Source organism: Pygocentrus nattereri, chromosome 15, assembly GCF_015220715.1.
Source record: "Pygocentrus nattereri isolate fPygNat1 chromosome 15, fPygNat1.pri, whole genome shotgun sequence".
Lineage (NCBI taxonomy): Eukaryota > Metazoa > Chordata > Actinopteri > Characiformes > Serrasalmidae > Pygocentrus > Pygocentrus nattereri.
In genome coordinates, this window is record NC_051225.1 from 21,780,669 (window position 1) to 21,924,847 (window position 144,179).

The 144,179-nt window shown below is 40.1% G+C and overlaps 1 long non-coding RNA gene across 1 annotated transcript; it reads left to right on the plus strand.

Annotated features, from left to right (window-relative positions):
* Window positions 1-1,634: 1,634 nt before the first annotated feature.
* LOC108439826 lies at window positions 1,635-59,728 on the plus strand. The gene is made up of 3 exons (XR_001858786.2): window positions 1,635-1,797; window positions 59,048-59,107; window positions 59,355-59,728. It is a non-coding gene; the product is annotated as an uncharacterized LOC108439826 (long non-coding RNA).
* The last annotated feature ends 84,451 nt before the right edge of the window (window positions 59,729-144,179 follow it).

Genomic DNA, 144,179 nt, shown 5'->3' on the forward strand with positions numbered 1-144,179 from the left:
TCTTTTTACCTTCAAGGCTTTATATGGTCTGGCTCCAACATACCTTTCTGATCTCATTTAATCATACTGTCCCTCTCGTGCTCTCTGATCTTCTAATGCTGGACTCCTCACAGTTCCCTAAACTAGACTTTCTACTATGGGTGGCAGATCTTTCAGTGCTGCTGCCCCCAAACTCTGGAATTCTAGTTTGCTAGTCATGCACTGGCTAGTGGTTTTGAGTTATGCTCAACATGAGCTAAAATGACTTTTCTTATTGATAAAATGGAATGTTCAGAACAAAATAAACATAATTAAAGTATAGCATCACTCAGATACCAGTAAGAGTTAAAAGTCTCAAATGTGTTTTGAAATTTGACTTTGAACCAGTTCAGTAGATCTGCATACCTTACAATTCCAATCAGAGCGTGTAAGTCAGTGTATATGGACTTTGGTACTGCAAATGTTGTATGCACACAAAGGCTACAGACACAAACACACAGTGCACACACCAAAAAAAGAGACAGATCATTTGCACAGAATCTTAAACACTTAAGTTAACTGCACTAAGCCCTCAGTACATACATCAGTCTGCTAGTTTCTCATAGCCAGATAGAAAATACACTTTAAATCTCTCTCTCTCTCTCTCTCTCTCTCTCTCTCTCTCTCTCTCTCTCTCTCTCTCTCTCTGCACATGCACACAATAATGGAATTGCTATTTCGATATGGTCTCTCTCTCTCTCTCTCTCTCTCTCTCTCTCTCTTTCATGAGTGACAGATTTCCTGCTGCTGCTCTAAACACCGGAGTGTAGCTCCAACTCGTCTATTTCACACGCTCTTATTCCTTCTTCCGCTGTCTCTCTTTCATTTTCTCCTCATCATCGCTGAGAGGAGCCGACCACTCTCCACTCACAAAGAACAGCTCTGAAGTGTGGAACAAATTGGGAAGTAAAAAAAAAAAAATCCACTGCCTGGATTTATTGGGAATACTTTGGATACCCCCTCAACGTCTGTGTTAATACACACACTAACAGTGACCATGTGGCACTATATATATATATATATATATATATATATATATATATAGAGAGAGAGAGAGAGAGAGAGAGACACACACACACACACACACACACACACACACACACACACACACACACATATATATATATTATCAATAACAATATATATATATATATATATATATATATATATATATAATTTTTTTCTCTCACAATTTTCTGGTAGAAAACCTCATATCTTCATTTTTTAGTCTTTGACATAATTTTAAAATGTTGCTCTTTACATTACGTGTATGTTTCATGATGAACTTACCAAGAGAAATGGCTAAAAATACTTGAAAAAAGTCTGCTTCCATTGACTTCCATTAAAAATAAAATAGATAATTATTGCGAATGACATTATTACAATGACATAAACAGTAATGTATTTCAACATGTTTGTACATTTTTTTACTTAATTTGTTGTGCAAATAAATTTATTTTTAGGTCTTCAGTTTTACTGAATCAAATGGGAGGCCTAAAAGTAATTTATGCAATTGAAACACTTTTATCTTGACAGGCGGACTGTGGCAGGAATATGTAGAAGGGTAATTAAGGTGAGGCAGGTGAAAAGCATAAAGAGCATTTGAGAGACAGTAACATGCTTGAGGGTGAAATAACAAAGAAACTTACATAATTAGCTGTAGTTTGCGTTTGAACTGCGGCAAATGAACACGAACTTGGACTTTAACAAGCTCTGTGTTCTCCTGAGAAACCAAGTCAAGGCCTCATCAGAGGTGGACTGAAGAGAAAGCTGTTAAAGGTCAGGCTGTGGTCACCTTTTCTTGGGGATCGCTGTGTCCCAGTGTTTAAGACTCTACTCTAAATGTTTGTGTATGTTTCCTCTTTCTCTCTCTCTCGGATATTAGAACTGTCGTAGCTGTAAAAGACTGCAAGCAAACATTGTGTTTGTGGTGTGGAAGTTATGTCAATATTTGGACTAGGGTGTGTCTTGAATTATAATGGGCAGTAAAGTGCTTTGATGGCTGATGCTGGTTTCATGCTTATGTGTGATGTAGCTTTGTTGGCTGGTTAAATGAAGTTTTCTTTGTTTATGATAATCATTCCACATGTAAAGTGCTTTGTGGCATTAACTTCATAGTAAATTGTGTAAATAGTAAATGTGGAGTAATTCATTCTTTCTACCAAACTCTTGGTTAATTGGGCAAGATTTACAAACATGCTGTGTTATATTATAATGTTTTTCTCAGTATCTCAGGCGTAGTTGCTAGGTTATGAAAGACCAACTGAATGAACCAACATGCTACAGCGCCACCTTGAGGCAGACACACGCGCAGCTGTGCTTGAAGCAGCTAAATGTTGATCTTTCCCTGAGTTTGTGTTTAAGTGTCTCTTTTCCCCAAACTGACAGCATAACATCCAGGGATCCCCCAGAACTTTGAGACATTCGGGGGGTCCAAGTGGTTGATTAGGGACCACCTAGAACCACCTTTTATTTCGCACTTTCCTCCAAGATACACTGTATATTGCATGTTACACCTATTGTACATGTTGCAGTAGAGAACACAAGTAATTAAACAAGTACTTTAACTGCTTTTTGCAGTAGTGTGCTGGAAGTTCAACTACATTGATATTTATGCAGTGGTTCCAATAGTATTATGGTATTTTTTTGTCTTTTCTGTGCATTTAACTACTCCAATTACAAACAGTGAAGTCCCTGGATACGTCCCCTCTCTGTTCTCATTTGCCAAAAATGCCTTCATAAAGTTCAACATCAGTGTCCCAGCCAGGGCTGCATGTGAGCGGCTTTTCAATGATGTTGAGGACAACAATTTTAGTGGCATAAACTGGATCAAAGTCATTTTATTTATTTTTGTCCCCTGGGAAATCACCTTTCTGATATTTTGTTATTTCATATCAATTGTACATTGTTATTTACATTTTTTTAAAAACTAGTTTTGGGGAAGCTACTTTTGAAAGCATAGCTTTGCAAACTACCAATTACTTCATGCTAGAAGTTGTTGAACCACAGCAAAGCGACCCTAAGGAGACATCTACTTTGGTTGACTTTTTAAAAAAAGAAAAATAAATAAAAAAAGAAATTCACAGTGCACATGTGATCTCAAAATGTAGTCAAATTAAAGCAAAAAAATACCACTCAATTGGAGTTTGTTGCCCTAACGGTGTCTCCACAGTGGGCCTACATTTTAGAGGGGAATCCTTTAATTATTTTTTTATTTTATTTTATTCAACACATGAACAGTCTCTCACAGTTCGTGTCAGTCGTGTGGTTCTGTGTGGCCAACACTGAAACACTGCTCACATGCAACAGCAGCATTGAACTTTATGAAGACTTTGTGCATTCTTGGCAGAGATGAGAATACAGTTGATGCAGTATGGTGGTATTAGGGTGAAAGAAAAAGCGCACAGGGCTGCTCAAAGGCGGTTCAGTTACTGTAGAGAAGCAAATTGGAAAATGAAAGTAAATTAAAAAAAAAACTTGATTGTTTTGTAGTTTCAGTATTAAACTACACAATGCCAAAAGTCATTTAACTACTAGAATCCCTATGCAAATATGAATATACTGTAGTTGAACTACAGCATGCTACTGCGAAATGTAATTTAAACTAATTTAATTACACACAGATCACTACTCCTCGGTAGTGCTTGTGGCTTTGCTGTAGTTCAACTTCTTCCAGTGTGAAGTAGTGTTAGCTTGCAAAGCTATGTTTTCAAAGTAGCTTCCCCAGCCCTGCTGTACAGTATCTAGTAAACACAAGACATGTGCCATACTACAAGGAAAGGGAGTGACTAGACCAGGAGTCGGCAACATGTGGCTCTTTTACTGCCCTGTTGCTTAAAGCAGAGCAAAGCAAGTCTGCATTTGCATTTATAATAGTTTTTTAGCCTTTTTAGTACATTAACACATACTGACTCATTTACAGTCAAGATAGTAAAATGGACATAAAATATTGTGGCTCCCAAGATTTGCAACTTCTGGACTAGACTGTCAACATTGAGCACCAAGTCATACCTCTTTTAAGACCTTCCCCATTATCCCCAGCCCTCTAACGACTGCTTAGTAACCTCTGCTAGCTGCTTTTCAGTGTGTATGTTTATATTTTGGCCAAGAGATGTGCCTGTGTGACTTTTAAAAGACAGCACTTAGTGACGGGCAGAATGGCTTCTACCTGCCACAAATAAACTTCAAGAAACATCAGCTGTGGATTGGTCTGTGTGGTTAACAAACACACTTGTTTGTTGTTGACTTCCATTTGAATCATTTCATTTTTTTGTAATGGGTAATACGAGCTAGTTTGACTAAACAATAGGCAGTGTGACTCCAGAAAGAGACCTGAAAAGCTTATTTTGCTGGTATTAATGCATACCCGGGGCTGAATTTGTACATCTCTGGGATAGCTACGCTCGTGTACTATATTTTTAGCATACTGGAGAAAGATTATGTTGGTCACCTACTGCATACTACTTGCTACTTTTGGGCACTCACTGTACAAACAGTGTGCAGTGGGATATTTTGACATGGCCTTCGAGACACTATGCTGTGCACTTTTGTGTCTTGCGTCTTTTGGCACACCTGATTCAGCTCATTATCTAATTGGGGCTTAGTAAGACATGAAGAGGAGGGAAAACACATGCAGGCCATGGGGTCTGGGACTAGGATTGGGAACCCCTGTGGGCATATTTTTGAAAAACACTTTGCTAATGATACAAGTGAGTAGTATAGATTTAATATGATGGTGTATGTCAGTGCATGATTATAATGCAGTAAGTATTAAATGCTTAATTTCTGGTTTCTGTTGCATTTAATGCATACAACGTTTTAACTATGGGTCACAATGCACCCCAGTAAAAGGGGTGGCTTTGGCTGTGGTAGGTACTCGGTCTTTTGCTAACATTACCTAGAAGTTCCTTTTTTTTAAAAGCCAAATATTGTGTCTATGGTAAGTAAATGGCATGTTTTCTTTTAAAGGGTGATAAATAAACTGGTGAAGTTTAAAGTGTTGCTAAAAAGGCAAAGTTCAGACGAGTAACTTAACCATTTAGCTAAACGGCCAATTCCGAATACTGCTCCATCCTGAACTACAAGCCTGTGAAAATTAAACGTTATGGTTGTTCTCACACCTAGTATTGTGTTAAGTGTGTGAGGCGTAAATGTATGTTGTGACAGTATTCATTAAATAACTAAACAAAAAAATAAACATTCTTGTATTAATTCTATTTCTTCTTCTAATATTTAAAAAAAACTGAAGTAATGCTGTTTCTCAGGCTTTCAGTGTACAAAATATGTGCATGATGTAAGTAGCTGTTCATATTTGCATGTTGCACAATAGTGAAAGGTGCTTAGGCAATCTTATTTTACTGTTTGCTTAAAGGCAAAGTTAGATTTGTTTACACATCCAAAAGAAAATACAGACTTTGCACATCATCCAGTTGGCAGCATGTAACTTTAAAAATCATTTATCACTTGGTCATTGTGAGCTTTATCAAACATCACTTCTCTTATATAAATGCAGTGCAGCTGTACTTTGCACTGAGCTTCTTTGTTCTGAATGAAGAAGAGTGTGTGTATATACACACACACACGCACACTCCATACATTACCCTCATTCAAGACCATCTGTGCTCACAACCGCCTAAACTCTTCATAGAAGACTTGGACAGCAGTGTACTGTCAATGTATGTTTGTAAAGCACTTTAAAAAGCCCTGTGCGAACACCAGGCTTTTGCTAGGTTTTGATGGCTGATCTACTGAGAGGGTTCTCACCCACTTCATCAGTGCATGGTTTGGAGATCTTCAAGCCCATGAATGTGGGCTTCTGACCAGATCTGTACACATTCATTATTGCTGCTTTTCCTTCAATTTTTTGCTTCAGTGTCATGAAGGATCCAAACCAAGTAGACTTTCAGTTCTTTGAACCTGTACTCTGAAAATGCTGCCCTGCATGTGAAATACTCACCATCCACTTAATTAGAAACCCTTGTCCTGTACATCTGCTCACTTGTCAGTGAGGTTCACCTGACTGTTATAATTCAACCTTTATAGTCATACAGTTGGACAGTAGCTCATCTGTCGTGCAGTTTCTCAGCTGCCCTTTGCCCCATTCATTATTGTTCAGTTTCTGATGACAGGATGGCTGCTGACCAGACCTTTTGGTGGCAGACCTTTCGAAGTACAGAAGTGACACTGCCTTGATGAGGTGTGTGTGTGGTTTTGGTCTGAAAGTAACTGCACCAACAGATTTGCACATATGTAGCTACATTTCCATCCAAAGAGGTGTTATACATTTTTTTTTTTTTGGCATAAAATGTTAGGGCTTTGAAATATTTGCAAAGGATAATAAATTACATTTTGTGTAACAGGAAAAATGTTTGTTGATCCCTGAAATGTAGCAAACTACAGCCTTTCTAAAAGGAAAGTGCTGAAACAGCTCCACATCTCCTGTGTAACAGTGCCAAAAGGAAAAGAGAACTGTTAGACCCCTAATTATTACTATTACTGAGACCAAAACTGCGCTACAAAGTCAGCCTGTTGCCACCACTGCTGGTTCAGCCTGTTGAGCTCTCATTACATTAATGTAACACATACATACACACACACACATGCATACATACACACACACACACACACACACACATATACACACACACACATATATATATATATATATATATATATATATATATATATATATATATATATATATATATATATATATATATATATATATATATATATATATATATATATATATATATATATATATATATATATATATATATATATATACACAAACACACATACACACACATTTTCTAAGCCGCTTGTCCCTCAGGGTCGCAGGGGGGTGCTGGAGCCTATCCCAGCGGTCATCAAACTTTTTAAATGTATTTTTTGATGAAACCAAAACTTATGACCTTTTGTTAATTAAACAAACTTTTATTATGTAAAACATTTTTATTGCTAAAAGCTGGAGAAAAACTGAACTGTGCAAACACTGAAAACTTTTTTTTTTTTTTTTTGCATTTATTTCATATTTTTATTTGCACAGAATGTAAACAAACTTGGCTAGTGTCATTCTGCAAACTTATTGTGTAGTTTCTATTTTTTAGTTTCACAAATTGGGGAAAAAATGGAACTTAAAATATAGTTGTCACTTTTGAACAGGCCATATTCAGCAAATAAAGTCACTGTGCACTAAAATGTGCGTGTTCCACAGAAGGGCTAGACGATGACTAACGCGATTGTGCTTATTATGCAGAGACTGTTGTATTTTGTAGTATTTTAGTTCTGGCTTGTTTCTCATACAAAATATGAGAAGAGAAAAGAAAGTCACATGAATAAAGTCTGACTGATTTGGAGACAATAACTCTGAAACCCACCTAATTTTATGTAGTCCTATTGGGCCTGACGTGAACTCTAGCCTCTGAACTCTTCTAGCCCATACTCTTTCAATGTCTGGAGCACAGGCGTTAACGCAAGCAAAGCAAGCTAGCCTCTGAAATGCTATCAGTAGATGGTGGAACCGTTTGATGACGTGTGATGTAAGCGGGGTCTACACCGCTGTGTTGAGGAACAAATGCAGTGAGGATGGCACTGCTAACACAGACTATTTAGAGGTCGGACACAAAACCGTTGATCGCTTTGAACATTGTGCCTTGCCAGAGACCCACCAGGAATACGCTGTGGTTTTAGCTCGTTTGAGATGATCAAACCCCAACATGGAGACATAACATCAATGCATCAACGCCATTGTTTTTACTGTTTGAAATTGTTCATGGACAGATCATTTCACGTAGCATGAATAGAGCATTTTCGTACAGTGCGAGTATATAAATCATAAGCTTTCTCTATGCTCAGTGGACTATTCAGACATGCTGTGTGAGTCACCAACAAACACGGTTTCTGAAATCACATGATGGGTCTGACTTTTTCGAGGACAATTAACTACAGATAAACCTGCCAAACAAAAAACTTCATACGTAAAACTCTACAAATGAGCTCCTCAGATGCATTAGACTTGCATGTGATTCCTGCTGTCACTGAGCTATAGAGACTATTGAGACAGATTGGGGCTCAAAACTACACTTTAGTTATAGTTGTATAGCACTTTTCTGACAAGGAACAAAATCTGCTTTTCTCCACTGCAGCGCTACTTTAGACCCATACTTGGGCTGCAAAGCCAGTTCCAGAAACTTAGGTGGATATTATACCAAACGTACCTCTCACTCTGCCAAATCAGTTTTTCTTTTGCATTGATGTCAAATATGTAAGCAAGATGGAACTGCAAGGTAGGGCTGTTAAATAAAGTAGCCAGTAAGTTCAATTGGTATTTTGTTGGGAGTGAGTGTTAATTCTTTGTCAGTAAATCAAGTAGTCTTTGTTTTAACCTTTTTTTTTTTTTTTTGGATATCTGATTCTTCAGTATTGGCTGATACAGAGTGCAGGCACTAATACCAGGTCTACCTAACTTAACTAGTTTGAGTGCTAATATGCATACAATTCACATTTTAAAATATTTTTTCATTTGGTAAAAGCTGTGCTCTGTCGCAAATGAAACATACTAACCTTGAATGGCAGTTTCTCATTGGATTGTGGTTGGGTTGGTGTGTGGATGTTTTAAGATGCTTAAGAGAACCTTAAACTTTATATTTACTGGAAGCATTTACTGTTACATAATTAGTAATCAGAGTAATAAGAGTAATAAATACTAATGAAACTAATAGCTTTTATGAAGTATTCCAGCCAGGCCAGTATAACTCTTATGATGTTTGAAGATTTCATCTTGAATACTTTTACTGCTGCCTGTTAACTCACTGCACCGTGTTCAATCTACTAGTGCGTCCCAAATAGCTTGTGGTATTGCTCATAGATATTGGTATTTCTCTTAATAGATACCAATATTGCGTTTAAGTGCTGCTATGGGAGCCGCTATGGTAGAGATGCAACCCTGGTCATTGTTCTTCCTCAATGGAACTTGCATACGCTGGATCGAAATGTAATTTTTCAGGCCCCATGGTGCTCGTTACACAAGATTACATATGGAGATGTACAACAGTGTCCAGACTATTGCATAGAGCAATAAAAATCCATGTCAAATACACATGATGCTAACAGCAAAACTGTATACAGGATCTATAATTCGCATTTAAAGATTAAGATTGAATAGATTTAAATTGCAGGCATGCAGTGATAGTTAAGGGGTGTGTGAACAGTCTACATCAGCGCGCTCAGTAGTCCGACTGCCTCGAGGAAGAAGCTGTTGCAGGGTCTTGTGGTGGTGGAGCAGCTGCTCTGGTACCTTCTGCCAGATGGCTTACCACTTTCTCAAGTGAAAATCATAAGTACATGTTTTCAGTACACTCTTAAAAATAAAGGTGCCCAAAAAGGTTTATTTGGAGCAATGCTGTAGGAGAATCTCTTTTGGTTCCTTAAGGTGCTCCGGTGGATGGAGAATGAATGGGAGTATGAAGGAAAAAAAAGAATTCTATAACCATATATACAAGTGGACATTTAGGTTCATAAATGGTTCTTGACATCATTGAGAGGCTATCTTGGATAAAGCACAAAAACTCCGTACAGCTTACTCAGTTAAGACATTTTCAGCTGCTTATGGTTTTAGACGAGCACACACTGTCTGCGGCACAGGAGCGTGATCCAGGAATTTGAATAGAGCATCCATGTGTGCGTGTGCTGTGCCTGGATCTGAAAACACTTCAAGTTTTAAATACAGTCACCTGAGTTCTGTTTTACAAAGCAGGATTTCTTGCACAATGACACCTTTTGCTGCATGCCTGACCTGCTCCAGGACAGTTTAAATTCAGGATTTTGGATAACAAACAGCTCTTGGACCTGTTAGAAGCTCGGCCAAGGACTGATGAGTGTGGACCCCTTAGGTCACGTTTTTCTTTGTGGTGTTTGTGGCATCAGTCATGTGAAGTCTATTGCTTTATAACAAAGAAAGCAAATCGTGCTACTAATATTAAGAATAAATCAATTACTCCAGAAAGCTGCACTGACAGCATTGCTTTTACTGTTATAAATGCTTTTAGTTTCTAAATATTTATGAAGTGTTTTTTTTTGTTTTTTTTTTGGAAGAAAGCTGCCTGACTCCTTGTTTCACATGAATGGCTGTTCATCATAAACACGCGTTAAACTATATGCACTTCATGGTTAGATGATAAAAAGCTTCCTTGTTTCTGTTCCCAGCAAAGTAGTTTGGAGTCCTTGAAAGGCTGTGCAGTTTCTTACTGTTAAAGTCTGGTGTGTGTGTTTTTTTTTTTTTTTTTTTTTTTTTTTTTGTTTTGTCCTTTTTGAACATGGCTTATTATTTCTTAGGTGTGAACCCATAGAGACAGTAAACATTAGATTTACTGCCTTTGAACTGTAAAACTTTAATTATTTCTCTGATAATCCATACTAATTCCTTCACGCAGAATCAGAAATGTGTATTTACTTTGTCTGCCTGTTTAACTGTGAAAGTCTCTCTCACAGTTAGACAGCGTCTCTAATGTACACTGCTCAAAAATATAAAGGGAACACTCAAATAACACATCCTAGATCTGAATGAATGAAATTCTCATTGAATGTGTGCTGACTACAAAATCACACAAAAATCATCAATGGAAATCAAATTTATTAACCAATGGAGGCCTGGATTTGGAGTCACACACAACTAAAGTGGAAAAACTACAGACTGATCCAACTTTGATGTAATGTCCTTAAAACAAGTCAAAATGAGGCTCAGTATTGTGTGTGGCCTCCACGTGCCTGTATGACCTTCCTACAATGCCTGGGCATGCTCCTGATGAGGTGGCGGTTGGTCTCCTGAGGGATCTCCTCCTAGACCTGGACTAAAGCATCCGCCAACTCTTGGATAGTCTGTGGTGCAACGTGGTGTTGGTGGATGGAGCGAGACATGATGTCCCAGATGTGCTCAATCGGATTCAGGTCTGGGGAACGGGCGGGCCAGTCCATAGCTTCAATGCCTTCATCTTGCAGGAACTGCTGACACACTCCAGCCACATGAGGTCTAGCATTGTCCTGCATTAGGAGGAACCCAGGCCCAACCGCACCAGCATATGGTCTCACAAGGGGTCTGAGGATCTCATCTTGATACCTAATGGCAGTCAGGCTACCTCTGGTGAGCACATGGAGGGCTGTGTGGCCCTCCAAAGAAATGCCACCACACACCATTACTGACCCACTGCCAAACCGGTCGTGCTGAAGGATGTTGCAGGCAGCAGATCGCTCTCCACGGCGTCTCCAGACTCTGTCACATCTGTCACGTGCTCAGTGTGAACATGCTTTCATCTGTGAAGAGCACAGGGCGCAGGTGGTGAATTTGCCAATCCTGGTGTTCTCTGGCAAATGCCAAGCGTCCTGCACGGTGTTGGGCTGTGAGCACAACCTCCATCTGTGGACGTTGGGCCCTCATACCATCCTCATTGAGTCGGTTTCTAACCGTTTGTGCAGACACATGCACATTTGTGGCCTGCTGGAGGTCATTTTGCAGGGCTCTGGCAGTGCTCCTCCTGTTCCTCCTTGCACAAAGGCGGAGGTAGCGGTCCTGCTGCTGGGTTGTTGCCCTCCTACGGCCTCCTCCACGTCTCCTGGTAGCACCTCCAGCCTCTGGACACTGCGCTCACAGACACAGCAAACCTTCTTGCCACAGCTCGCATTGATGTGCCATCCTGGGTGAGCTGCACTACCTGAGCCACTTGTGTGGGTTGTAGAGTCCGTCTCATGCTACCACGAGTTTGAAAGCACCACCAACATTCAAAAGTGACCAAAACATCAGCCAGAAAGCAGAAAGGTACTGAGAAGTGGTCTGTGGTCCCCACCTGCAGAACCACTCCTTTATTGAGTGTGTCTTGCTAATTGCCAATAATTCCCACCTGTTGTCTATTCCATTTGCACAACAGCTGTGAAATTGATTGTCAATCAGTGTTGCTTCCTAAATGGACAGTTTGATTTCACAGAAGTTTGATTTACTTGGAGTTATATTGTGTTGTTTAAGTGTTCCCTTTATTTTTTTGAGCAGTGTAATATCACCTGCAAGGTGAAATGAAGGAGTAAATTTATGATGACCTGAATATTACAGTGCAAAAATGTTTAATGTTAATTTTAGGTCAATAAATCTTTGTAAAAACTAATCTGAGCATGACTAACGTTGGCCAGAATTTCAGTGGCTTAAATTAGGTTAGGTTTTCTGTATCACAGCTTTATATGGTCGTTTACCTCGAACTGTGACAACACTATTTTTAATGTTTAATGTCTAATGTTTTAACTTTTAAACTGTGTAGGTTGACACTTAACTAAACTGGTTCACTGACGCATTTGCAAAAAAATGTAGACGAGCTTTTAAGTTTTATATTTTTTTTTTTATTCTAAAACAAAGTGAAAAGATAGTAGAAAGGACACTACCTGTTTAGCTATGTTATGTTATCTAGTCTAACTGCTTTTACGCTGTCTCAGGGTGGAGGAGGAGATTTCGGCAGGTTTGGGGAGGCATATACACCTATCAGGCATAACTTTGTGACCACCTCCTTGTTTCTGTGCTCATTGTCCATTTTATCAGCTCTGCTTACTATATATGTGCACTTTTTAGTTCTACAATTACTGTAGTCCATCTGTTTCTCTGCATACTTTGTTAGCCCCCTTTTACGCTGTTCATCAGTGGTCATGAACCCTCACAGATTACTATTTGTGTAGTGGGTCATTCTCAGCACTGCAGTAATACTGATGGTGGTGGTTCGTGTTGCATTGGTCTGAGTGGATCAGACACAGCAGTGCTGCTGGAGGTTTTAAACACCTCAGAGTCACTTCTGGACTGAGAATAGTCCACCAACCAAAAATATCCAGCCAACAGCGTCCTGTGGGCAGCGTCCTGTGACCATTGATGAAGGACTGGAGGATGACCAACACAAACTTTAGCAGCAGATGAGCTATCGTCTCGGACTTTACATCTACAATGTGCGCTGACAAGGTAGGAGTGTCTAGAGTGGACAGTGTTTAAAAAGCACTGCTATGTCTGGTGCACTCAGACCAGCACTACACACATCAACACCACCACCACCACCACGTCGGTGTTACTGCAGTGCTGAGAATGATCCACCACCCAGGTAGTACCTGCTCTGTGAGGGTCCATGGGGGTCTTGACTACTGAACAACAGGGTAAAAGAAGGCTAAGAAAGTATGCAGAGAAACATGTACTCAAGAACTTTCCACCAGCATATAAGGGTCTGTGGCTGTTGAATTATCAGTGAACAAAATGTTAATAAACATGTGACATTACGCACAGTTTAACAAAGTTACAATGCAAAAGAAGCTCAGTAAATGTGTAACCACAAATAATGGCTGTTATGCTGAAGCCACAGGCCACACAAATAACTCACTAGTTCAAACTGAATCCCATCTACAAAGCTTAAACTACCTCATTTACACTAACAAGGATCATACATTCCTTAACAACTGTTAGTAAAAGATGCTCATTCATGCACAAAAGCAGCAGCTGATTAAGCAACCAGTAAATAGCGCTGTGCACCACTTCTCCTGAACACACCGAGTGCAGAAGGGACCAGAGTGAAACTGGGCTGGAGCTTTTCCTGTAGCTCAAATTTGTGTACAGATAAATACAGAATCAGTCCCTTGCTGTCAAAATATCTTTACCATGTTCTGGATGTTGTAAAATTGTTCCTTCAGATGATGAGATTTTCTGTTTTTTTATTTTCATTTGAAATGTGACCAACATCCAGCCACTTGATTAAAAGGGATAACATCAGAATGGTTTGCACTGCTTGTTATCTGCTCTTACTTGTGGCATACGTGTATAGTGGTTATGCCACAAATCATGCCCATAGGAAAAATTTCAACCAGATGAAATGTTCAGCCAACTAGTATGTTGCTGTATAGATATTTGAGCCTTATAGGTCAGGCCTGGTCAGGTCAGCTCTCAAAGGATTGACACATTGGATGTAAAGCCAGGTGTAAACACCCATAGGAAACATTGGTCAAGTTCTTATTACAAGCCTCATTGCTCAATTCCAAACCCCCCTTTTCGGAATCTTTCTAACATGACGTACATTTGTGTAGATATGGGGCTCAAGTCTATCACTAATGTTTAGCAAACCTGCATCCAGAAACAACCCTCATGTGAACATCATAATGATGTATGCTACGTGAATGAATCATGTGCATCAAGTAACAGGTCTTCGCTGCAAAAATAATTAGCTTAGAGTAGCTCTTAGCTGTTCACCATTAGAGCAAGCTGAGGGTAAAAAAGGGTCAGATGCTTTTGCTTTTGCAGCGTTTACTGCCACTGATGCCAGGCCTCATTTAATGCTGACTGGTGCATGTGCAGTGAGAACCATGAATTCCGATCTGAGCGTTCTCGTTAAAGTCTCATGGCCATGAAATGTGTGATCTAATGACACATTTTATAGTGGCTCAGGTCAGATTTGAAATGATCAGGTTCATGTGTTCACACAGCTCTAAAAACATCAGATTTGTGTCACATTAAGGCAAAAAAAATGGAATTGTCCAGCTTCAGCCTGGGAATGTGAATGTGTCCATTGCGACTGGTTTACGATAAGATCACTCAAATCACATTGTTTATACTATGAAAACCAAAAAACCGTACCTGCACAGAACCTTTATTTCCAACAGACAATGTAAATGTTCCCTCAAAGGTACAAGTGGTTTTGAGGTCCAATTGTGTCTTAAGAAGGATTTTACCAGGTTAAATGTACATATTTTTACCTTTTCATAACTTCATTTTTTTAATACCAAACATTGAGTAGAACAATAAGTAGAACTGAATCTCATCTAGTCACACTGGGAACACATTTTAGTAACTGCACATAAAATCTGATCTGACAAAAGTATATCCAGAGACCATCCAGGTAGTAGAATACATGTTGATGGATGGTATAAATGGGCTCCAAGTTGCTGGTACAGGTTAGATTTCAGGCTGCTATTTGGTACCCATTCAGACTTCTAGTGTGAACAAGTATCAAGTTTTCCAAACCAGGCCAGTCTAATGGAGGTGTGTGAGCGTGCCCGTCTGTGTGTTCAGGCGTCAGCCCAAATAGAGGTGTGATGGTTGCTGAACATTTGGTCTGGAATGCTTCCCTGTACCCCCGGCTTGGACATAATCACGGTTTAATTGGATGGTGTCGGCCCTGTGGGCCACTTCAGCTCCCTAGTCAGTCCTCTATTGCTCTCCTCCTCCTCTGACCTCCATCCCTCCTCTATCCTCCACTCATCCCTTTCTTCTCCCTTCTCTCCTCTCTCATCCCTCCTTCTGTCCTGAGCCGTGGCGGGTGCAGATGGGTGGATTACGGAAGAGGGATGTGTAATGCACTCTGTCATCCAGTCAATATCAAGCAAATCGTGCACGTACACACAGCCCACAAGTGTCCACTAGGAGAAATCAATGGGGAAATGTTGTACTGTCACATGAATAATCTCTAGATCGAGCTCTAAATAAGAAACCCATTCTCTCTGGAGTTTGAATCTATTGGTATATAGTATAGTAACATCATTTATTCCACAGCAATATGGAATGCAGGTCGCAACGGTGTACTCATTAAATTCCCCTTGACTTTTTATTTTCATGTCAAACTATTAAGCAAAGGCTGCTGCAAAACGTACTTCAGAAATTGTTCCATGGCGCATCTGTGAGTTGATGGCTGTTGGAGTCATGGCGTAACATGATGTAACTGCCATGGCTTGTTGAGCTGTTCTATTTAAAGGGTTTTTCATATTATTATGATTCTGATTTTTGCTCAGATTTGATCTTTCTGGCTTGACTGTTGAAATTCATGTTAATTGGCACTCCATGTTGACGGTAATGTGCAACAACTTAACCAGGAAATCCAATATTTGCCTAATGTGGCCAAATATCCTATATTTAGAACCACATACAGTATGTTTGGCTGTGTTCACATGACCAAGTTGAAGTAAAACTTTGTTTGTTCTCTAAATGTTACAAGTGTTACTCTTTAAAACCCAATGATATATGTAGCACATAGAAAGTCAAGGGGAGCCAAATAGTCCATTTTAGTACGTCACTTTTTAAAGAAATAGCCAGTCACAGTTAAGTTTCACTATTCCTGTACTTGACCAAGACAGCCAGTTGTATTTATTTATTTATTTATTTATTTATTTATTTATTTAAATGATGAACAGCTAATGGAAAAACATTTTACTGTTTGTAAACCTGTATAGGGACCAATGGAAACTGTCAAACAGAGCACTGTAGGTGTGGTTGAGAATCTTTAGCAAAGGGATCCACCTGTTGCATAGTAGCATGACTAAATTCTTTGACATTGTTCAGAGTTTGCGTCGCTTCTTGTGTTCATGCTCTCATTCACAACTGAAGTCAGTCAGCTAGTGGAGGGAACACTTGTAGCACACGTGCACAAGGAAAGGCATGGATAATCTATATGGAGGACATTTGTTTTAATCATTGTGAAGTCAGTGCGGTTGCAAGCCTCACTGCTCAGCTGTATGTATTTATTTATTTATTTATTTATTTATGCTCAGATCATCTTTCCAACTTGATGGTTCTCATTCATGTAGGTAAGTGACACTCAAATCGATCATTACCTTGAACAAATCTGTGGCCTGAAATGACCAGCATGCATACGTTCTGATCAGTAATGCCAAATATATGAATGTTCATAATGAACATCAAACTAAGCAGCTGAACAAGACTTTGTCGTAAAGATGGTTTGTACTTTAGATGAATGTTCTTTAGATAAACGTGAGAAGGGGTCAGGTACTTTGATCTTCCTGGTTAGATGCGGCTGCCATGTTAATACCAAGTAATGGTGCATGTGCAGTAGAAAGAAAAATGTTCACATTTAAAATCCGAAACCACATATGAAAGTGGTTTAGATCTGAATTAAACGATTAGATTTGTGTCCACACAGCTTTGAAAACATCAGATCTGTCACATTAACCCTTTTAGACATTCACAGAATTCTCCAGCACTCTTTTGTGAATTACTAGACACATTTAAAAAAAAAAGTGATCATTTAAAAACCGGAAAAAAAGTGACATCATTTAATAACTAGTGATTATGATAAATCACCACAGCTATTTTCACAAAGCCTCCCTGTTACATTGATTGTAAGATATATAAAAAACTTTATTGTCCATGAAATTTGCATGAAATGGAAATTTGTCTTGGCAATCTGGACATGCATAGACACTTTTTTTTTTTTTTTTTTTTTTTTTTAAACTTGAGCTAAAGGCAAGAGTGAATGGCAGAACCAATGTTTACACACAGAGAAATGAACAAAATGAACTGTTTATCTCTAACATTACTTGTGACTGCTGAACAACCAGTTTAAGGTAGGTGACATCCTCAGTCTCTTTGGTCAGTGTAGCTGAGGGACTGAGTGAAAGTGGAAAACATGGTGATATTAGGCTAGCTAACCAGTTTGGTTGATTTACAAAGGCTATGAAACGCATGGTGCATTCTTCGCCTACCAAAGTTTTCTCACTCATGGTGGTGCATGCAACTTGGCTACATACTAAACCTGGAAAAATAACTGTTGGTGTTGAAGACTTGCATCTTGAACTTACTTCCATATGATTCCTGCTGCTGAGCTTACATGCTGTTGGACTGACAAACAGAAACGGAGCCCTTTTAATGCTGTAAACCTCTGCCTCGGTGGGGTGGGGGGGGTGGTCATTGTAGAAGGGATTTAGAAAATTTGGATTAAAAACTTATTATTTAATGATCTAACATGTAATTTGTTAATTTGTGTTTTATGTCAGAATTCAGTTAAACTGTATTTTACTGTAAGAGCCATGGACGGTCAAGATTTAAGAGTAGTTGACAGATGCCGCTGTGAGGTTGTCTAGAGGTTTAAGATTTAAACTCGGGTTTAAGCCACTTTAACACGGTAATGAGAATTTAAAATGTAATGCTGTAACACATTTCGGTGTTGTCCTGAGCACTGTCGCTTACAAACGCAACCATTAAGGCATAAAACCTGAGCAAAAACCTAAGTTCACATAGCTCTGGTAAACGTCTGAAATGTGTCATTTGGGTGAAAAAATTAGATCTGTGGCAGCTCTAATGTAAACATGGCTGATTCCTAACTGCACGATGAGTCAACAGAATGGTAATTATGCAAGTGCTGCCATGTTCAAAGTCACCTCCTTCATTATTAAAGGAGGAGGAGGTGAAGGAGCATTCTTCTTTTTCACAGCTGCCGTGCTCTGGCCGCTCCCTCTGTTTCTGGCGCTGCGTGACGAATCACTGAAGGCATTAGGCACGGCACACCTGCAACACGCGCCAAACGGCGCCTTACCCTCCGAGACATCCACCATTATTTGTTAGCAGCAACTCGTTCACATTGTTTTGATTAAGAGGCCCCATCAGTCATCATAACGAATGAGTGTGGATACAGCGCGATAATGACTAACGATAATAACGTGTCCCCTTCGGGAGATGGTGCTGACCAGTCCTTCTCAGTCAAGGTCGCGTTAACAACAGAATGCTGATTCACGCTCCGTTTGACTGACAGGCATCACCCCTGTGGCTCAGGTTCTGGCTGTTCTCCTCCACTGGAGCCACTCATTATGCGCAAGCGTCCGTATTTGCATGTCCATCTGAATGGGCCCTGCTATTTGCATGCACATATTGAAATTGGGGTTGTTTTCCATTGGCTTCAGGGGAAATGGGACATGACCCAAAACCCTTGACCGAGGACACACATCTCTTAAGGAGGACCATGTGTCATAGTGCGTATGACTAAACCACGTAAGAGGACAGATATGGTAAATAAAGCTGCCTTATTATAGATAAATTGATGTGCTGGACTTAAACGGGTCAAAAGAGTTGGGTAAAATGAAGTGAATGACCCACAGTAACCACCTGCCTTGAATGAAAATATATAATACTTTTAAAAGGAGAGTTTGGCCAACAAATCTAATATACACAATTGTCTATTCTCCAGATGTAATCAAGCTGTTCAGACATGAAATGCCAGGTGAAGTCCCAAAACTTCTCGTGGTTAAGCGTGGGTAGGAACAAATGGAGTGTGAAATTTTTAAAACACTTTTGAAGGTGAAGCTGGAAGTAAGAGTCAACGGCACACTATTTAACATTTGTCCACAGACAAGCCCATCAGTAGCCTATAACTTATGGATGTTTGGTGCAGTCCAGAAGCAAAAGTTTACCTAGTTAAAAGGTCATGCCTGGCCCTGCAAGACGTTTTGTATTGGAACGGTGAGGCTATTGTCACTAAAGTAAAGCTTTATGCAGACCTCTGTCCTTATATCGCAAGATTTTGTCACACACAACCTCACAACCTCTCTGATTAGGTTTAAGATGGATGCTCTTCATTTTGTCATATTTGTCTGTAGTAGAATTTCATAAAGTGTCAAAGCGCATAGGCCAGTGAATTTAAAATTGGTTAAATTTGCTTGAGGCAGAAGTGTTGTGATTCCAGGCTGGTAATCAGAATAATCATGCGCCAGTGTTCAATAATAAAGTGTATTGCATTAGTAAACACAATATTACTTTAAACACTTTGAAATACAGCACCTGCATGAAATTTAATGAAACAAGTTGCAGTTTCAAAGATTATTTTATGTTTTTAGATATGCAGAGAAGCTGTGGCTTCACAATTTATGCACAAGAAGCTCGGTCTTCTTTGCTACATTGTGATTCCATGCTTTGTGATGTATGTGCAGCTGTTTTAGTGTGCCTTGGAGGTCTGAGTACTCTCATAGCTTACTGAAAAAAGGCCATCATCGGTGATGGACAAGTAACCCAATGGTGATGTGTAAAAGGCTTAAATCTCTGTTTTGGTAGAGGACTAATTTACTGTTGGACAACTTGAAAAACTTGTTGATGTCTCGTTTTAGCATGCAGGTGTATACGGTCAGTTTGTCAGAGGGACAGGGGTGCCGACAAATGAATAACGATGGGCTTTAAAACTTGCCTCAAAGTACAGAGCTGAAATGACCGGACGTTAGCATAGAGTGGCTCTAACCTGGAGAGAAAGTTCCACTGATCCTTCCTACAGCCGGTGTTTGCAGAAAAAGATAATAAATAAAATATACCACATAATGTTTTTTACTTTTACTCTCCAAACACTGAGTGACAATGGGATCTTGGAGGCTATGGTGGAGTAAACTCTCCACTGTCTGCTTCGTGTGATTTACTAAGTAAAATCTACAGTATTCTCTGTACAGCTTTAGCGCCCCAGTGGTTTGTTCAGTTCTAAAAGATGCGGCTGTAACGATGGGAAAGTGTTTGGTCTTGTTTTGAATGTGGAAAGCACATAAGCATAGTTTTGGAAACCACATGCAGTCTGAAGTTTTTCCAGCAATTATCAAAAGATATTGGGGTCCTCAGCTTTTATTATTTAATGTTTTTTACCCCCTCTCACTCACGCTGAAGGTACAAGGAGTGATTCAGTCTGTACTGCTTTTTGAATGAGGAGCAATGGAGAGAAGTCAGTCGGTAGAGAGAATATTTACATAAAGGGATGGCAACAAACGGGTTGTGTAAATGCAAGGGATGAAGAGATGTTGTTGGGAAATTGGCAGTTAAAGTGGAATTATGACTGTTTTGGGAACATAAACCTACACAAGTGGATGCTTTTGGGGGAGGGGAACTATATAAAAAATTGTTTTAGAATATTTTAGAGCGCTGATTTAAACCCAGCAAAGATCTGCCTGAAATAGTTGAAACAAATCCCAATTTCCTCTGAACTGTTATACACAGTGGGTTGTTTATTCTGAATCATACTTGGGGGAGTTGTGATGCTCAGTTTTATTCAGTTTCTTGCCTAAGGGGGGGTATTTTTATTTTTAAAGTCAAACCCAGTGATTTTGCACCTGGGTGGAAACAGCAGTGAAGCTCTTCATGGACTTGAGAAGAGGACGTTACCATCTCCCTGCACTTCAGAAAATTAACAAAGTGGATGTTAATGTTCTCTCTCTCTCTCTCGCTCTCGCTCTCTCTGTCCCTGTCCTCTGGCTCGCGCTCTCTCTCTCTCTCTCTCGCTCTCTCGCTCTCTCGCTCTCTCGCTCTCGCTCTCTCTGTCCCTGTCCTCTGGCTCGCGCGCTCTCGCTCGCTCTCGCTCTCGCTCTCCGTCTCATTTCGGTAAGGCGAGGAAACCGAGGGCCTCCTCGTTTGATGCAGGAGGTCTCAGCATGGGTGTTCTTTTCCTGCCGTCATCTTTAAAGCCGGTGGGTGGTGGGGGAGACCGCCGCATGCTCTCGGCACGCTTCTCCGAGGTGCCGCTCCAGCTTCCTCCTTCCTTCTCGGTCGCGCCTTTCTCCTCTCTCGCGCGCTGACTAACCGAAAAGATTCACGCGCACGTCCCGGCAGTGGCCCGGGGTTGCCATGGTTACGGGTCTGCCTCGAGGCTGCTCTCGCGCAGGTGCCTTCCGCAAGCAGCTGCTTTTTGTACAGGAGGTAAATTAGGTGCTTTGTTGATGCTTTCTTTCTTTTCTTTTCTCTTTTCATGTTTTTCTTCCTCTTTGTGGTCTTGTCCCCCCACCGCCCCCCACACTGATTTCAATAGAATAAACAAAATAAACGAGAGATTGAAGTCGATCAGTTTGTGGAGCACTTTCTCCGAGCGCCTATTCAGGTACGCGGGTGTCCGCGCTCATACAAATGGAGCTGAAACTGGTGATTAAGGGCTCATCGCCATTGAAGGAGAAGAAGCGCAGGAATTTCAACGGGCTTAACCAAATGCAGCTACTAACAATGAAAATACCCCTTTAAAAAAAGACCAAGACAAAAAATCCGTGTTCATTAAAAGTAATTTAGGCCTTGCGAAGTCTTGAAGGGACTTCGTCTCGCTCTCGCTCTCTCTTTCGCTCTCGCTCCTCTTCTCTCTCTCTCTCTCTCTCGCTCGCTCGCTCGCTCGCTCGCTCGCTCGCTCGCTCGCTCGCTCGCTCGCTCGCTCGCTGTCTGTCTGTCTGTCTGTCTGAGTTTGTGTTGGTGATTAAATCAGCCTCATTTCCAGTTTCTAAAACTGTGGCTTTTCTGCTAGTTCAGTTGGCTGGGATGGAGTTAAGAGAGGAAAGGCCAGTTACTTACTTGAGTAAGTAGGTAATTTTGGGTAAGTTGGAATATTTTATGGCTGATGATGAATTTGGGTCAAAAATGGAAAAATATTCAATTTGAAAATGACAAAAAAAGAACATGCGCAACACTGATGCACACCATAACATTTGATAAGGTGAACTTACTCAAAGGAATCTAGGAAACCGGTTGCCTTAAAGTTAAGTAAATATAACTGTTATATTTACTTTGTCTTGCATTGAAGTGTACATACTTAAAGATGGTTCTTCAGAAAAGAAATTGAACCATGAACACTTAAAGAACACTTTGCATCATGAAAGTGCTTTTTAGATTGTTACAACATGTTATATGGTTCTATATAGTACCAAAAAGGGCTCTACTATTGTAACTATGTCAAGCTTGTTACAATAGAGCCATTTTAAAAATTAAGTTTGAAATATAACCAAATACAACACATTCTCTATTAATCTGTAGAACCCTTTCTTGACACGAAGAACCCTTTTAATCATGCAAAGAGTGTTCATGGCTCTAAATAGAATGATTTTCTTTACTAAAGAACCTTTTGGAGAACCTTTTTTTTTAAAGATTGTAAAGCATAGTTGTTTACTCAGTTTAGTTCTATTTTAAATGGCATGTACATGTAAGTTGTCATTTCTAAGTGTTGGTAATTTATGTAATCAAAGTTAATGTGATGGGAGTCAAACTCACTTGCTTACTTAGTAGAATTTGTGAAACGGTTTGCCTTTATGAAAATAAAGCACAAAGAATTATTATTCGGTAATGTCATTTTATTATAACAAAATACCTTTGAGCACCTTAGCCTAATGAGTTTTACAAAACATGCACATTTAAGCCCATTAAAATGATCTTTTAGAAAAAAGATCATAATAATAGTCTTAAATTATGTAATATGGCACAAAGATGTGTAATAAACACATGTTCAATCAAGTGCTTTTTTTTGAAGAAATCTGAAAAAGCATGAAATTAAACTGCATTTCATGGAACTGCATTTGCAATAAGGAATAGACATGCGCTTTGTTTTTATTTCGATCTGTGACCTGTCGCATACCAGCACTGTCCCTTGTATTGCACTTGGTGTTGAGTATTCAGAACGGGACTACAGGGTCGAGTGGCATGTTTAATGATCTTGTAAAGTGAAAAATCAACAACAAAAGTGGTTTTTAAAAGGAAATTGGTTCACATGATTTGACTCTATAGATCTTATTTATACCCACAGTTAAGAATCTAATACTAATCCAAATGCACTTGCATGTCTTATCAAACCAGAGATCTCCAGTGCTACTCCTGCAAAGCCACCGTTCAATAAACCTAACTCAGTTTTATTAACGTTCTGAAAGATGTGGCTTTAGGAAACTTTAAAATGCAGTTGAATTAATGTTAAAATGTTGTCATGGTACCAAAACATCTGTGAGCCAGATTGCAGATACACTGAAAATTCCAAAATCAATGGAGAGGGAGAGGAAGAGAGCAGGAGGAAGGTGTGTTTTTTTTTTTTTTTTTTTTTTTTTTTTTATAAAACCTAACACACTCTGACTATCCAAAAAAAGAATATTCAACAAGCCTGTTGGAGCATGCAAACTCTTGTAGTCCATATCTAGAACACTTCAAACCATCATCCAAAAGAAGAGGCGCAAAAAAAAACCAACACACAGCAACGGGAGGCCCCATTCTTCATCCTGCTAATGTTTAAGTACTTGCCTTAAGTGTTGAATCGTTTTCAGTTTAACAAACTTGGCTGTTATTACTACTTTTCCGAGGGACGTGGTAAAACAAATGTTAACTTTTAATAAATGGTAGCTTTAGCTTGGAAAGTAATGCAGAAGGCAAATTGTAAGACTCCTTTTGAGCAATGTATATGTATTTATTTCTTGCATTATTGTATTTCATAAATGCAAGTTGAGTTGCAATTAATAGATTATAGTGTTTAATAACTAAAGGAGCACCGACAGTGGACTCGCAAAGCAGTGTTGCCAAAGCATGGTCAGAATAGAGCAATCTACTGTAGATCAAATTCTGATTGAACACAAAACGAGTACATCTAAACCCCACACTTGGTAATTATGTGTAAGTGCTTTGCTATGATTGACATCTTGTACATCTTCTACCCATATCCTGTACACTCTGGAAGATTTCTATATCAGTATTCTATCCCTGTGTACCTGCCTCTCATTTATCTATCTCAAACTAACTGCACACATGAAATGTGTACAACAGCACATTTCATAGTTTTATTTCATAACTTATTACTGTACATTGGAGTAGTGCAATACTAGTCTATACTGTGTATACGCATAGTCTGTGTGTGTATATATGTATATTTTTCTTAAGGGGGCTATGCACCTAAGATTTTCACTCCCTTTGCACCTGTGTAAATGTGATGTGACACGTGATTTGTCTACAGTGGCAGAAGCCGCAGGAATTCATGCAAGTGCAGAACAGCAGTTTATTTATTTTTTTTCTCATTTTTTTGTTTGGCATATCCCTCCCTGCTGCTGGTGGTGATTAATCTGCTGGTAGATCAGAGAGCTGGACAGCTTGAATCAGTCATTAGTTGGTGGTTTAGAGAAGCGTGAAGAGACAATGAGCTGTTGCAGGCCTGAAAGCAGACTTTATTCATGAGTGGGGTTTTGTAAAACTGTGGGGCAACATGTCTACAAAAAAGGGGGTGGGGAAAGTGATCGATCCACGTGGGGGTGTACGAACAAAGCCATTCATACAAACAAAGACTAAAACACTGGCTTGCTATTGTTTGAGGGTGGAATTTCATGTACTTTCTGAAATCACCGGTATCTGAAGAACTGCCCCAACTAAATCCTGTAAAATTGGCCATTAATGCCCTTTCACACACGTTCATCATATATTTTTTTTGTTTACAATGTATTTACTCACTAAAATGAATTTAAATGACCTATTAGTCTTTTAATGAAATTATAATGGTATTCAGTCAGAGGGTTTGGACAATGAAGTTAGTTAGTGGGGCATTTTCCTACTAAATGATCCCCTGATGTTTGGCCTGAGCCACGCAAGTCAAGTTAAAAGAAGTGCTTTGTCTTCTGTAACGAGTGTTGGTATCTAGATACCACTAGGCTCTTCCTCGGTCAGCCGGTTCACCATTTATTGTCCATTTTTGCATTCATGCCTGGTGCGTCTCAGTGCTTGAATGAATTCTCAATAGAATGGCTGCAGTGTGGAGTGGATCAGTGCAGCTGTAGTACAGTAACAAGCATTGGTATTGTTTGTAATAAACTGGGAAGCAGTAAGCAGGCCAGTGTACGGATTGCAACCTGTCCGAGAATTTACCATCCTTGTTTGGCTTTGGAAATCATTCCTAATTAAGAGGTTCTATAGTTTTGTAGTATTTTTAATATGATTCATTTCACAGTAACCAAATCTCATTATGAGAGAAGCTAATCAACTTTAGTTTCCAGAAGTTATTGATTTGTAGTGTGCTTTTTGTTGTGAATACTCTTGTTTAGATATCCTAGGCCATTCTGGTCGTAAGACAAATGGAGTGCATGATTTGTCAGGTTGCATAGTCAGATCTAAGCAGAAGGTTTGTAAGTACACCTACATATGGAAGATGCAGACTAGCCAGTCGAACCACACCTACCTATCATTAAGTGAGACACTCAGCTGAGTGATTCTTCTATGGTATCGCTCCAAAGATCACACTTTGGCCTTTTCTTCTAAAGGTGTTTACACACTGAATGCGATTAGTTTGGATGACAGTACATTAATTTAACCGTGGGTAAAACTGATGGTATCTCGCACAACAAGCATGATTTTTTCAGATGGTAAAAACGCGTCATTGTATTCGTTCTCTGTTCACTTTTTTGTGTGTGAACTTTCAATGGTGACATGAACTTATTGAATGAGTCATCTCTGCTGTTAACATGACTAGGATGACTCAGCAGCTGTTCCAGTAAAACTATTTCACAAATGCATGAACGATCAGTATCTCAGACAGCAGCTTGAGCTACAATGTTAAATGTGGTAGAACTCCGCATTTCAGCTTCTAAAAGAAATGAAGTTCTTCACACTACTTTTCCAAAATTGACAGCAGCCTAGTGTCACTGTTTGTCAGCTCTACTGGGAGCAAAGAATTGGATCTTATTTGCATTTAGACACCCAACCCGTTTGTTTTCATGCTTTGTTTAGTGTGGAGCTGCATCTTGGTTCCTCTCAAGGTTTCTTGCACTTAGGGAGTTTTTTTCTTGCCACTGCCACCATTGCTTTGCTCATGGGGTCTCAGACCTGGATTTTTCTGTAAAGCTGCTTAGTGACAACACCTGTTGTAAAAAGCACTATAATGGAAACTTTGACATGACATGGGGAGGTGGGGTAACGCCAGTTTACCTCAGGACCTCTGTAATGTTCAAGTTGCACAGGATAAGAAATTTCAGTGTAAATCACAGAGATGGGAGTGGCTACTTGATTTAAATTCTGCCTTCTCTCCAGAAAATAGTAGAAAAGGTGTTAAAACATTTGTGCTGTTATTTCTTTTAGCCTGATTATCTATCTTTATGCCTTGCATCATTATCATTGTCATTAACTAGGAATTCACAGTAAATTCAAAATTACTGTATAAAATCTAAGCTATCTTCTGTCATTTTTACACAAGTTGAGTCGTACACATGAGACAGGACAGTTACGTTATTTATCAGCTTGATTTTAGTCACAAAGAACAACAAGGCTGAAGCCAGTTTCCTATTTGCCAGCTTCTTGTTTGAATTGTACCCATTGTACCTTAAATGGTGAAGTGACATTCTGGTGCCTCAGTCATTATAATAATTCAATTTATTTAAGGTAGAACATTATAAATTAATAGTCTGTCTGGTTTGTCTTGACCAAAGATGCCAGTAATTCTGGAAGACTTTGCAACTCTAAACTCAAAAGTAGTCTTGAGCCATTTCGGTGAAATGTGGTTTAGTGGAAGTAACAAAAAAAAAAATCACCCAAATGGAAACTTCAGTAAAGTACAGATACACAAAAAAACTACTTAAGTACAGTAACAACGGTAATTACATTTACTTCACTGCTGTTCACCTAACACTTTAGAAATGTTAAGTACTGTTAACTCACCAGAGGATTTTGATACTGGCTGAACAAAACCTAATCTCCAAAATGGTTTGTTCAGCCAGCAGCAAAATCCTCTGGTCAGCAGAGCTGTTATGCTAACCATCTTCCTTCTCTTAGTTAGCAGTACTTAACATTTCTAAAGTGTTAGGTGAACAGCAATGAAGTAAATGTAATTACCGTCGTTACTGTACTTAAGTCGTTTTTTTGTGTATCTGTACTTTACTGAAGTTTCCATTTGGGTGATTTTTATTTATTTTTTTACTTCCACTACATTTCCAAGTCATATATCTTTCGCTTTTCTCCACTAAATTTTGCGAAATCTGTTGTTCTTTTTGTTTTTTGTGTATTTAAAAACCCAACATGTCAAAACAAAAGAAAAGTGAAGGAAGAACACCAATCAGGCCACAGCGGTCACTTTGTTTTGAGCTCGTTTTGACCTGTTGGTCAAACCGACCCAGTGCAAGCGTACAGTTTAACGCCAGTGCAGCAGTGTAAAATTTTGGGAGAGTCTATTTAACATAAATGATGAACTAACCTAACTTTGTGTAAATAGAGCACAATATAGAAATATGTCCACATATGCAGTCGTGACTGGCACGTTTCTTTTTTTCTGAATTCATACAAACACTTTCATTTTATAGTAAATTAGTTTCGGTTAGTTTATGAACCCTACAGATAAATACAGTAAAGGAAACTCATTTGTGATCCTGAGCTTAAAGCAAGTTTTTATTAAACTTAAACTTAGTTAGTAACCAAGTTGCAAATAAATCTTAAACTGAAATCTTGAATATGGGTGGAAATTTTAATCTAACAAAACCAGGCTGACAACAGGCAGACGTCTAGCTAGTGAGCTTAGCGTAGGGCTATATCTGGACTTTGCCATGTGTAGACCACCAGGAGGAGGACTGGGCACCCCTGCACTAAAGCTATTAGTAAAAAAGAAAAAGCATATTTAATAACTACCCTTATTTCCCTTTTATAAATGAGACCAGCATATAACAGTTGCATCAACTTTGCAATTAATAGGGTAGGTCTAGCATGGTACAGCAATCCTTGGAGAAACTGTAATAGCATAATTTCCAAACAGTTAAATGCCACATCTAACCCAGGTTTGATTGGCTGAAGACCCCTGTCCCACCACACCGAGGACAGATGCTGCTGCACTAAAAGAGGGCTAATGTTTAATCCAGAACGTTTTTATTTATATTTATTTATTTATATTTTCCCGTTGCTCAGGTCAAGATTGTCTATGGCTCACAAAACTTAAGATCTAATCTGGACTCTGCACAAAACTCCTGGAAGACCTTGATTGATGATGCTGTTTCAGATTGTTCTAGCCCTGCCTTCGTATCCGTGCAACTTCCGAGCAAGCAGTCCGGCGAGGCCTGAGCAGAATCTGTAAACAGTCTAGTGGAGAGACGACCCTGCAGGCATTCTTATTCCCACAGCGTGCAGAGGACCGCCAGGTCAAAAAAGCCTGCTGAGGTGAGTACCTGGCTTGATCTAGGCTCTAGGACTATTTGTGCTTTCAGTGGAACTGCAGTTTGGCCACTTCATTTTGGAGGGTAGTAATGAAAATGAGCAGAGAACAAATCAACAAAGTCATTAAAATCACCTTGATTTTCACAAGGAAATTGCCTAAACTAAATGTTCAAACACTACCCTATGTGGCCCACCGAAATTGCTCAAGATTACTTTTGAGTTTAGAGTTGCAAAGCCTTCTAGGATTACTGCCATCTTTGGTCAAGACAAACCAGACAGACTACAGCCCTACCCGGACAGGATTAGTTTTATATAAGGAACTGCAGTATTGTAACTATAACTGGCTTTTCTCAGTGATTTTAGTCTCATACAAATGCAGTTATGTCAATCACACTGCAGTTGTCAGTTACGGCACCTTTACCTTCTACAAAACAGGCCATGAAAATAACTTCAGGTTACACCAATTCTGTACAAATAATCAAGTCAGTAAAAACGTTATCATATCCTGTGGAGTTTCTCACGTACGGAGCCACTCAAAGAAGTCACCTTAATTGATATGCTCTAATTTGTGCTCTCAGATGTTCTCTAAATGAGTCATTTTAGCTTTAGTTAGCTAGAACCAAACCTGTGCTGTTGGCTTTACATATCCAAACACAAACAGGTTTAATCTGGCATGTGTGTGTCTTCATGGCCAGTCACTCAATGTCACAACTTCATTTGAATCATTTTCATCATCTGAACTCGTCTGTGCTTTAGTCAGATTGTAAAATTGCTGCTGTTGGAACAAAAGCTTGTATCTGTTTTTGTTTCAGTTTCTGGCACATGTTTATCATGGGCTAATTTCATGATGAATGGACCAAATTAAATTGCTGCCTTACATTACATTAAAAAGGAATAATTTTTTTTCCCTCTCCTCTAAAGTTACCATTTTGGAGATTAGGTTAACTTTAGAGGAGAGGGAAAAATTACTTTCCTTTTAATGTAATGTAATGAAGTTGAGTGACGACGAGCGACTGGCCATGAAGACACACAAAGGCCCAATTAAACCTGTTCTTTGATGTTTGGATATGTAAGGCCAACAGCACAGGTTTGGTTCCAGCTAACTAAAGCAAAGTGACACTCATTTAGAGAACATCTGAGAGTGCAAAGTTGAGTGACTGGTCTTGGCCATCACTGAGAAATTTTACATCATAGTTATGACAGTCATCATTTTTATCTACTGGCATCACTTTTAAGAGACCAAGGTACAACTTATTACCCTTTTATACCTCCCAACTCTGGCCTCAGCAGGTTACATTAGCTGTGCTGATCAAGCCTGGAGCCTGAGGCTTTGGATTGGAGAAAGTGTCAATTTATTTTAAAGCAATGTGTTGATTTTGCCTAGCAACAGCCACTCGGCTGCTCAAGGGTGTTTTCTCCAGTGTCCTGAACCAGTGTTTATGCGCTTCTGATTAGTTAAGAGCAGTACTGGTGAATACAATGGAGAGTTGAATCCACCGGGGCACTGTGGCTGTCAGAAAAGGACCATGGCCACAGCCGCTAGCAAATATGCAAATTTAATTTATAAACTGGCCTTTATTTTGAACCTCTCAAGCTAGTTTCACAGATATTTCAGACAAAAGACCCACATCAGAAAAGGCTAGGATGGTAGGTTAAAATCAAACTATCAATAGACTTGGAAATTATTTTAAAATAAATTATGTTTAAAATGCAAAGGAACATTTATTTGATGTCAAATACTTTGTGACATATTTCAAAAAAGCTGGGGCAGTAAAGCATTTATCACTTTGTTGCCATGTTGCCATTCCTTTTCTGAAAACAAGTTTTATATTGTGCATCAGTACACGGTCTCCATTGTTGCATTTTGTGTTTTAAAATGCGCCACATATTCTACTGCGGGCGGTTCAGCACTGCAATCTGCCCAGTCCAGCACATGTACCCATGCCTTTCTAATGTGTGCAGTATGTGATTTTTGCAGTGTCTTGTTGAAATATTCAAGGGTGTCCCTGGAAAAGATGTCCTCTTGAATGCAGCAGTTACTCTGTAATTTCAATGTATTTTTAGCATTAATGGTGCCATCATAGAAGCATATGTTACCTTTTCCAAGGGCACTCAAACAACCCCACACTATGATGGATCCTGGCTTTTGTGTTTGGTTCTGGCAACAATAGAGAAGTTGGTGATGCTGCATCTGGACATGGTTAACATGAAGCTTCCTTTTGGCACAGCACATTTTTTTTCACAGTGCATGACTGCGAAAGGTTTGCCAAAGTAATCCCATGTGGTTACATATGGTAGATGAAAGACGTCAATGATGTCATTTGAGCGATCGGAGAACAGTTATTCCATTTAGGCCAACTCTTTTTCAGCCTTCAACAGTTTAAATTCCTCCAGACATAAAACTTTTAACTTCTTCTATAGAGTAGAATTTTCTCACACGTTGTCATCAAACTCATTATTCACCCATCTTTGCTCTTACAGGGCTGGGACTTGCCTGGATGTCTGGTGCCTTTCTACCAAATGAATACAATCTGCTGGCATCACCCGTTTCAAATAACATCATTATTTAATCATTTTACCTCATTACCAGCCCTAAACTGTCCCCATTCCAACTTCGCTGTCTGCAATGAAATACAAGTCAAATAATTTGTTTGATTGATTTATTTATTTATTTTAATTAATTTTTTTTTTTGGTCTAAACATGGTAATCCCTTCTTATTTGCTCAAGATAACCAGAAGGCCAGCACCCTAGCTCCCATAATGGACAAAATGCCCCAGATGGCTTTACATAGCTTGTTTTTGCTGCAACCTGTCGACCTTTGCTGCATGAAATGATGCTCCTCCCAGAAAGTAACCAAGTTTGCTTCTGTTGTTTTGACTTGACAAGAACATGATGAATCCAAAGTTAACTAATTAATCAAAATCATGATTCTTTCACCTTAACTACATCACTAATTATATAATATTTTGGAAAATATTGGTGGTATTTATTGAATCCTCTGCTGTTTTTCAGCAGGCTAGTTATGAAGGGGTTGAGTTGGTTTTGTGCTGGTTGTATCTCGGCTAATGTGCTTGATGCTGTTTGTATGCATTTTCCAGCTGTTTTGTCATGTGTGTTCCTCATGAGCACCATTTTGTCTACTGCTTTAGGTTTGATAGATGTTATCTACTTTCAAACATTTTCAAAAATGTTTGCTTAATGTTAGTTTTATAAGCGCGGTGCCTCATGGACCTGGCGTGTGACTCACTCACTCAGATTTAGCAGGCTGAATTTTCTCCCTAAGGGGAGCCATTACTTACACAGCTTTTGTGTACGCCATTCAGTACTTGTTTCTGTAAACTGTTGCAATTATGGTGGAAGATGATCACATGCATTCATTTAATCAGCTAGGTTGTGGATGACAACCAGCAGGGCTGCTATGGATGGATGGAACTTGGCATTAGTGACACTGTAAAGAGGGCAAGGCAACAGAGATCTGAGACTGAGCTACTGTGATAAATGAATGATGAGTAACTATCCCCAGTTGGCAAAGCCATGCCACTGTTTTTCACTATGGAAAGCAATTAGAGGATTCATGTTCAGATCAGGCAGTAAATACACAAATGTAGTATCTTGCTAGCATAACAGAGAAAGAGGAATTATCCGGATATTATGTGAAGGGCGTTATGATGGAGTGGCATGGCTGCGGCCTGCCATAACATAATGCGATGAATGAGAATGAGATCTCTTGGCAAACCGTTTGTATACATTCATTGCTTAAGGAGCTCTGACCTCTAATGCTCACCCCCACAACATCAGAAGACCAGAGGAATAATAAAGGTTAACTTGTCGATTAAGGAGTGGCAAAGTAGAAAACACAGCTACTGCTTGTAGTCTTGACAATAGAACACGTTGAAAAGTAGGTAAATACTTTGTTTACAGTACCTCATGCATTAGGCTGCTAATAGAGTGCACTGTCCATGTTGAAATATGTGCTAATGTTCTCAGCAAAACTCAAACACTTGGAAGTACCTGCTAATACATGCAGTGACCTAAATCATCAAAGGGTGCACATAATTTTATATTATGCGTTTTTAATCTCACACGTTTAATATAGTTTGGATTCTGTCTGTGAATTTGGAGGAAAAGGGGGGGTGTGTGGGGGGGGGGTGAGTACAGAACATCTTACTTTGATTCCTTTAGGCATTTGTACATATTCAGTGGGTATTCATTTATGTAATATTTATGTATGCAGTGGACAGTTCCAAGTATTTGAGCTCCTTCAGGCCTTTGGCTGGCAAAGGCCCCTGGCATCTGGCCCTAGTGGCCCAGCCAGTAATCAATCCCCCTGTCTGTAGGATTTTTTTTCTTCTAAAGATATTTCCCAGTATAGGCTCACATGATCTTGATGGAAAGTTGTCCAGACTGAAAAACTTCTTTATAACTTCAAATGGAATGGGTGGAGCTAAATTTCTGAAGGCTGAAAGGGAAGATGTGTGTAATGCTTTTTGCAGCTTTAGTTTGGTTGATAGGTGTCAAACATTATTTTGCAATCACAACCAGCTCTTAGCACTAACTCCTTAGTCAAGCGGAAGGAAAGCTGCTTAGAACAAACGTGGATTGAGAACAAGCATCAGTAAATGTAATATGACGGATGTGGAAAGGTTCCCAATGCTAAAGTTTTGAATTAAGCTCTGTGGATATCCATGCTCGTGACTCTGTGTCAAAACTATTGACAGACAGACGTACACAAAGATAAGCTATAATTTATTTAGGTCACGGTATTTGCTGGCATTCTTCTGTAACGTCGTTAATCAAAAAATCCCAGGCTTAGTACATACGAAGGTTTATTATTCACAGGGACTTCAGTTCAAACAGGCTGATTTTTATTTGAAGGTTAAAGAAGTGTGTGAAACCTTTAGCCTGCTAGATGGCCCTGGCCATTTAAGGGGTTGACCGGGTCAACTTTTCTTAGCTGCTGACATTTAGCTTGATAAATTGGTCAGATATGCCACAGTGCTTTAAAAACATTGGTGCTTGAATGAGTCATTTCTATTGTTTCATTTGTTGTCAAGAAGACCTCCTATAAGTCTTGCTGAGTATCTGATGTTGCTCTGACTTGCCGGATGAGATGGCTTTTTTTTTTTTTTTTTTTTTTTTAAATCATTGGTAAACATTTTCTGGATTTGTTTTTTCAATAAAACATGGCCTAATTATTAATTCTCTAACATGTATGCCTCTAAAGCCAATCATATGTGCTGTTTGCTTTCAAGTTTTTGTAATGTTAAGCTTTTTAGTCTGTTAGCACTTTTATGAATTATGAATGCTACCATGTAGCTGATTTGACTGATGTAGCAAAAGTAACTTGGTTTGGATTTACATGATGACATTTTCATGCAACTTCATGCCACTCAAGTGTAATTGATGTAAAGCATCCTGTAACTCGTATGAAGCATTTTTTTTTTTTTTTCAGGCAATATTTTAAAAACCTAATTATGGTAATTGCCCAGTTTTGGCATAAGACGTAGCTTTGATGGTACTGCTTCCTATTGGTGTGTGTGTGTGTGTGTGTGTGTGTGTGTGTGTGTGTGTGTGTGTGTGTGTGTATAACTTGGGTGAGAAGGTACATAATTATGATTTGCAAATTTAGATATAGATTTTTTTTTTATTAGTAGTGTAGACAGTGTAGGATATTAAATTGGATTAAACTATGGCTTCTTTTAATGGAACATGTTGCTGTTGGTACAAAACCTTGTATCTCAGTTTTTGTCAATTTTCAGTTTTTGATATTTGAAAGTACCTGTTGTCCTTTACATTGTGCATGAATTTCATGATGAATGGAATAAATCACCCAAGTCTGAGGGAAGTCTGGTTCCATTGACTTGTATTAAAAGTAAAGCAGGTTTTTTCCTTGTTTCTACACTCATCGTCCATTTTATCAGCTCCACTCACCATCGAGGTGCACTTTAGTTCTACAGTTACAGACTGTAGTCCGTCTGTTTCTCTGAGCAATTTATTAGCCCCATTTCACCCTGTTTTTCAGTGGTCAGGTATTACTTAGGTGGTGAATCATTCTCCGCACTCATTTCTTAGTTTTTGAAACTCTACTTTGGGGGAAACAGGTTTCATGGAACAGGTATTCAGCACCAGGACCACAACATATTGAAAAGTGATTTCAAACCATTGATGTTGTAGGGTCTCTGGACAAGAAAATGAACAAGCTGAAAAGGACACCCTCCCCTGACTGACACAAGATCATTGGTTTTTCATTTTGTCAGGTTCCTGAGCTGTACCAAAAAAAAAAACTTTCTCAAAGCTAATATTTCTGTAACAAACTGTGGTAACAGTTGTACCCAGCTGTTTAAACGACTGCTTGTGCCAACATTTATTCTTCTAGCCTGCTGTTATTATGATCTGCATAGCTTGATTCATTTCCTCTCCTCTTGATGTCCCTTAATTTAATACAGAGCTCAGGTTCATTTGCGATCCAAATAATGCAAATTATAGAAGAGGGGAGAAATCTGCTTCTCAATGATCTTGTGCTTTTAGGATAGGATGAGCGATAAATCAAGTAGGCTATAACTGTGTGTGTATTACTGTTGTTGGAACAAAATCTTGTATCTCAAAAATGATAATTTTACAGGAGAACAAAAAAAACTGTTTTAATGTAGGTTAATGGAACTAGTGTTTTTATTTTTATTTATTTATTTTTTTTTTTTGGTAAGTAAAATTTTGGCTTTTTTTTTAAAGTCTGTTCATCATGGAAATTTACACACAATGTAAAGAACAGGCAATTTCCAATTATGTCAAAAACTGGAGTGAGAGTGAGAGACTTTACAGGAGAAGCAAAACCATTCTTTACTTTCAATGCAAGTTAATGAAAAGCAACTTTGTTTTAAGCAGTTTTGGAGCATTTCTCTTCGTCCAATCATCTCGAAATCTTCACACAACGTAAAGGCCGAGCCTATATATAAAATGATCATTGAAGAACAGGGTAAAAGGGGGTAACAAAGTATCAGAGAAACAGATGGACTACAGTCTGTAACTGTAGAACTACAAAGTGCAGCTATATGGTAAGTGGAAAATTAAAGTGTTTAAAAATTAAAAATGGACTGAGATGAGGTTCAAGGTGTACTTGAAGTGGCCAATGGGTCTTTTCTTCCTAAGCTGCTTCCTAATCTGCACACATTCATATAGCAGACTGTACATCTGTGTGTATCTGAACTTAGATTTGTTTCCGGAAGAGGTTTCAGGTTGTTTATGGTTGCAGTTTCATAGTTAGTGAGATATTTATGAACATGATCTCTAATGTGGAGATACCTTACATTTATTTATTTATTTATTTAAATTTGGTAGTCCAAAGTTTTCCTGTAGCTGCTGAAAAGATGCAAAGGCATCATTTGTGTACCTAAAATAGCCCAAGTTATTCCACGGTTTAAAAACGTTTTCCATGGCTTGTCTAAAACAGGTTTAAAAAAAAGAAAGAATTCTCTATTATTAGTATTGTTTTACTTGCTAAAGGCAGTTATGGCCCCTAACTCTTTAAAACCTTAAGTAGCTAGGGCCCATTCTATAACCTAGGAGTAACTCAACCAGTTTGCATTGAAGTCCACATAGTTACTGAATAATAAGCCTTAGTAGGTAATAAACATGGGATTTTAGGCGATGAAACTATTTTTAGTCACCACATCATAATATTCCAAATCACTGTGGCAATCCCTCTAAATCCCCACCCCCAAGACCAACGAGATTGTAACATCTCGCAACCTGGTATTTTCCGAATTTGAGGAGGGAACACTGAATTGCTTCGAGTAGTCGTCATTTTACACTGAAGTTATTTTGTGGGCAACCTCCAACATGCAGCCTGTTGCAGGAGTTTCACGGTGTTAAGCCAGCCCAGTTTTCTGTAAAGGTCTGTATTTTCTGGAGTATGGTATGTTTTTACCGGTGTCTCCATATGTCAACCTAGCTTCAAGCAATTGTGGTTGTCTATGATATGGGTTTTTAAGGCATAGTGAGAAAAGGAAACCTAGTGGTCTGTAAAAGTCAGAGTGTGAGTGAGATCTAAATATCCTGTTTATCCTTCATCAGTTATTTGGATGGGACCTCTCTTTTTCTAATTGAATTGTTCTGGTGCACAAAAATCGGCCACGCCTGGACAGGCTAGCATGGCACTGTTCAAATTGTGTTTGTATATGCGTGCCTCTGGGACCCAATAGAAAAACTGACCATCTGGAAAAAGAGAGGCTTTTTTAATGGTGCTATGGTGGGAGTTTTATGGACTGGCAGGCTGCAAACGAACATTATCTATGCATATGCCATGCTCCAAAGGAGGACCTCTAATAGTTTACAAACACGCTGCACACTCCCCGCTCCTCATCTGACAAAAGGACATGCTCTCAAACACTCCTCTCGACCTTTCTGCACCATTATGCCCCAGAGAGAAGGGTTTGGTTAACACAAACGAGCCAAATCAAACTCTCCGTAAGGTCTTTCTGTGCCATTACTGTCGGCAGACTAAAGTTCAACAGTAAGCTAATGTGCAAACAAACTCACATTTTTGGTGCTTTCCAACCTTTTAAAATTAGAATTCAGAAGGAGAGGCCCATGTTCATATTCAAAACCCACTAAACATGTGTGCACACGTACCCGCACACAGAAAAAGGCAGCATGTTGGACCACTGCGGCCCCTGCATTCTTACATGACCAGAATCCAGATTTTTCATGTCCTTTTTTAATAGACCCCTTGTTATTTATTCAAAAATAACTACGATGTGCATTTTGAGAAGTGGTAACCTGGCAACCATGAGAGCGAGCGAGAGAGCGAGCGAGAGAGAGAGAGAGACTGACTCTGCCGGTCATTAGAACTCTATTAAATGGGATTTATAATTTTCAATATATGGTCATCTTTATTCCTGCCCTGGGGCTTTGCACCAATCAGAAATTAATGCAGAATGTATTCCAATTCTTGACTTTGAGCGGAATGTAAACTGAGGTAGGAAACTGGATGCAGTAGAATTGGAATTTAAATTACATTGAAGTAGAATAAAAGTAGAATGAATTGCATACAAATTCACACACACCCTAGGTTTGTATTTCTTTATATATTCATTTTTTGTAATTCAAATTCCAGTTTGGTATCTTGTGTGGTTTGGTCGTTTGATTTCTCCATGTTCTGCCATGCTTCTTTTAGTAGCAACTGTTTAAGGATCTGGCTAATTGGTCAGTCTAAAATCCAAATAACATGTTTATTCATGGGAATATTTAGACTCAAACAAAAGGCTACTTTTTACAGGCAATGTGTTCCTCATATTTGTAATTGGACTTTTTTTTTTTTTTTTTTTTTAGTTTACATACAGGATGTTACCCTTTAGCATATATGCGGGTCTCTTGCTTTAGCCCTGTCTTAGGGCCAAAAGATACCAAATGTGGCTCAGGAAAGAAGTGATTCCGGTTATCTTAAATGGCTGTGCCTTGCTTTAGCTACACAGAGGTTATGATCTATTTTTGTAGTGCATGTATTCATCACATCAATCACATCAACTTGTGTGCATGACTTGAGTTAGGTTGATCACTGATTTCCAGTGTGTTGGCACCATTAGCCTAGCATCTCCCATTCTTGACGCCAAACAAATGACTGCTCTACCAGTAAAAGGAAAATAATGTCAATTATTGTCATGTCATGTCGTCTCAATTTCTGCTGAGCTATTCTTTAAATCCTTCACAAAGTGGTTTCTTGTTCTCTTGTTCTTTGTTTCCTTGCCATTGTGTCCAGGCTTTACTGATGTCATGACTTCTGAGTCGAAGATGGTGTCAAATAGTCAAAGTTTGCAAAGTATGTCTATCTGAAATTTTGGTGCTAGAAAAAGGTGCTAATAAAGCAATGATGGCTTGCCATGTACGTGGCAAGGGTACGTGGGCTGCGGAGCAAATCACACTTGACATGCAGCCTAATGAGAGACCGTGGTTCCATTTTCATGTCAATGTCTACATTAAATGTGCTATTCATTTAAATGAGCTCTCTAGCATTTTAGTTCAGGAACTCAAAACTAGTGACAACTCAGAATTTATTAGCTTAAAAGTGATTTTGTCCTACATGGCAGCAGTTACTGGTTCATACTGGTACTGGGTATCTGGCAATACTCTGCTCATTTAACCCATAAACGCTCACAAATAAACACATTTCAATACCTCCTGTGAAGTAAGCAGAGTAGACACTTCTGTGCTGATAAATAAGCTCAAGCTGGCTCACACAGAAGTGTTACTGACTCGGTGACAGTCAGACACATTCACTAGTCACTTTAAACTTCCCCACTAGGAATACACTGTGATTTTAGACCTTTTTAAACACACAGTCACAACTGTTTTCCCAGTACGTGGGCTGTGCACAGTGTATGTTTGGCTATAGAGAACATTCAACTACAGCTCAATCAGCCTGACAAAGTACTTCAGACAGTAAAACTCCACGTAAGCATCCACTGCTCAGATGGATCAGCCTGTGATTACTGCTGTTGCTGAGCTACAGAGACTGCTGTTGAAAGACACAGATGAGGAGCAGAACTACAGCTGTATAGAAGGCTTTCTGAAGTGAGCAAAATCTGTTCTTCTCCGCTGCACTGAGAACCGTATCGATGCATCCCTACTCGCAGTGCATTTGTGGGCAATACCTTGAGCAGTCAACTCAATTCAAATTGCAGCTCATAAACTAATCCAGCCAATTCTGATTTTTGCACAGCCCTGTCCTGCACTGTACTGTAGTTTCCTGTGGTTTTGCTGGACACCAGTGAGGCAAAGAGGCAAACAGTCATGTCAGTCACTGTCTACCCTCCAGATGTCCCTCATCCGCACTCATGGGATGGACAGACTAAACTGGACTGACAGCAGCCCAGGGGCCGCCTCCATCCAGCCCTCTCTCCAGCCTTCCCACCCTCTCTCACTGTGCCACTGTTTCTTGCTGCATTCTCTTTGCCTCTGCTGTGTATTTATTCCTTCTAGCCCGCAGCTGCTCCTCCTCTCTTCACTGCTCCATTTCTTACTCATGTATTCTGCCTCTCCAATGCTTCCCGCACTTCACTTCTCCCCACACCTTCCAGCTGATCTCCTCAATATCTGCCCTGATGGATGGGCTCCCTCACAATGCTAATGCTGGAATCTGCAACAAAAAAGTGCACGTATAAAAGTACACGTTATTGGATGGTTTTATCCTTTATGTTGCTCCTTAGTTGCCATGTCACTACTACAGTATTTAGGACGGTTATTTGAAAGGTTGTACATGTTACAATATGTATTTTGTACATATCCCTGTGCCAAAAAGAGTAACTTTACAGGAGAAGGTAGAAATGTTAAAGTAAATAATTTGTGATTAGGGTAACTTTTTTGGCCTTTTCTTTGCTGACAGTATTGCAGATTCTTGAGTATCAAAATGGATTTGGACATCCTGGGTTTGCACTGTAGCACATGTAGTTATTGAATAAGCCTGAGATTAAGGCTCAATCCTATTTCACCCTTCACCCCTACTACTTAGCCTTAGCGGCAAGATGACTGCAAGCGACTAAAGAATATTTTCTCAGTTTTTAAAAAAATTACAATTACCATTTTATTCTCTTAGTTTGTCATTTCAGTTTATTATTATTATTATTATTATTATTATTATTATTATTATTATTATTATTGTTGTTGTTATTGTTATTATTATTGTTATTATTGTCCTTTTCTTCAACAAGCATACAAAATCGCCTAGCTAGCCAGCTGAATTTCCCATTTCACCTTTATGATCCAGCGGTACTGACACCTGGAGCCAGAACCTAACTGCTGCTCCATTTAAGGTGGAACCGGAAAATTCCAACAAGAAGCTGGCCGGCCTATAGCTGACTTTACGTTCATATCACCAAAGAGTTAGAGATGGGTGGAAAAAAAAAAAAAAGGTCTCATTATCTCTTTGAAGGCATATGATGCCTTAAATGTAACTAAAGCCCATCAGTGATGTTGCTGAAATTTACCCTCCCCTGCTATCATTGCAGACTGGCAGGGTCACCTACAGAGCACCGCTAGTAGCTGTTGATAAAGGTTGTGTTTTTTTTTTTTTTTTTTTTTTTTTTGAGGGTCCCATTTCCTGGGTGAAGATTTCAACCAGTACCCCTTGTAACTTGTTCCAAGGGGCAAGGTGACACTCAAACAAGGGGGAAGGGGTAAGAAGGAAGTGGCATTGGGTCTAGGTAGTGGAGCTTGAAGAGCTAACAGCACTGAAAAAGCTAAAGCTTAGATTGAGAAGACGACCTTAATGGTGTGGAAGAATAATAGCAGTGCCCACCCCCCCTTCAGAGCTATGATCTTGGGTCATAACGATGATTGTTATTGCAATCTTCTACCCAAGGGCCTTAGCATCTGGCTTTACTATTAAGACTCTAATGAGCTGTTTCTTTGTAACGGTCACATTAGAACACATTAAGCGCTCATGATTCTGGACCAGGATGGCAAAATACAAACATATATGACATTAAAGGCAGAGATACGTACACGTACGCATCTGTTGATGTCATGGCCATGGTGGGATCGCTATGCCACCAGCACATAATAGGAACTCCAGGGGCCACGGTTCAGTGCAGTTGTCTGTTCAATTGCCATATTCCAAAGCGTCCATTTTCGGCCATCAAGGCCATGGGGAGGCTGTAAAATACGAGCTTCAAGCTTCAGTAGCGGCTGAACTAAGAGAGGTGAAGGTGACATTGACGGTGGGTGGTGCTGTGTTGATGACATCATCCTTGGCACCTGTGTGTGTGTGTGTGTGTGTGTGTGTGTGTGTTTGAAGCCCCATTTGTTAGGGTGCTACATTGCTACGTGTCTAATGCAGCAGTAGGTGTGCTACGGCTGATGCATCACTGCTGAAAAGACTGCAGGTACACGAGGAGATTTGTTGGCCTGGCCTCGGTAACGGTACCCGAGGAGTCCTACAGGTCCATCAGTCTCGCGCTCTCGCTCTCGAAAAAAGAGAAGGTTAAAGGCACAGTATTATTAATGGCCTTTGCTAACCTCTGGAAGCTTTCTGTGCTTTTTCAGCAGGCCCCTTTTAGCCTCTCTTCAAAACACTAACTCCAGAAGTGTCTACACAAGTTGAATAACAACCATTTGCATAATGTTTGCTACAACAGAAAAAAAATCATACGTGACACTTTCTGTCTGTAAGGCTGGTGTCTTATTTCCAGCCAGCTTAATGTAAATCAGCTGCTTAAAAAATGGTTTTAAAAGTGCGTTTTTGGACTGAGGCATTTTGGAGAGTTGTTATTAATTCAGCAAAGTGTTTTCCATGAAGGGTAATGTGCTTTAGCAGGTAGACATTGAGGCTAATTCACTTGCTTCATTAAAGCTATTGTGAGATGACCAGCTGTAACGGAGTGACCTTTTTAGTCCTTTTTACAGTCCTATTCAGAGAGCCTTTTTCCATTTACACATTATTCTCAGGCCAAAAAACATCTTGCATTCCGCATAATCTATGGTAATGTCAAGTCTTTTACTGCTTTTAACTCTGGGCTCAGAGTTTTAATTTCTGAGCAGTTTTTGAATACTTACAGAGAGTATTTGTGCCACTTAGAGCCATCTTATATGCACAAATGACAGCGACTGCAATAGCTCTTTTCTGAAAGGCGAGAACTATAAATCCAAGGATTTTCTAAATCTCTAGATGTATGTGTATTTTTGCTGTGTAGCTCTGTAACAATGATTTGCGAGTAATCAAAATCCCTCCAAATAATTTGTGTGGAAGGTTAATGCCAGTATAACAGTGTTAAGTTACTTACTAGTTTTATTAAAAATGTTGCTTTCAAATGTGATTCATTATTGTATTATAGAGGTCAAGTCAGTGCTTTTTTTTTTTTTTTTTTTTTGGTGCCAGATGCCTGTAACAGCGTTGAGAAATTCCTTTACATGTCTTTTGTGTCTATAACAAGAAGTCATATTTGCACAACATATTGTACACACATTTCCAAATTCCAATGCTTTCACAAGCATATGTCTGAGAGACCCGCACATGACCTTTTCATATAAATTATTTATAGGGCTTTATTTATTCAAAAATCGTTTTTCACTGATTTATGACTAAATGGTAGAAAGAACAGCATCAGTGTGTGCACATGGGAATTTGCAAAGCAATTTTGTAGCACTGAAAAGAACTCCATTCACTTTGTGTGAATGTCATATTGCTTAACCTAACATACTCACTGGCTATTTTATTAAGACTTGTGCTGTTTCTGCACTCATTGGCATTTGGTCAGGTGCACTTGCCATGTAGGAGCACAATGCAGGAATACAATTACAGACTGTAGTCCACCTGTTTCTCTGCGTGATTCATATGACCATTTATAAATGGGCAGGACTGCCACTGATTTGGGTGCCTAATATCAAGATTCCTTTTCTAGTAAGAGTGCAACCGTATGCAGATTTTGATGCAGTGTGATACGAAACGTTTTTGATACAGAATTAGAAAAGAAATACTAACATGACTTTAACGTTTTATTCTGGAAATGCCCCACTCCTTAAACTGTTTTCCAAGAAGATATAGTTTATGCTATGCATGTGTGTTATTATGGCTCATACATAAAAATTGTGCAGACTACAAGGCTGCATCTTAATATTAAATGAACTGAGTATTGCAAGTTAATTTGCAGTCAGAACCTGTGTTTGTGTATAAACTGTGGCTCTAACTTTCTGGCTGGAATGAGTCTGAGGGGGTTTTCTAACGTGGCTTGCCGGTACAGCATCGGCACTTGGTGGCTGTTTGAATCCTTAGTCATCAGAAGGAGCTGCTGATCACCAATGAGCTCACAAATGAGTTTGCACAGTTGATGTCTGCACACTGTCACCCTTCAGTCTGCCATTCTTTCCCGTCACTGTTATACTCTACTGGGAAAGTAAAGTGTTCAGAAAACAGAAGATAATTGTGAGCTGACTTTGCTCAAGTCTGCTCTCTCTGCTCACCATTTTAAACAGCATGCCTAATCAGCCATCCAAGGTAGTCATTCGTGTTGTCCTCAGATGGCCAACTGTAACTCCTGCATCAGTACGAGGGGTTCACATTCCTGTTGATGCCAAGCAATACTACTATTGGTAGATGTGCTTTAGTTTTATTCATTGCTATTTAGGCTATAGTTCATATTGCTCTCCCAACACTTAGACCAAACTTGCATCCCTACTTTTAGTTATTTAAAAGGGAATTCCACCAATTTTTCAAACTAAGCCCTCAGAATTATTCAGAGTGGTTTGATTTTTCAAAATTTCTACATAAGTCATTCATTGAGACATATTTATTCAAGGCGGTTTGAACCACTCTGAATAATTGTGTGCATGTCTCAACAACTGAATTATGCAGAAAGTCTAAAAAATCAAACAACTCCTGAATAATTCTGCGGGCTTGGGTTTCCCGAAGTGGGACTCCAGTCAGTCGTGAGACCGGGGTCACATGCTAGGCCTCATGTTAGAGGCCGATACTAAGGGTGCACGTCTTTTTGTTTTTATGCCTAATGTTGGTGGTAAAATAATGAATCTGGGAGAAAAAAATCTTTTAGGACTGTTTTGTTTCACAATAGCCTACAAGTAGCACTCCTGGTTTTTAAAGACATTTTAGGCTGAAGCCTGATGACACAAATCATGAACTAATGTATCTGACATCAGGCAGTATATTCATAAACATTTCATGCAGTAAGTTTCTGTGGGGGCACTTTTAGATGCATTAAACACTTCAGGCATCTGGCTCCTATCACCCGCACTGTAAATAATTCTGACTGGGTAAGTTTTAATTAACTGTTTAATTATGCCAAAAAGTAAAGGTATCCGTGTTATACCTTGTGCAAGTTACTATAGTTGGACTGGAAAATGCCTGCTAGAACCTTATCTTTCACTCATTTCTGCGGCTGACATCACTGTGTATATGATATGCATATAGAATCATTATTATGGTCTTAGTTAAACTGTGGTACTACTTTAGGTTTCTATATCGGTTTTAATTAGGAGGGCTCTGAGACTATTTCACCCCCTTCCTCAATTAGAAAAATGATCCTTACCTAAAATAAAACCCACAGAGGGCTTTGAAATGAATGACAGTGTTTTACAACTGGGAACTGGAAAAAACAACAAAAAAACTGTCCTCCTGCCTAGAATTCCCTCTCTGTTTCAGAATGCACCAGCTCCACTCTCTGAAAAGAGAACTGAAATGTAATTTCACCTTCAAATGTGTGTCTGTCATTCTTTTGTGCGTGCACTTCTTTGTATTCTGTGCTCAGTAATGCCACAGCACTTTGGTGCATCTGACTAATGGCTCATCTGCGCATTTATTTTTTTTTGGAATGTTTTTCCCAGAATTTTCAATATTTTTAAATGAGAAAAGGAAATCCTAATAGCAACTTTATGGGTAGGGGGGTAGCAATTATTTCACATAAAGCTCTAAATGATATCATCTATTTGTGACCTGCTCAGTCAAGAAAATGCTTTTTTGTTCACGCCATCCTTCAACCGGCAAAGCAAAGCTATTTCAAAAGCTCTACAAAGTCGTAGCTAATGGCTGATACTATATGCAAAGTCGCAGTTAATGGAGTCTAGGCCCAGTATAACACCTGATTACCAGAAGGTGATGCTTGACTTGCCTCATGTCAATAAAAACACCCCCAACAGATGTACACAGCATAACCACTCCCTCTGTAATCATCTTAGAGGACATATGTGATTAGGTGCATTTGGACATGTAAGTAGCTATATGCACGCCACTGGTGGAAAATGTTTGTCCTTGTATGTTTGCTGCTCTTCTGTAGGATGAATTCAGGTAAAGTGGGCCATTTAAGGTTTTGTGATACTGAAATACAAAAACAATGTTAGCAAAATTCAACTATAATAGTTCTGGACACAAAGCCTCACTGTATTTGTATGGAATTCTAGTTTTGACTGGTGCAGAATTGGTGTAATCTTACTGTGTGTGTGTGTGTGTGTGTGTGTGTGTGCGTGTGTGTTATGGCCAAAAATTTCTTTTCCAGGATAAATCAAATTTTGAAGTGTTTCAAATAACTTTTTTTTAGATGGATAGATATAAACCTGTTTCTATACTCTCATTTTTATAACCATGTTGAACAACCGAAGTGAATCTAATATTTAGTTTTTTAGCATTTTTTTTGTATTTATTTAGGGATTAATATTTTGTTGTGCAAATTTTATTTATCTATTTGACACTTTTTTTGCTCTTTTGCTGCTGAAATCCTTCCTCAGCTTCTGACTTTTGGCACTTTAAAAAAGGGGTGCCATAACCATGCCCACTCCATGTCCCATGATCTGCCTCAAAAACGCTGCAGAGCACTTTGTACTATGTGTACTACTTCCAGAGAGGATTGTGCCAACATGTCCAATCTCATGAGCAGTGTTTTGTCCATAATTCTGAGATCTGTTTGTGTGTCTAAATGTAAATATAGTTGCTGGGCCATTTAAAGTGGAAAGGAAGCTTGAAAAGGAAGCCAACTTTATCTTTGAATTTTTGTTCTTAAACTGAGTATGAACCACCACCCAAATAATACTAGTTCAATGGGGGTCTTGTGGGTGGTCATTTAAAGTACAGAGTGAAGGGTAATAACAAAATATGCAGAGAAACTGACGGGCAACAGTTTCATTGTAGGACTACAAAGTACACACATGGTAAGTGGATAAAATGGACAATTATTGTAAATACAAGGTTGGTGTACTTATAATAGCGGGCAATAAGACTTGCCCACTCCATAGTCATAGTACGAAAATAGCTGCACCAGCTGGAGCCTAAATATGCATGCTTCACTCACCCATTACTCACTCACCATGTTTTAGAGAAGACTGTGAACAATGAAGGGACAACAAAGCTCTTTATTTGAAGTACAGCTGAACACAACAGAACTAAGAGCTGCAGCAGCTCCTCAAATACAGAGCAGCACATTAATGGGAATTATCTGTGGGATTATGAGGGAGAAAAAAAAAGGAAATTTCAAGATTTTGTTCTGACAGTGCTGGACTGAAATACCCTTGTTTATTTTGGCATACTCTGTTAGCCCCCATTTCAGTGAATCAGACATCTCAGTGTCTCTGCTGGACTGAGAATTGCCCAGCAACCAAAAATATCCAGCCAACAGTGTCCTGTGAGCACTGGTGAAGGACTAGAGGACTAACGCAAACAATAAAGTAGAGACTAAGTGGACGCCGGTGTTTAAATAGTCCAGTAGCGCTGCTGTGTCTGATCCACTCGTACGTGCGACACATTCCAACATGGCACCACCTTGACGCACCTCTGCAAGTTTAATCATAATGGTAATTTCTGACTGGCTAAGGCTTACATCATTAGAGCCAGCATGAATAACGTGAAGTCCTCACCAGAACCAGTAACTTTGCTCTGGTGTCAGGCGCTCTGACTCCTACTACATAACAGACTGAGGCTGCTGATGTCTGTGAAGGAGAGACCATTTTCACAAATCTTGAAATAGAATAGATTTCCTTCAGCAGACTTCTCAGTGGGTGTCTCACTTAAGTGTTGGACATGTGAGGAGTAGCCTTAGCTTTAAGTGTACGACTGATTGCTGAGATTTTACCCACTTAGTCCACTGTGATGGCTTTAGTGCCAGTCCTGGGAATTCACTGTCTATAGTCTACATGCTGTATCTCTGTGCTTCTCATTACCTCAGGGATTCTTTAATGTCTGGATGCACACTTCTGTCTCAGTCAAGCAGGTGACTAGTCTACATGTCTCACAGATCAGAGACCTCACTTCATGTATTTAACTTTCAGTCAAAAGGGCCATTAAGTATGTTATTCGTTTTTCATCATCAGGAAAAAGGCAGAAAACACATTTTAAAGGAAAATTACACAGAAGCCTCAACAGCTAAGGATAAAACCATTTTTTCAGTATTTAGTTTGCCAGCTCTTTTGTACACTAATTATGCATTTTAGACTCATCGGTTCATAAAACATTGTTCCACATCTCAGATGTCCGGTTTGGGTAAAATGCTCCGATTTTCTTTTCTCAGTAACCGTTTCTTGACCATGTCGTTTTTTTCACAGTGGAAGGATGGCTCAAAACACCTGTGGTGATTTTTTTTTTTTTTTTTTTTTTTTTTTTCCCTCCCCTTCCCTTCTGACCTGAAGTGAGAGTGGAGCTTGGTGATCTGTCAAATCCGTAAGCACTATTTCTGATGGCGACAGTGTCGGTGGTCGATCAGGTCTTGCACAGGTTTTTACAATCCTAAATTTAAACACGTTTCCCTTATTTTCTTTGACTTTCCTTATGAGGATCATTGTATCTAAACCCTCAAAACATTTAGACACACTTGAGAGACATTTGTAAGGCAGTAACATTTGAGTTAGCTGCTTGTGCTAATGTTGGTGTCTCTTTGAAAGGGAACAATGCCACTGACTCTTTTGGGAACAGCTTTTGTTGGGAGGACATGGTTTTAAGATTGGTTGGAAGTAAGAAAGAAGGTAGGGCGAATAAAAGTAACGAGTGGACAAATGAAATGGATAATGGTGTTATACTTTAATTATACTTCAACTTTAATTGAGCGATTAATAATGATCTTTCTGACTGGAAATTGGATAAACAAACAGGTGGTCTCTGACTTGCAGTGTTGTAACGACAGGTACTGAAAGAGGGAAAATGGCACACTGCATTTAGTTATGATCAGTCCGAATATTTGGCCTGTCTGAATACTACCAGAGGTTTTTGGGTAATAATGCAGTGAATATTGTTTTTCAAAAACACACTCCAGGCGATAAGTAATGTTTGGAATGGTGAAGCAGTCTCGTGAGTAAAGCCCATGTTTTGTCCACAACAGCGAAAACCTCATTGTGAGTTGCATGTACTGGCCTACTTTTACCAAACACCACTTGAATTATTTGAATGTTAAGGTGCTTTCCAGATAAAACAGCACGTAACCAGCATATTTCCTGCAAAATTAATGAATAACAAGTGATTCTGATAGGAAAAATGTTTCCTCCATTCATTTCCAGTGCAGCATATTTTTGTAAGTGTTGTGTGATTAATGAGCCATGAATAAATATTTGTTTATTCCACTATTTACATACAAATCTTAGTTATGAATAGGAAATTCAGTACTTTTGTGGTGCTGACAGTTCAATGCTACTTAGTATCAAGAAATTCTTTTCAACTAATTTCAGTATCTTTATTATATGGTCAGAAGTATGTGGACACCTAACAATCACACCTATATGAGCTTTTTGGACAGGGGTGTCCAATCTTATCCACAGAAGGCCAGTGTGGCTGCAGATTTTCATTCCATCAAAGCACATCACCTGAGCAGCAGTAGAAGACTGAAACCAGCTGATTAAAATGAGTAAAATCAGGTGTGCTCCAGCTTGTTTTGAGGGACAACCTGCAGTCTGCCCTTTGTGTGCGCAAGATTGGACACCCCTGTTTTTGGACATCCCGAATCAAAATCATGGGCATTAATATGGAATGGCCCTAACAGCCTCCTCTCTTCTGGCAGGACTTTCCACAAGCTTGGAATGAGTGGGAATTTGTACTAATTCAGTCAAAAGAGCATTTGTGAGGTCAGAGACCTCTGAGAAACGGCCCCAGACAATTGTACGTCCCCCACCAATCTTTACTGTTCAGATTATATGTTCTGGCATCATTCCTTTGGTCCCACGACTGCACAGCTCCAACCTCTTCATCAAGTTTGCGGACGACACGTGGTGGGTCTCATCAGCAACAACGATGAGACAAACTACAGGAGCAAGGTGAGCCACCTGGCCTTGTGGTGTAGACACAACAATCTCCATCTGAGACTTCAGCAGAATGTCCATCCAGCATGCTCCTCTGACTATCAACGGTGCTGCTGTGGAGAGGGTGAACAGCACCAAGTTCCTAGGCATGCACGTCACAGAGGACCTCTCTTGGGCCAACAACACAGCCTCACTGGCCAGAAGGGCTCATCAATGCCTCGACTTCGTCCATAATCTGAGAAGAGCCAGAGCCCATCGAGAGCATCCTGACTAGCTGCATCAAAGTGTGGTATGGCGACTGCACAGTGTCCTGCCACAAGACACTACAGCGCATTGTGAGAGCTGCTGAGAAGATCGTTGGCACCTCCCACCCCTCTCTCCAAGAGAGAAGCAGCTCCCTTGCCACCCGGAAAGCCGTCTGCATGGCAGGTGATCACACTCACCCACTACACAGCTTCTTCAGCCTGCTGCCATCAGGGAGAAGACTGCAGAGTCTCTGGACCAGCAGACTGGGGGACAGATTCAACCACCAGGCTGTCAGGATGCTAAACCCCCCCCCCATTTCTTTAACATTTATTTTTGTGTGTGTCTATTTAAGTTCACACTTTTCCGGTTTACCGTCTATTTAATGTTATTGTTACACCATGGGGTCTGAGAGTAGCGCAATTTCAGTACACTATGTCCTGTACGTATTGTAGTATAGACAATAAAGCTGACTTTATTTATTTATTTATTTATTTATTTATTTATTTACCCATTTATTTAAATTAAGGAATTATGCGTTACATTGTAGGCTTTATTTCAGCCCTCTGTGCACCCTGAATTTGCATGGACACTTCCATCTCACAATAGCACTCACAGTTGACTGGGGCAGATCTAGCAGAGTAGAAATCTTGTGAACTGATTTGTCAATGTTGGCATTCTATGACTATGCCATGTTTAAACGCACTGAGCTCTTCAGTATGATTTTATTCACTTGTTTTCAAAGGGTTTGGTTGAGACACCTGAGCTCAATAGTTTGGGAGTGTAACTTTTGGCCTCCTAGTCAATCTGATCAGTGTCTGAGTTATAGGCATTCAGGAATCAAAGTATCTGTATACTTGTAGAAGTGGAAATATCATAGCCTGCTATAGAAATATGGTGCCAGTAGTAAAGGAGAGAAGAGGACTTCTGCTTTATAGCTGGTCCTGATTAAATCATTTGAACTTTCTTTTATCATATTTGCTTAATAGTGTCAGATAAGGTGAGTGGTTGAACAGAAGGCCTGCAACGTTGGGTCTTAATCTGGATCTATATACGACGCCTGTTCCAGCTTCAGTATGGTGCGATATTGAAGTGATAACCCAGCGCAATGTAGGTTACAGTGTTCTCAGTTGGCATCAATTGTAAATTTTCATTTAATCTGCTTTGCCATTCAACTTTAAAAGTGATTATAGCGCCGTTGTGCTACTCAGCTGCTGCACAAACAAAAGAAGCAGATTATGTGGCTAATGCCTTTATGAAGAAGTCAAGCTCGCATTCTGTTGTGTGATTTGACACTGCACTCCGTTTAAATCTGTGAACGCTGAGGAGATTAGAGAGGTAAGGACACATTAATACTTTGATCTTCTGAAGGTATTAATTGGAATCATTGTGGGGAGGTAAATTTTGTGATTAATAGTGATTTTTCTTTTTTTGTTGTTTTTATATATTTTTTGGGTGAGGGTGCACAGATGTTGAACCCTTTTCATGCTATTCTAGTATATTTCCTCATTTCACTCACTCTGCATCTCTACCATCCTCACTAGTAGGAGAAAAATTAGCAGAAAATTCTCATTTACTGAATTACTATGGTCTAGTGAATTCGTGTTGATCTTCTTGACCATATGCAGAGGATTTAATTACCTGCATTTTTGTTGTCAGTTAATCGTATTTTCGATCATTTCAGATAATAGATCTGTGTTTTAATATGTGAGGTTACTAAGCTGTACAAGGAAAAGGTTGTAAAAAAGGAAGTGTGTGTGTGTGTGTGTGTGTGTGTGTGTGTGTGTGTGGGTAAGAGTGGGTGCCTAGAACTATATATATATATATATATATATATATATATATATATATATATATATATATATATATATATATATATATATATATATATATATATATATATATATATATATATATATATATATATAAATGTGTATTCAATTCATTCATCATAAATACACAGTTAAATGGAGTTTTTTTTCTATTCACCGGTTTTCTCTATCTACTGTATGTGTAGCATTCAGTTGATTTTTACTGCAGACAACTCCTGTTTTCCTGAGCTTAATAAAAGAACAGAAACCCTGTTCAGAATGCAAGCCAAAGGGCAAACACTGAAGCAACTGCACATTCAGTTTTATTATAAGGGTGTTTTGAGTCAACAGGTTTATCTGGTCTTTTCTTAGTAAATCATTCATTCTCTGTGAGAATTGATGGCACCATATAGAGTGCAGGTAAAGTCTTGAATTAAAATATAATAATATAAGTATTCCTTTGAAAGGGCCCATATTCAGCAATTTTCATGTTTAATTTATATTTGTGTGGTAGTTTATTTTCGCATGACCATTTATCCAACCTCTTTTATCCAAACTCTGTTCTGATTTACTGTCATTTAAAACTTCCGACAGAATGGGTGTGGCCAAACTGCTTTTTTAATGTGTTTTGAAACTTTAACAGTGTTTACATACTATCGCATACCTTTTTGTTAATTCCAAATAAGTGAGGGAAAAATGGGGTTTTCTGGGGTGTGGAAATTTGGCATTTTCTGTATACTTTTTAGATTAATGGTTGAGGCTGGACTGTATATAATTAACTTTATTGCATTATATTTTGATTATACTAAATTCAGATGCACTCCTCACACATACATCACATACAACAGGCATGTAGTGAAAATTGAATAAGAATTCAATCTAAAATGCTTGCAATGGTGGTAAGAAATGAGCATGAAGCCTGCAGAAGCCAGGGAAACAATGGGATGCATTTTTTTTTTCATGCAAGTGAGAATCTTTTGTATCTAGCACGTCTGTCCTCATCAAGAATATGCTAGTTTTGTTGAGAGACAATTTTCTTGTTGTTTTTTTTCTATTTTCTCACATTTAAAGTCTGCTTTATCCCTCGGAAACACACAATCAAATCCTGCTTTATCCCTCGTACTGCTCGTAACCGGTGCCAGAATGACAAAGTTAAAAAATCCTAGATCCTAAGGCTACTTTCAACCCCCTACATAATCCAATCAGTTGTTGGAAACGCTCTGTACCAACGGCTATGTAATACTTCATTTAGCAAAGCTACACCTGTCTGTTGTGGCATAGAGCCACCATTACAGAGCCACCGAGCAAAACTAAACATGTTTATAGAACAGATGTGAACAACACCTGCTATAACAATAGCGCTCTTCTTTACAACTCATCAAAGCATTATTTCTGGTCTTGCGGGGGACTCTAGCGGTCTGGTCGAATGTCTGTTGTTTGTTGTAAACATATTGAGTACTGCCAAGATATTACATCTGCAACTGCGTTTCAGAAGAATGATGAGGAGAAAGTTCATAGTTCTAGCAGCGATCAGAAAACTTCATTTGTAATTAGGTAAAGCTTTTAGAACAGCTTGCCCTCTCTTTAGCTGTTTCAACAGAGGTTTTCATGAAAAAATTACAACATGAAAGGCAAAAATAAAACCTTTGCTGAACCACAGCTGCTCAACTGAGAAATGAAGCGAGCCGAGCTGACCTCTTAGAAGGTCAATGAAGATTCATGAGGAAACGGCTTATTATGCATCAGAATACTGCTCAAGTTTCTCTGAAAACCCATATTATGACAGCACACGTAATTCCGTATTTTTCACATGCACTCTTTCCTTACTACTGTACAAAGTACTCGAACCATTCAGCATCATGAAACTGGAATTTTGCATTTTCTATTGAGACATCAATCCACTAGGGAAGGTTGTTTTTTTGCTACCTGCACATGACTGGTAGCAAGAGAAACTTATGGCATGTTGTCATCCTGGTTTTGCTAACTTTTGCACCCGAAAACAATGATATTGCAAATTTTTACACTTTCAATTGAAGATGAGCCATGAAGTGCTAATGCAGAGAAATCTTTTTTGGGCGTCTTCTCTGTGCAGTTTGGTTTAATTAATGACTTTCACATCATTGAGGCACAAAGACACAATGTGTTGATGTGATAATCGCTGCCAGCACCTTTATCTGTCTGCTGTCTGAAATTTTGAATTGTCTAATTCTTTGAGATAAAGGTTTATATATATTATTTCTTCATTAGGCAGCTGCCTTCTGCCATGTTTCCTAGCAACGGCTGGCATGACAATCACCTGATCAGTGACTATTCACAATTTGTTGTTTATTTGGCAAACATGTTTCCATCATTGATATCTGCGATTTCCATCAAGTAATTTTTATTTGATTTCACGTCTGCTTTTTGCGGATGATGTGATCCCGTTGGCGTCATCAGGTCCTCCAGGGACCTCCAGCTTTCTCTTGACCAGTTTGCAGCTGAGTGTGAAGCGGCTGGGATGAAAATCAGCACCTCTAAATCTGAGACCATGGTCCTCAGTCAGAAGAGGGTGGAATGGTCTGTCTAGGTCGGGAGTGAATTCTTGCCCCAACTGGAGGAGTTTAAATATCTCAGGAGTTTGTTCACGAGTGAAGGAAGCATGGAGTGAGAGGTTGACAGGCGGATTGGTGAGGCGTCTGCAGTAATGCAGACCCTATACCGGTCCGTCATGGTGAAGAGAGATCTGAGCCGGAAGGCGAAGCCATCAATTTACCGGTCAATCTACGTTCCGACTCTCACCTATGGTCATGAGCTTTGGGTAGTGACCGAAAGAACGAGATCGCGGATACAAGAGGCCAAAATGAGCTTCTACGCAGGGTCGCCAGGCTCTCCCTTAGAGATGCGGTGAGAAGCTCAGCGATTTAGAATCGGAGTAGAGCCGCTGCTCCTCCACGTTGAATGTAGCCAGTTGAGGAGGTTTGGGCATCTGGTAAGGATGGCCTCTGGACGCCTCCCTAGGGAGGTGTTCCAGACATTTCTGAAGGGGAGGAGACCCACGGGGAAGACCCCGGGACAAATTAGAGGGATTATACGTCTCTACTGTCTTGGGAACGCCTTGGTATCCCTCCGGAAGAGCTGGAGGAGGTGGCGGGGGAGATGGAGGCCTGGGTCTCTTTGCTTAGGTGATGCCCCCATGACCCCGAGTTGGATAAGTTGTTATGGATGGATGGATGGATGGAATTTTTATTTGATATGTCTATACACTTATGTGGATGCAAGTACAAGAACTTCAAGCAGTGTAGCTAATTATCCATATTAGATGCTTAGTAGTGGCATAAAATGGCATTTGTTACTCATGGTAATGCTGGCCATTCCAGCTTTCTCAAGTAGGTGCAAAATTAAAATTGGAACCACAAGTTCAGTTGGATCACATTTGGATCAGTAGCTGGTTGCACCAGGTGTGTGCGAGTTCAAACACGGGCAAATTAAAGCACAAGTATTTTTTACTAAATTCAGGTTAAGGCATTACTGAATCCAAAAGAGTTGTGCCACACAAACTAGTTTTAATGTTGAGCTTAGTAGTTACTAAATATTTACACCTCCCCTGTAGCAGGTGTAAGTTTTGGGAAACCACCAGAATCCTTATAGAAATCACAAGCATGTTTTTGGTTTTTTAAGCTAAAAATTCTAAACACTATACACACATTATTCAAAGCTATCATAGCCCTGGTTTTAACTCAAAGCATAAAGCTAAACACCCACAGCTCCAGCAAAGGCAGTGTTTTTTTTTTTTAGTTTTAAAGTGTTTTGCTTCAATTTCATTTGATTTGTTGCAGTAGAGATAAATGCTGAAATCTAAATGGCTATTTTCTGTTGCAGTGCTAGTACCCTGTTCCAACCTGCATACTTGCACAGTAGTGTGTAAAAAGTAATGCATATATGATTAGAAGTGCACTCATCATCGCATTAGGTTAAATACAGTAGTGTGTGGCGTTATACCACCCTGTGAGATTCATTCAACAGCTGCTTTTTTTCATTGCGTGTTAGCTGCTCATTAAAACTTTCCAAGTGAAAGCTTGATTTAAGGATGCATGTATTCAGGCAAAATTTAATTCATTTGTTGAGGTGAGCTGATGCTGGCTTTGTATTCGGCAGCTTTTTTTTCTATGTTTGTTCTGTGTTTGACACCTCAGTGTAAGTGCAGCATTATAATATGTATGTGTATGAGCTTACTATTTAAGACCTTTGGTAGCCACTTTTTATTATTTTTTGTAAAATCTTATGGATTTTTTTGAACTGATGACATGTAGGTAATACGGATACAATCTACCGGAGACTGTATTTGAAGTGTCCATATATCTTATGTTTTTCGTAATCATTCTGATCCATTTTGCTATGTTGCTTTTGGGCTTTATTCAGCTACAGGGCTTTAACTGCTAGAATGATCTACCATTTGGTTCCTGAAAAAACGTTTGAAAAAGACTTGTGAATCTGAAGAACCTTTTCAAGGTTTGAAGAATCTAAAAGCTCTATACCAAATCGAGGGTTCTTTCTAGAACCTTATGTTATGTGAAGATTCTTTCAAAAGGTTCTTCACACAGTCAGATCTTGATTTCAAAAATGATTCTCTCTAAAGAACCATCCATTGAAATGCCCTCTAAGGAAGTGAGAGGTTCTTCTATGGAAATGCAAAGAATCCTTGAAACCCTTATTTTTAAGAGTATGTGGATCATCATTATTGCCTTGTTAACAGTTCCATGTTTTCTTTGCAGTATTTTTTTTTTCTTTCCCCACTGAGAGTTAGCAGTGCTGCATGGTACAATTGGATGCTCATCTATCCAGCTCTAATCTGCCCACAGATCCAGACTAAGATGAATGAGGCTGAATTACACACTGTTCAACTCATTAAGGTTTCATTTACACGGGTAAAAAATTGCCAAAATAATTTAAGGCTCACAAAGAATACAGGTCCTGATGCTAGTGGCTCACTTATCAAAGAGCACAAATGACTTTGTTCCATAACTCGCAGGAAGTGTCGGAGAATGAGGCGTGATTAAAACGTACTGCCAGAGGAGCTAATTAAAAGAGACGGAGAGTCGGCGCGTCATCGTTATTGATGTCTGTTGACAGATGTGGTGGGTTTTTCTGATATTGCTTTACTGCACTCTTCCTACCCCTCTCTCTACCCTTTTCTCATATCTCTCGTTCTTTCTCCAGTTTCCTCTCCCTCTCGCTCTCTTCCTCCGATATCGTTTAGACACAACACCTTAGGCATTGGTTTCCATTTCACTCCATAAATTAGTGTAATTTCTGATAGGTGGAGTGTTGCCGAGACGCATCTTGAAGGGTGAGCGAGTTGAAGATGTTTTATTAGCATAACAAATAGCCAACAACCCTCCAGATAAGAGCGCTCCAAGGCAGCCGGAGTGAGGGGGGAAAAGGCACGTTCATTACCCACATCCACTCGCTTCTGAATGGTCCCCGAGCACAGCCAAAAGAGTGACGTCTGTTTTTAGATCCTTGACCCGCTTCTGAGGAAATGGAGCTATAATCTGCCAGCGGAGGGCTTCGTCTATCCTTAGATTAATTGGATTCTCTTAAATAAACCCAGTAAGGTCAATTTAATCATTCAGTGTAATTACCAAACCGTTGTGTATTAAAAAGAAGGGGCTGTAGAGGCGAAAAAAAAATCACAGTCTGACTTTTGCTTCATGAGAAAATAAAGCCTATTGTGCCTCTTGTGCTCGGTCTGTTTATCATGTGTATTCCTGCTGGTGATGAATTGACTTGTTTTGCTGTGAGGAGAATCAGACATGTTGTCAAGCCCAGATTCAATTATGTTAAGCTTGCGAATGGCTTCTCAACGACTTCTCAATGTGCGCATTTGTGTATAGAAGCAGCTCGGTCAACTCCAGGGAAGATGGAAGACATTTGTGGCCTGTGAATTGACTTAACCATGTTCCTCCCATAAACTGTAAAGCAGTTTCATAGAACCTATCCACCTATCAGTTTCATAGAAACTGCTTTACACAAGCTTTACAAAACACCAACAAAAATCCCATTTAATCTTATGAGAAACTAGAACACATACTGCATTCCCAAAATTGTGAAAATTCCTGAATTTATCTTGTGGTGTTATTTTGAAATTATTTATTAGAAAAAAGTCATCAAAAAAAAAAGACTTTAGAGCTGGACCTTCAAGGAAAGAAAACCCACTGATGTTGATGCCAGTGTTTGCTGGGATTGAAATGTTGTTGCTACTAATTGATACTTTTTAACATTTTTAAATGTATTTTAAACATGGATGTTATATAAAACATTACATATGCTCTTTTTGAAGCTTGTAACACACATGACCATATCGCTGTTGTCGGGAAACGACACCTTGCATCTCCAAAATGGTAACTTTAGAGGAGAAGGAAAAAACCTACTTTACTTTTAGTGTAAGTCAATGGAACCGGATTTTTTTTCCCCAAATTCATTTTGAGCAGTTTCTTTTGTTCCATTCATTGTGATATTTACACACAATATAAAGGACAATAGGTTGTTACGTCCTCTAGGGGTAGGACGCACAAAAGGTTTAAGTGAGTGCCCACTCAGCCTCAGACCAAACAAACAATACAAAAAAAAAAACAGTAGAGCAGATTGTTTTATTATTCTTAACAGTTCTAGAGATTCACCAACTTCTGGAACAAATGACCAAAAATAACAGGATTTTAAAAGCTTCAGGATGACCCCAGGCCAAAACAACAAACAAATCACCTAAAAAAAAAAAAAAAGATGTTTAACTTGCCCTGAAAACCAAACCAAAGAAAATAAATTACAAAGAATCTACCCTGCCTACTCTTTTCCAAAAACAGAGGCAAAAGTCCCAACAAAAAAAAGGCAGGTCACCCCTAAGAATCCTGCTACTAAACATCAAACAACATAACAAGAAATTTGGTCTGTGCTGGTGGGCATCCACTGGAGCAGCACATGTCGGCTCAACAGGAAAAACAATCTGTGCAGCTCGCCGACTGCCAGACAAAGGGGCCCTTTTGAGTTTTCCCGCCATCAGATCCAGTCAATAGAGACTGCACAACTGGGCGGAGCAACAAGCAACCAACTCAGCAGAGCAGCCAATCACTACCACAACACCTGACCTGAAATAGACCAGAAACAAAACAAACAGACCTACAAAACACAGAACGTAACATAGGTACTTTCAAATTGGATCAAAAACTGAAAATCGACAAAATGGAGATACAAGGTTTTGTTCTGACAAACAGCAAACTGTTACACTTGTATGGACAGTGTGTAGGGTTGCAGTGGTGTGAGGTTTGCATGGTGTGATTACCACCACAGAAGACTTCATGGTTTCATATTGTCAAGGTATATGGTAATTCATACTGCTGTAGTTGAGGTTGGTTTGAGCCATTTTGTGTCCAACTAATGATTAATATTATTATGGATTAATCTGATGATTTTTCTTGATCAGTCAGTTGGTTTACAAATATTCTGAAAATATTGAGATGCCATCCCAAGTGGTTTACATATTTATCGAAATAATTGCCAGTTTACTGTAGATGCTGGACTGCGCTTACCTTTAACTCACATCAGCTCTCTGAATCAGGAAACTTTGGGTGTGTTTCTTCATAGGGTCACTTTTGGGTCCATGTGTGTCAGAGGTCATTGAACAGATCAGATTAATCAATACAGGTGAGGCTGGGTGCTGGGATGTTTAAATGTTCATGTGTTTCTGTTTCTGGATTAAAGCTATAAATAGTACACATACTTTGATCTGCATGGAGGGTTTGTGTTCTTGAATATGGGCAAACGTGTTTGACGGGTTTCCTCCTTTTGGCAGCCGCTTTACATCCAAATTTTATATGAACTGTATTTTCAATCCAACTCTCGTTTTTAGGATATACAAAGTAATCCCACGCTGCTGATTTTTGTTTTTCAGGGGGAGTCTTTCATCAGTCTTTTCTTCCTACCACGTTGTCTGCTGCACGTGTGCATGGCGCCAGTTGCCGTGTCTGAAGGCCATCAAACACCTGCGTGACGCACCTTGTCCAAAAATCGAGCACTGTTCAATTTCTTGTGCCATTTTGCCATCATTACATTAAATTCAGCAAATCTAATTATCCTAGCCTTTCTCAGCTCATAGCTTTCAGCATGGAAACAGCCAGTTCGTGAAGAGATTCTACACTGATTGCAATGTGTTAAGTGATGCTAAATGCTTTTCCATGTGATTTAGTGTAAATTTATATTATATTCAATTTGAGTGTAATGTAAAAATGAACCTGGCAGTTGTCGGTTCTCTCTGCTGGCGTTCTTTAGCAGTGCTCTGCTTTGACAGGCAGTCAAAGAGGAAAGGAGATGCATGTCTCTGTTTGCTTGGTTACTTTTTTTTTTTTTTTTAAATGCCTGTAAAGGCAAATGTACATGGTATGGTAACCATCGATTTTCATGATGATAAACCATGAAATCTGTGTATTGCTGCAAACCTAGTGGTGTCCCATTTATAAAAAAAGAAAAAAGAAAAAAAAAAGTCCTAGTAAAAATAAACAAGTAAATAAATAAACAAATAAATATAAAAAAAATAAATACATTTCTTGTGCCAAGAATAGTGAGTCAGCAAGCAAATAACTATTTTTTATTAATTGTAAAAAATGTTTGGAATGTGGGGGCTCTCTTTCTTTTTTTTCCCCTTTGGCAAGCGTTGCAACAGTTGCTGTAACACATTTAGTGTGGATAGGTCACGGATACTTTAGCATCAACAATCTTCCTCCAAATTGCATGCAAAGTACAGGTGGACATACTAGAAGCTGGGTTCAGCCAATGGCATGAAGAGGGTTCATCAATCCTAACTTGACCACTGACACGCTACGCTCAGTAGTTTCAAAAACACAGAGTAAAAGATCACTCCACTTAAGCAGATTGCCCACTACATCAGCACAGCTTATGCATCTAAGGCTGCTGGAGGTTTGTCTCTAAACTATTAATTTCTCCGCAAATCTGCCCGGTCAAGAACCTCATGGCCCCACTTTCCTTCTCTTCTATACTTTTTTCCCTCCCTCGCTCCTCTTCTCTGTCTACTGGAGCTTTTAATCCTGAGCACTTGCCCCAGTCATACAGGCAGCAGTTGATGTTGATATGGAGTGTCCTTCACTGTCACCCATAGCGTCCACACAAGTGGGGCGTCTCATATCAGCCGGATCCTCGGGGAGCCAGATTTATTGCCACCGAGTGGGTTAAGGTGCGGTTCTCCTCGCCAATGATGTATAAGCGCTGATACCCCGACAGCGGCAGCACTCGAGAGCAGAGATGAGGTGCAGACATCAATAAAGTCCATGACGATTGGCAGACGTGGGAGGCTGGAGAGGACGTTTTTCTTCCAGACTGGGCTAAATCACTGTGGTGGACTGAAAAAATTTAAGTTTTTTTTTTTTTTTTGAGTGTGACCTTGTTTTGAACCTTGAAGTTATGTTAATATGCTGATCCATGCTATAAATAAGAGGTTCTGTAAGCAATATGGATTTACTCATCACATATCTTACAATTTCCTTCAATCTCATGTGCAAGTTGGTGGTTGCTGAAACCAAGGGTGTTAATAAGGAACTCCCTGTTTCGCTGCAGTAACAGCGTCTACTCTTCGGAAAGGCTTTAAACTAGATGTTGGAACATTTCTTTAAGAATTTGGTTGCCTTTAGCCACAAGAGTGTTGTTGAGATGAGGTATTGATGTTGGATAATTAGTTCTGGATTTCAAACACTCCATCTCATCCCCAAGGGAATTTAATAGTGATCCATCGCTCCAGAGAACGCAACATGATTCTTGGCATTGAGAATTGGGCAGGGTGCAACTCCAGTGTCCCTATTTCATTGGCAGTGGTTTTCTTTGCTGTTTGAGTGCTACTATTAAAAGCCTGTGATTAGCAACACAGGGTGTGCCTGTTTTAGGTTGCACACAAAAAAGCTGAATGCACCAATTACATTTATCTACTCTGTTGTTGTAAATACATTGCTGTGTGTGTGTGTGTGTGTGTGTGTGTGTATGTATGTATATATTTATTTATTTTTTAATTACCCAGGCTGAAGGCATTCAAAATGACTGTGTATATATGTATGTAAATAAATATAATAAATTCCTTGTTTCAAAGGTGAAGTAAAGGATCTTATTAGCCTCATAAAAAAGCAGTGTGAAATTGCCTGCAAGACTAGAAATAACGTAAAAGTAAATAAAGTATCTGTGGACCCATATTTAGCACTAAAGAAGCCCCAAAGTACCACACTGTGTGAGAGGAACTCATCAGGAGGAGCCAATATAACAGGATTAGGCCCTCAGGTTCACCAGTGGGACTAATGCGGAGAGCATCATAGGAAAGAGTCAGGCCTCATAGCCTTCATCAACCCATTAGACACGCACCAGTCTAGTCACATGGAAGTTACTTTTCCAGCAGCAGAGCACAGAATAGATGTCTGATTTCTCAAACAACAATCAACACCACTTTAATGGTAAGTTTGTTTGGATGTGTTGTCTTTAACTAAAAATGGTTCTTTGAAGCAATGCCATAGATGTACCACTTTTGGTTCACTGAAGAATCTTTCAATGGATAGTTCATGTGATTAAAGAACCAAACAGGCCAATTTCCAGGCCCCCCAAAAAACAAAAAACAGCTCACGTAAATCTGCCATCAGAAAAGGAACCCACATGCTCATACCTTCTGGCAGCACTTTTTTTTTTCTCAGAACAAGAGCTGTGTGTGTGTGCTACCATATTTCCTATTACTGTATAAAAATCAGCTTCGCTTGTTGGACCCAACCAGTGAGATCTTTTGAGAACAGAATTTGGGTCAATAAGTGCTTATGATTGACTTGTTTAGTCAAAGTAATAACAAAATGTGTCTGAACTTTGGTGACTTATATGCCTATTCATGTGTGGTCTTATTTAAAATGGTAGTTTGTGACAAATCTCTGAATGTACAGCTTTGCTAGATCACATTCTTTACACATCAAATAAATGTAACAGCATTCAGAAATCATGTTAAACACGAGTAGATGAATCCCCCGCCCCCACAACCAGCCTTAAAGGATGAAAGAACTCACAAAATTATATATATACACACACTTTAATTAATCAAGCTAAAGTAGCATAAGGCATTCAAAATGATTTCACATCTGTGTTGGTATTTAACATCAGCTATAGTATGTCCTAGTAGCAGTTTCCTGGTTTGACTTGCACACTAGCACTAACAGGCTAACACCAGCACCTCAGAGAGTTGGCCCTGCTAACCCCAATCTCCTTCAAACTGGGGAAACGGCCTGCTAGCTGCTGCATCCACAGGGTCTCCCTCAATGTCTTCCACACAAGCAAAGCAAGCATTCATGTTTGTCTGTTACAGAAGAACATGCATCCAGCCAGGTTGGATCCACAGGAATGACCATGTGTGCCTATGAATGCCCATATGCCTGTGAATTATGCATGGTTTAGCCCGGAACCATGAGTAAAGGATGGAATATGAGTGAAAATGGTAAACAGTGTGAAGTGTGCAATGAGCCATGATGTTTACACGCACAAATCAATAGGTACTTTGATACTGAAACAGGATGCAGTGGCCAACCTCCATGCCTTTTTACGAAAATGTCCTTTCCCCTGTCGTTTTTGAGATGTTTATGTAACTGCATGCCCACAAACACACATGCTCACTACACAGAGAGGGAGAGAGAGAGAATAAATGAGAGCAAGAGTGCACCGTGCCTAATGGAGATTGCATTTGATAAATGCCAGGGCCTTGTCAGAATGGCTGAAACATGATGTATGATAGCGGGAGATTAAAAAGCCAAGGAAGTGTTTCATACATCTATTACAGGAAATCTCTCCTCATTATTGCTTAACGCTCTTGTTTGTTGAAAATCTGCAATATAAGAACATGCTGAACTTAGTAGCTTTTAGGAAGGCAACAACAAGATTGTTTTTGTTTTTACCAGAGCTTCAAACTCCTGACTTTCCTGTAATGTATTAGTCTTCTGGACACATCGTCTGTCTGGCAATGAAATGCATCTTGAAAGTTAGTTGCAGCATTGAGTTACCGGGTTGATCAGCAGTAATAGATCAACCTAAGTAAGAACGAAGGCAACAGTAATTGCTCCTGGCACTTGTATTGTGGTGTCATTGTTGGCCCCTAACAATATCTGCTCTCTCAGCTCTCGCTCCTCCTCTCTTCCGGTCTTCCTTGTCCCTTCTTCTCTGATAACGGTGTCCTTCCCTTCACCTCTTGCAGTCCCTCATGATCAATAGGGGTCATTGTGAAGCAGCAAGGCTGACGGAATGATTTCTCGCTGCCTATCTGTGGGGGTGGAATAAGAAAGCGCTCCTGCCGCCCGCTGCTGCTCAGGTTTTCATAAAGCTTTTGTCAAAATGGTCCAATTTAGTTGCGCAGAGTCGTGATGCATATGGGAGCACAGCTGCCCCAGGGTCGGACCGTGAACAGAAAACAAGCTGCAGAGCTCGGTCACAAAAATGGCCTGGCCTTTGTGGCCATCCGTTTTTTCTGCTTATTCATTTAGATTTCCCTCACTGCTGAATGCAGAAGGACAAGGTTATATTCCTGCCACTTTTTTAGATGAACCTTATGAAAGTAATGAGATTACAGTTAGAAGGCAAAAACCTTTCAATGGAAGACAGTGTAGAGAGATTTTGTAAGGGATTTTAGAGCGGTCTGTCCATTTTATGTTCACATTAAGGAAAGGACAGCTGGTATGTTGAAATGATGTAGAAAAATAAAACAAAAATGGAGATAGGTGGTTTTCTTTGGACAGCAACAATATGTAAGTTTATATATAAACTTGTCCTCATCCAGACGCTTGCTCCATTACACATTTTCATTGTGTGATGTTACATGTGGATGCAGACAGCACTTTGCTGTGAGGCGAGTCATCACAAAATCTGCCAGCAGCAATCCTAAATAATGAGGAGATAATTAACACCCTGCCGAATGCGTATAGAGGTCAAAATAATATTGGTAACCATATTCAATACTGTTCTACAAATGAACTTTATTTCCTGTTCCGTCATTAAAGGCCAAATCCAGTGAACCTCACAGCCCAGGTAATTCCTATTTATCAGGCAAACATTAAAACAGAAAGAAACATGCCTTCCGCCTCAGCAGAGAGCCTCACAACAATCCCTACCTGCAGTCTTCACCCGTTCACTCGAAAGGGCCCAAGATAAAGGAGGTAAGAATAGAACTGAATGCATTACGGGTGGGAAAAGTTGTAATCCATCACAAACTAACAGCAAAACTCATATCAGAGAGATGCTGAACATGAGTTAACTATAACAATGAAATGCTTTTGAGTGAAGTGTACTGGGGGAGGGGCAAAAAAAACCTGTATTGCAGCCAAAGGCTTTCCGTCTGACCTGATGGAGGTAGAAATGGAGAAAAATCAGTGAACGCTCCACAAGCAAGGACTCCACTCTTAGCCAAAAAGTTAATTTGAATATGCAAAAGGGAATATGATCAGTCTGTGGAGTCCTGAGAGAGTTTTTTGGGGTTGGTTTTTTTTTTTTTTTTTTTTTTTGGAAAGCTAAAACTAAATTAGAGCATTAGACCCACATATCGGCGGTATGTCTGTTGTAAGACAGGCAAGGCTTATGACAAAAAGAACACTTCCCCATGGTCAGGCCTGTTGTTGGGCAGTATTTTGCTCCTGCAATACCTGGAAGTCTTGACTGAGTGACTCATCATGGATTCTTTGTAATAATAGGCCATTTTAGAGAAGAATGTGAAGCCTTCAGTGTATAAATTGATGCTTTGTGATCACTGGACCTTCATGAAAACATGAAAGTGTGTGTGTGTGTGAGAGAGACTTACAAACGTGATGACATTGTGAATGAAGTCTTTCTGCTGTCATTATGCCGAGCTGACAGCAGTTTGACCGCATGCTTGAATATGGTGTAGTTTTCTGCTAGCTGACAGGGCAGTAGTGACAGGTGGTGCTGTGTGTTGAAGGATGAAGATGATGACAGATGTAGCACCAAGGGGAGCCTCTTACACTGATCAGAGCATGTGTGTGCGTGTGCGTAGGTAGGACACTATCAGAGGGTCCGTTCACCCTCCATGTACTCCACACCAGACACACCTGCTAATCTGTACTGCTGAAACTAGGTGTCAGCTAAACCATACTTTCATGTGCTGGTGCTTTGATCGCTCAGACTGTACTAACAGTGATCCAGGTTCTATGAGGCCCTAAATACAAGCATATCAAACTAACACCCTGTGCTCCAGGCCATATGTTGCCCTCTCAAAATAAGAGATCTGTCTTGAGGAAAGGAATTACAACTATAAATTAGCTTTAAGCTAAAGATGTAAGAAGCTGAAGAATGCCGTGGGTTGGTTTATCACAGTCATTAATTAAAGGTAATGTCTTGGCTCACTCGTTTCTTTTAATTTTATAAACCGAGTTTTTAAAAACTGGCATTGGCATATAAATGCACATAAAATCTATGAACTGAACCTAATCAGCACTTTATTTGGCAGCTAGCACAAATCTTTTAGCAAAGCCTGAGCTAGCAACGAGTCCAGCTCAATATAAATAAATAAATCAAACCTCCATACAGTAAATTCTATAAACTACACTCAAAATGCATATTGCAGTACAGATTCTTGCATTTCATGACTCCTATGTGGAGTGTGGTGTTTCTGTAATTAATTGGTCCATTATGGCATTGATTAATCTGTTAATAGGGAAAAGAATAAGTGCAGCTAGATGTCGGTCATAAAAAAAAAAAAAAAAAAAAAAGATTTTCGTCATGACTAACAGTAGATGTTCTGCATTGCCCTCAAACATTGTACCCTGTGTGAAAGGTGCACAAATAAAAGAGCAACTCCTGAACAAATCAAAATATTGCTATGGAGATTTGGCTCTACAAAAACTTTGCTGTTTTGAGTAATTTCTCGTCAAACAGTAGAGCAAAGATGGATAAATGCTGTGGTTGGTAAGATTGTTTAATCTGATCTCATCAAGCACACAGAAGCTGTCAGAAATTACAAATAAAGCAGGTTCACCACACGTGAAACGGAAGTAAACATACCTGTGCGGTCAGAGTTTGCCCTGCAGAAGCTTTCCATAAACTCAGTTTTCATGCAGGTGGGAGATCAAAGCACAGGGACGAAGTATGTTTCTAAGAAATATCTGTATTTGTAGGGACGAGCAGGTCTGTGCGCATTAGCACACAAACACTGTGATAACAGATAGGTATGATTTAGCCTTGCAGTTTAGAAAAATGCAGCTTACCCCTTCAGCCGACACTGTTTATTGTGCTAAAATCGAACTGAACCATATGAAAAGACGATGACAGACTCTCTTTTTAACTTTAAACTACAGTTTTGAAGAGTTTAGGAGTCACTCACCATGCCCAGTGATTGTGGTTGTCTGCTGTGAATGTATCCTTTTTTTTTTTTTTTTCTTTTTTTTTTTTCCCTGTAGATGCTCTTCCATGAATGTTATTTTGCCCTACTGGGTGAGTATGATTTTACAGAAAGTCTTTTTCTTTTTAGATGTTAAATTGACCTATTCCTGTTTTGATTGAGAATCATGAATCAACCTGAACCGTTTTCTCCTCCATCTGTTTTGCCACTTTGTTAGGTGATGTCATCAAGCCCTTAAATCAACAATAAGAATTGTCACCTTTTTTGTTTGGCTTTTTTTGATTGGCAATATTGATTAAGCCATTAAGTCCTAATTGAATTACACTATGCATTTGGTTAAAATGTGTTAAAGGTGCTTTCACACCCAACTTGTTAGGTGTAGACCTATCAAACTTTTCTTCATTCGTTTGGAATTCGTGGACACTCCAGCTGTACTCGGATGTGTACTAAACAAATGAAATGTGAAATAAACGCTTAGATTAAGTCTTGTTTATTTCTACAGGCAAACGGCGTAAAGCAATGTTAGTCAAGCATGTCAGCTGCACATGGCATGATGGTAGCTAAACTAGCACAAAACACAATGAAAGTGGTGAAAAAGTAAAAGCTTCTAATTTATACGAACTTACTTCATATAGCTTTCAATTCAATAGCTTCAGTTCACAATATCCCATTTGTGAAGTTCCTTGTGTTCATCAGGTGAGAAATGATCAGTACATATGCAGTTTTAGATGAGGCTGCTTCTTATCCATCAGCTCAATTTTCCATTACGCCTTAAATGGTGCAAAAATCTGAATAAGAATCTGGTGAACAAGCTAACTTCTGCTGGGTGAGCTTGTGCATGGTACTTTTACTAGTTTTGCTAATTTGTAGTTCATTGCAATTTGCATGTATTTGCAACATTAGGGAATTGGTGGTAATATACTGCACTACACCTGGATTTCTTTGTGTTTACTGTTTATACAAAATCACACCTCATTAATCCAGAGGCAACTTCTAATTAGCTAACTTACCGTTATGAAGCCTCAGCTCTACTAACAAGCAAATGTGATACCTGCATAGTTATGGGGGAGTACTGCAAAGTGGGATGTTATGTGGATGATGAAATACTTCCAATTTTAGCTTACATGTTTGAATAAGATCTCTGAACATATTTACATACATTTCCGAAGCAAATAAATACAAGATTTGGCATGTATTTACGAATGAGTTTGTTGACAATCCAACACCAGAGATATTAGCAATGTTAACCTAGCATCTCCTGCTGTAAACTAGGGAAGCTATTAAAACAACAAACTTCTTGGCTGATCGACTGCATCTGGGATAACTGAAATTATAGAAATTGGATTTTTTGCCAAGCTATACCTTTTAAGTGTCTATTTTCATGCAAAGTAGGAATTTGTCCCAAATGGTTAAAGTAACACAGCACTTGTATCTCTGCAACATCTCTGACCAGTAAAAAAAAAATGCTAATTTTGTTCCCCTTTAGCTGTTGTGCGAAACCAACAGAACCAAATGGAAAAACCTGAACTCTGGTTCAGGCTTTAGCCAACATACTAGCTGTTACTGTTAAAACAGCCTCAGTTTTACTGTCATGAAGTTTGAAAAGTGGGCCCACACTGCACTAACGTGGAGGAATAAATCTGGATAATAGTGTAAAACTCTTCATACTGACCACTTCTCCAGGTCTCCGTAGCTGTGATATATTGTTCGCTTATTCCCTATGGCTTGTTTGGCCTGTACATCATCATATGGGATATGTGCATGGGATTGAAACTGTTGCTTTATCTTGCTCAGTATTCGCGTTGTGTTTTGTATTAGTATATTAGAGCTTTTATTGGTGTCCTCATTGGTACCTGGCCTCTGGCTCAAGCCCGTGTGTCCATGTATGTGAAAGTCATTATTGAATTTAGACCAGTTACTGGTTTTATACCCAGCGTGGATATCTTCATCATACTTTTAATACCTCAGCTATGTAGGACTTAGCCTTTTTAACCTGTTGCGGGTTGCGGAGTCATGCTTGGACAAGGCCCCCGAGAGGTGTAGCCCTTCACCGCCCCAACTGCATCTCAGATCCAGCAGCTCTAATTGAAAATAAATAGATCACCAGGGACCGGCGTACAAAATTTGATGGACTGGAAAGTCCGGCTCCCGACATCACGGCTGTTTTAATCTTGTCGAGTTCTGGATGTGCAACACGATTAATTAACTTGATTATACTTGAGTAAAAGCATATGGGAGCTCACTCCTCTTTGGGTCCTGACAATCAAGCATGGCATAATAATTCCCGCTGATTAGAAATATCAGGCACTAGAAGTCTTGTCCAGGGAAACAGTTTTTCTTCTCTTCTCACTGCTTTCCTGCTGATTAGCATTGGACTACCTTTTTTTCCCCAGTTCTTCAGCAACTTTATGAAGGTAGATGAGGCGGTGGAACATTTTACTCTGAACAGTGAATGCATGCACACCCACCCACACGAACCCACATCCACTTGTAGAGAGAGAGAGAGAGCAAGCAAGCAAGAGAGAAATATTCACTTAACTTGCTAGCTTTTTAATTAAAGGGAAAAAAATGAAACATGTATCCATTTCTTCTCTTAAGGCTAGAGTTCTTTCATTTGCATGCGTTAGATAATATCTCGCTCTCGTAGCTGGCTAAGGGCTTTGTGAAGCATAAGCTAAATGAACAAACAGCTAAAGAAGAATACACTTTGCATTTTCCAAAAGAGAACAAGGTAAACGAGTTAAACAAATGGCTTTTATGCTGTTGTGCCTGATAGCGTGGTTGTGGCAGTGGTCTGTGGCTGTTACGTGGGTCTAATTCTTCAGAATGGGTCTCTGCAGTCAAAGCATCAGAGCTCCAGGCTAATACACTTTCTTCACACTGAATAATCTGCTGGCAAGTCTCCTCTCATCCTTTCTCATAGTCACATTACAATGCTGAATTATTCAACAGCTTGTTTAGCTCGGACATAATTTATGACCTCCTCTGCTCTCACTCTCTCTGCCTCTCTCTCACTCCCCTCCCATACCACCACAGTACTGTAGGTAACTTCAGTTTCTCTTCTCAGCTTCTTTGCTCTGGAAAAATGTCAAAACTCAAAATTCATTAATCATGAGTCGTTACATTCTATAACTAGGTTTTATTAAACCATTCAATTAAAATGTGCTGAAAAAAGTTCTATGTTCAGTATCTCTGTAGGTAGAACACATCAATTTGGTGTGCATGTTTTACTTTGCTTTCAACAGAGTAGAACGCTCGGGGCCTTCTAGGCTTTCAGCGAAGACCTAATGTGGAGAAACTGAATTGTCAAACAGAAAAGTCTCAGAACAGAAGAGAAAATCTTGAAATGCTGGAAGGAAAACTATTCAACTGGAATTTTTCTCTTTGCGGTTTCAAGGTAAATACAGTCAGGGAGGCTACAGGTTAGGCCTTTAGGAGCTGTACAGAAGGCCTTGTGGGTCTGTTTAACCACCAGCATAATTAGGAAATGACCAGAGTTAACCAATCAGGTTCTGATGAGGGATAACATCTTCTGAAAGGGCGAGCAGCATCGCTGACTGCAAACATTGGGGTGGTGGCCTAACCAATAGGTGTGGAAGTTGTAAATGGTGGCAGTTATGCTGAACTATTTGTTACTCTGTCACTTTAAAACTACTGTTTGTCTGGTATTACACCTGAAATTCTTCAGGTATTCTTGTCTGTATAATGGTATGCCACAAACAAACACAGATAATGAGACATAGGACACAAGAAGTGCAAGCCATCTTTTGACTAAGTGACAAAGCCAGACATGTCTGCCATGTTTAAAAAGAAAATGACAATCCTGTAGTTGCTTTAATGCATAAGTGAATTGCCAGGCTTTTAGGGTTAGCAACAGCCTAAAACAGACTGGCGAGGTTTGGCTGAAGAGCGTCAGCTGCATGAGACTGTGTTGCAATCTGTGTCTAATGATCGAAAGCATGATTGTGTGGGATTTATATATGAGAGAAATTACTTCATATTCAACAGCGCTATAGTTTATTGGAATTTTGCGTTCCACCTTGATGGTGCACCAGTTGCATTTAAGTGCATGCACAGGTGCCTGAATGTAGCTGCTACCACTTTTAGGTAGAATGGAAAATTTAAACAAAACATTGGCAAAGAAAATTTTAGCTGTCTAGAAAAAGGCGTGACAATATTTTGAGTTTTTTTGCAAAAAAGCACTATTGATCAATGTTAACCTGTAACAATATACACACTTTGACATATACAGAAATAATCAAAAATGTTCATTATATTGTGATATGTTTGGTTGTTTGTGTGAATTGTCGTATCTCATATTGCTGGTGTCAGAACAAAAGTTTTCAGTTTTTTGACACAATTTGAAAATACCTGTTACCCTTTATGTATGTTTTCCTTCTCCTGTGAAGCAAGGTTTTCTTCTGACAATAGCTCTGTGTGTGTGTGTGTGTGTGTGTTGCGCGCACTCTTGTAATGGCAAGCATTTGAGTGTTCTTTTTTTTTTTTTTTACTCACTTTCAAGGTGCTAACCTTACATGGGCAAGCAGTGCTCCTCTATTTGAATTAGCCCTTCCATTTGGTGAAAAGCTATAGTGTTTGAAGTGCAAGCCATTCATTTTTTTTCCTTCTGAATCAAACATAGAGATGTGACAGGGTGGCGTTTGCAACCTTTTTCTTTGTGCAAGGTGCATGAACCAGTCTGAGTAGTTAAACTCAATTTCACAATGAAATTGTACTGAATCCAGACATTACTGTGAAACTAGCCAGAACTGTTTTGGGTAGTTTATAAAAAATAATCTTTTAGTCTCTTCTAATTATTTAATTGAGTTTAACTGCTTAAAGTGCACCCACTGCTGGCACAGGCTTTCAGTTGTGCACACAAGTTGTTTAATCTTCAACACTGTCCATAGAATAGGATTAGTTAGGTTACCATGCCTGATGCCAAGCATTGGCTAGGGGTGGGTATAAAGCCCCATGGCATTGGGCTGTGGAGCAGTGAACACCATTCCACTGGAGTGATGGAGCTCCATCCAATACCTTTCGGGATGAGCTGGAGTGGTGTCTGTGCTCCAGAACTAATCGTTCAACATCAATACCAGACTTCACTAATGCTCTTGAGATATAGTTTTGTATAGTTGTATATTTCTCAAACATACACCATGACACAGGTGGGTTTTTGTACAGGCACTACTACATGCATTACAAAGAGATGCGAGTTTGCAGCCATGCCTTAACAGAACCACTTTTAGTTCCCTGGATAACTGTTCAGTAGATGGCTTCTTAAAGAAGACTTTCTGCAATTAGGGGTGTATGTGAAGCCTTATCAAAGTTTAATGAAGCTCCACATGTAAACTTCCTATATCAGGTAAGGGTTACTATTCAGACACCTTCATTTTTAAGAGTATATACTGAGCTCGAAGCAGCAGCTCTGCATGAACATGAAAATTCCTGACTGAAACCGGAATACAAGAAAAACACTCAGAAAACGAAAGCGTGAACTGAAAAGTTGTGTTCATGTATCCTTTTGAGGACTTCATGTCTTCACAGTGATGTGCAAAAATGCCCTAAGTTCGGACACTTTGCTGGCCCTCACCTGAGCACGTTTTCTCCACAAATTACATTTTGTTACAGGGAAAATCTAAGAGCAGAAAAACTGCCTTTTTGGATACTGAGGATAAAGTTAGGTTTATGTGCAGTGTTAGTGTGCAGTGATACAGAAATCAATGCAAGTCCCCACTAGTACTGTAAGACAAACGTGTATTTTGTCATTTAATTTTTTATGCCCTTCAATCAATGTACTAATTAAAAGGTATCACTGATAAAAGCTGTGTTTCATAGGAGTATACTGAGCTTACGATAAATAAAACCTGTTCACACACAATAGGATTACTAAAATTATTACAGTATACAGGCTGTAGTATGTGCAGTGAAATCTAGCATCCTGTACAACAGAATGGTTGGTCTTTCATGGTCACGGACAAGGGAGAGACCCTGACTCTAAAGCACATTTTTAATGTGTATATGGTGTATTTTTCCACTAGAAAGCTATTTACAGTCATGTAAATAAATTATACAATTTTTCTCTGTTTAACCCAGCATCTTTGTTAGTACTGTAAAAGATGACTGCTTAGATCCATTTCTGATCTCTTTTGCTCTGATAGTTTGCACTACACCCTTCCAGCTACGTTTTTATAGACTCTGTCAGGAAAATAATGGTGAACTGAAATGTTTAATGACTGACAGAAGGAACAAACATTTCTGGCAAAAGGGTTTAAACACTAGCTTGAGACTTTGTTTCCAGCATGTCTCAAATAACATCTTTTACTGCTATATCAACTGATAAAATGACCAAAATGATAGCCATTTGTCCTGACTTTAATTTGGTTTAATCTATATTGAACTACATTGAGTAGGACATCAAGCTTACAAGTGGTAGCAAACCTGTAGTTTTTCCACTGTTTATCTGCTGCTGCTCAAACTGTTTGAATGTGTTCAAGCAACACAGGAGAACAAAGGGGGAAAAAACTGCCTTTTAAACCAGTTTCGTTTTCATTTCATTTGAATAATTTGTTAAATTCTTTTGACACTTGGTTGCAGTGCTATTGAATTTTTAAAGATTTATTTTTCAACCTTGTCTTTGGCCATGTTTTGGTACAACCCTTGGTACAACTGTGCATCCTTGTTTACCTTCAGGAGAAGAATAGCTGGATCTTAACTACTTTGCATCAACACCCATCCCAGTAGAAAACTGCAAAACTTCTGACTTCTCAATATTCACTCCCATATTCTCTCTGTTATGGCTTTTGCACTGTAGCTGCATGAGTGCGCTTTGACAAACTGTGTGTCTGAGGCATGGGGAGGTTAAATGACTTGCCTGGGGGGTTGAGAAGTAAGTCGTCACATCAGTGAGGTAATGAATGTAAAGGATTGTGTGTCCTGCCACCTTAAGGGCCAGAAAATTAGCTCCCGCTTTCTCCATTTTAGAGACACGCACAGAGTAATTGATAGCCCCAAGAACCTTTTGCCGCATTACCATAAAGGTTTCATAAAAAGGGCTGAATATTAGTGTTTGGTTATGAAATTCAAATGAGCTGATGCAATATAGATGGTAGATATTGATAAAGGGGAGATAATTGACCAAGGGTAGATATCAGAGGAATAAGCCTCGATTCATATTGAAGCTCAGTAAATTATGCATCCATTTTCAAAATGAGAAGACATGACTGATGAGGTGGGTGTGGGAGGCCTTGGTGGTGCTGAATTAAAAAACTGCTTCTGACATTTCTTTTACAAAGTGCTGATACAAGGGTTATTTTGGGTTTAATGTAAAACTCCCCGAAACTGTGTCCTTTTAATAGGAAAGAAAAAAATGCAGAGAAAAGATAACTCTGTGGTTCAATAGGCCGCGATTGGATATGAATTAAAGGCAGAACACTTGAATAATTAGCATCACAGTGCTAAAAATGCAGGATAAAAAAGGTCTTGTCTTGTTACTGTAATGCTTGACATTTAGCACTAGCCAATACTGTGCAGTGAGCTATCAGGGGGAAAAAAGGAGCACCATGCCAAAGTTCATAATGAATTGATGTAGAACGAGGGAATTAGCATAATGGTGAAGTTAATCATTAATAAGCACAGGTTGCTGGAATTAGCCGAGGCTCATGACCTGCTTGGTGAGTTCGTGTAGATCTAAAGCTTCAGCATACTTTTAATTTGGATTTGTTATGCTCGTTGAATCAATGCTATGAAAGACAAAGTAGAATGAGTAATTTTGAGGCATGACTGTTATTCCACATTTCATTTTCATGATAGATGGATCAGGCAGCCCACTCATAAAGCCCCTTTAAATATGTTGCCTGGATCAGTTCAGTTTTGTTTAAGGGTCCTACTTTTTTTTTTTTTTTTTTTCCCCCTTTCTTTGTATTCCTCTGGCTTTTGTAGTGAGTGAATGTACCATTCATTTTTGCACATGCCATGTTTTATTTTTTTATATGTTAAATTCAGTGAACAAACAGTTATGGTAAACAGTTACACAGTTATTCTCTTAGAAAGTCAATAGAACGTGTAATTTGTCTGTGCAGGTGTGGAAATGGTTTGAAATGCACCACAACCCCAGTGTTCCCCCACAGGATTTTGGTAGACTTTGGTAGGTGTATCCTCAAACCCTCTAGGGATGTCCAGGGATGCGCTTCCCATAAGAAAATTTTGTGTATTTTAAAGCATTAGTCTGGTGCACTTTGAGCAAGATTAAGAGGTTAGATTTGTGAACAACTTTCTTCTCTAAATAATTTTGTGCTTTAATAATTGAATCATAAACACACTGGTTGTATGAATGTGAATGGTGTTGACAGTAAAAAGGCCACACCCACAAAGCATAGTAAAGGAGTTCAGTAGTTCAGAAATTATTAAAACAAAAACGGACAAAAAAAACAAGTAGAGCATACTTGTTGGCCCTGTATTGTAAAATACAGAATATACACAGATCAGGTATAACATCATGACCACCTCCTTGTTTCTGCGCTCATTGTCCATTTTATCAGCTCCACTTACTATATAGGTGCACTTTAGTTATACAATTACAGACTATAGTCCATCTGTTTCTCTACATACTTTTAGCCCCCTTTTATCCTGTTCTTCAGTGGTCAGTATCCCCATGGACCCACACAGAGTAGGTACTATTTGGGATCATTCTCAGCCCTGTAGTAACACGGACACCACCATTGCCACCACATCAGTGTGTGTGCGTTGTGCTGGTACAAGGGGATCAGAGTTTTCCACTCACTGCCCACTCTATTAGACACCCCTACCTTGACAGTCCACCTTGTAGATGTAAAGTCAGAGACGACAGCTCATCTGCTGCTGCACAGTTTATGTTGGTCATCCTCTAGTCCTTTATCAGCGGTCACAGGACGCTGCCCACAGGATGCTGTTGGCTGGATATTTTTGGTTGGTGGACTATTCTCAGTCCAGCAGTGATCCAGAGGTATTTATAAACTCCAGCAGGACTTCTGTGTCTGATCCACTTAGACCAGCGCAACACACACTAGCACATACCACCACAATGTCAGTATTAGTGTTGAGAATGACCCACCACCCAAATAGTACCTGCTCTCTGCATGTCCATGGGGGTCCTGGCCATTAAAAAACAGGGTAAAAGGGGGCTAACAGTATCAGAGAAACAGATGGACTACAGTCTGTAATTGTAGAACTACAAAGTGCACCTATATAGTAAGTGGAGCTGATAAAATGGACAATAAGCATAGAAACAAGTAGGTGGTTCTAATGTTATGCTGGATCAGTCTGTGATATAATGTATAACTTGATTAGTTAACATTTACAAATAACATTTTATAAGAAGATAACATTGCATGAAAGCAAACTTGCTCCTCTGAAGCTTATAATACTAGGCCTATACCTGAATATTTTACAGCTTAGATATTCATTCATTGGGTAGGTGTTTGGTTTTCCATTTTGGGATTCGAATATTAATTTTCATTGTTGGCTAAATGTAGGCTATCAAAGGGGAACTGCGAAATACTGTAATGTTTGGAGTTCTCTGGATAATTTTAGATAACTTGGGATTATGGTCTATAATTTTATTTTAATTTGCTGAAAACGGCAGTAAACACAGTGAGAAGACACACAGCCTATAAACACAGCCCTCTGCTCTAAAGAGGGCTCACAACCTTCTCTAATCTAGAAAACCCATCACTCCACCTGTATTCAGGCCCCTCAGCCTAAAAGTCTTTATACGAAAACAGCCTCTCCCTGGATCACCACCTCAACGTGGTGGGGGGGGTTTGCATGCTTGAATGATCCTAGGAGCTATGTTGTCTGGAACAAAAGTTCCTGGTAGGGTCTCCCATGGCAAACTGGTCCTAGGTGACAGGTCAAAGTGTGATCCATAATAACCCCTATGAAAAGACAAGAACAGGACTTGTGTACCCTGCTCAGAACAGGGTTACCGGGGCTCCACCCTGGAGCCAGGCCTGGTAGAGGGGCTCGCCAGTGAGTGTCTGGTGGCCGGGCATTTACTCATGGTGCCCGGCCGGGCCCAGCCCGAAGGAGTTACATGAGTCCCCCCTCCCATCCCTCCCATCGACCCACCACCAATGGGAGGGGCAGTAGTAGGGGTTCGGTGCTTTGTGGATCGGGCAGTGTCCGAGGCGTTTTGATCCTCGGTTGCTGAAACTGGCTTTTGGAACTTGGAACGTTACCTCACTGGCGGGGAAGGAGCCTGAGTTGGTGCGCGAGGTTGATATAGTCGGGCTCCCCTCAACACACAGCTTGGGCTCTGGGTCCAATCTCCTTGAGAGGGGCTGGACAATATTCTTTTCTGGAGTTGCCCATGGTGAGAGGCAGCGGGCAGGTGTGGGCTTTCTCATAGCCCCTCTACTTGGTGCCTGTATGTTGGGGTTTTCTCCGGTGGACGAGAGGGTAGCTTCCCTACGCCTTCGGGTTGGGGAACGGGTCCTGACTGCTGTCTGTGCTTATGCACCGAATAGCAGTTCAGAGTACCCAGCCTTCTTGGAGTCCTTGGGAAGGGTGCTTGAAAGTACTCCTCCTGGAGACTATTGTCCTACTGGGGGACTTCAATGCTCACGTGGGCAATGACAGTGAGACCTGGAGGGGTGTGATTGGGAGGAATGGCCTCTCTGATCTGAACCCGAGTGGCGTTCAGTTTTTGGACTTCTGTGCAAACACAGTTTGTCCATAACGAACACCATATTTGAACACAAGGATGTCCATAAGTGCACATGGCACCAGGACACCCTAGGCCGCAGTTCAATGATTGACTCTGTAGTCGTGTCATCAGACTTGCGGCCATGTGTTTTGGACAATCGGGTAAAGAGAAGAGCTGAGCTGTCAACTGATCACCACCTGGTGGTGAGTTGGATCAGGTGGTGAGGGAAGATGCCGGTCAGACCAGGCAAGCCCAAACGTATAGTGAGGGTTTGCTGGGAACCTCTGGCAGAAGAACCTGTCAGATTGATCTTCAACTCACACCTCCGTCAGAACTTTGACCAGATATCGGGGGAGGTGGGGGACATCGACTCAGAATGGGCCATGTTCCGTTCCTCCATTGTTGAAGCGGCTGACTGTATCTGTGGCCGTAAGGTAGTTGGTGCCTGTCGGGGCGGTAATTCTCGAACCCAGTGGTGGACACCCCAGGTGAGAGATGCCGTCAAGCTGAAGGAGTCCTACCGGGCATGGTTGGCCTGTGGGACACCAGAGGCAGCTGGGAGGTATCGACAGGCCAAGCGATCTGTGGCTTCAGGCGTCACCAAGGCAAAAACCCGTGTATGGGAGGAGTTTGGAGAGGCCTTGGAAAGTGACTAAGTCGGCTCCGAAAAGATTCTGGCAATCAGTCAGTCGACTCCGAAGGGGAAAGCAGTGTGCCACTAGCACTGTATATAGTGGAGATGGTGTGCTGCTGACTTTGACTGAAGACGTCATTGGGCGGTGGAAGGAATACTTTGAGGACCTTCTCAATCCCACCGACACGTTCTCCAGTGAGGAGGCAGAGTCTGGGGACACGGGAATAGGCTTGTCCATTACTGAGGCCGAAGTCGCGAAGGTAGTTAAGAAGCTCCTTGGTGGCAAGGCTCCAGGGGTGGATGAGATCCGCCCTGAGTTCCTCAAGGCTCTGGATGTTGTGGGGCTGTCTTGGCTGACACGCCTTTTCAACATTGCGTGGACATCTGGGGTGATGCCACTGGATTGGCAGACTGGGGTGGTGGTGCCTCTTTTTAAAAAAGGGAACCGGAGGGTGTGTTCCAACTACAGGGGAATCGCACTCCTCAGCCTCCCTGGTAAGGTCTATGCAGGGGTACTGGAGAAGAGAGTCCGGCTTATAGTCGAACCTCGGATCCAGGAGGAGCAGTGCGGGTTCCGCCCTGGTCATGGAACACTGGACCAACTCTTTACCCTCTCCAGGATTCTGGAGGGTTCATGGCAGTTTGCCCAACCAGTCCACATGTGCTTTGTGGATCTGGAGAAGGCATTCGACTGTGTTCCCCAGGGTATCCTGTGGGAGGTGCTTCGGGGGTCAGACTCGTTCCCAGTGAGAGTAGGACTCCGTCAGGGCTGCCCTTTGTCACTGATTCTATTCATAATTTTTATGGATAGAATGTCTAGGCGCAGTTAGGGGATGGAGGGTGTCCGGTTTGGTGACCTCTGGGTCACATCGCTGCTTTTTGCTGATGATGTGGTCCTATTGGGGACATCAGGCTGCGAACTTCAGCTTTCGCTGGATCGGTTTGCAGCAGAGTGTGAAGCGGCCGGGATGAGAATCAGTACCTCCAAATCCGAGGCCATGGTTCTCAGGTGGGAAAGGGTAGAGAGCCCTCTCTGGGTCGGGGATAGGCTCTTGCCTCAAGTGGAGGAGTTCAAGTATCTCAGGGTTTTGTTCACGAGTGATGGTACAAGGGAGCGGGAGATTGACAGACGGATTGGTGCTGGGTCAGCAGTGATGCAGGCTCTTTACCGGTCTGTTGTGGTAAAGAAAGAGCTGAGCCACAAGGCAAGGCTCTTGATTTACCGGTCGATCTACGTTCCTATCCTCACCTATGGCCATGAGCTTTGGGTAATGACTGAAAGAATAAGATCACGAATACAAGCGGCCAAAATGAGTTTCCTCCGCAGGGTGTCTGGACTGTCCCTTAGAGATAGGGTGAGAAGTTCGGTCATCCGGGAGGGACTCTGAGTAGAGCCGCTGCTTCTTCATGTCGAGACGAGTCAGCTGAGGTGGTTCGGGCATCTGGTTAGGATGCCTCCTGGACGCGTCCCTCGGGAGGCGTCACAGGCAAGTCCACCTGGGAGGAGACCCCGGGGAAGACCCAGGACACGCTGGCATGACTATATCGCCCAGCTGGCCTGGGAGCGCCTCGGAATCCCCCTTGGAGAGCTAGTGGAAGTGGCTGGGGAAAGGGAGGTCTGGGCCTCATTGCTTAGGATGCTGCCCCCGCGACCCGAACCCCGGAGAAGCGGAAGATAATGGATGGATGGATGGAAACTACAACAGCCCACCATAAAAATTTCTGGTCTTTTGAAAGAAAAATAGACTAGGAATGATGTCATCACTATGCCACATACATTTTGTCAGCACATTCTTGTGTTTTGCTTATACTTTTTAACTGTACAGTTAAATCTCAGCTCAGGCTTTTGTCATCCCACTCCCACAGCAGTGAACATCACTCTAACATGGTCCTAGACAGCATGCAGTCCCAGCATGGCTACCTAAACACCACCACACTCTTACTCACTCTTAAGGCTGCTATGCATTCCCTTCATCCCTCGCGGTAGACCACCTCTGTGAAGTGCTGACTTGCCCGTGCATGGCACTGTACTATTACCCCCTAGCCTGTTGCTAAGAGAGTCTGACTGGTAGTGAGAGATGCTTTGCTGAAGCAACAAGTCAAAACACGGCATTGTTTATTATGATGAGTGTATGTTTAATTCATTATGAAACTGTAGCAGGACACATTGGGCTGTGCTGTACTGCTACAGTCTAGGTAATTGGAAAACATTGCAACACCATTCCAGTAACAACATTGTGTCTCTCATCTCAAATCTTGGTAACTTTTTAGTTTTTTTTATTTTTTAATTAAAAACAAAAATAAGTTTAGAATTGTTTTGCTCTGTTATAAAGTGTGTGCATTAAGCACGATGTTATGCACCGGCCCATTCAGCCAATGGAAAGTCAGTGCTGTGGCAGGGTCCACCCACCCAGTCTCCATGGTAACGAGTGTCCGCATGCAGCGTGTTTTGAATGTGAAGGCAGTCAAGAAACTCCACAATCGGTAATACGCTAATCGGTAAGTCTACTAAATATAATACTATTGATGATTGGCATCATTGTCGCTATAAGTTAGCATGTTAGTTAATTTACAATAAGTTGAGTTACAATTAGGCTTTGTAATGACTGTCCAGTTAGCTAGCTTGTTAATGTCAGCCATTCATTTCAAGCTATGTATCTAAATATAAATGTATCTAATGTGAAAGTACTGTTGGTAGCTTGCAAAATCTGAGTGTTTTTGCTCTTTGTTAAGATCAGAGACCCCTTAAGATGATGTAAACAGTCTAGCTTTTACTTCTTAAATATGGATGAAAAATTTACTTTGTTATATTTAAGTGTGAAAATGCACCAGAAGCAGGCACTTTAGGATGGTTCCATCAGTAAAACCTGCCCATTTCTACCCTGTGTTTGGTTTTTGTGACATGACTAACAGCGCATTTTAAAATCACTGTTTGCACAGCTTCATTCTTATATATGGCCTCTATGACTGGGGACTGAACGATACACAAATTTAACAGATTTTACATATTAAATCAAATGTATTAAAAACAAAACAAAGCTGGCATGACCCAAGATCAAGACAAAATAAAGCCTTATCCTACATTAACACTGATGTAGTTGTAAATACATGGCAGGAATTTGTCACTTTGTTAGTTGTATAAGTACGGACAGCTCCCAATGAGAGAGCTGTATTATATTCAGGGGAAACGTTTGAACAACTGTGTAACTGCACAAAGAAGGCTATTGTACCTCCTATCTGACTGCTGAGGGGTAAACAGACTGTGACTGGGATGATTGTCATATAATAGCATGGGCACTGTTGTGGTGACTGCTCGCAGCGAAACTCTGTGATAGCTTGCAACCAGTGATCTTTTGTGCCAAGGTTACAGGTCTTTGTGTCATAGCCACTGCCAGCGCTGTGGCCATTAAGGTAGCTGGGCAATTCCATGTCAAATCACTGGAAAGAAAAGAGGTTTCAATGCACACCAATCACAGCTGTAGGAGCCACAATATAAAAGATATATAGTGTCCAAAGTGTCCTAGGAGCCGTGTGTGTGTGTTCATAACAAGCGCCATTAGCAAAGTTAGAAAAGATAACTGACTTGCTGGGAGTTTGGGCTGGAACTCAAACAGCAGGAGAACAGTCAACGTTGGCAGATGGCTCACATTACCTACGCCAAATTTGGTCCCGCGTAAAAATGAACAGAAGAAACAATGAATTGAACAAACTCTCAAATATCTCACCAAATATGAGTCTTCCTTAATTTCCAGTTCATAGTAAAAAGCTCCCAAAAGCTATAAATTAATAGAAAAAAATCATGAAAATCAGTACACAGGGCTTAATAAAGTACTATGTTACTTCAGAATACTTGTATTCTCTTACATCCTAAGCCTGCTAATATATCTGTCTAATTTGCTAATGTTGCTAATTTTCATGGACTCCTAGCTATTACTATTACTACTGTTGTTACTACTACTACTACTACTACTACTACTGCTACTGCTACTGCTACTGCTATATATGTGTATATATATATATATATGTATATGTGTGTGTGTGTGTGTGTGTGTGTGTGTGTGTGTGTTTATTTATTTTTTTTAAGCAAATATCATTACTGATATCATTTTGCTTTCCTGTAGAGGAACAATGCACAGTCCAGATTCTGGTGATCTACCTAGCAAGAGAGTTCAGATCCAACACATTTGGCTCTAATATTGAAATGCCTATAAGGCTTAATTATCTGGATCAAACATGCTGGATTACAGTTTGAGCTAAACAATGCAGGGTAGTAGATCTCCAGGACCCGGATTGAGCAGGCCTACTGTAAAGGATCATATGCCATGAGCTATCAAATGAGAGAAAGAGGGATTAATAGAGTTATTAACAGTGCATCTACTGAGTGCCTTTCTCTGATTCTATCAAGAGGGCACCATCAGGTCACACGAGCCTAATTATTTACCCAGGAAACCCACAGGAGAACCATTTGGACATCGGCTGCCTCATTTTTCATTCCTTCAGTTTGCCTTGAAAATTTTCAATTGTCTTTGGTGACTATTCTTCGCCGGCCACTGGGCAGGGGGTGCAGAGAAATTGAAGGCGACGTGCTGAATTGATGTTTGAATAGGATCTTTTGTGGTAATAAACTGCAGAAAGAATTGTGTCCTTTCTTGTTTGAACTTTTGTCTGCTGCCGCCTTTGTAGGCTGCAGTTTTCGTGCTTAATGGCCACTGATGATATTCTATCGCTGCTCTAATGACGAGCTAGAACACCAATTAACCTGGTCCCAGCGCCCGTACAACGGAACTGATATTCAATATCTATACGGGCAGGCTAGGAGGCGTGTGCCGGCCTAGAGGCTAAATCCTGACCATAATTGGCCTTGTGAGTGTGATTATGCAGCCACCAGGGGAAGGACGAGCAGTGCTTTGTGTGAGGTTTTGAAGCATAGAGACGCGTGTCCTTGAACACTGACATGGAGGCATTCAGGAGCATAACCTTGCAAGTCTTTTTTTTTTCTTTTCTTCCTTTTGATCTCGGAAGGAGGCGCAAGGTAGACTCTTCTTTGTATGCTCACATGGAAAAATTTAGCCTTGCACAACCTCTGTTATATACGCCTTTTTTCATTATTCAGCTATATGTTTATTTCTGTTTGTTCCTTTCACTTGCTTTGGCTGTGCCAGTTCACATATGCAGGGGCAGAACATGCCGACACAGGTTACATTAATTGCATTAATAAGTGTGGACCTTTGAACTTGGAGCTTAGTGTTAAAGCTAGAAAAAACCCATCTTGCTGTGTAATTGAAATGAAAAGCATAATCTTCAACAACTTTAATTGCAAAACTGCATGTTTTTCGTCAGGAGCGCCTCCAAGCTTTACCATCCAGTGCTTTCCTAGCTCCAGCTTTTCATCTTCAAACAGCAATAACAATATGCAACCCGGGGCTGTGATACAATTCTATCAGGCGAATTAGATGCATTTAAGTATATTGCCATAATTTCACCTCCAGATAATAATGCAGATGCTTATTTCATGAAAACTCGCAGGAATCATGCGCTCTAATTGGTGCGGCGGAGATATATGGTACCTCTTAAGATTGTTGTTACAGCTTGTGCAATTTAATTAAAATTACAATGAAAACATTAATCTCCCTCTAAATATTTTTCTATCGTGTCCATATGACAGCTCATCAAAGACGAGTTGCTTTTTTGGTTTGGGAAAAGTGAGGCAGATGCGAAGTGAACAGCTTCTTCTCCATTATACTTCTTAATGGCGCCAATAAATTTAAGCATGTGCCTGTTTGCTAGACTGGTAACAATTACACCCACAGATATAATTGTGCTATAGGGGGAAAACAGCGAGTGGAGCTGCCTTTAAACTAGATTTGGAGCTTGGTTAGAGCTACTTCAGAGAATGATGGTGATAGAGAATGATGGTGAGGTTGCTGAATAACAGTTTAATTGGGAAGAAGCGTATGGTGGTGTTTTTTATTTTATTCAATCACTTTGCATTCCTAACAATAAAAGGTCTTAAATGGTTCTCGGCTTGAATGTATACAATTTTGTTCTTTACACTCACATGTGATTTACAGGTGTGATTCTTTACGCAGTCATCAGTGGAGAGGTTCTTTAGCTAGTTCCATAATTGTGACATCCCTGTTCCAGTACTTTTACACTCTCGCTCTCTCTCTCTGGCTCGCGCTCTCTTGCTCTCTTTCTCACTCTGGCTCTCTCTCTCTCTCTCGCGCTCTCTTGCTCGCTCTCTTTCTCACTCTGGCTCTCTCTCTCGCTCTCTTGCTCGCTCTCTCTCTCTCGCTCTCGCTCTCGCTCTTGCTGTCTCTCTCTCTCACTTCTCTTGCTCGCTCTCTCATACACACATTTCTCTCTCCTTTTTCTTTTTGTTTTTTTTTTTGTCTTTCTGTTTCACTCCTTCATGACCCTCTTACCACCTTTTGTCTTTTCTCCTTTTCTATCTCCTTTCCATCCTTTTTTGGCTTTATCTGTTTCTCCCTTTTTCTTTCTTTTTCTTCCTCTTCTTCTGTATTTTTCTACCTTTCTTGTTTCTTTTCTTATTTCTACTAGCTTTCTCTCCCCTTTTCTTTTCTCTCTCCGTCCTCAATTTTTTCTGTATTTTTTTTCTCTCTCTCTCTCTCTCTCTCTCTCTCTCTCTCTCTCTCTCTCTCTCTCTCTCTCTCTCTCTCTCTCTCTCTCTCTCTCTCTCTCTCTCTCTCTCTCTCTCATATATATGTTTACTTACACATGAAATAACACGTCAAATATTTAATCAAATGTATTCATTAAACTGGAAAGTGACCATTTTTAAACCTTATTTTCCCCCCACAATGCTCTATTGGACCAAACCCAAAGTAATTATCAAACTGCCCAGTTGGGTCTTTTGTGAAGATACATTACAGATTATCAGCAATGCATAAAATATAAGCCCAAAAAAGTTCAAGTCGGTAGGAATGGATTACAGCTTTAATTCATCTGTCTCTCCAATGACTCATGAAATTGTCACACTCAAAGTTGAATTGATTACCCATAGTGCCTTGCAGTCGGTAAAAATACCCTTGACCATGGCACACTAGCATCAAGCCCTTCCATAAACCAGTGTACCCATGACATCATTAGATTGCTAAGGATTGTGAATTATTTGCTCTGTGTTAGACTAAAGCCAGTCCGTGCTCCATGAGCCCCGCGCGCAACCTTCTTAAGTATTCTGTTTGCGCCCTCTTATTAGTACATGCACTCAACCATTCACTCACACCTCCTGCTCACTGCACTCCCAGGTGAGATACAGTCTTTGTAAACAGATAATTAGGGTATTGTGAAAATGGCAATAGACCATGAATTAAAATAATAGTGTATGCTATCAACCTGGCTCTAGCATGCAAGGAGATGAGAGGGATATTTTAGCATTTAGAATTTAATCATTTTTATGTTCAAATAGTCCAAAACAAGCTGTGATAGCTTAGGAACACCAGGCATTCAGTCATAAATATGCCCAGAATCATAATTAAATCACACAAACATGTTAAATTGATTTGTCGAAATTATGCAAAGGCTCATGGCCTAAACTTTGTAATGTAACCATGTCAGGCAGGTGTTCATGGTTTGCAGGCAAGAGCTGTAGACTTTTGTAGATCATGTAAATTGCTGTTCTTAGTAGTAGTTTTGGTGGTGATGCTGGTGATGTTGCTGTTGCTACTGATGTTGCTCATGGTGATGCCGATGCTGCCGATGCTGGTGATGATGGAAAAGTTGATGCTGCTGGTTTTGCTGTCTCTGGGATTAGGATATTCCTGTTGTGCAAACTTGTTGCTTAGCTGCTGGTTGTGTCCGTGTTGATTGTGCTGTTTTAAAGCCAACATGAAACATTGACTTTAAATTAAAGGGTCTGTTTTGGCGGGTAATGCTGGGCAGTGCACATACTTGATTGTTTTGCGTGTGTTCTTTGTTACATTGTTCATAAAAATCTGATCATTATCGGATTTTGGCAGTTATCTGATTATTGGAGTGGCCATGTTGGCATACTCTGATTTAAAATGAATTAAGGCCTGGAAATCCGATTAAGAAATCTGAAGGGAGCTGGATTTTAGCTTGTATACCCTTTCTATTTATTTATTTTGTTTACATCTCCGAAAGCAAACCCAGAAATAGCAAGCAGCATTTAAGTGACTGGGCGGAAAGCTGTTACAAGATTGAGTTTCATATTACATTTACATTACTTCTGCATTTATTGGCCAGTTACAGAGCAGAAATCTGATTACTGTAGACCAGGAGTTTTCCCATGATCTGCTCACCCAAGTGCATGTAAATGCATTGTACAAATTACTGACGGTCTGATTTTCTGCACTTATCAGATTTAGTGCATGTAAACGTGATTCCTCTGCAAGGAAAGCAAACTTCAAATCAGTGAGGCTTTCCTTCACTGTAATAAGACCACAGCAAAGGCAAAAAAATATGGGTCTTACAATAAACCAGCAGTTTGCACCTCAACTGTAAGAACTGATAACTGTGCAGGTTGGTTATTTAACAGGAACAGGATAGTTAGGCTTCTTATGAAATACATGATGAGATGCAATACAGAAGAAATGCAATACAATTGTAGTGAATGTTAATTTCACTTAAACTTGAACAAAAATGAGTGTGTTCAAACTTCTGCATGCAACTGTAAGTACACTATATTTCTAAGAGTATTCGCTTGTCTGGCTTCACACGCGTATTAACTTGAGTGACATCCCATTTTTAATCCATAGGGTGTAATATGATGTTGGACCACCCCTTGCAGCTATAACAGCTTCAACTCTTCTGGGAAGGTTTTCCACAAGGGTTAGGAATGTATTTATGGGAATTTTTGATCGTTCTTCCAGAAGCACATTTGTGAGGTCAGACACTGATGTTGGACGAGAAGGCCTGGCTCGCAGTCTCCACTCTAATTCATCCCAAAGGTGTTCTGTCGGGTTGAGGTCAGGACTCTGTGCAGGCCAGTCAAGTTCTTCCACACCAAATGCACTCATCCATGTCTTTATGGACCTTGCTTTGTGCACTGGTGTGCAGTCATGTTGGAACAGGAAGGGGCTGTCCCCAAACTGTTTCCACAAAGTTGGGAGCATGAAATTGAAACTGAAGCATTAAGACTTCCTTTCACTGGAACTAAGAGGCCGAGGCCAACTCTTGAAAAAAAAAAACAACCCCACAATTCTTATACACATGCACTTTATAAGGGCTTATGCTGTAATATGGGCAATATTTTGTATAAATAATGAAGCTAAGTGTGTTTGTGTCTGGCAGAGTAGGATCTTGCTGAGGAATCCGGTTTCAGAGCTAAACAGTGAGGGTGATTTGCTATGCGATTTTACCCAAATCTTAAAGGGCTTCACATTAACATATTAAAGCGTCTCTGAGCACTTCCACATGGTCAGAGGAGGAGGATGCACCAGCTCATCTCTGGTAGTTCTAAAACATTCAGGGCTTCCACCAAGCTAAAGGAGATGAGTGTGCGTGCTTGTCGGGGTGTGTGTGTGTGTGTGTGTGTGTACATACACGCGCTCCTGCTAAGGAAAGCATCGCCTCCAAAACTTCAATAAAACACAGGCTTGGGCTGGAAGAATCTACATTATTTATCAACATGACCTCTTGATCCTCAGAGATGCTATTATTAGACAGGGGGCAAAGGAAGGGGAAAGCATAGTATCAGTGGGTAGAAAAGAGAAATGGAGGCAGAGTGCCTTCAAGCAAATTTTAGGGCTGTAGCTCTGAGGCAGGGCTGAGGGAGAGAGGGAGCAAGAGAACAGTGTAACATGCGGTAGATATGAAAGTCATTAATGAACAGAGGGAATAAAATAGAGTGGACTGGAGGGGTATCGGCACAGCCATGGCACAGAGATCAGGTAAGGGCTTGTTGCCGCTCAACAACGAACAAAAAAAGAGCAGCTTTGATGTCATGCCAGTTGTGCTTTGAAGTGCTCGCTGCCACTGCTGATTCGACTCTTTAAAAAAGAAAAAAAAAAAATCATCCAAAAATCACCCACACATAAATGCAGAGAAGCATTGGACTTTCTCAAACTTTCCACAGGTCATACAGGGCCAGAGAAAGAACCTTGATCTCACTTCTCCAAATGCTAGTCTAAGCCAGTTTCAGTTGTTATAGGTTTCTTTCCTGTTGCATGATTGTGCCACCAACTGAGCAAAGTAAAGACTAAAAGTGCATGCTAATCCATATTGAACCAGCTGCTACACACCGAGTTGCCACTTATTATGAAGACCTCCCTTGTACCTACTTTCAATGGTTATTTTTTCAGGTATTTCTAGGCAAATTTATATAAGCAAAAAGAGACCTTTTTTGAGAGGCAACTTCTGGCTGTTGAGAGAGCGGTGGTGAGTAATATTAGTTTATTTGAGCCTGAGCTGTTATTAGTTGGAAGTAGGGCTGAAATAGTTTTTACCTCAAAATTGCAATTTAAGAGAGCACAAGAGCAGACCTTCATGTGTTGTGATGCTGCAACCACACTACATTTCCGGGGTTAAGCCTCATGCCAAAAACAAATTGACATTCTAGTCTTCTTGGCCACCAAAAACAGTCCTAAACCTATGGAAAATAACAACAATTTGAATTGATGTTGCAATACTAGTTAGAATTATTACAATTACTTCCCCAAACCATTCAGCCCTAGTTGGAAGCTACTAAATATTGACAACTAGGAAGCAAAACAGCTCATCAGCCACTTAAGTTACACACAATGAAGAAAAAAGGAAATTAAATTGTTATTCGGTGTACATATAGTTGCTTTTAAAATTCTTTTCTCAAATATTTTTGCAAACTTATTGGGGGGGAAAAAAAACTATTGCATTGACAAAAGTATTCAGACCTTTCTTACTCAGTACTTAGTTGAACTACCTTTTGTCAGTGCTTACAGCCTCCAGTGTTCTTGGGTATGATGCCACAAGGTTTGCATACCTGGATTTGGGGATTTTCTGCCATTCTTCTCTGCAGAGCCTCACAAGCTCTGTCAGGTTGGATGGGACTATCAGTGGACAGAGATTTTTTTTTTTTTTTTTTTTTTTTTTAGGTCTCTCCAGATTTGTTTGGTTTGATTTGTTTTGATTTGTCTCCAGTCACTGCTCTGGCTGGGTCACTCAAGGACATTCACAGTTGTCCCTAAGCCACTCCTGTGTTGTCTTGGCTGTGTGCTTGGGATCACTGCCTTGTTGGAAGGTGAACCTTTGGCCCACTCTGAGATCCTGAGGATTATGAATCAGGTTTTCATTAAGAATATCTCTGTACTTTGCTCCATTCAGCTTTCCCTCAACCCTGATCAGTCTCCCTGTCCCAGTCGCTGAAAAACATGCTGCCACCACCATGCTTTTCTGTAGGGATGGTATGGGGCAGGTAGTGAGTAGTGCGTGGTTTCCTCCAGACATGAAGCTTAGAATTGAGGCCAAAAATTCCAACCCTTGTTTCATTAGACCAGAAAATCTTGTTTCTCAGTCTGAGACTCCTTTAGGTGCTTTCTTTGCAAACTCCAGGTGGGCTTTCATATGTCTGGCCACTCTGCCATGAAGCCCAGATTGGTGGAGTGCTGCAGTGATGGTTGACCTTCTGGAAGTCTCTCCCATCTGCACACAGGGTGTTTGGAGCTCAGACAGAGTGACCATTGGGTACTTGGTCACCTCTCTCCAAGGCCATTCTCTCCCGATTATTTAGTTTGGTGGGGCAGCCAGTTATCATAGTGTGTGTGTGTGTGTGTGTGTGTGTGTGTGTGTGTGTGTGTGTGTGTGTGTGTGCTATAAGGCTCCCTTACTATAGCCCTCAAATGATGCTCAAATTAGAGTTGTCAGTCGGTTCTTTAATCCTGTAGTCCTTGTTTCATGTCAGTGTCATCCAATGTAGTCAGCACTACACCATTTTCACACCATATTCAATTCATTTGAAGGTTATCAAGGGCAGCATTTATGAATGACAATAGAGACAAACCTCTCCTTTACAATGTCTCTCATGTACAGGACTCACTTTTGCATGCTTACCAACGCATTAACCTCTGTTCCGCGAAAGATATTTGATGGAACAGTGTTCATTTTCAGAGAGGAACAAGCTTAAAATGGTAGGCTATACATTAAATCTGCAGCAAGCTTTCATTGAAAGTAAGAAGCTGTGCACAGAAGAGAGAATCTGTCATTTGTAAGTAAAATAAACGAAGGCATTAGTTTATATTATTTACATACTGTTAGATAACTAAGGCATTACCTTAGTTATCTGACACTAGGTGGGTCAGCCAGTGAACTGTATGGACCAGCTCTAGGGTTCAATTTTGACAGTTGTGCTTATGAGTGACGGTACATTTTGATGCTTTTCCATATTAATGTTGGTGATGTTACTCCTCAAACACTGAAGGACTTAAATGTTACTACAGTGTAAGCTAAATGACTTGATGGTGACCACAAGCTGACCATTTACAACACTGTACACGGTATATAATGGGGGAGGGGGTGCAAGCGATTATGTTGACTTTGTTCCCAGCCTTCATTACATTTGAATATATTCTTGTACATTGGTTTCCAGCCTGGTCCACATTTTTCCTTCATCCCTGTGTGTTGCAAGTAAGGCCAGAGTGATGCTGTAGACCATCTGGGGGGCCTTGAGGACTGGGTTGGAACAACTGTTCTAGTAAACGTTAGACAGCTAACTTTAAACTGACCTCCTTAACTTGTCATGAGACCCATAACTAATAGTTATGTAGTTAATTCTCAACAGACAAAAGTGTGTAGACCTTGTCAAGCTTGATTTTCTGTAGGAATTTAAACTGCTCCACCCAACAAACTGCATCTTTTGTTGGAAAATTGGTTTAATGCCTTAATAAGGATCTTAAAATAAGAGTCCTCTACATCCAAGACGTTATAAAGAAGTTTGTCTATATTCTCATTCTGCTCATCTGATGCACTCAGTTTAAGCACATTAAGTGTCGGCAAGGAGAGAGGAGCCTTATCAACACACCAGAGGCAATTGTACTCTGGTTAACATTGGGCCAAAGGAGGCTAGAAGATGGTTTGGAGGCCAAAAGTGCTTAGCTCGTTGAACTACTGGGAGCCATGGTTGTGCTCAGTTTCAAGTACATGTGGGTGCACTAAGCATATTCTGCATAATGCAGGCCAATATTTATTTATTTATTTGAGTAGAACAGATAGTATACATAGAATGCAGAGCTGTGAATGTTGTAAATCAATATGCCACATTAAGCACTTGTCCACAGCACTGAGTCCAAGGGCAATCAAATTAATGGAGCTTATAAAGTGTCACAACATGCGCACACGCATGTGCGCATACATATACACTACACACACACCCAGATGGACAGACTGCAATCAATCTGCTGCACACAACAGTCAGCTGTCCTCTTCAGTTGTTAAGCGGTTGTTGAGCAGGCGGGATTTAGATATGCAAATAACACGAGCAGAAAAAGTTCAGCTAGCACAAAGAGCAGCAGGCCTAAAGCTTGGTAACGGTGGGCACTTCAGAGATGTATAGTGAGTGGTGCTCTTGGCTTTGCTGTGTGGTGTTCAGCTATAGGGCTGTATAGGAGAGACTCTCATTTCCAGAATTTTGTGGCACAGTTTCATTAATTATACACTAGTGATGCACTGAAATGAAAATTCCTGGCCAAAACTAAACAAAGCTGACAGTGAAGAAAAACAGTTCACTTTTAATTAACTTATTAAAATATGTGTAAAATATGTGGGCTACAGAATGTGCCATGATATCCAGCCACCATGACAACAGAGAATGGTTGGTCATTCAAGGCAATGGATTCCATTTGTTTTTAATTATGCTTGCACTTTGGCTGTCATCTGTGGTTTTAAATTTTTTGTTGTCTTAAAAAAAAACTGGCTACAGATGGTGTCTGTATGCTATCAGGATCTTTCCTTTCTGATACTGTTTTGCTGCATTCTGTGTATCGAGCAGGATGTCGTTTTCAAGTCAAACTTGTAGTGGAGGAGTTCTTGAGCATCTTGCCCTGTCCAAGTATTTGGGATGAACAGAGATTATGAATTGCTTGTCAAATCAAATCACATGTATTGTCACATTCACATGTACACAGGTGTAAGGTGAGTGAAATCTTAGGTGTGTAGCCTCTTCGTAGAATTTAAATATAAAAAATATACAGTATCTCATAGAAGTGAGTACACCCCTCACATTTCTGCAAATATTTTATTATATCTTTTCATGGGACAACACTAGAAATGAAACTTGGATATAACTTAGTCAGTGTACAGCTTGTATTGCAGTATAGATTTACTGTCCCCTGAAAATAACACACAGCCATTAATGTCTAAATAATTCAACACAAGTGAGTGCACCTCACAGTGAACATGTCCAAATTGTGCTCAGTGTCAATATTTTTGTGTCACCACCATTATCTCGCACTGCCTTAACCCTCTTGGGCATGGAATTCACCAGAGCTGCACAGGTTGCTACTGGGATCCTCTTCCACTCCTCCATGATGACATCACAGAGCTGGTGGATATTGGACACCTTGCGCTCCTCCTGCTTTCGCTTGAGGATGCCCCTTAGGTTTGCTCAATTGGGTTTAGGTCGGGAGACATACTTGGCCAGTCCATCACCTTTACCTTCAGCAAGGCATTTGTCATCTTGGAGGTGTGTTTTTGGGTTGTCATCGAGTTGGAAAACTGCCATGCAGCACAATTTCCGAAGGGAGGAGATCATGCGCAGTATATGTTGGAATTTGTTTCCCTCAATGAAACACAGCTCCCCAGTCATGTGACTCCAGACCATGATGCTACCACCACCATGCTTGACTATAGGCAAGATGGTTGTCTAGGTACTCCTCACCAGGGCGCTTCCACACATGCTGGACATCATCTGAGCCAAACAAATTTATCTTGGTCTCATCAGACCACAGGACATGGTTCCAGTAATCCACATTCTTAGACTGTTTGTCTTCAGCAAACTGTTTCTGGGCTTTCTTGTGTGTCAGCTTCAGAAGAGGCCTCCTTCTGGGATGACAGCCATCCCGAGCGAGTTCATGCATTGTGCAGCATATGGTCTGAGCAATGATAGGCTGACCAAATAATAAAATATTTGTAGAAATGTGAGGTGTGTACTCTTTTGTGAGATACTGTATTTTAAGAAAAATAAATATATTAACACTGACTCTTAATGTGCACACACAATACACTGCTATTGCACTGTCCATTTCCAATGTACAACTGTTCAATAAGTTATGAAATAAAATTTATGGAATGACTGTTGTACACATTTCTGTCTGAGTCTAAGGTAGGCTGGACCCCAGTGATGTTCTGGGCTTTCCGCACCGCCCTCTGCAGAGCTTTCTGCTCAATGGCAGTGCAGTTTCCATACCAGGTAGTGATGGAGTCTGTTAGAATGCTCTCCAGTACATGTGTAGAATGTTCTGAGGATGCGGGGTTCATGCCAAACCTGCTCAGCCACTTAAGATGGAAGAGGTGCTGTTCGGTACATGTCAGATCCTCGGAGATGTGAACACTGAGGAACTTGAAGCTGCTGACCCTCTCTACAGTGGCTCTGCTGGGGGTGTACACTTTCCACTATCTACACTAAGTCCACTATGAGCTCCTTGGTCTTGTTGACATTGAGAGAGGGAGGTTGTTCTCCTGGCGCCAGAGTGTCAGAAAGCAGGCCTCCTCGTTGTCACTGGAGATCAGGCCCACAATTGTGGTGTCATCTGCAAATTTGATGATATTGATGATTGATGATATATAAAGTCTGGTTGAGCAGTTGTGTGTGTACAGGGAGTACAAGAGAGGTCTGCGCACACAGCCCTGAGGAGCTCTGGTGTTAAGTGTCAGTGAGAAGGAGGTGATGTTACCTGGTGTTGGCCCGTCTGGAAGTTTAGGATCCAGCTGCATAGAGAACTGTTAGACCCAGATCCCGAAGCTTAATGTCGAGCCTTGAGGGCACAATGGGGATGAATACTAAACTGTAGTCCATTCACATTAGTGCGTTAGATTTTTGCTGCTTTATTGTAGCCGTTGATGTTTTATGTAGCTCTTTCTCTTTTGACTAAAAGCTTAAAGTCCCACTTTTGAACATTTCGAAATGTTTGTGACTGAAGTTTCAAAGTGTAACTAAAATACACCTGGGATGTCAGAATCATAACATTTATTGTATTCATGAAGAGCAGAATATTTCGGTGATTCTGAGCTACTCTGCTAAAATGCCTCCATTTTATTAGTTTTACTGCTTTTGGAGCCCTATACAAATAACTTATCTCTTTAGATTCTCCTGGCCTAGTATGAATATCTACAATGTTTATGTATCTGTTGTGGAAGTGCATCCCAACTAATTTTGATATTCAAGGGTCAGTGAACAGATCATTGGTTAATTATGAGCTACAGTACAACACTGGATGCTGATTAGAACTTGGTCTTATACAGTTGCTTTTTTCTCTACTGTGGTCATTTTAATTTCTCAGAATGTAATGTGTGTTAAACATTTTCTGCTTTTTTTGTCTTTTGAGCATGCCAGCTGTCCTCAGCGTCGTCAGCACTGCTGTGCCTTGTACTACGGCACAGTCTTATGCCAATACTGTTTTGGTTTTGCTACTGTGCAGATGGTGCACTGACCATCTTACTGATTCTATCGTAGTTGCTTTCCATTGATGGACACGGAAAGGGGTGGGTGATGCACTGTAAAGTCAGTAATATGATGCCTTCAGAAAGCACCTATATGGTAGATGTATGTGATAAAAGAAAAAAAATGTAAAAGATAAAAGAGTAACTGGAGAGTGATGCAATTTTTATGAACTTGTTGCATGTACATGACATGGCCAAAAAATATGTTGACATATGTCACACATTTGCCCCCATTCAGTCAAAAGAGCATTTGCGACACCTTGTCTTACATCTGTCATGAGGTTGTACCCTTGAGCACTGCACACCTAATGTCTAAATGTGTTAACTGCTGGGTTTGTAAACAGGAATTAGTGTCACATTTGCAACTATATATCAGATAAAGCTTATTCTTCAATAGAAATGACATTTAAATGAAAATGGAAACTGGACCAGCTTGGGCTGCGTGGAAACAGCCGGAGTTTCGTCCCAATGGAACAGTCACATACCAGTGTGTCGCTTACTCGCTGCATTCATTGTCGACTGGTCTTTCTGTGACGTGGAGTGAGGAAGCAGACGCACATGCTGAATTAAGCGACTTTTATCATGGGCAAATCCAGGGTCATGGTCAAAACGGTCCAGGGTCAAAGAGCCAACATGGATAGAACGATAGTCAGACATGATAAATGACACAACCTCAAACAAAAACCCAGCACGAGAATACAATAGATACAACCAACAAACACGTCAAACGAACAACACAATCAAACAAAGACCAGTAAAGACAAGGGGCAAACACAAGGCTTATAAAACAGGGATAACAAGGGACAGGTGAAAACAATCAGGGTGGAATCAACAAACAAGGGGGCTGAACCAAAACAAACGCACATGGACAGGACAAGTAGGCCCTGTGTATACATTTAAAATCAATAAACAGATGAGCAAAATTGTTCAAGGGGATAGTGGGGCTAGACCATGTTTGATCCAACATAGGATAGAACAGTGAGTAGTGATACATGCTTTAGCATGAGCTGACTTAAAGCCACATCCATTGTCAACAGGTGTATGCAACAATTAGGAGCGGTGTCTATTTACTTTTGGCAATATGGTATATGTTAAAAGGGATTGGGATTCCTATAAGGCTCACTCAACCTGCAAAATATGTTCAAAGCCAACAATTGTTTCACACCAGGTACTGTGGTATAGAACCAAAATAACAAAGATAGTCACTGTCCAATTACTTTCAGACTGCACTGCACATGAAAATGAAACTTGCCAAGTGTAGGAGAGTGTATAAAAATGAGCCAGTGTATAAAAATGAGGAGAGGTTTCCACGGAGCATTACATCAGTAAGGAGACTATGGTGCATTTCAGCTGTGAGCCCTTTGATTTTCCTGTCTGAAGCTTGTTTACTACTGTAGCTGATGGAGGAGAAAACCAAACAAATAAATCAGAAAGCTGCAGTTGGCGCATGAGATAAAGGAGGGGGGGGGGGAGGGAGGGAGAGAGAGAAAGGGAGCCTCAGGGAGTTCATCCTGTTTACCTGCTCCTGCTATTATTTAAAGCCTGGAGTCACAGAAAAAAAAAATCCCCTATACAAAAGCAAGCATGAAAATACATGATATTGAATATTAAATGGCAAAATAGAATATGATTTAAGTAAGCATTATATCAGGCTAGATTGTGGTGTTCCTTTGACATGCCATCTGAGAAAACCAGAGTTCTTTACAAACTGATAGAAAAGAGATTACTTCAGTCAGTTTGAAATGGGTGGAATTCTAGCCTAGGGATAGGAAAGTAATAAGTAAAAAAGGGGCACTCCTGTTGTATGGGCGATATTAAACCAGGAGATGATATGGCTGAGCATGAGCGTACTGAGATGGTGCTCGCTGTCTGCTGCTGAAAGCACACAAAACTCCCTTCTGTAGTCTGTTCCAAAGGGCAATGGGGCAATGTTCATGGAAACGCTAACTGCCCGTTTAAAATACTACTTTTGTGTTCTTTAAATTAGATTTTTTTCACCATGTTAAAGATTATCATGAGTAACTCACTGAGTAATGTTCTGAGTTGATTAACCAACTGCATGTTTCTTTACCAGGAGCATAATTGGGCCAGTTTAATTGGATTTAGTGCAGTACAGTATGTGACATGTTGAATAAGAATCACTGTCTTGTATTTTAAATGTGGGTATATGAGTGCATTCTGTCTGTGTTTAAAATACAGAGTTTTTACAATACACATTATGTATTGTAAAAAAAAAAAAAACCAAAAAAAACTGTCAAATAATATTTTTGCCATATCACCCACCCCAACCAATGGTTTTTGGAAGTAATTACAATTTTAATAAAATTTGTCTGTCAGGACTTCATTTCATGGTCTATTTTTATCATATGCTGTAGAGACTGGAGTTTCCTGCCCTACTTCCATAAAATCCATAAAAAGAAGCACTTTTACAAGCTGCTTGAACTTGAGACATTATAACCTTGGACAGATTTCCCAGCCAGGACTTTGTTTCTCCACTCTGTTATCCCAAATTCTCAGTGGCGCTGAACACTCCAGCCAGTCCTCTGTCCTTACAGTAACTAACCAGAACTGCTTGCACAATGTTGGGGGGCACAAGCAGTGACCCTGTGGGAACAACTCCAGAAATATAAAAAGCAAAGCTGATTCTCATTTCTATAGATTTACGTTTGTCGGTTATGGCAGACATAGCTAGAAGTTTGCACAGCCTTAACCAGGCCCAGCAATCCCATGCACTATCCATAGGAATAAGAACCACAGTTGACTGTGGAGCAGACATGAAATCCATAACATGCTCTAGAAATGGACTGAGATGAGCAAGGCTCCTGCTGCTTTCAAGCCACTCGTTACTATAGAGTTGAATCTCCTTGCGTTCTTTCCCCCTCCAACCACAATAGGAAAAATACTGAAAATCTCAGGTCTCTCCTCATTCATGGCCTCTCTTAGCCAGGATATGCTTTTCTGGAAAAGAACAAATCAGAAACCTGCCTGACAAAAATCCACAACCAGGGTCCCATACACAACCAATTCTTAAGACTAACAAAGACTATTAGAGCTTTCTATTTCACTTATGCACCTTTTATTCCAAGCCCTGTACATATACACTGACTGGCCACTTCATTAAGTACAAATCCTTGTATCAATAGTCTTTGTCCATTTTATCAGCTCCATGACCTCAGTGGTTCTATAATTACTCTTGTGCATCTATTTCTCTGTATAACTTGTTAGACCATTTTGTTCTACAGTTTTCTGCAGTACCCCCACAGGACCACCACAGAGCAGGAATTATTGAGCAGGTATTAACGAGTGAAATCAGACAAAGTGGTGTCCACTCACCGTCCACTGTGTTAGACACACCTTGTTGGTCCCTTCCTGGATTGGGGCCATGTCGTGGCGGATGGACTTGTGTGGTCTAGGGATCTTCAGAGCCAAGTCGTCGGGAGCAATATGCTCCTGGTAGGGTCTCCGAGGGTGAACAGGTCTAGAGTTAAGACCCAGACTAACACGATACAAAAACCCACCATGCACAACACAGAAAATCATGTATCCTGCCCGGGAGAGGGTCACCTGGACCTACCGAGACCATGTGGGTCCACCACCTGCAAGGTGTGTACCAGGCACGGCCTACCAGGACAAGGCCTCGAGGTCGTCCTAGGATCTGCTGGAGGGACTATATCTCCAAGTTGGCCTGGGAGCAGCTTGGGGTCCCCAGGAATGAGCTGGGGGACAGGGTCGTCTGGGATTCTCTGCTCTCTCAACTGCTACCGCGACCCTATCTGGACTAGCGGTTAATGATGATGATGATGACCTTGTTGGTCCACCTTATAGAGTCCAGTCCTGTTTTCCACTGCCCCTTTTCCCTACTGTTTCCCATTAGTCTATATTTTGGTCCATCACAAGTTGATAATAAGCAACCAACTCAGGGCTCTTTAATCTGAATCCCTGAAACCCTCTTTTTGAAACATGCTTCTGGAGAGAATATCTAAATTTAGGCACTACAATGACTATATATAATGTCATATAGGCATGGAATTTGGCAGGAAGTATCTTGAAACTATGAGGAAGGTGGGAAAATCCTGTGGTTTACTCACATACATTTTCAAAATATCATGTATAACATCCCCAAAAAGACAAACACACTAGCCACTTGACAAATCCTCATCACAAATTTATTTATATTAGCACTTCATAATGAATAAATTAATTTGTATCTACAAAACTTAATTTTCTTCAATTTAAGCCTAAGAGGGCTTGATAATTATGTTTGCTATGCCTGAAAGTCTGGCTGAAAGTACTTCAAATTGGAAAGTGCAGACACTGGCCCTTATTTATACCTAGATGTATACTACTTGTAAAATTCACATTACTTTGGTCATTTTTTGACTTACATTGATAGTGTAGACTTGTTTGCATCATTATATGCAGAAGTTCTGGCACCATTTTTTTTCCTTTTTCTTTCTAATTGAAAAGTGACAATTACTGTTTACTTACATAACATACTGGGAGTAAAATGAAACACCACTGGGAAAGATGCTTTTTAAACTAATATACTTTGCATAAGACAAAGCAACTTTGAGTCATTTCAATCAGGGAAGAAGCAGACCAGAAAGGGACAACAAACAAAAAATGGCAGGACAATCAGCCAGACATTTTTGGCAAAACACCTCCATATTTACTTTTAGTTGTAAATTGGAATTGTAAATAGTAATTGTGGCATGTACAAAAGTTGGGACACCATTCCAGTAAAGTTGTAGATTTGATTGTTAGGTGTTAAAGATGAACTTTAATGTCAAATTTCATCTACATGTGTAATGACGTTCTGTTAGATTAAGTATTGATTCTTAAAAAAAAAACCTAAAATTACTGCGTAAAGTTCACTGCGTCTAGAGTAAAGAATAAAGAATGTCTGTTACAAACATCATATGCCTTTGTTTAAGCTAGAATTGGCATCAAATTTTTTTTTTTTTTTTTTTTTTTTTCTCTTTTCCATTTCAACATTGTTAGCTTGGCACTAACAAAACTACAAATTCTAATGAAAATGCTAGTGGAAAGTATTTCTGCATTAAACATTGCTATGTAATGACACACCTGGCAGATCTTCATGATTTCATAGCCGCTATTGGTTGACATCGTAAACAAAATGTTTCTCCAGGTTTTAGAACTGTTAAATATTATTCATGACGTTGTGCCGCACTGTACATAGGCTGCATCCACACATTTTTTGAAAATTTTTATGTCGTATCAAAGTACTTACTGATGGACTGCATCTTTAATTCGATGAAGAACTGGTCAGAAGGGTTAAGAATTGTCATTAGGAATTCTCTGACTCTTCAAACCTTGTGCTAACGCTCAACAGCCATTGGCAAATGTAGGCATAGGAAAGATTTGGAAGACCTAAATAAACAAATAAATAAATAAACTGATGGACAGAATTCTTTATATACTGGCCAGAAAGACAAAACCCCCATATGACACCTTGGGACCTACACAGAGGTTTAACTGACACAGGAGTAAAGCAACTGCATTAACATTTGCAGAAAAAAATTGATCCGCTACCTAGCAAGACTCAAATGAGGGTATTGGATATAATGTCTCCTTTAAACCATAGCAGGTCTGAGTTGCCTGTTGCAGAAGTTATTTGAAATGTGGTAGAGAGGGAATGAGATTTCTAGGTGGTGTTCATGAGTCTTCTTCAGATGTATGCTTGGAAGTTAACTCTATGTGCAAATGAGGTCCCACTTACATGGTGGAAAGGTTGAAAAATCAATTGAAAGGCCATACTTGAGACTTGAGCCGCAGATTTTCTTGACCTTAACCTCTCTTGCTTCATCAGCTTGTCTGACTGAAGGGTGAACTTTTCTTTGCCACTGAACACAAGCTTTGGTCACACATTTCTTTAGCTTTTGAAACTTGAAGTATAGTAGACACCACTGGAGTAGGCATTTAAGGACTGTAGGGCTAAATGTGTTCTTTTGAAGAATTTTCAGCCAGCCTGTTGATGTTGATCATATTCTGTTTTGTCACTTTTGGCATAATACAGAAGAATGTATAAAATGTCCACTGCTCTGATTGTGATTTTTTTGGATTTAGATATACTAGATGTTAATCACGACTACCCAACGCTGCTCCTAGTGAACTACTGCCTAACTACTCTGTTTGCTATTTTGTATGTTAGTCATATGCAGCACTTTGAACAAACCTGGTCAAGTTACATGTTGATTTTGTGAAAATATGTCAACACAGCCTCTACAGAAGACAAACTTACATTAAGTTCAGTTTTATTTATTTCTGAATGTAACATTGATGGTAAAATAAAACCATATATAAACCATTTAATATACACAGGCCACAATTTTCTTTTCAATATGTTAACAGTAATAGTACACTGTACAAGTTCCACTCAGTTCAAACCTTTTACATACAATTATTTTTTGCCCGTGCTGTGTGAAGCGACCTTGGGTTTGTGAAAACGCTATATAAACGTAACTACTTCTTCATCTTATTCATCTTGTTCTTATTATTATCATTGATTTATACAACACATCTGGTCCATGCAGTTTGAAATTTAGAAGTGTGAAAATCATGAAAATTCATGATGACAAAACAAAAAACACATCGTGGAGCTTTACTACAACAAGATCTCTATTATAACTCAATTTTGAAGAAAACTGGTTCAATAGATTAATATAGCTTTTTAAATTCATTCAATTATACAGTGTGAATCAAAACGTTGGACAATCTTGATTTAATGCAGAATATTTAATAATATATCAAATGTAATAATAATCAAATCTAAAAATATTTGAAGTATAAAAAAAGAATTTGACTCGTTTAATGCATTTTTGTTGCTACATAATTCCTTTTTTTTTTTTTTTTTTTTACTTTCATGATATAATGTGCCTTCGTCTTTGTTTCAGGATAAAACAAAAACATCAGGATACTTCCTGCTAATTTCATGCCTCTATTAGTATTTATATCACAGTAGTGCCTGTTCAGAGCAAAAGAACATTTGCTTATCTGATGCTTTCTGTGTTTTTCTACACGGACACTGCAACGTAAAAAGGCAGAGACGACAGCTCATCTTGCTGCACAGTTCATGTTGGTCATCCTCTAGTCCTTCATCAGTGGTCATGAGACACTGCCCAGAGGACACCGTTGGCTGAATATTTTTGGTTGGTAGACTGTTCTCAGTCCAGGAGTGGTGATATTTAAAAAAACAAACAAACAAAAAAAAAAACTCCATTATCACTAATGTCTGATCCACTCTTACCAGCACAGCATACACTAACACACCACCACCACCACCACCACCACCACATCAGTGTCACTGCAGTCCTGGGGGGCGTACTCTCAAAGGTACACCGAAGGTCCAAATGTGTACATTCACTGTTTCAGGGGAATGGTACTTATTTGTACCGTTTTTTTAGAACATTTTAAAGGGGGGCGAAAAAAAGGTTGGCATCAATGGGATCTATGGAGTCAACATAAATAAATAAATAAATAATAAAGTACAAGTATGTTCTCTAACTTACAGTACAAAGGATGTACCTTTTTTGAGGAATTTTTGTTTCTTACAGTACATACTTTGATCATCTGCAGTTCTTGGTGGTTTTATAAATCAACGCATGCTTTAATTCTGTTCTTTCACTCGACTGAACGAAATCAGTTCAATAGCAAAAGTTTTTATCAACTCTGTTTTACAATTTAACGTAGTCTTAACCTTTGCCTGTTTGAGGTCAGAGCAATCTATTGCTCAAATAATGAAATCAAACTTGAAGAAAGTTTTTGGCTTTGAACTTTGTAGGAACTTCAGATGTCATTCTGCTGAGAAATAGAACCGCAGGCAAAGGTCTTCCAGTGATAAGCATTGTGAAATGTGTTGGAGATATGCATAAGGCAAAGTATTGATAGTCAGACAGCAATACAGCATGGTTCGCTTGACATTTTACACATGTATACAATATTGATTTACAGTTCAATATTACTGTTCCCGACCACTTTTCAATGTAAGCGTTCACCTGTCAAATCAATAGTTATTTTAGAGGTAGAAACACACTACAAATAGACATTTCTCACTTTGGTGACCGAATGTACCAACAGTACATTTTAATTCCCTGAGGCCTGGTGGAAACGATCTACATCCACTTGTCTATCGAAGTAAATTACTGTCAAATGCCATTGTGAAGTTTCTTTGAAGTAATTATTAAACAGTAGTTAAAAACCATCAGTCAGTCTAGGAGAGTACAAACATCAATACTTTATCACCGTTGTTCCTTTTCTGCGTCAAGGAACAGATTGAGTCGATCAGGCAGACTGACTGAAAACTGAGGACCTAAATAAACAACTCAACAAGTGGCTAATAAAGCGAACGATAAAGTAACTGGCAAAACTCAGACTCTGCCATATACGTAGTTTTAAATGATCATATTGAAAATTTAGTTGGGTGCTGTACTGTAATTAGTGAATAATGGCCATGAAATAAAAACATATCCAGTGGCAAATAGTTTATATATTAATAAATAAAAACCTTTTCAGGTACCAAACGGCCTACAAGACTTGGCACATGGTAAGCCTAAACAAGAGCAATCTAAATTACATTCATTATTGTTCAAACACTTTATGGTCATAAACTGCACATGAGTGATGCAGAATCTATGTGGATTGGAGTACCTTCTTATACAAGATGTGTTCTTGTGCACTCTTAAAGGTTCTTTAATTTTGAAAATGGCTCTGTAGAGAACAGTGACCATTCAGAGAATTCTTCTTTGCATCATGAAAGGGTTCTTCAGATTGAAGGAGAATGTGCTGTAGATGGTTTGGTATGTAACCTTTTTGAAAAGGGTTTTAAGTAGCACCAGAATTGTTCTGCTGTTACAATGTCAAGCTTGTAATTGGGAAACAAATTGCTACAAGCTTAACATTGTAGCAGTAGAAGAGCCCTTTTTGATGTGATTTAAGCACGCAACCTTCTGATCTGGAGTCACATTCCCTACCGAGACAAACAGCATAGCGCTAATATAACACTATAACTCCCATTGTTTTGCTGTATTGCAACATAGCTAATCGCAAGCAGAGACTGCTGAAGTACTACTGTAGTATTACATCAGTAGCAAATTGGTACTGCATTGGTGGCAATATTGGTGCTTACATGCAATTTCAGTATCAGCGATAGGGATATAGATACCTATGACTAGTACCATGAAGCGTTGACCCCTGTAGATGGAACTTAACACTTCTGTGGTGTGAGTAAATGAGCAGATCAGCAGTAAGAATACTCATGGCAAAATCAGTAACACTAGTATTTTGTGGAAAGGCAGTGGTAGTGTTTGGAGGGACCAGCTGGAATTCATCCTAAGGTTTTTTTGTTTTTTTTTTTGGTGACCAGTATGGCACAAGTAAGCCAGTTAACTATGTACACACAGTGTAAAACATGCAAATAGGAGCCCCTTACCTGAATAGCTGAGCCAGGATGCTTTCAGTAATCAGTATCCCAGTGTGTAGTCTGAGTCGATGTTAATCCAGGTTCTTATTGAGGGTGTGAACGTTAAACAAATAGGGATATACAGAAAGGTTTTGATAGCCTTTAGCTTGTATAGCACAGCAACAAGATCTAGTAGCCCGTTATTTCCATCAAGTCAGAAAAAAAACACTGAAAACCGCTGTTGCTGACAGCATGAACAACTAATATTCACTGAACTCAGAGTCTGATGTTTGGCAGTGTAAGTGCGAGTGAACGGGATGCACATATGAGACAAATGACTTAAGTGTAACTTGGATGTGAAAACATTTTTAGCACTTTTTGCTGAGCCAGAAAAGCTGTTTGTGTGATCACCATGGGTCAGTTTATTCATACTGAATACAATTCCGCTGCAGTTTTGGAGGGAAACGGCCGTATAACGTGATATGATACAAGTCTAGTCTCATGAACCACTTTTGTTGTTGCAGTATCCTCCATGGTATATATGATATGATATGGAGGCCCCTGTAGACGTGAACCTGCTTAACAAATCTTCCTTCCTTCAAATTTGTTCATTTTCAATGAAGTGGCATGCGCAAGTGAGCGACTCGACACGAACATTTGCCCCTTAGACTCTCATTCTACATCAGAGACTTTTGTCAGTTCATCACAGAACATAGCCTCTCCCTCTCTCTGACTGTAATTACTCTGATCACTAGAGGAATACATCAGGGTGAAGAAAATTTAAGCTAGCACACTGCTGCTGTTGCTAATGATTTTAATGGTAAAATTGTTCTGCACTGGTATCAGTGAATTTACACAGTTTGAAGGCCTTTCAGGGATTTGCTTCTACAGATTATTTCCACTGATGTAGCAGAGTCGACTCAGAAATATATTCAGGTTGTGAAAAAAGTAACTTAATTACTCAAGTTTGCCAATAAACCCAATTTTACAATAAACCATTTTAGTCCCTTACATTAAATGTAATTGTAAATGTAAAAACAGAATGTTTTGACCTTCTCCTGCAAAGTTAGATTTTCTGCAAAGAAGACTTTAAAAAAAAAAAAAATTTTGTGGACAGCAGCTATATAGATCATGCAATTTCTGTAGTACATATTTCAATAATGTGTGAAAAACTGAAAATACAGCATTTTAAAAACTAACCTCATCAAAGTAGAGACTGTACTTTAGCCTCTTGTAGTGAGCTTTGTGCGGTTCTGTGTTCCATCCAATATTATAAGTGTGAACTCATCGAGACAATATAACAGAAAATATAACACATCAGTAATTGGAAGAACACTTACGATGAACATAATGGATTTACATGGTGCACAAACTTCAGTCTTCAGTCTGAATCTCAGGGAAATTTTGATTGGTGTGAAAAGGCTTCCCTACTTCTTTTCATAAAAGAAATTCAGAATTCAGTGAGAGCAGAATGAATCCAATCACATTCTGCCTGTATTATATTTTATGTTTGCTGTATGCTAGTATATCAACTAATATTCACATAGCCAATCCTGTCTCCTCTGTCAGGAAAAAGCGTGACGCATATATCAAAGTGAATACTCAAAGCCCTCAGACAGTAATTCATATTCCATCGCCGGACACAAAACAGCATTTCAGATCTAAATCCAAAAGTGATGATAAGAAAAGGGGAGATCTTCACACCTGATCGATCGAGAATAATCTTGTTTTGCAGAACTTGTAATGCATTTTCTTATTATTGCATGGGCTAAAAAATTGAATGGCGTTTAAAAAGACATTCCAGTTCTCATTCCAGAAGTTCAAGAAGAGGATGTTCTGAAATATAAAAAAATGTAAAATATTTTTTTGCTTTAAAAATTAGAAATTCAATGCAACCAGTGGCCAGGTGATTTCGTCAGGTGTTTATTCTTCCCTGTAGCCTTCTGGCCTTGTCTCCTTTCTTTGCCTTGTTTGTGATGTTACCAAGTGCATATTTATTTAAAGCCAAGTTTCCTCATAAGTTAAGGTGTATTCTAGGAACAGAAAAGAAAGAGAGACTTCTCATTTTAGTGCCAATAACCTCAGACCTAGAGAACACTACAGTGAGAGAGGGGGAAAAATGTACTGGAAACAGTGTTGCAGACACGTGTTCTATGTTCTGAAGTGGTGTCTCATTAGGGCTTTGACGGTATGCATTTTTTCTTACCACAGTGGGAAAAGCACACATCCCAATGGTTCAACCTATGAAATAAAAAAAAAAAAAAAGAGTCAAGGCCAAGTTAAACCTGTTGTTGTGTGTTATTTGGATGTCTGAGAAACTAACTTTAGTTTAGTTTAGTAACATTAGTGTAGCAAGCAGGCTACAGACCCCAGCAGTGCAATCACTACAGTACAGACTTGATTCTGCTGCTCTGCCAACACAAGTTTAGAAGATAAACTAACTCACTAGACTCACAGAGCTAAAATCGAGTGAGTGGCAAAGATGAAATTGAACCTGTTCTGTGGTGCTCTCACATTAGTACTCGCTCCTCCGGCAAAGGCCTCGGAGACTCCCAACTGTCTCTGCTGGCCTGAGGATGTACCTACTTCTGTGGCGGCAGTGCCTGCGCTGCCTGTAATGCCTCATTCCAGTTCATCAGCTGCCCTTTGATGCCCTGCTCAAAGCCAAAATGTGCACAAACTGGTGACAGAACATTTGACTGACACACACATACATACATACATACATACATACATACATACATACATACATACATACATACATACATACATACATATGTTTTGTGTGTGTGTGTAAGTAATATATACTTCATTACAATTAACCCCACTGTGTGACTGCTCTACTTTAGCCTGTGTAGCTCTCACTGTCAGTTGATTACATTCTTCAAAACAATTTATATGATTATCAGTGTGTATTTTATAACTTACACACAGTTAAAATAGTAATTATGGTACAAAAAGTCTTATTACCTTAATCTAAATTGCATGCAACCTGTTCCAAAGAACTGTTACATCGCCTTTCCATTTAACATTCAGTATTCCTTTGGGAACTGAGGACACTAAAAACAGTTGTGAAAGTAGAAGTATTATCCATTCTTGCTTGATTGGGGATGTGTTAGTGCTATATTGTGACAGATGCTGGCTTTTGAGCTTTCAGGATGGATGTTTTCCTCTTTTGTCTGGACAACACAACACAAGTTATTTCCAAAAACAGTTTGAAAGGTGGACTCGTCAGACCCCAGCGTGCATTTCCCATCTGCATCTTAGATGAGTTAGCCCTGCTGAAGCTGCAGCATTTCTGAATGTTGATCAATGGATTTCACATTGTCTGGTAGTCTTAACTTGCTGGATGCAACAACTGTTTGCTAACAAGTATTTCCGAAATATTCCCAAGTCCATGTGGTTATTCCATGACAGAAGCACATTGGGTTTTTAATTCAGTGCTGTTGGAGGGATCAACATTTATAAGCAATCAGTATCGGATAGTTCTCTATATTCTCTGAATCTCTGTTAATTAGGCTGTGGACTGTAAATGGTGAATCCCTAAATTCCTTAAAATCGTGCGTTGAGAAATGTTCTTAACCTGCTGGACTGCTTGCTCCCACAGTTTTTCACAAAGTGGTGAATCTTGGTCCATCCTTGCGCATTAAGTCTTTGTGAAGGGTCCTTTTATACCCAAACATGATGACATCATCTGCTCCCTATTCATCTGCTTACTTGTGGAAAGTTCCAGAACTAGAAAAAAGGTGTTGATCATTCCACAAACTTCCCAGCTTTTTTTTTTTTTTTCTCAGAATGTGTTCCAAGTATCAGGTCAAGTCAAAGTTTATTATATAGTGCTTTTTACAGTAGATGTCACAAAGCAGCTTTATGCAAAAAAATCTGGGTCCAAGCCCCCATGAGCAAGCCAGTGGTGACAGTAGAGAAAAAAAACAAAAAAACACAACAAAACACACTTGAAAAGAAAAACAAGAGGAAGAAACCTTCAGGAACCTTTTGAAGACCAAGACTCAAAAGGGGAACCCATCCTCCTGTGGTCAACACTGGGAAGCAAACAATAACAGCAGGGAATACGGTGTGTGTGTGTGTGTGTGTGTGTATGTTAATATCTATTTTGTGCTGTTTTCCAATTAAAAGACAGTTTACAAATCTCTGCTTTCTGTTTTCATCTACGTTTTCGTCTGCCCCAACTTCTTCGGAATTGGGTTTGTTTTTGCTACCTCTCTATCTGTTTTAGTAGGATCCATATTAGAGGAAAAAGGAGGACATGGAGAGATGCATTTAATCAGAGCAGACAAAGTGAGATATTAAAGGAGGTGTTTCACTGGAACTGGCATTCTCCAAAAGCTGTGCATTATAACCAACATGACAATTACTGTGTGCATTTGACAGCAATGTGCAGCACTTTGCCGTGTAGTGAAATTTCTGAAAGAATGCTTCTCACGTCTTAATGTTTTCTAACAATTCAATTGCCCATGTCTATATTTTGCTCAATTAGGGGACTGTCCTAGCCTGAATGCCTCAACACTTGAAAGCTGCTTCTGTGCACAGAAATATTTTTATGCATCATCTCAAAATGATGGTAATTAAATGAGCATGAAGCTTCTAAATGAAAGCAGCAAAACACTCCATCAAAGAAGTCCTCTGACTTAAAACACTTGAAAAGACATATTTAGCAAAATAAACATAAAATGGCTTTTCTAGGGCAATTGCCTACCTCATTTTCATCTTCCCTTGGCACCTTTTAATGTTCATCACTCCAATGCTTGGGTGTTTTTCCTCTGAACGCCGAGTGCTGAGACGTCGAAACGCTTTGAAGAATTTAACAGAGTGAAACGCGTTTGCATTTTGAGCACACAATCGTAACATTTCATCCCCCCGACCATGAGCACTCTTGCTCGTACAAACGCAGACACTTCATTCGTTGCCATTCCATGAAGGCGCGAGTCACCATCATTATGCGAACGTGTGAAGAACTTCAAAGTTAAGCAAGTAAACAAAGGCCTCGTCTTGCATTTCCCATTAACATCTATTTAAAATGGAAATGTGGTTGCAGTGGCTGGGATGCAGCGCAAGGCTTCCAGTGCATTAATGCACATTTTGGAGCCGAAATTACCATAAAGCTCTTCTGCTTTGCAGGCGGCAGAGACTGATCGAAGCGCGAGAGCCAAAAGATGCTCCATCTCGAGGTCCTGCGGGGGACTGGGTGGAAGAGGAGGAGAGAGGAGGGGAAAGAAGTGGGTTTCAAATACAAACATGTGAACATCACATTCATCTCTGACCAAATATACCCAGTTTTAGCCTGCCATTGTTTCTGGTCAATGACCATAAATGGGCCTTGCGTTTGGCCGCCTGTGCTCCGCAGAGTGTGTAAGAAGTGGATTTTCTTCTTTGCCAAAATCTCCTCAAATCTCTACTGAATCAACAGAAAATGCTTGAACTAATTCTGCTAAACACACAGCTTTGGCAGAATGCGATGGAACCTGTCTGGGAGGAATGTGGCTACATGCCTATAGAGGGAGAGAGATGAAAAATAGATGGAGAGTGTCTGAGAGAAATAGGAAAAAGACTGAGAGAAAAGAGAGCTTGAGAGAAAAAACAAAGTAAAAATCAAGAGAGAGGAAGTAAAAAAAAAGTGAGCCCATGGAAACAAATGGAGAGGACTAACCGAGATAGAGACAGAATGAGAGGAAAATGGAGATAGAGGGGGGAGAGAGAGAGAAAAAACTTGAGAGAAAAGGTAGAGATTGAGGGAGAATGACGGAGAAAGAAAAAATGAGAGATGAAGGGAGAGAGGCAAAAAGAGAAGTGAGAGGGTGACTGAAGAAATGAAAGATAAAGCAAGAGATAATGGAGAGGAAAAAAAGAGAAAAATACAGAGAAACGAAGAGGAGTCAGCGAAGGAGAGAGGAAATCACAATAGCGACAGAGATGAAGAAAAGAGACAGAAAAGCGAGGAGAGAGAGAGAGAGAGAGGATCCTCAAAGAGAATGTTCTTTCTTTGGCAACAGTTGTTCATTACAAGAAGAGGAACAAGAGAGGGGTAAGGAGAAAAGCTTAGAGAAGGAAGAGAGAAAAGTATAAAGGAAAAAATCTGATGGAAAAAGAAGAAAACAAGTAAACAGAATGGAAAGAGAGAAACTCAGAGAAAGAAATAAAAAGATTCTAAAAGAGAGGGAACAAGAGAAGTTTATGGAGAGAAAGAACAAACGAGATGAGAAAGAGGGAGACAAAAACAGAATAGAGAAAAAAGCTTGGAGTTAAAGAGAGAAAGTAAATTCTGAGAAAGAGGAACGAGAGAGAAGCTTAAAGAGAAAATAGACAAAGAAAGGAAAAAATGAGATGAGAGAAACGAACAAAAAAAAAAGAGGACAGACAGAGAGAAACTGAGATGCAGGGGGCGGAAGGGGGTGAGACAGATACGGATATGGGCGGGGGCTGGGGTGGGCGAGTACAGAAAGAGATACAGAGAAAGAGTAAAAATGTCCTCTGCAGGAGGAAAGAGAGAACAAGAGCAATGGATAGAAAAGCAAGAAGAGATAGACATAAAAGAAATGGAGAGACGGAGAAAGAGGAAAGGTAAGGACAGAAAAAGGAAAGTCAGAGTCTGAGAGTGGAAGAGAGAAAGAGGAATGGAGGGACACAGAATGAGATGGTGGAAAAAGAGAGAAAAGAGAAATCATATCCTGCCCGTCATAAAGCTGAGCCCTTAGTGTCTGTGCTGTATAGAGAAAGAGGAGCGGTCTGGATCCAAAAATTGTCCTCGCCAAGTGGCCGTTAGTGCGGCCAGCACAGCCCGAGGAGAGGATTGTTCATGCCTGATCAAATGCGTCACTAATACCATCTGAATCAGTCCAGGCCTCCGCTGTTTGATGTGCGCCCATGTTTGTACAGGCAATTCAGAGGCCAATACTTCAGTGCTGGACCAAGCAACTAAGCAGCCAATATGTAAACAGGGACCAAAAACGCAAAGGAAAGTCACCACTGACATGGGACTGAATGAAAAGGAACGTCCATCACTTTATAAAAGAGATAATCTGGCTCTTTGAACTCATCTTTTTCCATTCTCGCTAGCCAATGTTTAGCGGTGGATGAGGTTGCCAAGGTCTGTCTGCTCGGGTGTGTCTTCAAATGCTGTCTTTTTTCTGCATTTACCACCCAAAGTGAAATCCCTCCCACTTCAAATGCACTGAAACACCCAGACGGAGAAAATGGATCCAGGCTTCAAAGGCAGCAGTCAGAGGTAGTAAATGGGGTATGTGTGTGTGTGTGTGCTTGGGCACCGTTGCTCTTTGGATGCACAGGTCATTGTTTCACCTTCCACCATAATTATGCTGACATTTACATCAAAGCCATGCTGGACCCAACCGCTGTTTTCATGGCAACTGATGTGCATCGCATAGAGACGAATAGTAAGTGGTCACCCTTCTTCCGGACACAACTGATCATTATTTTGCTGGCTGTGTCTGAACATGCAGTCAATACAGGTTCGTTTTTATGTCTTGTCAAGACATGGGGTGTTGCGTTTGTGTGTGTGCGCACACAACAGGGCTAAATGCGCCAGGATTAGGAGATATAATGCCGAAATCATGGCGCATCCGTAATCAAATTGTTCCGTATTTAGCATGCCCACCTTCTGGAATTCATTACAGTTTGCATTTTTTTTCAAGAGATTTACTTTAAAAAAGAGTATTTTTTTTCCCCACACCTCCAGAGTCCTAGAAGTTGGTTGCATTTCCTGCTTCTCACAGTCCAAGCAATCCCAAGCATATTGAGTGATGTTGGGAACATCAACAGCTTCATCTGAATGCAAATTCACTTTTTTTCTGTTTCATTTTCTGAGAAATGGCTTTTGGATGAAACTCCTGTGGATTTTTTTTTTTTTCAGATCTGGAGCAAGAGTGACATTTTTAACACTGTCTCTCAAAGATGAAAGTACCATTTATCTGATGGTGACAGTTTGATTGGTCTATCAGCTCTTGTTTGGTTGTTAGGAGTCCCATTTTCTCTAGATCCAGTTTTCAGACTCCTGTTTTTTCATGTATGTATATATATTTACAAGATATATCTCCCAGAAATGGATAACTTGTGCTTAGTGGTGGTTTCGATTGGGAACTTAAACAAATGAAGGCTGGTATGTGTGTATGTAGTTATGTTATAACTGAAGTTTGGAGGGAGGAACCTCAAACCCCTCTTTCTTCCAATGCCTTATGCATTCACATCCTCACCTTCCATTTCCATGACCAAGGGTTCATAATCCCCTTTGCCACCCCATCTCCTCCCTGTTCTTCAGTCCTGCATCAGTCCTACTACAGCTATGAGGGGGTCTGACCTTCTAGCTACAGGCAGAAGCTGCCCAGAACTCCAGCCTGAGCTTGACCTTGAATGCCTGAATTCAAGTGATTCACACCCACTCTGTGTTGCGTAAGATTGACAGTGACCGTATACACCAGGTATGACAAACCCGGTCTCTGAGAAAAAACAAGCAGAATTAATGACTCAAAACCTGTGTGTGAAGTCAATTTTCCGGCTGTTTCGCTCCCTCAAACTCAGCTCTGTGTTATTTCTATTATTGTCACCGAGAGTGAGTTTGAAAGAGGCGGCTGCTAATAAACTCTGAGGCGGATTAGACGCAGCAGATTTTGCCATTATCTTTGTCGCTTCGTCTTAAATAATGAAAACGTACAATCTTGTGAAAAGGAAATATGAACAGACAAATTGACTTTTACATTGCGTTTCTACTCTGCTGCCTCGGAAAGCTCCCCTCTTCTTCAGACGTTTTTTCGGCGCAGCCGGTTTTCATTGCCCCGGCCCGAAATTTCATATCCGTGACTAACGCTGAACTGCAGTAGTCATGTGAAGAGGCCTGGTCGCCTTGTCATAAAGGATTGATGAGTCAGTTATCAGGAGATGGTGGATGTGAGGCAAAAACTGCTCGACTTCTCTGGAACATCCTATTTAGTCCATCAGTCAGTATATCCAGTGCACACATTTATGAACGCAATAAATTAGTTCTACAAGGAAACGGGATTACATGGGCAGACGGTGCTTCGTTTCTGAGTATGATGGAAACTCTTGTGTGAGAGAGAGAGAGAGAGAAAAATTACATTTCAATAGGTGCAAATCTACCCAGCAAGCTTAAGTAAAACACCTCCTTATATGTACACTTTTGCCTATTTTATCAGGTTCACATACCATATAGATACACTCTAGAGCCCTGCTGGTGACGTCCCGTATAAATTAAAATAATGTGTGGCCAAGACATAATAAGGCATGGGAATGAGAAGTCATGGCCATGACTTAGAAAGGCGTGGGAATAAGAGAATTTAGTCATGGCCATGTCTTAGTAAGGCATGGATACAAGATCCTATTGCATAGCCATATCTTGGTAAGGTACGGAAAAGAGATCCTATGGCGTAGCCTGTCTTAGTAAGTCATGGGAACAAGACTCTATTGTGTGGCCATGTCTTAGTAAGGAATGGGAATGAGATCATATTGCATGGTCATGGCTCAGTAAGGTATGGTAATGAGGTAATTAAACCTTGACCACAAGGCATGATCTCATTCCCATGCCTTACTAAGTCGTGCCAAAGATTGAATTATCTTGTTCCCATGCCTTATGAAGTCGCACATTAGGATCTCTCCTAATAATTACATACTGTAGTTCATCTGTTTCTCTGCCTACTTTTTAGTCCACTTACACACCCTCTAATTCAGTGGTCCCTCACAGGACAGAGCAGGTTTTATTTGGATAGTGGTTCATTCTTGTGTTAGTGTTGTGCTGATAAGTGGATCAGACACAGCAGTGCTGCTGGAGTTACAGCACATCATATGCTCACATGCTACAACCATGTCAGTGCTGAGAGTGCTCCACTGCCAAAATACCTGCTCTGTGGTGGTCCTGGGGGGGTCCTGACTAATTGACAAACAGAATAAGGGTGCTAATAAAGTATGCAGAGAAGCAGATGTACTACAGTCTGTTCATCTGTTTTTCTGTTTGCAAGTCCATCAGCCCTGCTGGTTCAGTTTTTGTGTATTATGTTGCTTGGTGGAAGAATTGTTTACTGCAATTATAATTAATGACAGTTTATTGAATATTAGGATATATCATTGTTTTGCCCACTTGTTTGTAGCATCCCTTCCCTGTAGAAAAAACTTGATGTAACACATGGCCTCTCATGGCTTATTGCTTTATTTTGACAAGCCTGTATATGTTGCCACTGGATCCGAATCCTAATCGCTCTAGAAGAACTTCATTTTTCTTTCTGCTGCAGTGGCCCTGTTGGTGTCTCGAACGTTACTGTGTTCAAACTGAAATGGCTTTCACTCGTTGAGTAATTACTGTTAAAGTGAGAAATATTGAGGCTTTATTAGTCAATACCAGATGAACAGGTGCATCACGGCCATAATTTAGGCATTCTTCCAAACAGTCCCATTGGAATTGTGTCCTCTAATATGAGCTGATGGAGGAAGAATGAAGATTAATGATGTAGAGCACTGTACAGATTACATTAAACTCTGCTTGAACATGACCGCAGGCTAAAGGCTACTCCCCATTCCTTCATGCTTACTGTATTAGTAATGAGGTGGGAGTGCATTTGGATAAGCAAGATTTCCTAACAGGAATAAGCATTTGTCTGAGCACACAGGACAGTTTACATGTGTTTGTGCAAGTTAAAGTAGCAGGAATACACCATTTTCCTTCAACGTGAAATCGGTCTGACTTCTCAAGAATACATAGGAGTGTGTGTGTGTGTGTGTGTGTGTGTGTGTGTGTGTGTGTGTGTGTGTGTACACATGGCACATTTGCCTGCTACGAACCTAAGCTAATCATGATTAATAAGTGAGCCTTTATGGTTCAGGCAATAGGATCGATTCTTCAGCACAGCGTTTTGAGTTGGATTGGAAAGCCATACTGAATTTATAAACCCTAAAGGCCTGCAGCTGCTCCAGTTTTCATTCCTTTTCAGTATCAATGGTATCAATGAAATTACCACAATGAAATGAATTGTTTCCAATAGAAAAATTAATAGAGCTGAGGATTAATGGACTGGTCAAATCCCTCATAATATGCAGTAACTCTGGCAGCGTCCAGGGCAGGTGTCTTGAGATTTGCTCTGTAGAAATCAGGGAAGGATGGAAATTGTGGAGAACTAATCTTGCTAAGCTTGCTTCATTCTAAGGGCTATGAGTCAGTAGGTGGTCGATATTTTTTTAATACAAGTACCTCGTTCATCTCTAGAAGATAATAAAGCATTGATTTTTACTTTTTTTATCAGAAGTTTTCTCTTCATCACATTAAAAACCATCTAATTTTCTCTACAGTTCTATTGTAATGGTGGGGAGCGATGAGGCAGACGCATGTGCTGAGAAAAGCGAGATTTATTCAGGGTAAATTCATAGTCAGGGTCAAAACGGTACATGTGGAAACACAGAATTCAAACAATACACTTCAAACAGTACAAACAGCATACACAATTCAAAGACCAACCAAAACTAGGGGCAAACACAGGGCTTAAATAATCACAAGGATGACTAGAGACAGGTGGGAAACAGGTGAAACGAATCAGGGGCGAAGTCAAGAAAACAAGGGGGCAGGACTGAGAACCAAAACAAACGCACATGGAGGATCAAAAGTAAACGAAACGCACAAGGGGAGACTGGGAGGGGCCAGTCGTGACATCTGTGTCACGTTGCATAGATGTATGAAAAAGTTTGTGCACTCCTGGTCAGATTACATTTTGTTGATTCAATAAGTGAAAATAATTCTCTACAGGAAACAAACGAGCATTTTTTTTTTGTTTTTTTCTTTTCAAATTTCAGTGCACGACTAGTTAATTTGCTGAAAATAACCTGGGGCAGGTAATAAAACATATAATGTACCATAACTTTTTGCACACTGCATATGTCTAGTTGATATAGCTAAACATTTCTATTCGGAGATGATTTTACACTGCTAATGACAATTAGATACATTTACCTAATAAAATCGCTTAAAACAAGTACAAATTGCCTAGAAATAAGTAATCTTACATTAAACTTACAATAATCTCAACAGGTGAAATATTAGATTTATCGACTAAGATAATTTTACTTGATGATGTGTTTTTTTTTTTTGCAGTGCCACCATTTGCATGTTTATGTCCGTGGAGGACTTTTCACTTAGTTTAAAAAAGTGATTGGGCACCCTTGGTTAAAATCCTTGCATATGACTGTAGACTGTAAAATAAAGAGAACTTTTCCTCCTGAGTCTTTACACAATCATGAAACTAGGCATTGAGCAGTGTACTCCCATGTATGAAAATTTCCATATTTAGGACTTGGGGGTTGGCAACATGAACCTGAAATTATATCATATTTTCTACTAATTGGACAATAAAAATATAACGTGGCTAATAATAATAATACTAATAATAATACCACCACCACAAATTCTTTATTGAAACCAAAAACCATGAAACGGTTTGCCTTTCTGTAGTGTGTAACATGCCCTGTTGTAGCTTCTTTGGTTCCCTTTAATTGGATTAGTTCACCTTTCTCTTCTAATACCTCTTCTCCTGTTTGTTTATTTATTTATTTATTTTATGTATTTTTATTTATTTATTCTCGCTCATCCTCTGTTCCACTTATTCAGCTTCTCTCTGAAATGTTACCTAAAAAAAAAAAAAAAAAAGCAGCTTACTTTAGTTCTCATTTGCAAAGTTTACAGCTGTACCATGGCTGATGATGGGCTTTAAGGGCTGAGTACTTACTCATCCACATTGCCCAACAGCATGACAAAAGACTGAAAAAAGAAAAAAACATTAAGTAATAGTTTTTCAAACATACACAGACTTAAGTACACTTTCTAGCTCTCCTTTTTACCAGCTCTGCTTGGCATAAATATGCACTTTGTAGTTCTACAGTTACAGACTGTAGCCCATCTGTTTCTCTGCATACTTGGTTAGCCCCCTTTACCATGTGCTTCAGTGACTAGGACCCACATAGAACAACCACAGAGCTGGTATTATTTGGTGGATCATCCTCAGCATGGGCTGGTGTAAGTGGATCAGACATTCACTGTCCACTCTATTAGATACTCTCTACCTTGTTAGACCACCTTGTAGATGTAAACTCAAAGAACTATTCTGTTGCCGCACAGTTTCTTAGCCCGCTAGTTCATCCTCAGTTTGGTTGGTGGACTGTGGTGTTTAAAAACTCCAGCTGTGTCTGATCCTCTCATAAGCACTAACATGCTGCCACCACGTCCGTATCACTGTTGTAAGTGCTGATCACATTAATAACTCACTAGTAAGATACCCACTTCATACATGCATTCCATGAGAAACTGATAACTGTCAGTAGCTTCTCCTGAATGCACAACTGAATGGACCAGAGTACAACGTTTCCTTCCAATACAGCCTTTTTTACAATTAATAATAAACAAAGAGCAATCTTTTGGAGCATGGACTCACCATGTGCTGGATGTTGCTTGTGTATTGGGAAGGTTAATGTACAGCCAGCTAATGGAATGAAATAAAGGGGCATAGTCTCTTCCTCAGTGGTCATTTTTATGACTACAGGGACTCTGTTGGCTGGAAGTCTTTGGTTGGCAGATCATTAACTCTCATTAGTTATTTCTTCAAAGGATCAAATGATGGGCTTGTTTCTTTGATTTTTTTATATTTTTTTTTTTCTATTTTGTCTACACTTAATGTTATATATTTATCATAAGATCTTTTACTCTATTCAAATTGCTCTTGTTATTTATTTTGCTATCTGGTGTCAACAAGATGAGTGTAGGTTCCCCTTTTGAGTCTTGGCCCCTCTCGAGGTTTCTTCCTTTCGCTGTGTGGGGAGTTTTTTGTTCTTGCCTCTGTAACTTCTGGCTTCCTCTCTACAGTTTGGATCTGGATTTCTGTAGTTCTGCTTTGTGACCCATGCCTGTTGTTAAAAGCAATAAATCTAAATAAATTTTTTTTTTGAGCCATTTCTTTTGGTCCAGGGGTCATGAAATTAAAAAAAAAAACACAAAAATGGAGATACAAGGTTCTGTTTCGATGGCACCGATATACTGGTGTATACCTATAAAGTGCATTATATGGCAGCTTTACCTGTTGAAAAAATGATCATTGAGTGTAGGTTCAAAGTAGATTTACCTAAAAAACTGAACAGGCTTAGTCTGTAGGCTCCTTCCCAGAAAGCCTGTGCAACCTTCTGTTGTTCTTCCGCAGAATGTCTGCGTCAGCCCAAAACCCCATTTGACCCCCACGTTTGGGCTAAGTGCCGATTTCAAAGTCAAGAGTTCAGGGGTGTCACTTAAATCTGATACCAGATGTCTGCAGAGACTCCTGCCGCTCAGACCGCTCACGTTGAAATAAAACCACTCAAGCCGCATGCTTGAGAGAAGGCCACACTAGGGTATGAAAATATGAAGTGCTGTCACTTCAGCCGGCATGCTGGGTAAAAACACAATTCTTTGTGCATTCTAATGATCACGCTGAAGTCGTGTATGCCCTCCCTTGTGCTGCCTCGTGGTGTTCCACAGCAGCAAGAGGGCTGAGAGGCTAACATGGTAAGGAGCTAACAGTGTTAGCGAGTCCTTTAGGAACACCCGCGCTTCTTTTCACATGGAGAGGCGGCGCTGCGTTTAAGTGGAGTCTTAAGAGAGCCTGGCTTAGTCATGCTCCGCATGGAGAACAGATACTGTCCTACATGCAGCAGTGGAGAGCAATGTGTGACTCATTCTAAATACCACTGTCTATTAAATACCTGACATCTGCACTCTATTTATAGAGTGCTCTATGTCCAACATAATTATGCTCCTGTGTTGTTAATTAGTGGCATAATAGTGTTGAATTATTATATGTTGAAAGAGTTGTCATCGCTCAATGTTTTGCAAAACAGCAGGTAACATTTTAACTGTCTCTCTGGTACAATGCAGAGCAAGAAGAAAGACGTTTGCTGCATGTCACTTTGAATGTCTAGTCATTGCTGGTCATGTTCGCTTGGCTGGAGCCTGATGTCATTGTAACCTGCAGGCTAAATGTGAAATAGTGATTCATCGCAGGTTCACACAGACAATTTAAGGATGGAAGGAGCAAGCAGACAGCGAGCGACACTAACATAAGTGTTTGGCATCTCTCCCTGTCCCTGTCCTTCTCTCTCCATCTTCATTTCAGACCGTCACACCCCCAGCCCATCACCCTCCCAGTTCCCTCCGTCCTACCCTCTATCTCGCCTCTATCTATCTCTTTACCCTCCTCGTTCTGTCTATGCTGTGTCACGGCTGACTCATCTCATTATCTGTCTCAGCGAGTTCTCTCGGCAGCCAGTTAGGTGCTGGTGTATGGGCCCGCGCTGGTAACCGTGGCAATACGAGACCCAGTGTGAGGATGGGATAAATATAGCCCCCTGCCAGCATGAGTCACAGGAGCCCACCGAGTGTCAGGCTGGCCTCTCCGCCCCAAAGTTCTGTGCTATTGATCTACGTAAACAAGGCATCTGTCCCTCGTGCCCAAAATAGCCCTCCTGAAATTATGCTGATCCTGGCTGGCCCTGCAGTCAAAGGCGAATCATCCCATTGCCTGCTGGCCGGCCTTGTAAAGAGCCATGCTTATGTTACGCAAGGTGTGTGATCCGAGAGGGTCATTTGCAGAAACCTGGAGACATTGGGCCCATTCAAGCCGAGGGGGCGTATGCACTCAGAGATTTTGTATTTAAGCTTGGTTAGATTTCTGGGATGGTTTGCCTAAAGCGGCACCTTTTTCTGAGCAGCTACACTCTTACAAGTAGAAAGTTCCTGACTTTGACGTGCAGTTCTTTTTGCTAGTATATAAATACTAAAGTTATGAGTTTGTTTAAACCTTGGAATGGTTCATCATGCTCATGCATTTGATTTACAGAAATGGTTCTTTGTAGACATTTGCCTTGAAAGCTTTGTTAGGAAGCCAGTAGGGTTAGGAAGCTTTCAGTGGATACTTTTGTTCCAACAGCACTTTGCATCAAATCACAGAGTGACTGTTTACATATCAACCACTCAGTTACGTGTCAAAGGAATTACCCTCCATGTGTACTTTCTGATTTGTAATGTTCTTGGCACTTGGTGACTTGATGGGCCTTTACATTAATGAACCTTTACAGATCAGAGACAGCAGCAGTGCTGGAGTTTTTAAACACCTCAATGTCACTGCTGGACTGAGAATAGTCCACCAAAAATATCCAGCCAATGTCACGATTGGCCCTTCCCAGTCCCCCATGTGCTTTTGTTTTGCTTCCTTGTTTTGATTCTTCCCGGTCCTGGGATTTGCCTTAAATAAATCTTGCTTCTCTCAGCACGTGTCCATCTCATCATCACTCCTCGGCATTACAGCCAACCGTGTCTGGTGGGCAGTGTCTTGTGACCCCTGATGAAGGACTAGAGCAGAGGTCACAAATAGGCGGACCGCAGTCTGAGTCCGGACCCAGATGCTGTCGTATGCAGACCTCAACCTGTAACCTGTAAAGTGGGTAGAATTATTTAAGTTTTATGTGGTGGTCGCAGACCAATCGCATTTCTTGTAAATATGACACGTGATGCTACTCAGCCAATCAGATCTGTGCATAACGATGAGCACTGAGACTCGATTGAGTAACTCGCGCATGAGGAAGGGGTGAGACACAGCAGTTGGAGAAGAAAGTGAGCCAGAGGAAAATGTTCACGTCGCGCTCTAAAAAGAGAAAATAAATAAATACGTAAATAAGTGTTGTTGAAATATAACTGAATTCTACATGAATTGTTAGTTGCTGACATATGTTGATATACCTACTAGACGACATCAGTATATGTTATATGGCACTGAATCATAACGCAAGTAGGATATAATGATGTTCTGGACCTTCACTTGAGGAAATTTTCTCGAACTGGACCTTGTTGAACTGCTGTGTCTGAATGTTTCATACCAGCACAACACACAGATGTAGTGGTGGTGGTGTCATCAGTGTTACTACAGTGCTGAGAATGACCCGCCACCCAAATATTATCTAATATGTGAGGGTCCATGGGGGTCCTTACCACTGAAGAACAGGGTAAAAGGGGCTAACAAAGTATCAGAGAAACAGATGGACTAGAGTCTGTAACTGTACAACTACAAAGTGCACCTACACAGTAAGTGGAGCTGATAAAATGGACAATGATTGTAGAAACAAGGGTCTTTTTTAATGCAGGCATATTTTCTTAAATCTCTGAAGTTCAGTCTTGGAAGTTGGTTGCATTTTAATGCTTCTCATGATCCCAAGCACAATCAATGTTGTTGAAACCTGGGTTCTGGGTTGGTCAGTCCATTGTTCTGAAAACATCAGCTGCTTTTTTGTTCTGCAGATGTTGTTCTTCTTGTCTGTTCATGTTTTCTCAGGAACAGCTTCTTGTCAGCTATGCATCATTTTAGACTCAGTGTTGTGTTTATCTTCTCACAGTGGAAGGACGGACAAACACCTGAGCTAAGATAAGGTTTCATAGTAGCAGGTTTGGTGATCTTCCTGGTATTGCATGCTTGTTAGGAATCCCATGTTTCCCCTCATATTTTCCTTTTAATTATAAAAGATGTTTAAATTGTAGCTAAACTTCACAAATATCTCCTGAAGAATGAAAAACCTCTACTTCATGGCTGTTTTGACCAGAATTGAAGTAAATGATGGGTCATCACTAACTTTTGCACAATACTACACAAGATTGATCTCTGAAAATCTCATAAGTAAAAATAAGTTTAACAGAAATTATAATCTCTTGATCTAAAGAAGCAAATGTGAAATGTACACAACTTTTAGTTTAGTTTAGTGGAAAGGCTTACTGCTAAATAATGTAATTTTGTTTCCAAATGGTGACTTTGACAACCATTGGATATTACAGTCCTCTCTTGTTTAGAAAGTAATTTTAACTGTGAAAACTTTTCATACATGTGCATCTCGTGTACATGAAGATTCTTTGACCACTTAAAATCAATGGCTCATTACACCGTTATTGCTCAGTAACTACTTGAAATACAGTGCAAACTAGTTGAATTATTATAGATATAGAAGTTTGAATTTCTGTTCCATTTCTGGAGGTACACATCCTGAAAGTTGTTCGAGATCACGAAACCAAGTCGTTCTTTGTATTACGGGCTTTAATCACACAAAGCATGATAGTGTGCCGTGAGAACTGTTAGACATACAGAAAGAAAAAACAAAAAAAACAACTTATTTCCACACAAAGACTTCAAAGGAACAACGTTACAGTACTTCTTACAAAATTACAGTAACAGAAAACATTAAATGTACCTCATTGGCCGCTTTCCCTTGAGAGAAAATTAGAAATCTTCAGTCCTTAAACGCACTATGCACTTTATCCAATCTTCCTTAATCACTGCTGATCTTAGGCAGAGGAATCAGTGAGGTGTCTGCCTGCTAGCTTGGTCCAGCATGTTACAAGTATGACCCTCAAAAGTAACACCCTATCAACCCGCGGCAGCAAACTTTGGTTCCCCCCTATCAAAACAAACAATATACATGAAATATATGAAATTATGCTTTTAATATTTAACTATTTTACTAGAAATGTATGTATTTATGAACTCTATTTTTTAACCTAATATTTATTAATCTATTATTTATTTATTTATTCTGACTTCGATGGCAGCTACACCTGTCCTCGTTTCACATTTTAATTTCTACAAGGCAGAAGTTGGAATTTTATTCTGCACTTTTTTTTTTTGTTTAAATTTTCCATTTTTCCCCTTAAATAGAGCAGCATACATTCAGGCACCTGTTCAGGCACCTCAAAGTAACATTTAAGTTGGATTGAGAATTTTGAAGAAGCCCTTCAGCTTCATTGAATTTCTCAAATCATTTGTCTCTTGCGTACGTCCCATATACTCACTGCTCTGGACTTGACTTGAGGCATTGCTGTAATTTGGAAAAGATTAGTCATTCGTGCTATCAGTACCCAAGACTGCAAAGTTGTCTGATGCAGCTGACGGAGGCAGGAGGTTTCTGAAACAGTACAAGAGGAAGTGCAGCAGCTTTTCTGGTGTTTGTCAGGCTAAGGCTGCTGCCTCGAAAGCAAAGTGGTCTATTTCAGATGCAATGGACTAGACAGCAGGGGGTAATCAAGGGTCTGTTGCGTTTTCATTTTCATTTAAATGTGACATGCCTGACTCTGCCGCTCAGCTAAACAGGCTAATGTTATTGTGTCTTTCCCTGTTTGTATGTCACCCTGGCTGCGCTTGTTTGTGGCAAACTGTGGTGACAGTTATGACAAAACTGGTATACCATCCATCATTGGTAAAATGAATAGAATGATAAAATGCTGACATTTTAGCACAGTAGCCGAGTGTTGCCTAATTTTTCTGTTTGTGTGGAGTTCAATAAATGTATCATCACATCAGTTCCACTCTTTAGGGAACCAAAAGAGGTTCCTTGGCATTGCTCCAACCTTTTCCGAAACCTCTAAATAAAGGCTGTAATTTTCACACTAAAAGCACCAAGAAATCTGTGCTAATAAGAATAATTAATTGTTATTTAGTATCTAGACATGGTCATTTTATTGTAGTATTATGTGTGAATGGTTAAGGATTACTCCAACAGATTAGAAGGCATTCATTTTAACATTAAACATATTTTTCCTGCATGTCTTCTTCCATTCATTAAAGCTAACAGAGTTGGTAAAATCAAGACAAAATACTTTGTGTTTGTGGGTAGATGAAGCACAAACGTAAAGCCTGCGTTAGCATTAGTCCCCATCAGCTTCAGCAGGGATCCAGGGACATCATTAGCTGGACAGATGAGCCCATTCCTCACACACAACCTGGCCTTTGCCCATTAGTGCAGCCATTATTGACCTGACCGGTCCCAGCTAAGCTGAAGAGCACCTGCAGGTCAGCATTCTGTGTGTGTGTGTGTGTGTGTGTGTGTGTGTGTGTGTGTGTGTGTGTGTACACGTACACATCCTTTACATAAATGCAAAATTAATTTATCTCATTCATGGGCAATTGCTCTCTTTCATCTTCTCGCTCACAGTTCTTCTCTTTGACCCTCTTTTTGCATAATTAGAACTAAGTCTTCAGAGGGAGTGAGAGCATTGCTTTCGGCTGCTTCTCCATATGTTACCCTATGAGTGAGTGCTGACCTGCAATATGTCCACTGCATATAAGACCAACATCTGAATGGCTAGTGCTTAAAGGCTGCACTGGTCTCTTTCAAGCAAATCCACTAGTCTAGATTTCCATAGCAATTCCTACTGTACACACGGCTGAGACATGAATCACTGTCTTTTGCTCCATCGACACATTTCCATTCCTTATAAGCAGATGCGTCTCTGATGCTGACATACAGAGATAGTCATCAGTCATATGGTACGTTAGTCACTGTGATAAGTGAGTGGTGTCTCAGTGGAAATAGAAGTACAATGGAAAATGCACCACACAGCAGATATACTTACAAATAAGGGCTCCAGAAAGGTTTTATACAACAAGGGAACCACCTTTACTTCCCAAAACAGCCTTCCAAATGGGAGGCTCTTTTGAGAGGCCATAACCTACTTTTTAATGTATTTTATTAATATATTTCTCCCTTAAGTCCATGTATGACATTTTTGTGGGGCTGTGTAGCAACAACAGTCATATTTCAGTTTCAACATGAATGGGTACAGCTAAACTGCTATAGGGTAAATGGAGTCATTCCCATTACTCCAGCTCAAAATTGATAATAAAAACAGTGCCGTTTTCAGAAATAGCTGATTATGTGCTTATCTTGTGGTAAATAAAGACATTTTTCCTCCTGACGTCATCAAATCCACTGAATAACAAGGCAGTTAAGGAGCAGAGATGACTAATGTTATGTGCAAGCTAACACTGATGTACATTGAATTGACATCATAAGACAGGCAGGCTCATCAAAGCATGCTACAGCAGGGGTGCCTCATCCTGGTCCTGGAGATCTACCATACTGCAGAGGTCAGATCCAACACTCCTGGCTTAAATATTCAGATGCTTCTGAAGGCCTTCATTACCTGGATCAGGCTAGATTTGGGATGGAGTTAAACTCTGCAGGGTGATAGATGTCCAGGACCAGGACTGAGCACCCCTACCTTGTAAATCAGCAAGCTGGCAAATGTAATGGTTAAATTGCTTTGGCAGTGATAGCCTATACCCTTTAAGATGGTTCTTCAAGAGTTATTTAGTAAAGAAAATAGTTCTATATAGAACCATGAACACCCAAAGAACCCTTTGCATGAATATAGGGTTGCATCATGAAATGGTTCTTCAGATTGATGGAGAAGGTTCCATGAAACTCCTTCTATAGAAGGTTCTATAGAATTTATAGCACTCTTTTTGAAAAGGGTTCCAATATAGTTAGAAGCAAAATAACTGTTTTAACCTACATTTTGTTAAGAGTGTACAGTTTGGCCTTAATTATTTTTTTTCCTTTTTGCACTTGCCCACTTCAACTCACCACTCAGATGTGCATCACATAGCCTTTTGTTACAGTTCTCAGCAGAAGGGGAGGAGAGGACAGATGAGGAGCAAATTATTTAAACAAAATGCACTTTTTCCTCAGTAGATTAGCCACAGTGAGCTAATCAGCTATTCGTTCAAAACTAAACATTTTTTGGGACGTTTGAACATGACATACATGAGTAATTGCATTACCTGGCTATAAATTTGATGTTGAATCACGGTGTAATGCCTTTCTTTTTGTTGTTCGCCTTTGATCTTTTAGCAAGATGATAATTGGAAGAGCAGAGGAAAGTGAAGTTCTATCAGCAGTTATATATGAAATAGAGCAGTTTTTAACTTAAAACTCAGCAATGCAAATATTATGGTTTTGAAATGTTAAGCATTTTGAAGTAGTTTCACTACTTCCTCAACCACCCACGGGCTCATCTAACACACTTTACTTGAGCTAATAAAATATTGGATTGGCCTTATCATTTTTGTTTTTCTACAGTAGACATATCAAACTGGGGACCTTCAGGGCTAAAGTGCTGTGGAGATTAGCTTTACCCTCATCTGATTCTCTGAATTCAGTTCAGGAAGGGCTTGCTAATTAGCTGATGAGCTGAATCAGGTGTGTTTAATGAGGCAGTGTGCTGAAGTCTGCAGTGTCTCACATAATCTACAGAATGATGCAGACGTCTGTAGGTGTATGTATGTATGTATGTATGTGTGTGTGTACATATATGTGTGTGTGTGTGTGTGTGTATGTATATATGTATGTATATATGTGTGTATATATATATATATATATATATATATATATATATATATATATATGTATGTATGTATGTATGTATGTATGTGTATATATATGTATATATATATATATATATATATATATATATATACATATACACACATACACACACACACACACACACACACACACACACACACACACAATGCTCAAAAAAATAAAGGGAACACTTAAACAACACAATATAACTCCAAGTAAATCAAACTTCTGTGAAATCAAACTGTCCACTTAGGAAGCAACACTGACTGACAATCAATTTCACTGCTGTTGTGCAAATGGAATAGACAACAGGTGGAAATTATTGGCAATTAGCGAGACACATTCAATAAAGGAGTGGTTCTGCAGGTGGAGACCACAGACCACTTCTCAGTACCTTTCTGCTTTCTGGCTGATGTTTTGGTCACTTTTGAATGTTGGTGGTGCTTTCACACTCATGGTAGCATGAGACGGACTCTACAACCCACACAAGTGGCTCAGGTAGTGCAGCTCATCCAGGATGGCACATCAATGCGAGCTGTGGCAAGAAGGTTTGCTGTGTCTGTTAGCGTAGTGTCCAGAGGCTGGAGGCGCTACCAGGAGACAGGCCAGTACACCAGGAGACGTGGAGGAGGCCGTAGGAGGGCAACAACCCAGCAGCAGGACCGCTACCCTTTATGCAAGGAGGAACAGGAGGAGCACTGTCAGAGTCCTGCAAAATGACCTCCAGCAGGCCAAAACTGTGCATGTGTCTGACTCCATGAGGATGGTATGAGGGCCCGACGTCCACAAATGGGGGTTGTGCTCACAGCCCAACACCGTGCAGGACACTTGGCATTTGCCAGAGAACACCAGGATTGGCAAATTCGCTACTGGCACCCTGTGCTCTTCACAGATGAAAGCATGTTCACACTGAGCACATGTGACAGACGTGACAGAGTCTGGAGAGACCATGGAGAGCGATCTGCTGCCTGCAACATCCTTCAGCATGACCGGTTTGGCTGTGGGTCAGTAATGGTGTGGGGTGGCATTTCTTTGGAGGGCCGCACAGCCCTCCATGTGCTCGCCAGAGGTAGCCTGACTGCCATTAGGTATCAAGATGAGATCCTCAGACCCCTTGTGAGACCGTATGCTGGTGCGGTTGACCCTGGGTTCCTCCTAATGCAGGACAATTCTAGACCTCATGTGGCTGGAGTGTGTCAGCAGTTCCTGTAAGATGAAGGCATTGAAGCTATGGACTGGCCCGCCCGTTCCCCAGACCTGAATCCGATTGAGCACATCTGGGACATCATGTCTCGCTCCATCCACCAACGCCACGTTGCACCACAGACTGTCCAAGAGTTGGCGGATGCTTTAGTCCAGGTCTAGGAGGAGATCCCTCAGGAGACCAACTGCCACCTCATCAGGAGCATGCCCAGGCATTGTAGGAAGGTCATACAGGCACGTGGAGGCCACACACAATACTGAGCCTCATTTTGACTTGATTTAAGGACATCACATCAAAGTTGGATCAGTCTGTAGTTTTTCCACTTTAGTTGTGTGTGACTCCAAATCCAGGCCTCCATTGGTTAATAAATTTGATTTCCATTGATGATTTTTGTGTGATTTTGTTGTCAGCACATTCAACTTTGTACAGAACAAAGTATTCAATCAGAATATTTCATTCATTCAGATCTAGGATGTGTTATTTGAGTGTTCCCTTTATTTTTTTGAGCAGTGTGTATATATATATATATATATATATATATATATATATATATATATATATATATATATATATATAAATGTGTGTATGTAATAATTATAATAAATGTGTTGGATTTTATGACATCAGAAAAGCAATGAATTCTGTGGCTTTTTTTTCATGTGAAGGCTTTATACCAATTAACACTTTTCCCTAGAAGTCTTTATAAAAGCCAGGACCATTCAACCTTTATTTTTAGGAATGCAGATTCTTCTACAGATCAGATAATGTCTATTGAAAATGGCTATTTCCAACCAAGCGCTCTCCATGTCGTAAGCAAACAAAAACGCTATGGTCCAGTGGTATTTGATCTACATTGACGAGGCCATTTCTGGTAATCACTCTCATTAGGCACAGTGACTGGAGTAGACTGAATAGGCATCACTTGCTTAACTTGGTCGTTTTTGTCGAGTGCGGCCTGGTGTGCAGAGGAGTACTGAAGGATAGTAGCTGTCATTTAGCAGAGGCTGTGCTCCAAGGCCATATTCCTACAGCTTCACTCCTTCTCCTTCCTCTGTCATCGTAAGTGACAAGTGACCTACAAACTCACCTTGTATGAACTGCACAGGCTCCACTGTTTAGATAACTGTCAAGCGGGGCATCCGCTTTCACTAGCAAAAGAAAGAAGAGCTGCTGTGACAAGACATAACCTCGCAGACACCTCGCTAGCATGCATCAGTCTGCTAGCAGAGGCCTAAAGACCGCACAGAGCGAGAGAAGAAGGGAGCTGCTGAGGAGAGGGCCAGAGGGGATGCGTTTGCTAACACAAGCAAGCCCTTTGAACTCCCGGGACATTTAGAGTGACGAGGTTGAGCGCCGATGCCCCCGCTGAGGATGCCTGACTGCAGAGTCTAAACGCTGCCTCCTGCAGGCTAATGCACACAGACACACTTGGCTGTCTGTTTGCTTAGCCAGTTTGCTAATGTAAGAGCAAATTCACAGTCAAACATTTCTCCACACCAGACTACATGAGTGAATGGTTCTGGGGCCGCCTCACTGTCACCTTTAACTTAATTTAGACAAACAGTAACACAACTAATTGCTAATGCTCTGGGTCTGTGAACTCTGAGCTTCATTTCAAGTGCACTATATGGTCAAAAGCATGTAGACACACGTCTTAGTTATTGAATTCCAGTATTTTGAAAACCCATTTTTAACACTCCATAGACAAACATTGGCAGCAGAATAATTTGTACTGAATTGCTCAGTGACTTGGCATGGCATTTTCATAGGGTGTCGACTTTTCCACCATTTCTGCCCTGCTGGATCTGCCCAGAGTGCTGTTATTGTGAATTGGAAGCATCTTGGAGCAACAGCAGCTCAGCCATGAAGTGGTAGGTCAGCACACAAGAGGAGGGCTGCTTAGTGCTGAAGGTCGCCTATCCTCTGGTGCATCACTCACTACAGAGTTCCAAACTGCCTCTGGAAGCAACATCTGCACAGTTGTGCTTCAGGAACATTAAAAAAATAAAATGGGTTTTCTTGACTGAGCAGCTACACAAACTTAGGTTCACTATGCGCCACTGGCCTCTAGACTTCTACTGAAACAGTGGAAGCATTTTCTAGATTGATGCAAGATAGTGAAGTAGGATTGAATTAGAGGGACAATTTTGAGTGTGGTTAAACAGTAAAGTTTGGTGGAGGAGGGATAATGGTCTGGGAACACTTTGAAGAAGGCTCTTTCTTGTTCCAGCATGACTGTGCTCCCATGCACAAGGCAAGGTCTGTAAAGGCAAGGTTTGAGGTTTTTGTAGTGGAAGTTACTGAGTGGCGTCGCTGAGTGCTGAGGTGCATCGTGCATAAAACTTACCAACACACTGCTGATACAAAAACAGCAGTGTTCCAAGCCTACTCTGGCATTAACAGCAGCACAAGAACTGTGCACCAGGAGCTTTATGGCATGGGTTTCTGTCGCCGAGCAGCTGTATGCAAGCCTTACATCATCCAAGACAATGCAAAGCTTCTGATAGAGTGGTGTAAAGCAAGCTGCCACTGGAGTCTGGAGCAGTGGAATTGTATTTTGTGGAGTCATCACTGGCAGTCAGATGGATGAGTCGGAGTTTGGTGAATGCCAGGAGAACTTTACCTGCCTGACTGCATTGTGCCAACTGTAAAGTTTGGTGGAGGAGGGATAGTGCTATGGAGCTATTTTTCAGCCCCTTAGTTCCAGTGACAATTGTATGCTTCCAACTTTGTGGAAATTGTCTGGGAAAGGCCTTTTGCTGTCCCAGCATGACTGAGCCCCAGTGCACAAAGCCTATAAAAGTCCATAAAGACATGGCTGGGTAAGTTTGGTGTGGAAGAAGTTGACTGGCCCACACAGAGCCCTGACCTTAACCCCATCAAACACCTTTTTTGGGATGAACTAGAATGGAGATTGTGAGCCAGACCCTCTCGTCCAACATCAGTGTCTAACCTCCAAATGTACTTATGGATGAATGAGCAGAAATTCCTACAGGCACACTCAAATCTTACAGAAAGCTTCCCAGAAGAGTGGAAGTTGTCATAAAAGCTCCTTTAGGTGGTATATAATACTTTTTGTCCATATAGTGATAGCCTGCCATCTTTACTTGAACATTGTAGGGCTAGAAAAGCCTGCCTTTACAAAACTGGAAAGGTGACAATACTCAAAATAGAAGTTGTCCGCCCAGGCACAATTAAAAGCTCTCTTTAGTGCTGAAATATTCACGTTTACAAGCGTCTCTCAAATCGTCTCCCTCTTCTGCTTCTACTTGCTTCTTTTTTTTTAAAAGAACTTTACACACATGCATGATCACTTGATCCAAAAACAGTCACGCAATTAGCATGTAGGTTTTTGTCTCATCAGTTTGTGCTGTTTTGAACCCACACCATTGCAGAATGAGAAGAATTTCCCTTTTATGTGAAAATGAAATGTTATTGGTGTATTAACTTCAATTAGACTTAATGTCTTTGATTTAGTGGTTTAATATGTGTTTTTGGTAGGGTACAAATGGTTACCCTCAGCATCAGCATTGCTCCACAGTTGACTTGCTGTTAAACATAGGCATATCAGAGTTTGTTTTCATGCTGTTAAATTTCTGTATATGGTCATGTCCACATACTGTTAGCTCCATATTGAGACCAGTTGCCATGCAGACTGATAGTAGAAACTGGAAGCGTTTAAAGTAAAGATGTTGGAGCAATGTGGGAAATGCAGTGTCTGTAATAAATTTGAAAAGTGGTACTGTTTTGTATTGTGTAGAATAGCCCTGCAGTCAAGATCAGAAGGGGAAGCATTATAACTTACATATTGATTTTATTCATATTCACAAATATGAACATGTGGCTGTACGTTTATTTTCTGTTATGTTTTTGTTACATTTGCTGCAAGCGACATGCCACCAGTAGTCAAATCTTCCAATCAAATTGGTTCATAATTGGTATTAAACAGGCTACCAAATGGCCATTTCAATAAAAGAAGGGCAAGAAAATAGCACTTCAGACCAAATGGTCACAGCAGTCATACACTACGATAAAGTAGTATATTAATTAGCAGCATGGCAAGTTATGTGGCTGAATTTTGTATTAAAACACTCTCAAATTTGAACTGGCTGATAATATTAAAGGATTCAGATTGGATTGGGTTCAACATCTGTTTACACGTGTTTGATACTGAACATGAACTTGCCGTTAATCAGCTCTCTAGCTGTGACACTTTCTGTGCTTTGTGCTATATCTATGTGATGATGCGCAGCAGGACGGTGTGCAGTGTAGTGCAGCTGTCCACTTTATTCCGCACTCGCCTTGCTGGTCTTCCTTGTAGATGTCAAGTTAGAAATGATATCTCATCTGTCGCTGCACAGTTAGTGTTGGGGCCATTGCAGTGCTAAGAATAGTGTAGCACTTAAATAATACCTGCTTAGTGGTGGTCCTGTGGGAGTCCTGTCCACTGATAGACAAGGTAAAGAAAGTCTCAGAGGAACAAATGGACTACAATCTGTAATTGTAGAACTACATAGAAGTGCATATTTGTGATATTGTTTTCCTCAAAATGAACTTTTTAAAATATAAAAAATATTGTTCACTGCAGTCATAAGAATAACACAATTTAAATTCAACACATTGTCCTGTACTGTGTCTGAGTCGGTACTATGACACAGGTAAAGTCAAATACAATATCTCTTCCAAAGCTCATCCTACCAACTGCAAGAGACAGACTGCTTTCCAGCAGCTGTCACCACCAGTTGTGTTGAGGCAAGTTTATTTTGCAAGATGGAACGTTTAGGGGCTGCACCACAGAGCTGAAATGATTGCAGATGATAAGGAGGGTGTCTTCTGCACATGATATGGAGGCAGACACAGCTCTGGTGCCACATAAATCAAATTGGCAGTGTACTGGATCTGTAATGGCTTAAATAAAGGAAAGACGGGGAGACGGTTCTCGTCTCCTAAATATAAGCATCCCATGGGTTTGTGCTTCATTTAGCACATATCTAATTACTCAGTTTCATCCATCAATGATGGGCAGAAGTAATTTGTCAATATTCATTAAAAAATTTCTTGTTTTTGAATGGTGTAGCTTTCACACATGGAACACAAATATATAGTCTCTGTCCAATTTATTAGAAACTGTCACCTTGTGTTTCTAATCACTGGCCACTTTATGAGATCCACCTGCCTTATGAGCTCACTATATAGAGTAGGTTTACAGTTACAGACTGTAGGCCATCTGTTGTCATGCACAATTAATCAGCCACCCTCTGTTCTGTTCATCATTGGTCTGTTTCTGACCACAGGACCACTGGTGACTAGATGCAGTACTGCACAAAAACCAGACACCACCCTTCATTTATTTCATTTCCAGACAGAACAGATGTTAAGTATGAGTGTTTTTCAGGGGATACTTCTGATGAAAATAATTGGGGAAAATTATTCATTTATAATTCAAAATTATAAATCATGAGACTTATAAGAACTGTGCAACATCCAACAGACCACCAAAACTGTTAGCATCAAATAAACAGTACATAAAGCTTGTATGGGAGAGGTTCACTCTTGCATCAAATCGAAAAACACCCACAGGTGTTTCTGTTCATCTCCCCGCTGTGAGAAGACGACACAACACTATTTGCATGAAAGAATGTCTTGCTGTCAAGAAGCCTTTACTGGGAAAAACAATTTGGAAATCAAAATTTGCCAGTGTTTAAAGAACAATGGACTACCCACATCCCCAGCACCAATGTCCAGACCTAAGCATCATTGGATGTTTTTGGGATTATTGGATCAAGAGAACTTCTAAGACTGAACCTTGGAGATGTGTCAAAATATCCCTGCAGGTTCTCTGCAAATTCCTCTGTAAAAACTCAGAGCAAGTCTTTCAAAAAGAATGGTTGCTTGCATCTTAGTGCTGGAAAGAGTGCAATAGACACAGTTGGATTTTTTTCTTTGAGTTTCCAGACCCCCCTTCAACAATGATCTATGCGCCTGCACCATAAAAACCAGAGTTTTTTGAGATTGGCCCTTTTGGTGGTTGAGTTTGACACCCCTGCTCTGGAGGATGGAGATCTTTGCATGGCAACAAATGGACTACAACTGTGGGCTTGCAGGGTTGGTGTTTCTGAAACTGGTGAGGTTTGGAATTTCTTTATTTGAAGTGCATACACACCTCCTGCGTATTGAAAGCTTTGTTATATCCATTTTTTGACAGTGTCTTACTCCTACATGAGTGCTTCTGGATGGAGGCTCTTTGTGAAAACATAGTTCAATTTGCCTGTCACCGCCATACGCAAAACAAAGCATAGTGTAGTGTAATGCACAATGTTCAGTTACACCCAGCATAAAAATCTCCATAACATATCCTCCACAACATGAGAGTTGTTCACAAATCTATTGGGAATAGACATGTTTCTTTAACAGCCCTAGGCAGCGGAGCAGATGTGTCATACACAATGTCAGAACTTTCATTTAGGAGACAAGAAAGGGCATATAAGGAGGAGCAAAGAGTCTTACAGTCTCAGGCTTGTTTTTTGTCGCTTCAGCGCTATTTGAATGCATTTAGGTTTATATAGGGAGGAGTATATGAGTGATTATTGATAGTGATAGTCCCATCTGAATCTGTGTTGGTAAATATTCCAGCATACTTTTACCTACCTACAGTAGAAATAACCTCAGATTATATTAATCCAGCACAAATTACTATGTAAAAATTATATCGTATCTTGTGGAAAAAGGAGTTTTTTCTTTCTTTCTTTCATAAGTTTGGAAGCACACAAATCTTTTACTTGTATTCTCTGTGGCTCACATGAAGTCAACATTCATCTTACATCAAGTGACTCAACATTAACTCCCGTAAAATAACAGAAAAAGATTTTCTGTGCCAATGCTGGCTGTTAAGATGTCCCAAGTTTACGATTGCGTGAATGACCCATTGTAAGGATGCACCAAAATTTCAGCAAAAATGGCACATGAGACAAATACTTTATAATCTCTGTTCATGGCAAGTATTACCAGGGTTACAATACACTCTCAGGAAGAAAAAGGTTCAAAACTGTCACTGGGGCAGTCCCCCCTCTTGTCACTGGGGTGGTCCCATCAAATGTACATCTCAGTACCTTTAGTCAGAGAACATAACTGTACCATATTCCTTTGAAATTATATATTCCAAGTACACCCTGTGTCATCTCCAGGCTTTTTATTTTATTCTGTTTTAAAACATCAGGTTATGAAAAAGTACAAATACAAAAAAAAAAAAAAAAAGTTGTGTAAGGTTCACAGTTGGGCTTTAAAACCACTGTCGTACCTTTTGAGGTAAAATTGCCTTGTTTGTACCTTAATAAGCAAAAAATGTACCTACAGAGAAACTTTTTATTCCTAATGGTGCACCCAAAAAGTTCTCCACTACTGGTTTGATATCAAAAACATGACCATCCAATCTCACAATTGAAAGAATACAGCAAAACAGAAACAAATAGACCCTGTTAGCATGGTACAGGGTTTTTTGAAATAATGAATGAAAGACTAGGCACTGTCAAAGTACTGTAAAATTTAATGGTCAATGCCTGTTGTCTGCCTGGTAGATGGTTAGGGAAAACCTATTTTAAAAAATAATAATAATTAAATGTTTAGATATGTTTTCCTACATGTGAGCAGCCAGGTGTTTATTTGGCATTTCGGCCAGTTCACACACTGTAAAATATACTGTAGGTTCTCATCCTGTCCACAAAGCTCATAAACAATACAGCTGTCCTGTGCTAAAAAGGCAAAATCCTGTCTGAACAGTACAATAGGCCACCAGGGGTTGCACCTGTGCATTTTGGAGCAAGTGAGATTTTCCAGGTGCATGCAAAATTGGAGTTGCATGAATGTGGTAACCACCTTGAGGGCAAAATTCCATATTTTTCATCATCTTTCTTTACTGTTCATTATGATCTTGGCTTAAGCAGGCTTTCTCACTTTAGTGTTCTGGAGCCTTTCCAAACAGATACCGTTCTCCTTGCTCAGCTTACCAGTGATCAATGCAAAGGCATCCTTGGATGTATCTGCACATTGTAAGAACGTAAGCATATCTAATAGTAATATCTGCAGGAATGTCCCTTTTTTCATAGAGGTGACAATTTTTTGATTTATAATAAGATGAAAATGAAAACACACATGGTGATTATCGCTGGTGAGAGGGGTTTGGCATTCTTGCAGTGACTCAAGCTCCCTTGACTCAACTGTTAATTTTCCTCCCTGTTAATGGAATGCATTAAATATCTCCCCCAGATTTTTACAGCGCTGTAGAACTGCAGGGAGGAAGCGACAGCAGGAAAGAGAGTGAGGGAAAGGGAGAGAGTAAGAGAGGGATCACCACCTCTTAAGAGACTGTAAACGCTTGCTGAGGTCGGAGACGGGGGCAGCAGCTGTAAATTGTGGCATTGCCCCCACTGCGAAAGGCCAGAGGCCTGTGGGAACGCAACAGCCATTATGATGTCACGTCTGGCCAATGCAAATGTGCTTCACTGGTAAAACGAGCGAGCTGCTGAGTCTCTTAGTACCGAACAAGAAAGAGGGGGGGGGGAAACCTCCAGACTTTATTTTCTCTGATGACGTTAGTGTTATTTTTATTTAATGTATGCCTTCAAAGTAATAGACGGAGCAAAAATGACCTCCAATTGGCTTCCGCAGGGCATGGAACAAGACAGCAAAATTGCTCTAAAACTATTATACTACTCGTCACTGATGCAAAATTTTCCAGTAGTTGTGCTGTTATTTTTGTCCAGTGGTAGGGTTAGATAAGAACAGAGGGCATGCTGTCTCGTAATCTGTCTGGGACTAGTTTTGTGGTCCTTTCTACTGCATTTGAGCTCTCAGGTGAAAGATCACAAGCAAACAAAGCTAATAACCAAGTCTCACAGCGACTCGAGCAGAAAGAAAAGAAATGCATTATCTCTACAGGACGCAGAAAAGCCAGTTCATGCATTCATTACTTCAAGGCTAGATTATTGTAATGCTCTCCTGTCTGGATGTCCCAGCAAAAGCCTCAACAAGCTTCACCTAGTCCAGAACGCTGCAGCCAGAGTCCTCACAAGAACCAGAAAGTTCGACCATATTAGCCCAGTTTTATAAACCCTGCACTGGTTACCAGTTAAATTTCGCATTGATTGTAAAATTCTGTTACTGACCTGTAAAGCTCTAAATGGACTCGCCCCTCAGTACTTGAGTGAACTTCTCTCCCACTATGAACCATCACGCCTACTTTGATCACAAGGTGCTGGCTTACTACTGGTACCTAGAATTAAAAGTTACATCAGGGGGAAGAGCTTTCTCATACAAAGCCCCCCAGCTCTGGAATAATCTTCCTGTTAATGTTCAGGAATCAGACACAGCCTCAGTCTTTAAGTCTAGGCTAAAAACTTATTTGTACAGTCAAGCATTTGGTTATTAGTCTTCCCTGTCAGGTCTAGACCTGCTGGAGTCTCTGCTGCTCTGCTATATTGTAATCTGTGGTCAGCCACTCTACACAGAACTGACTCTGTGTTTTTCTTTACTTTCTCTGCCGAGCTGATCAGCTGCCCATCTTGTGCGTCTGATGCTGTTGCCTCTTCTGCCTTGATTGGTGCTGCTGCTCACCAGCCTTCTGGACCGGTTTGACCACCACTGAGCTTCTTGCTTTACAGCACTGTGCAGTCCTCACCCTCAGATCTTTTCTTTTCCCACTTTGTTCTATAATACTTCATACTAATAATGTTTGCTATCCTGTGTTGACCTTAGGAGGACGGGTTCCCCTTCTGAGTCTTGGTTCCTCTCAACGTTTCTTCCTCTTTTAGGGAGTTTTTCCTTGCCACTTTCGCCGCTGGCTTGCTCATGGGGGCTCGGACCCGGATTTTCTTTTCTTTTCTCTTCTCTCTGTAATACTGATTGTTCTGTAAAGCTGCTTTGTGACAACACCTGTTGTAAAAAGCACTATATAAATAAATTTTGTCTGCTTGCTTGCTTGCTCAAGCTCCCTTAACTCAACTCTTAAACTAAAATTTGCATTGGATAATTTATATAGTTAAACAATTTCAGGTAGAACATACATTTAGCCATGTTCTCAAGTCACAGTTTACGACTATATAATTTTAGGGTGCGTTCACATCTGCCTTGCTGGTCCAGACCTTCAGAATTTTAAGTTTGGTCCAAACTAAAATTGAAGATGTGAAAGATGCCCCGGACCACGGTCCAGACCGAAGGACAAAAATTGATCTGACCAAAAGAGGTGGATCAATCTATCAAACTGAGTCATGGTTATGTTGATTTACAGTATGAAAACACTTGTCAAATGTAGGGAGATGCAGCCCATGTAGGCTCCTTAGGGCTCTTCGGGAATGGGCCTGTTATTTCCACCTGTAACATGTAACCAAGGTCTTGTATAGGTGTGGATTGTAGATGTCCTAGAAGCTTTATCTTCAGCTTGTATTTCTGCCATGTAACACACTCGTTGCAAGGTCTCCACATGTCTTTGTGTATGTCGTGCCACATTTAACAAATGTATGAAAATCTTCACTAAGAGGGTTGTCATGTGCAAAGTGTACACTTGGAACACTTGGAAGGCTTTTAGGTGCATAGGTTAGAGAGTATGGCCTCCTCATTAATGCTTGGGTACACATCTGGCCAGGAATCCACTCTTCATTGTGTAGAGGATTCTTCCTGGATCTGGGTTTGGAGGCAAGTCTTTTTCTTTGTCGGTCTGGTCTACAGGTAATGTTTCTGCTTAGGCCAGTTTTACACATGACTAGAACACTTTGTAGTGGCTGAGGAATGTGGCTGTGTGGCAGCGTATCTGGCACCATATTGCTTTGTCCTTTTTCTGTCCTAAAATCAAGCTCCTGCAGTGCCCATCTGGTTAGCCTGGATGACAACTGGGACGTAGGTTTGTTTTGCTAAGTTCTTTTGTGTCTTGGCAAAATTGCAATGTGAAACTAAAACTAATCATATCAAATGTGTAACAAACACATGAACCCTGGTTTGGTCCTTCATCCAGACTTTCAGGTGTAAAATGCCCTTAATCACCCTCTTGGTGCCTGTAATGTAGCATCTTTTCAAATCTAACACATAGTAAGAAGAAGTACCCATGCTAAAGTACAGCCTCCACAGTGTAGGTACTTTTGATGTCAAAATATTTTCTTTACCATGATATTTTCTGTTCTACTTAATACATTTGGCACAGACTCATTTCACTAATTATATTCACTATGTTGCATGTTTAGTTTGGAAAGCCTGTCAGAACTGTGTTTCGTATTAATTGTGTTTTGAATAGACTTGCCAGACATTTTAGTCATCTTTTACAATTAACCCTACTTTATCTCCCCTCACTGTGATTTTGGCTAAATTGGTAATGAACTGTAGGTGCTGTTCATTTCTAGGAAGGATGTGTGCAATGCTTTTTTATATAATATAAAAGAACCTGTGGGTGTGATGTAGCTGCCATCAGATGTACCTGTGAATTTCTTAGAAAAGTCATCATGTAAGTGCATATTAAACTGAAGTTGCCAGAATGTGATAACATTACATTTCTTTTTACCATCTCTTCTGCTGTTCATTATGATCTTGGCTTAAGTAGGCTTTACTTCATTTTAAAGTGTTTTCCTGTAGAACGTTTACATCGCAAAATCATTCTCATTTTATCTCCCTGCTTAACACTTCGCAACAATTGATGCAGAAGCTTCCCTGAATACACTTATACAGTAATGCTGTTAGAAGAATAGAAGAATAATAATATTGGTAGGACTAACGCTTTTTCATAGTTCAATCAAGGATGCCCAAACTTTTTGTGGGGGGCCGAAGTGAATTCTTTGTAGTGAGGATGGATCCAAGTCACAAAACAGTACAAAACTAGCATGTTAGCCTTATATTTTCATGTGTTGTTAATATGTCAGTTACATACAGTCCTTACATGTGAAGCAGGCTATTGTGTCTTTCAATTCCTTGAAAAAATATTCTTTAGTCCAGGGCTCCCTAAATCTCTTTCTGTCGATGTGGCACTGCCTAATGCCAATTTCTCATTAGCTTATAACCGGTAGCTATGTATGTGTCATAACATCTACATCAGTTAGTGATGACTGTGTGATTTAAGGAATCATAGATTTTTTTTGTTTAATTTCATTACATAACAAACTCAATTCCAAAAAAAGTTGACTGTGAAATGCAAGTAAACGCAAACACTGATTCTGCTTGACCTGCATTAAAAACATCACAAAATACTATGTTACATACTATAAAATTCTATACTATGTTTTCACTTCAAGAAGAAAAACATTTTTTTGTTTAAACCTATTTTTTTTAGTGTTACTGTACTACTCTTGTTTCAGTAGGTAGTGCTGTGTGTAAATGAGCTTTAAAAGTGTCACAGTGAAACTGCAAGTAAAATAAACACCAGTATGTCTTAATAAAGTCTTGCACTGCTCCCTGTGTTACTTTTAGCTAGACACTATGATGGATTGTCCATTTTACAGACTTTCATCTGATTCTAAACTGTATTTTTGGGCACTTTTACTGGAAGCATCCATTTCTAGGCAACATGGTTATTCATCAAAGGAATAGTGAACACTGAAAGGGATCGGCTTATTTTCCTGGGTAATGCGTCACACAAACATCCTCCAGCAGCCAGATGCTGAGAGGGACACAACTCGCAGGTCTCCTCACCCGTTCCTCCCTCCCTCTTTTGCAATTGCTTTCTCTCTCGAGGGGGGGGGCTGATTGTTTTACTTTCCAAGTCCGTCATGGTGAAAACATAGCAGATACATCTTCCCAGTTCAATTAGGCGAGGTCAGGCAGCATCAAGTCCTCTTCATAAAGCAGTTCATCTACCCTGCTGACAGTCTAGATGTGCACTGGTGGGGCAAGGGGATAATAAGGAGTGGACCAGAGGGGATTCTGTCATTGATGGAGCGAGTGTTGGTACTCCAGGGTCAGGGTGCAGCTTAGTGATGATTTTTTTTTTTTTTTTTTTTTTTTTTTTTTTTTGCTCTTTAAAAAAAAAAAAAAAAAAAAAAAAAAAAAAAAAGACATTGAGTATTACTTTTTTTTTCCTTTTTTTATGTGCTTGCCAGGGCTCATCTGTGTCCAAGCAAAAATTATGACTGTAATATCCATTGGCCTGATGTATAGCTTTTTATAACCGTTTTTATTTCACTGATTGCCAACGGTAAATCTTTGGTTAAATAGCAGCTGAAGCACTTTTTGAAACTTTGTCATTTGAAACTTGGTGAAAGCATTGTTAAATATTTCTAACATGGAGTGATTGTGACAAAAGCTCATGTTCTATATAAAAAAAATAAGCTTGAGTGTTTTCAACATGAAAGATAAGCATTTTAAAGAAATTATATGTGTATATATATATATATATATATATATATATATATATATATATATATACATACATAGAATCTTCGTTTACATGCTCGCTACAAGTAATCAGATGCAAAATGACGCGCATGCGTGGAGTAGCGCTTTGAATAAACGTTACCATGACAGCGAACATCACGTGAGGTCCAGTCGGCGTGAGGTGAGTTTCCAGTTGGCGCGCTTGTGTTTTCAATGGCTTTAAAATACTATCAGACTCAGAAAAACGTCCTTCACATGTACTTATAAAGGAAGCGGCGAGGTGAAGACAATTGTGTTCTGAGACACACAAGATGGACGTCTGTCCCACCGCTGTATTTTACAGCTCAGAGCAACTTCGTCTCCTCTGCAGACCAGTTTCTGTTCCGCCATGTTAAACGGTATAACCCTCTCATTACAACGCGACGCGCATGCGCAGAACGTACTTACACATTCCCATTGGAGTGTAATAGGACTCGGGAGTTTACGCGGCTAATATTCTTCTATTTAACGGATTATTTACAGGTTTACCCTCCTCATTCAATCGGATAGAAATTCCAAATGGCCTCAATCGGACTAGACTATTCCGATTGAGGTGTTCACATGGACATATTCTATTCCAATTGAGCTATTAGTCTGATTATTAACAGATTATTATGCTGCCTGTAAATGTGGCTATTGCTTTAATGTCGCTACCTGTTTGAGTATTGTTGCTGACCACGTGTGTCTCTCCGTAGCTACAATGTACCCATCTTCTAATGGCTACTTTCAGCATGATAATGCATCGTCACAAAGCAAAAGCCGTCTCAAACCGGTTTCCTGAAAGTGCATGAGTTTGAGTAGATCCGTACCCAGAGACCTTCGTGCTTCAAGTACGGCTCGACTTGACCCACCATCTTGCAGATCACAAGGTAAACATGCGTCCAGACTGCTCTCTGTCCTGGCACCAAGGTGGTGGAATTAACTTCCCCTAAGTGTCTGAACAGCAGAATCACTTGCTGTCTTTAAACGACGTCTGAAGACCCATCTCTTTACACTACACTTATCTAATCACTAACACTGTCTATTAAAGATCTTCACCTCTTTTTGTTCACTGTATTTTATTACAAACTTTTTTTCAGCAGGTTTAGTGTTGTGTAGACTCTGAGTTGTAGGTATTTTTCTACTTGTTGTATTTGTTTTAGGTCTCAATGCATAGATAACTTCAGGTAGCAATTTAGAGCAAAGCTCTTTAAAATTATGTCGACCTTTATTAACATGAGATATTCTGAAGTAATGACAAGCACTTTTGTAAGTCGCTCTGGATAAGAGCGTCTGCTAAATGCCATAAATGTAAATGAGTTCTTCAGTGGCCTCCTTAGTCACCAGATCTGAATCCATTAGAACACATTTGGGATGTGGTAGAATGGAAGACTTGTAGCATGAATGTGCACCTGAAAAATCTGCAGGAATTGCTTGATATAATCATATCAGTATGGCGATAAAACCCGGTAGAGCACCAAAACTGTTATTTTCAGATAAATAATGTTTAAAGCTTTCCTATTTGATAAAAACTCAAGCGCTGCTCTTGCTTCAGGTCTGAAAAATCAATAAAAGCTGTAATAAAAGCAGAAAGTACACTAAATACTGGAAATTTGTTTAGTTGTTGATGCTTCTTTGTAATTTTTTTTTTCTCCCAAATTTTCTCTGCTGATTTATTTTTTCTTTGTACTTCATGGCTACTTTGACTGTAAAGAACCCTTTTTTCTATGAATGTACTGCGATATTCAATGCATGAGTTTAATGAGATTTAAGTCTTTCCAGAAATAGTTGCATAAAAAAGTTCAGCATTGAACTGTTTTCACTAATGACAGAGACAATGTAATGTAATTTAGCAACGACCTTTAAATGAATCACTGCCATATAAAACTCATTTGAAGAGCAGTGTGGCGTGCTTGCTGCTGTTTGCTGACATTAATTACTAGGGAAATTGGGAGAGACCAATGTTCCACTAAAAATGAGTAAGTCACATAATTAACATCAGCACCCTGACATCACATAGGTTTGTGTACAGTCTATGAACTGTGAATTTAATGTCTGACCAACACTGTGGCCCTGCTCTTTGCATGCGGTTACTGGGTAGACTGGTGTCTGGTCCTGGAGCAAGGTCATGTGAACCACCCAGTTTGACATTTTTGCTCTAGGGGCTTCACACATCTGGTGTTCCCTTTCCTTTGACTCCCTGTTCTTTTGGTCCTCTGGTCCTGTGGACCCCACTGTGACAGCAACAGCTGCGGCTGAAACCTTCAGGACACTTCCCATACCCCAAAAGAGGTCATGAGTAACAGCCTTGATGCCCCCTAGGATAGAGCACTGGAGAGAAATTCCACACATTGTGCTTCATAATCACAAAGAGGCTTAGAACTTTCAGGCAGCTTTTACTGAATCCTAAACTCTTTAGCCCTTTAGCCTCTTTAATGAGTTAGAGCTATAGAATTTTCTCAGTAACGAGTGATAGAATTTGGTTCTGACACCAAATAATGTTCTCCAACATACAGCCCCAAATCAACCTGGGGATGGATTTATAAAAGCTTTCCTAATGTCTTAAAAAAATGGTTCTTCAAGGGTTTTCTTAACATGGAAATCTATATAAAATCATTAATGCTCAAAGAACCCTTTGCATGATTAGGGGTTCTTTGCATCATGAAAAGGTTCTTCAGATTGATATAAAGTGTGTTGTACAAGGTTGTATACAGAAACCTTTTGAAAAAGGTTCTATAATAGCACCGAAAAAGGCCTCTTCTGTTGTTACACACTTTACATTGTAACAATAGCAGAACAGTTTTTGGTGCTATATAGGACTCTTTTCAAAAAGGTTCTATATAGAACTACCTAAATCACCTTCTCCGTCACTCTGGAGAACCTTTTCATGATGCAAAGAACCCCTAATCATGCAGAGGGTTCTTTGTGTTCATTGTTCAGTATAGAAAGAGAACTAAATGGTCATGAAAAAAAAAAAATCAAACAAGAATTGGAAGTGAGGAAAACAAGACATACTCCTTGAATTATTGTTCATTATATTTTGTGAATCTTACTGGACGTCACAGTTTGAGGCTTACCCTGTTAATTCATACAGTCTAGGATGTGTGAGAAGGTCATAAGGCACTTGCACTTGTAGACCCCTTGCTGCAAAAATTGTTCTTGGAAAAAATGGTGAACAGATGAAGACAATTCCTGAGAGGTTTTTGAAGTATCATTTT